At 48.7% G+C, this 144179-nt stretch overlaps 3 protein-coding genes across 5 annotated transcripts; 1 reads left to right on the top strand and 2 right to left on the bottom strand.

Annotated features, from left to right (window-relative positions):
- Nucleotides 1–47505: 47505 nt before the first annotated feature.
- Nucleotides 47506–50484, bottom strand: LOC144163943 (uncharacterized). Its single transcript, XM_077694592.1, has 5 exons — nt 50406–50484; nt 49338–49431; nt 47964–48048; nt 47594–47767; nt 47506–47517 (listed from the first exon to the last, which is right to left on the bottom strand). The coding sequence occupies exons 1-5, from the start codon at nt 50482–50484 to the stop codon at nt 47506–47508; spliced, it is 444 nt and encodes a 147-aa protein (XP_077550718.1).
- A 26824-nt stretch (nt 50485–77308) lies between these two features.
- LOC144164385 (uncharacterized) lies at nt 77309–79268 on the bottom strand. Its single transcript, XM_077694909.1, has 2 exons — nt 78809–79268; nt 77309–78705 (listed from the first exon to the last, which is right to left on the bottom strand). The coding sequence occupies exon 2, from the start codon at nt 78663–78665 to the stop codon at nt 78234–78236; it is 432 nt and encodes a 143-aa protein (XP_077551035.1). The 5' UTR covers nt 78666–78705; nt 78809–79268; the 3' UTR covers nt 77309–78233.
- A 61-nt stretch (nt 79269–79329) lies between these two features.
- On the top strand, nt 79330–135788 carry Snx6 (sorting nexin 6). Of its 3 annotated transcripts, none has more exons than XM_077694907.1 (13): nt 79330–79555; nt 80757–80858; nt 84555–84665; nt 88244–88365; nt 91896–92019; nt 95725–95929; nt 106727–106802; nt 110366–110405; nt 113644–113730; nt 117752–117847; nt 119487–119550; nt 121025–121110; nt 135568–135788. In XM_077694907.1, exons 1-13 carry the CDS (start codon nt 79496–79498, stop codon nt 135628–135630), a joined length of 1236 nt encoding a protein of 411 aa, XP_077551033.1. In that variant the 5' UTR covers nt 79330–79495; the 3' UTR covers nt 135631–135788. The 3 variants fall into 3 exon arrangements, with proteins under 3 accessions (XP_077551033.1, XP_077551032.1, XP_077551034.1); XM_077694906.1 differs by having other exon boundaries at nt 79551–79671; XM_077694908.1 differs by lacking the exon at nt 79330–79555 and adding an exon at nt 79730–79783.
- The last annotated feature ends 8391 nt before the right edge of the window (nt 135789–144179 follow it).

The following is a 144179-nucleotide window of genomic DNA, read 5'->3' as shown; positions in this document are numbered from 1 at the left end:
CTGGTAGGTATATTTTGACGGGAGCTGTGAAAATATATATTCTAGGAATTAAACTGCCAGCCTTTTAGCCTGTAGGCAATTACTGGCGGGCAGAAGTTTGCTCTCAGCAGCGCTGTTTTCGTAACATTTTCTCTGTACCTAACGCCTAAGTGACAGCAATACAAAAAGTGTATGACATCAGTACTGACCCCACAAGTAACACCACTGAGCAGGACATCCTAGACTTACAGTTACAAAGGTGCTTAGGTTTGAATCAGCGCTCTTGACCCCAACAAGTGCACGCAACCACTGGGCTGCGCCACGTACCTCCTCCTCTAACTGTACGAGCACAACTAGGCCATGGAGGAACTGACGGGGAGGCATAAATACTAGCCATAAATTAATAAACACTAGGTATAAGTACTGCAGTCATAATAGTGAAGCAAGTGACTAAGAATTTTACAGTGCTGGCAAAATATCCTGCCAGACAAAACGTTGCTAGGTATGGGACCTACCCAATCAGGGGTCTGTCTTCTGTTGCAAACAATATGCTGGCTATCTCATCCACTTCTTCTTTAGAAACATTAACGAAGTCATTGAACAATATCAAAGTTTAAAAACGCTGCGTAACACGTACAGCTGCAGGTTCTTTATTGAATGTTTTTTTCACCACCTTTTGCTGCTATCCTACAAGCGGTGCGACTACGAAAGCTTTTACACAGCCATTGCCCATTTAAAGTGTCCGCAGTGCAACTAACCGGCAGTTTTTCACAAGGCAGTACGCGAGAGTCGAGATGCAGACGTCAAGAGTGACCGCTGGGGTTGATGTCACGCCCGCATCACAACTCACAGTGGGAGGCAACAGTCTGCCTTGGCTTTTAACCAGCCCACCAAACCGCTTTTGCTGAATAACCAGCCAGAGTCACTGTCGCTGATTAATCATAGCGATGAAATTTGACACAGACAGACCGCTCCCATCATGACTTGTGAGTGAGCACAAAAGGGGTTTACCGGGGGGTCCTGCCAATAGAGTTTACTATATATGGTCCTGCCGACCGCAGAAATGTTCAAAACGTGCTCGCCACGATAAAATGATCACACACATAGTTGCTGTGGGATGTTTACTCACAGGACGATCGCGAGCCAACCGAGTCTGCAGGATGTTAACTGAGAGGACGATCGCGAACCAACCGAGTCTTTAGCGGTTTTATTATATTATTATTATTATTATTATTATTATTATTATTATTATTATTGTTGTTGTTGTTGTTTTTGTTGTTGTTGTTGTCGTTGTTATTATTATTATTATTATTATTATTATTATTATTATTATTATTATTATTATTATTATTATTATTATATTATTATTATTATTATTATTATATGGCATTTTCACATTACTTACATCGTTATCCGCTAGATGGCGGGGGCGTATAACTGGGGTTTGGGGAAGGGTGGTCGGTGAACATGTGCGCTGTGGCGCTGACGAAGCACCGTCTTGATAAATAGAAGGGAGCGACCCTACACCGGTAGCAGCGGAGGTACAGGCGTGCTGCAATGCGGAGGACGGGGAAGCGGGGTAGAAATTCTTCAGACACAGCTGTTTTACGCATCCTGAACTCTGCATATTGCCGCGAACCATGTACGGGTTTTTTATTTATTGTTTGTTTTTAATGCCCGGCCGCGCCCGGCTCTGTTATCTGTGTCCCATGCGAAGCGCGTGTTCAATTCTTTATTTTTATGCCGCACGGGCTATCTTATTCAGATAAGCAGAGTGTTTCGCCCTAACGCCACTAGCCAAGAATAATCTTCTGTGATCTACAATGTTCTGGATGCGAATCGACGGTTCCAGAAACTCTAGCGCCGAAAGATAAAAGCCTGAATAGCAGACGCCGCGGCATTCGATTCTGCGACGCTCGCCGACGCACGTACGTCACTTTGTTGACCACTGCTTCGCCGCCTCTGTATTCTTTTCAGTTGTTAGGGGAGCACAAGTTCGCTCCAATAAACTTGTTTCTTTTCCAAACAACTGCTTCGTCCTTGGCTACGTGACATCTGGTGGAGGTGCTGGGTACGCACCCTTCATGCCCACTACAACCTCTGGAAGCCGCCAAGCCAGTCCAACAAGAGCCAGCCTCCGCGTGCAAGATTTACCACCCGAGTTCGGTCTACTACCGGAGAAGACGAAGAAGAAAGACGTCGCAATCAGCACCATGCTCAACCAAGCCAATCCTCCTGTCGTTCTGCAGCAGCCACGGGAACCGCCATCATTCCGAGGAGCCCCCGCAGAAGACCCAGAAGAATGGTTGGAGAAACTGGAGCGCGTCCGGAAATTCAACAGGTGGGACGACGCAGAAACAAGAGCCAGCCTCCGCGTGCAAGATTTACCACCCGAGTTCGGTCTACTACCGGAGAAGACAAAGAAGAAAGACGTCGCAATCAGCACCATGCTCAACCAAGCCAATCCTCCTGTCGTTCTGCAGCAGCCACGGGAACCGCCATCATTCCGAGGAGCCCCCCCAGAAGACCCAGAAGAAAGGTTGGAGAAACTGGAGCGCGTCCGGAAATTCAACAGGTGGGACGACGCAGAAACGTTCCGGCACGTTTTCTTTTACTTGGAAGATTCGGCTCGCACTTGGTTCGAGAACCACCAGAGCTCCTTGACAAACTGGGCTCAGTTCAAAAGCGAGTTCACTAAGACCTTCACTACCGTCGTGCGGAAAGAAAGAGCCGCCCTTTTGTTGGAAACGCGCACGCAACACCCCAACGAAGGTGTCGTGATCTTCGTTGAGGAGATGAAGCAGCTATTTCGCCGCGCTGACCCCGAAATGACGGAAGAAAAGAAGTTGCGCTTCTTAATGCGCGGAGTGAAGGAGGAACTGTTTGCTGGACTTGTCCGAAATCCGCCCAAAACCGTCGCCGAATTCGTGACCGAAGCCAGCACCATTGAGAAAGCCTTCGAAATGCGTGCTAAGCAGTATGACCGCAACTTTGTTGGCGCGGCCAATGCGAACGACTTTGGCAGCACGCGGATCCCGGCCGACAGCCTACGCGAGACTATCCGCGCAATAGTGAGAGAGGAGCTGCGGAAACTTCTCCCAACGCCGCCGCAGCCCCAAGTCGCTCCCTCACCGACGTGATTAGAGAAGAAGTGCAACAAGCGTTGGGAACTTCTACGCCATCCGAGGTACCCCGAGAGCCACAAGCTATGACATACTCCGCGGCTGTTCGTCGACCCCGCCCTGCTCCAACACGCCGTCAAGAGGCCCCGCCGTACCGCCGCCCACTGTCACCCTCCCGACCGCCGGTAGCCCGAAACCAGACGCCGAGGAAGACGGACGTATGGCGAACTCCCGATAACCGTCCTCTGTGCTACCACTGCGGAGAGGCCGACCACATTTACCGTCGCTGCCCATACAAGAGACTCGGACTGCGTGGTTTCTCCGTCGACGCACCTCGCCCTCTCCCTGGCCAACGACCACGTGAGATCGACGAGTATCTATCTGAAACCAGCCGTGGCCCAGCGCGTTTCAACCGTTCGCCGTCGCCGTACCCATACCAATCGCCGAACCGCCGTAGCAACGCTGACTTCGCCCGTGGAAGGTCCCCCAGCCCACGCGGGGGAAACTAAAAGCAGCAACTTCTGGAGGTGAAGTTGCTCTACGGCGAAAAACCGGAAACCCTCCAACTACGCATGGACGCGCCGAAGACAGTGATTCACGACATGCCCTCATCCCGACGACCCGACCTAACCATGACGAGACTCCCGAACAGGACGACAGCTATACGCCGCGACGCTTACCCGACCTGACCGAGACGTCCGCTGAGAAGACGTGGACAACGACGACGCACAGTGCCCGATCCTCAACACGCACAAGCCGAGATGCGACGCCCCGACGCACCCGGAACTCGAGGAAGGCGGCATCCGACGTCAAGGTGTCCATCGACGGTTTTGATGTAGCCACCCTCGTAGACACGGGAGCCGACTACTCCGTAATGAGCGGACCATTTGCGTCTAAGCTGAAGAAAGTTATGACCAGATAGGACGGTCCACACATACGCACAGCAGGAGGCCACCTCGTGACGCCAAGTGGAACGTGCACATCGCGCGTCACCATAGACGGCACGACGTACCCTGCAGTGTTCGTCGTTTTGCCCAACTGCTCCCGCGATGTAATTCTCGGAATGGACTTTTTGACAGACAACGGCGCAATAATTGATCTCCAGACGAAGTCGATAACTTTTTCCTCCGACCACTCCATGACGCCGGAATCGAACCCCGAACACCGTGCAGCTGTAAGGATCGCCGATGATCACGTCACCCTGCCACCCCGCGCAAGCTTGATGATCACCGTCTACTGTGAAGGTGCTGCTCCCGATGTCGACGCTATCGTGGAGAGTGACCAAAGGTTGCCTATTGACCGCGGTGTGTCTGTCGCAAGAGGCATTGCGCGGTTTAAGGAGCGCAAATCCCACGTTTTGGTCACCAATTTCACAGAGGAGTACCAGCATTTAAACACGGGCGCTGCAATTGCGTTCGTCGAAGAAACGCAACAAGCAAGTGACGTGATAGCAGTCGCCGACTTTGAACGCACACCCGACGATACCTTCAAGCCTCCGCACCCCTTCGACGTGAAACCGGCGCTACCGCAAGAAGAAAGGAACAAGTTATTGGCTCTGCTGCGTCGCTACAGCGAGTGTTTTTCGTCAAGCTCAAAGTTACGTCAAACACCTCTGGCGAAGCACCGGATAATACCCGAGGATGGAGCCCGACCTACCCGACAGTCCCCGTACCGCGTCTCTTCAAACGAGCGCGAAGCCATCCGGACTCAAGTCGACGACATGCTCAACGACGGCATTATACAGCCATCGAAAAGTCCGTGGGCTGCGCCGGTCGTACTTGTGAAGAAAAAAGACTGCACACTGAGGTTCTGCGTTCACTACCGGCGATTGAACAAGATCACCAAAAAGGACGTGTACCCCCTGCCACGAATTGACGACGCCCTCGACCACCTCTGCCATGCGAGGTACTTCTCATCGATGGATCTGAAGACAGGTAACTGGTACATTGAAGTGGACGAGAGAGATCGAGAGAAGACTGCATTCATAACCCCGGACGGCCTATACGAGTTCAAGGTGATGCCGTTTGGGCTATGCACGGCACCAGCAACGTTCCAAAGAATCATGGACACTGTGCTAGCTGGCCTGAAGTGGCACACCTGCCTCGTATACCTCGACGACGTTGTGGTATTCTCCCGGACTTTCGACGAACACCTCGCAAGGTTGCAGTCGGTACTCGAGGCCATCCGTACGTCGGGGTTAACACTGAAGCCTGAAAAGTGCCGCTTCGCGTACGAGGAACTGAAGTTTTTGGGCCATGTCGTCAACGCCGCGGGAGTCCTGCCTGACCCGGCGAAAACTTCAGCCTTAGCGAACTTCCCAAGACCGAAAGATAAGAAGGGCGTGCGGAGATTTCTCGGGCTGTGCGCATACTACCGGCGCTTCGTCGCAAACTTCGCACGCATTGCAGAGCCACTCACGCGCTTGACGAAAGATAGCACCCCTTTCAGCTGGGAAAACGACCAAGAAAAAGCATTCGGCGAGCTGCAAAAACGCCTGCAAAGCCCGCCCGTGCTCGCTCATTTCGACGAAAACGCCGAAACGGAAATACACACGGACGCCAGTGATATAGGCTTGGGTGCCGTCCTTGTCCAAAAACAAAGCGGGTGCGAAAACGTAATCGCCTATGCCAGCCATGGTCTGTCGAAGGAAGAGAAAAACTACTCTGCCTCCGAAAAAGAGTGCCTGGCTATAATATGGGCCATTTCAAAATTTCGCCCATACGTGTATGGCAGACCGTTCAAGGTTGTAACAGACCACCATGCGCTGTGTTGGCTCGCCAATTTGAAGGACCCCTCTGGCCGTCTTGGGCGGTGGAGTTTGCGCCTGCAAGAGTTCGACGTTACAATCGTTTACAAATCCGGCAGGAAACACTCCGACGTCGACTGCCTGTCCCGCGCCCCTGTCGACCCACCACCACAAGACTCCGATGAAGACAGCGCGTTCTTCGGGGTTGTTACGGAGAGCGACCTAGCCGCCCAGCAGCGTGCCGACCCGGACTTGCGCGTAATGATCGACTACCTCGAAGGACGAAACGTCGCCGTGCCTAGAGCGTTCAAGCGGAACTTACCAGCATTCAGCCTCAAAAACTCCGTCCTCGTGAAGAAGAATTTCAGCCCCGGAACAAGAACGAATTATCTACTTGTCATCCCCGCAGACCTTCGTGACGAAATTTTGGAAGCTTTCCACGACGACCCGTCTTCCGGACATCTCGGCACAGCTCGTACTATTGCAAAAATTAAGGCGAAGTACTTCTGGCCCCGCCTTACATCCGACGTCACCCACTACGTTCGGAGTTGCCGTGACTGCCAGCGACGAAAAACGCCGCCGACAAGACCCGCCGGACTTCTGCAACCGATCACCGTCCCGTCGAGGCCCTTTCAACAGATTGGAATGGACCTTCTAGGCCCGTTCCCGACGTCACGATCGGAGAACAAGTGGATTATCGTAGCGACAGACTACATGACGCGCTACGCAGAGACCGCCGCTCTTCCGCGGGGGACTGCACAAGAAGTCGCCAAGTTCTTTATAAACCAAGTTGTGCTGCGACATGGAGCTCCTGAAGTCCTAATCACGGACCGAGGAACGGCCTTTACCGCGGAGCTGATGCAAGGAATCTTACGCTACAGCAACACGGATCACCGAAGAACGACGGCGTACCACCCCCAAACGAACGGACTAACGGAACGTCTGAACAAGACGATTGCGGATATGCTGTCCATGTACGTCGACCTTGAACATAAGACTTGGGACGAAGTCCTCCCGTATGTCACGTTTGCGTACAATACAGCGACGCAGGAAACTACGCAGATGACACCGTTCGAGCTTGTCTACGGAAGACGGCCGACTACGATGCTCGACGCCATGCTTCCGCATGTAGAAGACGACGACCTCAATGCCGACGTCCAAGGATACCTTCAACGTGCGGAGGAGGCCCGCCAGCTCGCTCGAGTTCGTATAACGGACCAGCAGCTGGTGGATGCCGGCCGCTACAACCTCCGACGCCGAGACGCTGAGTACCAACCAGGGGATCGTGTGTGGGTTTGGACTCCCATTCGACGACGCGGACTCAGTGAGAAGCTTCTGCGACGGTATTTCGGACCCTACCAGATTCTACGACGTGTTGGCCAATTAACCTACGAAGTGATCCCCAGTGGTGATTCCGGCACATCACGACTACGCACGCGACCCCAAGTCGTCCACGTGGTTCGCCTCAAACCGTACTTCGCAAGATGACGAACCTTTTTTGTTGTTGTTTTGTTGTTGCTGTTTGTTCGGACTGTCGTTTTATTTTAGCATCGGGTCGATGCACTCTTACAGGGGGGGTAATGCCGCGAACCATGTACGGGTTTGTTTATTTATTGTTTGTTTTTAATGCCCGGCCGCGCCCGGCTCTGTTATCTGTGTCCCATGCGAAGCGCGTGTTCCATTCTTTATTTTTATGCCGCACGGGCTATCTCATTCAGATAAGCAGAGTGTTTCGCCCTAACGCCACTAGCCCAGAATAATCTTCTGTGATCTACAATGTTCTGGAGGCGAATCGACGGTTCCAGAAACTCTAGCGCCGAGAGATAAAAGCCTGCACAGCAGACGCCGCGGCATTCGATTCTGCGACGCTCGCCGACGCACTCACGTCACTTTGTTGACCACTGCATCGCCGCCTCTGTATTATTTTCAGTTGTTAGGGGAGCACAATTTCGCTCCAATAAACTTATTTCTTTTCCAAACAACTGCTTCGTCCTTAGCTACGTGACAATATAGAGTGTGCGTGCTGTTTTTTAAAGGCCGAGCATTTCTTTAACTCATGATGTTATGCGTCCGTAACTCGGCGTCCGCAGCAGCCAGCCTCCCCCGACACTATAAAAAGAAATAACAGTTACCGGCGCCTGGTTTCGATCCCACGACCCTGCGGGAGGAACGCGAGGTACATGGTGCTCTTCCCACTGCGTCAAAAAACCGACACAGAATCAAAGGCTATGAACGCGCCTTATATCCTTGACTCATTCAAACTACGTCGTCAGCGGCGTGCGTTGGCGACTCAGCGGCGTGCTAGCGGCGTGATAGCTGCGTGGTGTACACGTGATAGCACCAACCCCCCAAACACTAAACGTTAATTCAATACACCCACCCCCTATGCGACGCATTTACTCGAGTCCCCCTCGCGGGGAGATGGGCCCATTTTTCTCTATTCCTCCCCCTTTTGGGTTTTTCGCTCTTTTTCAGTTTTTGGTTAGGGTAGAGATCTTTCACCCGCCCGTTGCAAAGGGTAAAACCACACAATCATCATCATCATCATCATCATCATGCGTATAGCCTTTTCTGGTCTGAGTACACGACGCCGTGCCAAATAAAGCGACAATTAAAGTGACGCTACAAACCTAACTGATCGGGTATTAAACCGGTTACGGTGTTGCTGTCGCCGTCACTCACTTCTGCCTCGTCAGACGCGCCAGATGCGAACGGAACCGACAGAGAAGCCCAGCGTCAGTGTAATTACGCGCCAGATGCGCACAGAAGCGACGGAGAAGCCCAGCGGCTGTGTAATTACTTTGTCGCTCGACAATATCTTTACGTTGCTTAATGAAATAATGAAACGAAAGCTTCATTTATAGCTAGAGTGTAATGAAGCCAGCTTAATACATCCGGAATTCTTATACTGCAGACGAGTCTTGCTTCAATGCATACCAAAGGCCGTGAGCCTGGAGGGGGAGCACGGTCGCTTGTTCGGAAAATGATAGCGAGAACTGGCGTCACACAAATGGAAACACATGTCTGTGACTACTTATTTCTTCGCAAGAACCAACAACACTAAGTAGCACTCACGAGCGCCAATTGTTATAAACGACAACTGAAGTTTTGGGGGGAACGAGCGCGAGCTCTCCCGTACCGCACAAGGAAAAATGAATTGGTGACTTACGTTTTCAGCAGCGGCCGCAGCAGGCAAACGATGTTATTCCACCAGTCAGGTACACTTCAAACACAGCCACCGACATAAAACGCACCTCACAGACACGTACAGGAGTACTACGGCGGTTTCAATCCACAGAAGAGACGGAGACGTGGGAGCGATGCGTCCGTCCACCAGCCCCGCCGAGGAGAAAAAGAACTGCAAAGGCACAACGCTCAAGTAGTCCGACGGACACCGTTGCGTTAGGACGCACTAATGACCCATTCCTACTGAACGTGTAACACTATCTCTCACGCTCTTTTAAATACGCTGCTTTAAATACGCTAGTTTAAGTACGCTTTGTTTTGTGGCACGGTGGTGTGGTTCTTTAGGTAACTACTTTTTTCTGCGTTGTGGCCCGTTCCTCGCTTCAATCGTCTTGTTGGGACATGCTACGTGCACGGCAAGCGCGTGGTCAAAATGCGCTTTTATCCAGCAGCTGATGCTCGGCCTCGGATAGGCTTTCCATGTGACGTTACTTCCGGTCGCTGTTTGCTTGGCGCTGTATCAATCATTCAGCCGAGTTACCAATGAGTGGCCGATAACTCAGAAGCCAATTGGGACCCACGGGGTTTCCAATCATTGATAATCGGCCTCTGCTGCTTGGGAAAGCCATATTAGGTCTCTACCTACAGAGGGAACTTGACTAAATTGAACACGCTGCAGTCCTAGACAAATATCGAAACTCAACCTGGGAGAGCGCAGCTACAACTACGTTAGAGACTTTCTAACGGAAAGAAGTGCCGAACTAGTCACGGGAGACTTAAGGGTAGGCGAACGTAGCATGGTGCACAAATGCACCCCACAAGGGTCGGCAATCTCCTCAATGCTCTTCAATCTAGTCATGATCGGAGTGGCCGAGAGACTCGAGAAGCTTGAGGACGTAGAACACACGATCAACGCCGATGATATTACCTTATGGGTATGCAAAGGCAGCGACGGACATATCGATACAGTACCCCAGATAGCGGCCGACGAGGTCGAAGATTACCTCCAAATCACTGGCCTCAAATGTTCTCCGAACAATTCGGAACTACTCTTGTACCAACCGGCAAGAAAACACAAGAGTAAACCACAGAGGGAATGGGATAAGATCACAATACGCACCAAAAATGATACACTTATGCCCACGGTACCTAAGATGAGAGTCCTCGGAAGGATAATCGAATCTCGTGGAAGGAATTGGGACACGGTGAACCATCTCATATGCAAGGCACCCAACTCCACCCGGCTACTCAAACGAGTAACCTCGAAACAGGGCGCCATAAAAGAGGACAATCTCGTCCACCTAATACAAGCGTTCGTGATCTGTCACGTAACCTGCGTGGCTGCATATCACCACAGTACCAAAGTGAAAAAAAAGATCAACATATTGATACGCAAGGCTCACAAGATCGCCCTAGGCCTACCGGACACCACGAACACCTATCAACTACTACAACTAGGAATCCACAACACGCTCGAAGAGATGGCAGAAGCACAGAGAGTGTCTCAACTCGAAAGGCAATCAGCAACCAAGAGAGTCAGCAACCAAGAGAGACCGCAAAATCCTTGAAAAACTTCAGATTAGATACCACTGACAGCAAGGCAACATCAGCACGCTCAGCAACGAAGTTTGCCAAACCCTACGCACAGACCCAATACCTAGGAACATTCACCCAAAGCACAACAAAGGCAGGCGCCAAGCCCGAGCCAAGGCCCTCACGGACAAACACAGCCAGGACCCCGGCGCTCGCTTCGTCGACGCTGCAGTATACGCGGGCGGCAGCCGCTACGCTATGGCGGTAGTTGACGCCGCACGCACTACAAGATCCGCTGCAATCACAAATTGTGTCAAGTCCGAGGAGGCCGAGGAGGTGGCCATAGCCCTGGCGCTTGCCCACCAAGGCTGCACCCAAGTCCTCAGCGACTCGCGCCAAGTAGTACGGAATTATACCAAAGGAGAGATGTCACCCACAGCGGCCCGCATCCTGGAGCGAGCCGACCTTCATAACTGGAAACGCATCACTTGTTTCCCTGCACATGAAGGCAAGGTCGCAGAGGCAAAAGAAAACAGAAACGAGTCGGCCCACATCGCAGCGCGCTCAATCTCTCTGTGGTGGCAACGAAGAAGCCACACAACTCTGGTTCAGCACTAAGGACAGACTCGTCAACTGTCACGAGAACACTCAAGCGTGCTGCCTGGCTCGCAGGACTCTCCCTCCACCCTGCGACTAGCTGGACAGAGCCCAGGCCATAATCTTCGGACAATTGCACACCGGAACCATCCTAACACCGCTACGTCTCCGCAGAATATACCCTGATGCCTACCCGGACAGCAAGTGCAGGGTCTGCCGAAGGGAGACGGCTACACTGGCGCACATGCTGTGGAATTCTTGCCAACACCCCGCAGACGCTAAGTCAGGAACCCTTCCGCAGCGACTAGCAGAGGCGCTGAAATCCTATAACCAAGGAGATCAACTCTGGGCCGTCCAGCAAGACCAAGAGGCGACACCGAGGCAGGCTTCCGACACCCCGCAAGTGGGGGAGAAGAAACCAAGCCAAGATGTCCCCCCTACGGTGACCTAGGCCTGGTCGACTAGCGTGCGCACACGCGTACTCGAGTTTTGCAGGCGCTATAAAGGTTATCCCACTCCACTGCCAATTGTAGCGTTGAATCAAAATTCCGAACGGTGAAACCTACAACAATTTACCGCACAAGAAACATTTTCAAGAGAAAAGCCAACTAATCATGCTGCTTATTAGATTAGCACACCTAAAGTAATGCTGCCAATGACAGCTAGCGCTCAAAAAAATGTCTTGGCCACACCGAAAGTGACAAAAAATTAACACTACAATGAAAGTAATGTTGCCAATGAGAGCTTGTACTCAAAAAAACGTCTTATGCCAAAAGAAAAGTGATAAAAGTGTAAACTGACATTCACCATACAGTTTTGTATAGGCCTCGTGCACTGCAGTTTCAAATAAACATGTGGCGCCACCTGGGAGTGGCGGCGGATTTTTTTCTGAAGAACAAAATAAACATATACAGCAGTTCGCTACGCGGCTTAATTTAAACAACAACCGTAAAATATGTATACAACAATTACCGCGTTTTTTTTTAATTCACAATTGCTATATTAATAGAAATGTTACGCTGACGAGTTGTGCGGGAATACAAGCTGAAATAATTTAGAAAGCGCCCCTTCTCCAGCAAAAGCAGACGACAGTACACGGATCAGCTGCCTGCGACGCCGACGTTCACGAAGCACATAGTACCCGAAAAGAATAAAAAGAACAGATCCACAGGTGCATTTGCGTATGTGCACGCTACTTCGCGTAAGACCGCTATGCCGTGTATCCAGTGCATATTTTTGTAGCGCCTCAAATAGCCTTTGGTATCAGTATAATCTGTGCACGCATCAGAAAACACATGGAACAACCCACGGATATGCATGCTTGAATTGTACGTAGTCATACCAGCAAAATATGAAGCTTTAAAATGAAAACAAACGTAAATATTCACGCTACACTACTGCGACACAACCGTGAACAGATGGACACACATTAGCCACAATTTGGAGACTCGCATCTACACGTTTATTGAAAGGACTCTCAAATATCTCAAACATATGTTCCTGTACAACTTGTAGTTTGCGTTTCTGCGACAGCCGGTGAAAAATGAGTTCAAGTGGGGCTTGTTGCGCAAAATATTTTTGCTGACAAGATAACTTGCACCAGCACAACTATTCACGCTGGCGTGTATACACGCCAGCTAGCATGACTATAGTCATGCTAGCGAAGTCACACAAACATCACGTACAACTCTGTCAGCTTTGAAACAATCTACATTATTCAAAATGGTCTTATTTTATCAAGGGCACTCCGAATGCGAGAGGAATCATTCGTGCACAATTAAAGCTCCTGTTGAGCGATCTACCATATCTGTGCCCGTGTCTATGTCGAGCAACAAACAAGGAAAATAAACGTTCAGATGCTTTCATGAAAGCCTCGTCTCGCGCATCTACGCCAAAATTATTAGCAAAAATAAGTACGCATTTATAAACCTACGCATTTATAAACCTATTTATAAACACTTCAAAAAGCATTGCGATATTTTTATGAGCCATTCCAACGAACTCATCGTAGTTTCAGCAGTTTGAGGTAGAGTTTACTCAATCAGTTGGCATTTTCAAATACCTGCCTCTACAAAACTGAATCTTCGGGCTCTTGAAGCCTCTTATCCTTGGTGTCGCAATATAAACACAAACCTTTCCCCGCTATTTCGCACACACCACAACACATCAAATCACTTCCTGACGTGTATACAAGGCACAGTGGAGTGTATACACGGGAAAAATTCGCTTCTGCAAGCACCATGAAGTCGCGTAGTCGGTCTTCTCCTCACAATAAGCTGTCCGCCAACTGCTTGGTTATGCCAGCAGTTCTAACCCAGCCGTTCTGATCTAAAGCTCAATAAATGAAATCCACCAAAGCGACGACCACAGCGGTGTTCGTTACTGGCGTCGTTGGGACGTTAGGCCGTTATTTCATGCTCTTCGGGGGCCGGCGGCCCCACAAGAAATTTTCCACTGGTGAAGCAATCACGCCATGGAGGAAAAAAAAAGCTTTTTTTTCCTCCATGGATCACGCCTTCCCTCTCACATACATTATCGCTTCCGGGAGGCGATGCACACACAGACGCATACTCCTGCACTCCTCTCGTTCTCTTGGTAACATCGCGGGCTTCCGTCTTTTTATTTTTATCTTTTATTTGGGCGGCGCTGCTGGTGTTCAGTGGAAGCCGTTGCGAAATGACAGCGTGACCGCGCGCTGCGCGGAGACAATCCCGCGCTTGTATAAAACTGTTTTTTGTGTGATGAATCGCTTTCCTGTCGCCTTTAGGCTTTGCGAACCATATTCTATTTAATAAAGTACCGTTTGGCTGTTCGTATCGCATGGCAACAGAATAGCGGTCATTTCTTCTTTCCTTTCTAATAATCGTACTGCGCGGAATACTATGCCTCCGGACGTCGTTCGCTCACGGACTTCAGAAATTATGCCTCCGTTGTCCGCAAGATGGCGCTGAACACAGCCCATCAGTGGCGCCACCATACAAGCGCACGAGGCCCATAACAAAGACATACTAGAGCTGAAACACCTGTTGTATATCCTGCTGTGGTCAGTGTCAGTTTTAAATTTGTCATGTGTTCTGACCATACAGGCTTCGGTCCAACTCTTGATTTAAAAACGAAAGTGCCTATGATTTAGTGCATGAAAACTCGCAGCTCCTAATGGTCAGCCGTGATCGGTTTGCAATAATGTTCAATATTTCACCTCACGGTAATACCCACAGCCAAGAATTTCCAACATTTCGCCTATGCTGCTTAAGAACACCATCCCTTGTCACAGTTATATGCCCTTGTGGCATTATAGGTATGCTCCACCAAGTTTGAATAGAAGGTTACCATGAAAGTTTCATGAATGGTTACTGCGATGACTGCTGTCTGGTCAATCAACCAACTGCTCCTGCAAACACGTGGCATGGCCAAAACTGGCCAAAAACGTGGCCAAAAACGTGGCATGGCCAGCGCTGTGTCCGTTCCTTCTTCCTTTTGTGTCCTGTTTTATTTGCGCTGTTACCAAGCAAGACGTGGCATGGGATGAAGAGACGCAGGACACTATGGTTGTGAGAGAACCTGCATTTATAGGGGTGAGTCACAGAAAAAAGAACATGAGCCAAAGGTCAAAAACCGCAAAAGTTACGGAAGCGGATGCTCGACGTGGCCTATACTTGGAGAGAAATGGCCTGACATTTGCCAGTCCTAGGCCCCTGGCATGATCCTGGGTGGTCGTCAGGACCGATAATGCACCCCATTCGCATAGTGGCTAAGGTTGGCCTTGCAGTCAACGATGATGGCCTTGTGCCAGGCGTTGGGTCAGGCCAGAGCTGGTTTGCAGGAACTGGAGGTGGGTGGTTCAAGTCCTGCTGTGCCGCAATATTGGACTACTTGAGACTTGTTAAGCTCGGGTGGTGGAGCAAAATCATATGCCCTTATGGTGCTCACAATTGCTTGGCTAGTTTGCGCTCGTGTTTGGATAACCCGTTGCTGCTAATTCTTTGGAATCAAACCCAGTGGCCAGCGGTGTCTGCTCCTTCGAGCAGTCTGTCAATTCTGGAGATCTTGGGCGATTTCTGGCGTGTTTGCTGTCTGGCACACACACTTTTTTTGTGTTACTGGATTAAAAGTGTCACACACTCCTACCCAATGACATAGAACAGCTGGTGCAGGGATGGCAGTGACCCGCATTCGGTGATTAATATCGGGCCCGCACTCATCACGGTATCTGTAGTGAGATAGCAGTTGGCATGTGTTCTAAGGGAAAACAATTCCGTGCCCCATAAGGCACAAAATCCAGCATTGCCTTCCAGCCCTATGCTATTAACAAATCCCTGTACCGCACGCCATTCTCTAACAAAAAAACAAGCCTGCCGTAGCGCATCATGTCGGAACATGACAGCACATGAGACGAAGAAGTAAGCCCTAGTCACGGAGAACGCTGACTCGGGGGACGTTGTGGCATCAGATGTCACCATTCTGCCTGTCACAGTAATTTGTAGCGCTTACCAGTAAACAGTTTCAAACCATCTGTGGGTGGATACTGAGAAGACAGAAGAAGAAAAGCCAAGAAAAAACACAACCACAATCTTGCCATAACGAAGCCAATGATGCGTGCCGACAGGGAAATGGTTTTTGCCTTCAAACCGGGTAAAAAGAGTTAAATATCCGAGGATTTTTAGAACTTTAGCATATATTCCAGAGATTAGGCATGCTAGTTGTTGCCATTCCTTACAAAACAGTATAATTAACTACCTCCAGTGCTAATAAAAACTAGTTTAAAGAATATCTGTCCTCGAAAAAGAATGCCATTTTACGGCGACATTTCAGTTCAGTGTCTAGTAGAGAACAAATCTAATGTGGAATGCGCTGCAAGAATAGCAGAAACTCAGTCACTGAAGTAAGAACTATTACCAATTTCGCCGCGAAACCAATGACTCGATATTTCTATAAACCAGCATGCTTTCCCTAAAGGACTGAGAACTGCCGTCCAGCATGTTTATTAGGTGTGCTGCGCTGCAGGACCTCGAACCTCGACCCCACTTTGTCGTCTTTTACGCAGCCAGATTCCTCCAACCTAGTTACATACGTACTTGCCGTACTCGACTTTGAGAACTTTCGTAACCCGAGAGCAGAATCAGTGTTAGGATTTTGACATGCTGTACATGCATCAATAGACATAACCATAGCACCTTCGGACTGATGAAGCAACGATAAACACAAGTGCTTGTTCATTTGCCAGGCAAGCAGTTTTGTCACATCATCATCATCACCATCATCGCCAGCCTATCTACGCCCACTGCAGGGCAAAGGCCTCTCTCATTAATCTCGAATTACCCTGGTCCTGCGCGAACTGCGACCAATTTATCTCCGCAAGCTTCTTGATCTCATCTGCCCATCTAACTTTCTGCCACCAGCTTCCACGCTTACCTTCTCTAAGGATACACTCTCTTACCCTAATGACCTTCTCGGCCGCGGCGGCCGCTTTTTTGATGGAGGCGAAAAGCGAAAACGCCCGTGTGTACGAGATTTCGTCGCACGTTAAAGATCCCCAGGTGGTCAAAATTAATCCGGGGCCCTCCACTACGGCGCGCCTCATCGCCTGAGTTGCGTCGGAGCGTTAAACACTACAATCAATCAATCAACGCTTAACGACAACGGTTATCTTGCCTTTGCAATACATTTCCTGTCCACGTCCATTTCTTCTTCATTTCTACTAATATGACCTTAACACGCGTTTGTTCTCTGACCCACTCACGCTCTCTTCTTGTCCCTTAATATCACACCTGTCATCTTCCGTTCCATGGCGCGCTGAGTCTTCCTCAGTGTGAGCAGTTTGTCACATCCTCCTGCAATTATTTGAAATCCTTCTTGCAACAAGCGGGACTCTGCACATCTCGTTAACATTACATTAGGACACACATAATATCCGCAAAAGTAGCCTGGGTTTGGGAAATAAATGAATTTAATGTCTTGCCGATTGGTCTCGTCTCTTACTTCTGAACAGGCTTCAATGCTCCGCTCTGGAGCTTCAGAGACATCAAGCCTTTTTTCCAATGGTAAGTGTGAGATACCTACTGGAGCACTTGTCTTTCCAGCCTGGTCATCGGGCACTCTTCTGAACACTTTCTGCTGGCTGCTTAACCCTCCAAATTGTCTTGCATAATCTTCGCTATTGCTTCCAGCTTTTCTCTCATTTCCTTACGTTCTCCAGCACTTGCGGTTTCCAGTCTGTCGATGGTGTGCCTGATATTGGGGCACAGTGCCAAAGTGCTACTGCTCTTTTCTTCAACGGTCAGGTTCAGTGATACATTGAGCATGACAAATTCATCTTTCATTTTCTGCAATGAACCTTTTCTTCAACGGTCAGGTTCAGTGATACATTGAGCATGACAAATTCATCTTTCATTTTCTGCAATGAACTCGGGCCAGCACCTATGTCATTTTTTCAGAGCAACTTGTGCATCAGACATTTGATCCAGAGCACCTCATCAGAGCTGAGCGCTTTCTGTAAGCGTGTTCTCCAGGCACTGAACCGATTCCAGAGTGGGCCATTCTGCAGCCTTTCTTTGTGCCGACACTTGGCCAATACCAGAGACCATACTTTTCAGGTTTTTGTATCTCTGGAGTAGAGATACGTTTGTGTCCGAGTTGATGAGCGCACTGGTTATGCGCATTGTTCCCACATCAATGTTCTCCCCTGCTACACCTTCAACCCCAGAGGTCTGGCCGCACAAACCAGATGCTAGATGGTTGACAATGTCCTTGTGAGTAACACTTTGCAGCCCAGACAGGTAACTGTGTCATGCTAACACTCGCTGTTGAAGTGCTGCAGGACCTGGGATACCTGGCCCGTGACCCCGCATTCCAAGGAAGCATTCCAAACCTGGATCTGCAGAAGATATTCTGAAAAGAAAAAAACAGCGTAAACTTACTTTGTCAGCGTTAGGGCTGTCCACAATCTAAGAGCCAACTTTAAACTGTCCTGCTCACTTTACGAATTTCTCCCAATGCTTAATCGGTCTGCTGGTGAGAAGGTGCGCGTTGGCAGCTTCAGCAAGCTTTAAAAACCCGGAAACCGGGCATGCAACAGCGAGACATGTTGCATACCACTGCAATCATTTATCCACGTGAAGTGAAATTCATCGCCGCTGAGACGTAGCGCACAAAGACCGCGGTGCTGTACGGAACCAAACACTGCTCCCCTCATCTGCTTTCCCTTTCGTGAGCTGCCCGTACTGCGAATCTGTTATCAAACCAGACACAGCAGAGGACAACTAGAAAGAGTGCCGTGCTCAGGGGCTGCATCTACATGGCGGGTGCGGCTTCAAATAGTGACGTCAGAATCTCTCCTACATTACCTTCCCCCCATGCATGCAACATACCTTCGAAAAATGTACTGAGACTTAGCCACATCACCCAAGCTGTTTTCACAGAATACAGTAATTTCTATCCTATCAATTCGTGAGCTGAAGGCAGCCCTGACAACATTTAAGTCTTCAGCTCCAGTTGCAGACAAAATCACATACACCATGATACAATACCTACACTCAGACACCCTTGAAACACTTCTACATCTAACAATCAAATATGGCTTTCGGGGCACATTCCACCCTCTTGGAGGGAGGCAATAGTAGTGGCTTTCCTAAAGAAAGAGAAGAATCCTTCCTCTCCTGTCAGTTACCAGCCCATTGCTTTGACAAGCTGCCTGTGCAAGTTGCTCGAGAAAATGATAAGCAGGAGGCTCGTGTACTTTCTTGAGTACAATGGTCTTCTCGAGAGCAGCCAGGCAGGCTTTAGGGCAGGGCGGTCCACTAACGATCAACTCGTCGCGCTCGAGGCTTATATAAAAAACCAACCAAGACAAACGAAGCGCCATTTGGGAGCTTCGTTTGTCTTGGTTGGTTTTTTCTCTTCTAGTGTTCGCGTTTTTTCTTGCGCCTTTAAACACTGTGATCATGTCGAACCAACTGGGCCACATTAAGATATTGCTAGACCAGATAAAGGATGCGTTTATTCATAAACAGTTTTGCACAACGGTGTTTTTTGGCCTTGAGAAGGCCTATCACATCGCCTGGCGCTACGGTATCCTCAGTAGCCTGAAGTCATTTGGTGTCTCAGGCAACATGATGAACACTCTTGTGAGTTATTTGTCTCAAAGAACATTTCGTGTGAGAGTTGGTACCGCACTCTCAAGGGTTCATGTGCAAGAAAACGGCGTTCCGCAAGGTGGAGTTCTAAGCTGCACTCTGTTCATAGTTAAGATGAACTCCCTTGGAAGGCATTGCCACCTACAATTTCTTATTCAATGTATGTAGATGACGTCCAGGTATCTTTTAAATCATGCAATATGTCCATCTGTGAGAGTCAAGTCCAGCTACGTGTCAAAAAACTTGCCAGCTGGGCAGACGAGAACGGTTTTAATCTTAACCCAGAAAAAATCACTTGTGTTGCCTACTCCAGGAAGCGTGGGATCCATCTGCACCCAGGCATTACCCTTAATGGCGTTTCGATTCCTCTGAGGAAAGAACACAGATTTTTAGGTGTGGTCCTGGATGAAAATCTTACGTTCATCCGTCACATAAAACAACTCAAACATAAATGTCTAAAGGCTATCAACATTCTTAAAATCTTGTCACACCAGTCCTATGGAACGGACAAGCAACTCCTCTTACGTATTTTCACACGCCTGGTGGGGTCTCGATTGGACTATAGAAGTGTCGTTTACGGATCTGCAATAAAAACAGCTGTAAAAATGCTCGACCCAGTGCTGCATCTGGGGCTACGCCTTGCATGTGGCGCTTTCGCACGAGCCCAGTCCTGAGCCTCTATGCCGAGTGTGATAAATGGTCCTTATATCACCAGAGGATTTACATAGACTTGTTGTATGCCTCGAAAATCACAGCCCTGACTAAACACCCTTTTAATTTCGCCATTAATAATACATTCTCACAACAACTGTTTTTAAATCATCCTTCCATCTCTCTGCGTGTTTCACTTAGGGTAAGAGAGGAAGCCTCTGATCTCAAGGTCCCCTTTTTAGACATTCACAAGACACCCATCATTGATTTTATACCATCATGGAATCTGCGCCCTGTGTTGTGACCTCTCTTTTACACAGCTTGATAAGAACAGGGCACCAAGAATTGCGATTCTGCAGCCTTTCCTGTTTTTACAGGACAAATACCCATGTGCAGAATTTTATAGTGATGCGCCGAAGACTGCTACCGCTGTTTTCTGCGCATGGACAAAACTTTTGTATCTGTCAAACGATGAATGGAACTATGAATAGTATTTTTACGGCTTAAACATACGGTATCTTAGTGGTTTTAGATCACACTATTAAACACAAAATTCCAAAGTTCATCTTGTACACGGACTCCCTCAGCGTTGTACGTGCGGTATCCTCTAACAAACGATCTAAAAACTATGTAGTTAATCTTATTTTTAAGGCTATTCTGTCCGCATGTACCCAAACCTTGATATAATTATATGCTGGGTTCCAGGCCATTGTGGATTTGTCGGGAAAGAGGTTGCTGATGAAATGGCTGCCGGTGCTACCCTACAATTCACAGTAGATATGGCAACAATACCGTACACTGACATGAAGCCACACATTAGACAACCACTTCGTAAAACATGGCAAGAAGACTGGAGCAGACAGATAGACAACAAAGACAACAACTTCGTAAAACATGGCAAGAAGACTGGAGCGGACAGAGAGACAACAAATTACACGTAATTAAACCATACTTAAAACCATAAACCACCGACACACGCCACAGATACACAGAAGTTGCTTTGGCTACGCTACGGATAGGGCACACACATGTAACCTACTCGTATCTTTCACGGGATCTTCAAGACCCATGTGCAGCAGGTGCGGAGAGGCCCTCTCCGTAGTCCACATACTAATCACATGCCAGACACTTCACACAACACGATAGAAACACTTCAGATAACTCTACAGACATGTTCCCCTACATCCAGCGTTGTTTTTGGGTGACGATGCCATGGTTTCCGTGAAACGTGTGTTTAAGTATTTGTCAGACGTTCAGTTTTTAAACCTCATTTCCTATCCCGCATAATCAAATCTGGCCCTAAACACAAGCCATCACCATTATCTTTAATTGATTTTGCTATGTTCGGTTTACACGTTTTTATACCTACCTTTTTGTGGTAATCACTTCTCTTCATTAATTAACTTCTTCTCTGGCGCTCTTTGCCCTCGTTGGCCTTGCGCCATTAAATACCAACCATCATCAATTTCAATCGGCTGGTGTCACTCAACATAACTAAAAACCGATAATCAATGACTCACATATATTACCAAAATAGTGTTACCATGGGTGCACGGGTACAAATTCTGTTCAAATTCCGGACATAATATTTCACGAACAATTTGAAGATTACAACATTCGAAAAACATTCGTAGTTCTCTAAACCTCTGCCACAAGCCTTAGTGCATAGTTGGCCAGATCTAACTCAATAGGGCTACCGTTTATTGGCTCTGTGAAAGTTAGAGTCCGGGGCGTTTTAACCCCGCACAGATGCACAGCCCAGCAACCATTGTACACATGGGGTCCTTCAATTGCTTCGTGGTGGCCCCACATTCTCGACAGACAATGATATTCAGATCCAACAATAAATAAAGAGACCCTGCAATGGATACCAGCTTTCCATTGTTTCACGGCTCACACATGTAGGCTTTTTTGGAGGCAGGGCTGCAGTTTTGCATTTTCCAGAAAACTACTTCATGGAGCTAACCGGATATTCAGGTACCGCAACTAATGTTTCCTATTATGCAAGATAGCTCCTAACCCCATTGAATCAAAACAACAAACATCCCGTACCCCAAATGACAACGAACGGAACTGTCTGCATGCTGCAACATTTTCTTGCTCATTGATCTTGTCTTGCTAATGGCAAATAGCGGGCAAAAAATCATACCAGAGGGCAAAAACATTTCACTTTTTGTTGTACTTTTTCCGTGCGGTGTGGGCGGCTTCTTAGAAACAGTGGTCTTTACCTATTTAAAGTGATGCCTTCTGGCCTATGTAATGCACTAGCTACATATAAAAAATTATGGCCAAAGACGCCATGGCTTCACGTGATACACACGTCCCCACTCCCTTGATAATGTGAATATTTTTCTCTTGCAACTTCCACCCATTTCAAGTGGCTTTAGCCAATCGCTGTGGTTTCTACATGCAGGCGTTCAACCTTTTTAAAAGGCAAACCTCTTCAACGAAAACTTATATGACCGCAAAATCAATTTTCTTAGACATTCTGTCAACGCCGTAGTTGTTCAGCAAGGCCCTAATAAGGTTTAACATGCGGGAAATTCCCTAAAACCACAATTGCCTAGGATGGCCATAGCTTTCTCAGTTTTGCTAATATTTTCACCTCTGCAACTTTTGCCAAACTTTCGTGTCCTGACCGACCTTAAATTCGATGTCATAGACCAAACCCAAGATGATATGTTCCCAACATTTACGGCTATTGTTAGGGCGTCACCCACTTTAGTTTGAACCATCTGACCACACTGAAGTATGCGCCAAGGCTGGTGGCCATGGCATAGGGGCTGTGTGACCAAGCAATTTCGCAACAACTTCATGATCGCTTATACCAGCCGTCTCTAGCTGCCAGACAAACAATTACTCAATTCCTAAAATGGATGTCCTGCTCTTTTTCAGGCCTTCCCTAATTTTCACCGCTACATTTCTGGTCAACACTTCACTGTGGTTACCAATGAACATCCTTTGTGCTGGCTTTAATGTCTGAAAGACACTACAGGCGAGCATAGTCTCTGGGATTTACAAATCCCAAATGTACTTTTCTCATGGATTACAAACCTAGTCACCAATAAAAGGATACCGACAGTGTGGCAAACCGTCATGTCAACGTTCTAGACATCTTCAAGGCTAGTTCAGTTGTCCGTGTTTTTCCTTATGTGTGACCTAAAGAGGTCATTGATAACAAAAGCTGCATGGTGCCTCTCTCATACATATCATAGATGCTCACTGCTTGCAACCACTAACCCTTCTGTATATTCCTGCACACTTCACAGTGGCGTCCTCTGTTGTGGCAGTGTCCACTAAAACATCCATTCTATCTTTCTCCGACATATTGTTCTGATAGCTGGCTTTGAATCACCAAACCAAACAACCAAACTTGGCATCTTCTCTGGGCCAGTTTATAGTGAAGTAACGTGATAATTTCCGAAAAGTTATTCACTCTTCCACTGTCCAGCTTCAGCCTATCAACATTCTTTTTGAGCGTTATTTAAATGTTGATTTAGATTTTTCGTTTTCTCTCAACTATGCAGGGAAACAAGTTCGAAGCGGGGGCAAGTAGCTACCTGTATGGTTACTTGCCCTCCCCCCCCTCAAAGAACAGGAAAAAAAAACTTCATGCATTCTTGCAGGAACTCTTTTACCCGACTTTGTGAGGAAATTCCCCAGTCAAAGGGGTCGTAACTTCACTGACAGTGATGGTTGAGCGGTAAAACTCTCGTCTCGTAGGCGGGAGGTACTAGGTCCGAATCCTGGGTAACCGGATACCCTCTGGTTCCTTTAAAGGGTACAAGCGTCCCCGTAGCGTAGATCGTCTCGACAGTGGAACAAACGCTTGAAGCTTGACCCCAAGCAGCCATGGAAGGCCACGTGGTAGGCCTCTCGAAACCCTTCCGGCGAGGTCTGGGACCCCTGGTCACCCGCAAGTTCAAAGGGTACAAATGCACCCTGTCACGGCTGGGCATAAAGGACTTGGACACGTAATACACTACCACTGCGGCAGACAAAGTAGGCCTCTGGAGCCTTTGATTACCCACTATAATAATGGGTACAGGCACTCCTATTATGGCGGATGCAGTCTACTGAAAAGAGCAACGCCAGGTCGGTTTGTACCACGGGTGCTTGAGAATGGCAGATACTTCGGTACCGCTCGGCACCAGCCAGCAAAATTGGTACAATCACCGCATAAGTGGACAAGGGGCTTGGATAGTTACCTGCCTTTGTGGGGGAATGCCCCAACGGAAGTGGTCGCAACTTTTAACCGCAGCGATGGCTCAAAGGTACCGCATTCGCCTCTCGTCGCGCACCCACCAGTTTATTTATGGGTACAGGCGTCCCTGATCGAGTGTGTACTCTTGAAAGGGGAACTCCTGCCTGCAACACTCCCTTTACTGTAGAGATGGGCCCCTGACCCGCGTCCACCAGGCAAGGTCCCCGGCCATCATGCCACGTTGCCGCGTGACCAGGGGTGAAAAAATCTGGAGGCATGTCCTGCCACAGGCGGTTGCGAGTAGAGCACTCCTATTGGCTGTGGAAGTCACCATGTAAAATAGTTACAAGCCACTCCCCGGCCAGGCGCTCAGCCCGTGTGTGGGACTACATCGCTTGGGAAGTTCATTCGGCTTGTAAGAGAGATCACCCCTATGGAAGGGGATGGCTGCAAAGATGCAGGAACTCAATTTTTGTTGTTCAACTGATAGTTGTGCAACAAGTAGGCAATCATCAATCTCTTGCCTACCTTTTGCGCGACTATGTGGTAAATGCAGCTATAAACAGAAGGTTTTATCCGACTAAAGAGTTACAACACAAAAAACAAATTTGCAATCATTTTGCGGTGCGATAGGGACGCCACAAAAGAATGGTCGATCAGCTGGCTAGAGGGTGTCAAAAGTGCACTCAGAATAAAACAAAATAAATTATTCTTTTATGCACAGCTAGTTAAAGTGTTCAGTGTATACACTGCAGCGGTTGTAGAAGCTTAGGGGGTAGACCAAGTCTGCACAAACTCCCCAATACCCTTGCCCCAAAGGCATTATAAAGGCTTGTAATTGACTTAAATGCCACCACTGATATGCTACTAAGCGTTTTTCAGGGTGTTTGGTTGAAATGCCAACCGATTCAAAAAGCGCCACCTGCCATATCTAAGGTTCCCATACGTTTTTGAAACTCAGCCATTCACACTCATGCATACAAATTCTGCTCGCTGAAATTACATAAATAGGAGAAAACTTGCTTTTGAAGAACAAGTTCCAATGAGACTTATGACGAAAAGGAAGAAAATAAAAGCGCAATGAAAACAATAAAAAGCACAGCAACAAAATACATCTGTGGCCAGGCATTTCCCACCATAGAGTTTTTAGTAAGCATACTAGAGAGAAAACTGCACCTGGGAATCCATGTCGTAGTGGGGGGTTATGTGAAGGCCCCTCACTTCTGGCTTCGGCTGGGCATGACAATTGCATTCTTCTGCAGTTTTTTTAATTCACTTTATTTACTATGCATTAACACATCTACGAGCCACAAGGTAGCCGAAATGCTCCCTGTTCTGTGGAAGCCGTGAGTTGTAGCAACTGCGTGCTTGGTAAAGAACAAGCAGCGCGCGATCGTACCTGACGTTGGCCATGCCATAGTCGAAGGAATGACTGAGCGGGTAATATGACGCCGCGAAAGTTGTAGGTGACGAAAAAAAAAGAAACCAAAGGTACCTCGACGAAGACGAGATACGACAAATACGGGCGCCTCCAGCCGTCCAAATGTTGTCATCGATCACAACTGTTTAACACCACGTTTCCTTTTTCAAGTATATACCAACTCGCTCACCAACCAATTTTACTAAACTGTAGCTGGCAGTAGGTGCACCGGCTCACCACAAAGGCGACGTTTTTAAAGGCACGCCCGAAAACATTTATGAGCTTTTCAAACAACTTATTATTCGAAAATATGGTAACATGAATAAAATGAGAGTCTAATAAGATTCTTCAAAAATATTAACAGTGCTGTTAACTACCAGCTTGGCCTGCAGAATAGTAGGCACAACTGTACCGTCAAAAAATACGCTTTACTTCCTTTTTTTCTTAGCTTTAAAACACCCTGTTTTATTTTCCATTTGTTTATAACACACCGTCATTGGCGTTTTTGTGGCACTGTGCTCGAATATACGGCAACTAAAACGTTTCAATCCAAACCAATGCTGAAACTAAGGTAAGCGCATGGTATAATAACGGCCCATGACGGCGAAGACCACATTGATGTGAGCCGCATAGACTCTAGAGCCAGATCCATCTCTAGTGCATATAGCAAGAAACGTCTTCGGGTCAGGCTGACACGTCGTGTTAAAGTTCATAGCGAGACGCCTGCTCCATTGTCCCCTTCAGTAACAACAAGGAAACCATACTGGTTCCAAAAGGATTAGTGAGTGTGATTTCACATTCTAAAAAATAAGTTATACATCCATGTACAAAACATATTGCTTTATAAAACAGGAATTTTTCCAATAAGCATAGCCCAGAAAAGTGATTTAGATGAGGCCGCCCTGTCTTTTACACTATAGACTCTCCCCCTTGTCAATATATTCACACGGGGCACCTTGAATAATCTTGTTGACGCAAACTGGCGACACCGTGGACGCCGAGCCCCCATACTCATGCTGTAATCTACAGTGGCTAGGAGTTGTGAGCTGAAGGGCAGAAACCACAAATGGTGGCCGTCGGAGCCCAGGTCAAGCTCCTGCGGATTGGCTCCTTGTCTGTTTACCAGGCAGGGAGCTTTGGGACCTCTTCAGCTATCAGGGTAAGGCTGACAAAGAAAGTACCCCCGTCCCCTGCTTTTATACATGCTCTATGGTTTTTTCTAAATTTCTCAAACCCAATGATTGGCCCCCTAACAGGGGCCGCACCGAACTATCCTATCCACCCCTTCCGACCATGACAATCCCAAAACCTGATAACTACCCACACTTCTTGGTAATTGAATGTCTTGAACAACCCAGGCCTACTGCGCCACAGTCGGTGTTCTTGATTTCGAAGTTCTTAGAAAGCATTATAGGGGAATCCTATAAACCTAAAAAGCAAAGAACCGGCGAGATCTTGGTCGAGGTACACAGTCAACAGAGGCCACAAAACTCCTGGAGCAGACCCAAAGGGCCGATCTTGACATCAAGGTCACGCCCCACCGCAGCCTAACCAGCTCGCAGGGCGTGATCTCGAAACCAGATCTAGCAAACGAGACAGAGGCTGATCTTTTAGAAGGTCTGAACAGTCAAGGTGTGACGGCTGTCAGGCGCAACCCCATAAGAAGAGACGATAAGGTAGTACCCACTATACATATCATCCTGACATTTGGCCGCTCCGTCCTTCCAGATCACATCAATGCTGGTTTCATCCGATGCTCCGTCCGAGCGTGCATCCCGATACCGCGGTGTGGTTTCAGGTGCCAGCGCTACGGGCATGGTACTAACTCGTGTAGGGGCCAAATCACCTGTGCCAAGTGCGCCCAACCTGACCATCCCACAGATAACTGTAGCTCACAACAACTCCTCTGCCTTAACTATCAGGGCCCACACGTGGCTTACTCCAGAAAATCCGAGAAGTTTCAACTTGAAAAGAAAATAATAAACATAAAGGTCACAGAAAAAGCTGCCTTCCCAGAGGCGAGAAAGAGGATCACCTCTTTCCCCCTGGGGAGGTACGCCGATGCGCCTAGCCGGGCGGCGGAGCTGCGTCTGGTTTCGGCGGAAATTTAGTACCAAGAGTTCGACCTGGTCCTCCCCCCCCCCCCCCCCCCCCCGGGTTGCCTCCGGCGCCCAACCCTTCACCACACCGCCTGCTCCGTCAGCAGTGCCTGTGGTGGCATCCACGTCCGTTGGGGAAGCTGCTGCACTCACTGTTGCCTCTCCACCGGCCCGAAGCACATGCGAGGGCACGGAGGAGATGGAAACGGAGAAAACCGCAGTAGTTCCCACCCCCGCCGCACCGCCTGTGCCACCCGGGGCGCTCGTGACTCCCTCGGCGGTCGCGGCTCGAACGAAGTGCACCGGCAAGGGTGCCAAGTCCGGGGGGTCCAGTCCGTCGGGTGCCCCTTCCAAATTTGATGATGACATGGATGTGGGACCTTTTATGTTTGCTTCGCAGCGGAAGGAGCGGTTCCTTCTATCTAAACCTCCAGAGGAGGTTAAAAAACCTCTCCCAAGAGTGCAAGCCCTGAAAGACCCCACGTAAATAGTCACACCCCAATGCTCTAACGCGTCCTAATGGGAAGTGAAAATATTGTTCAATGGAGCTGCAGAGGCCTTCTTAATAATCTTGAATAATCTTCTTAATAATCTTGAAGCAGGTAGTGTCCAGATTTTTGTATCTGAGGGACAAGTCGGACCCTTTTGTTCAAACATGCTTACAAATACTGTTGGCCTCGGCACTACCGGAGTATGTTGTGTCCACGACCAACTAGATTACATATCGTACATATCGTTTTTCGTTAGACTATCTTTCTACTGTGACCCGTACAAGACTATCTAGAGATTTAGTGGAAACCCTGTTTCCGGAACCATTGTACCGCTCCATGTATAAGAGTAGACACGGCACTGACGTGCTAAAGAGAGTGAAGAAAATGGCTGTTCCTGGCGGAATTAAGTCTTTCTTTTTCAACCTGCATACGAACACTCTCCCTGTCATGACATGGCAGGAAAAGCGAGGATTTTACCTACCCTGGGGAGCTGATTGCTACCTTTGCAAGAAACCAGAGACCATAGAACATGTTTTTCTAGACTGCTGGGATGCAGTTTTTTTCTGGGACGTCCTGCAGAGAACCATTAAGAAAGATGTACCTTTGACTGCTCAAGGCATCCGCTATCTCGAGTTACAACCAGATGCAATCCTATACGACCTCATTTTTCTTCTGGGGTTGCACGCAATATGGCAGAGCAGGCTAGCGGTACGGCATAATGATGTAAATGCCCGATCCGTTCATGGTTATTTTATTGAAAACGTGTGCAAGGTCCGCGAAGTGTTAATATATATATGACGATGATGTTCTGGATTTATGTAACAAATTGATTCAAATGAAAGTCCATTGGAATGTAAATATCATTTAATGTAGTTGTGAAGTGATTGTTTGTTACACTGAGAAAAATGCTGTTTTGAAGTGCTCTTGTTGAGTTTTGCAATAAAAAAAAGTGGTCTCGTAGCTAAATCAGTAAGACGACGGGCTCTCGCTTTGTCTGTCTATTAGTTCTAGGTTCGATTCCCGGCGGTGCCAGTAAATTTCTTTATTGTTCGCTGGAGTTTTCTGGTGACACCAACGGTCGCGAAAAAACCCTTGGGGGGTAGAGGTAAAAAGCTTTGCTTTCAAAAAAAATCACCTGGTGTTCGGAGGAAACGAAGGTTCTCAAATAGCGAGCGCCCCAACGCTGCCCCCAAGAGGCGCTTGCGTTCTTTGCGTCGCTCTCGCAGTCAGCGCGACTGCCAGTCAGCAGCGGCTCGTTTCCCGATCCACCCGATCAACTACGACAAAAGCCGTGCTAAATTTGTCAATTCCGTACGTCGTTCGCCAAAGCAGGTAATCATGGTGCGCTTTCAGCACTCGGAAACGATCGGCGCGCACGTCGACATGCCGGCACGCCTGCCCGCACGGCACTGAAACCGGCTCGAACCGGCACAGACCACGGCAGCAACAGCTTGTAGCCGCTCTTCGAAATCAATCTGATCGCGGAAAAAGACTTCCACATGCGAGAAAGTGGATGTTAATGTGGTGAAAAATTGTGATATCGATTGTAATTCGCAGTCGTAGAGATAGCGGTGGTCAAATATCCACCGCGATGCTAAGCCTAAAGTTCCCAACACCGAGCAAACGCGAGAAAACCAAGCCGGTTGCGAGTTGTTGTGGAAGCCCCTCTCGCCGCGCGCGAATGCGTTGCGTTTGGGTCTGAAGCGACTGTTTTAACACTATTTCCTTTTGTCTACACTGCTTCCATTTTGTTTTTAAGTTAAAAGTGTGTTCATTTATTTTTGTTACGCTCACAACTAATTAGTGACCGCGGTCACCACACTTTGAATTTCGCGTGTAACAGCCAAAACCGCAGTTTGCCATAACCGCGGTTAGAGTTTAGTAACCACGGTTAGTCTTAACTGCGGTTACTTCTGCCGAGTCTCCCCGTCAAACAGAACTCCCTCCAAGCCGCCACCTCGACCACGCCCGCTTCCAGCGACAATATTTACCCAGCCGAATGAACCGCTTCCGCTCATTGACTAGCAAGAATAACCGTTAATTAGTGATCACCACAGATGATCGCAACTCTGGCGATGGACACGTCGGCCTTGGCTCTAGGGAGCGGTAGCGGAGGGGCCGGTTGAGTGCAAAATCAAGACTGACTGCTCTGCGAAGCTAGCTGTTACTAAACGCTGGCACAACCACGCAAAAAAAAATAAATAAAGCATGCCCGGGGGGAACCGAACGTTGCACAATAGCGCCAGTATCCCAGGCGCAACCTCTACACTAAATCTGAAGAGTTAGCGTGGCGTCTAATCAGCCGGTTTTGCTTTCGTCTGGGCGGAACTGTACGAATTTCACGCCGGCTCCGTCTGGACGGAACGCTAAGCTCTCAGTTGTATTCCGTCTGGACGGAAGGACAACCCGGTGAGCTCCATTTCGTCTGGGCGGAACTTTAGCACTTGTATATCGTTCCGTCTGGACGGAACGCTAGACACAGCCTACATAAAAAGTAAAATCGAAGTCGGCCCAGGCGTCACTGCTCCACGTGACCCCACCGCACCGCCGCCGTATGGGCCGCCACGCACTCTTCAATTTCGTCTGCTCGAAACTGCTCTGCGGCCCGTTGTCGCGAAGCCTGCTATGTGTTGGTTTTTTTCCCACGGATTTTGTCTTTCGCACGTACGCGGCACTCCTGCATGTTGGCACGCGGGCACTAGATCGCCGAGCAGACAAATGCAGGAAGGACGGGGAAAAGCTACCGCCAACCAAACACGAGAGATGCGCCAGAGTCGGAGACCGCCGCCGGCCCACCAGAGGTCACTTTCTGGGCCGACTGCGGCGGCTTGAGAAAGGGAAACGGCGGAGGGAGCGGCTTCAACGGAGCTGGGCTTGCGAAATCCAGCTGCGTGACGTCATGCCGTCCCCTAACTTTTTCTTCCTCCATGCTTTTGCGTCCTCCAAGCACAATTTTTCACCACACTAACACCTACTTTCTCGCATGTGGAACTTCATTTTAACGATCAGATTGATTCAGAAGAGCAGCGACAAGCGGTTGCTACCGTGGTCTGCGCCGGTTCGAGCCGCTGAGTGTCCGAGCTGGCAGGCGCGGCCGGCGTGTGCGCGAACTGTTTCCGAAGGCAGGAAACGCTTCACGATTGCCTGCTTTATCCATTTTTTGCGATTAAACGCGCCGAATCTACAAATTCAGCTCAGCGATAGTCGTAGTTGACCATGGAGCAAAACGGTGGGCGGAGCGACGCCGACGACACATCGCATGCACGCATCGGGTCATGTGTCTCAAATTCACGCGTACGACTAGTCGTGGTGACAGTCGTAACGATCAGTCGCATGCGAATCGCGTGTACAAATCGTACATGTGTCCAGCGCTTAATACAACCGGAGTTGGGTAGCATAACAGTGACACTTAAAGGCCAACTGCACTCAAATTTTCGACAACGTAAAAATAATGTCACCTAACAGTTCATATACAAAGGGTGCGAAATGCAAAATACTGCGCTTAAAACACCAACGCGCGCGACGCAAACGGCTCGCGACATTCGCGTTTTCGGAACCGAAACTGAATAGAAAAGGCGGCCATAGCGGCGGCCGGACGTGACGTACGTGAGGGAACGGAAGCGACCGCGCCAGAGCCGACGGCCGCTCAGAGCCGCCTTCAAATGCGCGTGGTAGCGCCGCGTTTCGCTTTTTTATTTACACAGAAGAACTTCCACTAACGTTTGCCCATGATAATGGAGTTGGGCGCGATTCCGGCATCCCGTTGCTATCAGTCGAGATGAAGTAGACCGCCCGACAGTAATTTTTTCCATCATAATAACTGCCGGAATAGCAATTTTTGGAATTGCAAGTAGAAAACGGACCTTGATTTACAAAGCTATTTGCTCGTATACAATATTGAAAAGCAGCTTTTATTATAGCCGACCCCTCGGCTATCACGTCGCCCTCTCTGAAGGGAACAAATCGCACGCGGGCGGAGATAAATCACTATTTCCACTATACATTACATGCAAACAGCTTCGTGAATATCGGCCGACTATTTTTTCCCCTGTGTGCACATCGAGAATCGAATTATAAAAGGGATCTGAAACTATAAGCCCGCCTCCAGAGCTAAATGACGCACTAAAACACGAAAACACTTCCTATCTACCGCTGTTTTATACTTTAACCAGAGACAGGTACCGTTGAAAACGTTTTACTTTCAATAACGCTCAAAGTAAATACTTCACTTGGGAATCGAACAAAAATATAATCTATTGTTTAGGAGAGGAGCAGTTTAGTTTTCGCACTTCCCAAATACGACGGCCAATATTTCTGCGGGTGTATTTGTTACTACGAGAAAGGCTGATTTTGGTTCACTTAGCTAGGGAGACAAAAGTCGCACAAATGTTTATAGCCGCGTGTACAAGAACTCTATTTGGGTCGTAAAACTTTTGGAAATGTCTAAAGGATAGAGGTGGCGTTGGGCCAGCCCAAATGAGGCCAATATTGGACGCGGAAGTGCAAGTGGTCAATAATTTATAATATATCTTTTTTTTTCTGTGGTAAATGCAATAGGAATGACAAATGTAAGGCAAGTGCTCCTTTCGCGCTATTTTTTCTGTGAGTAAAAATATTATTTTCAAGTAAAAAGAGTTTTGCTAACTCCAACACGTTCGCAAGCGCCTGAATAGGTTTAGGTTTCTAATCATTTTTTTTTTTTTTTGCATTGAGAAAAATGGGGGATATTACTGCCTATGCGGTTAGTTTAAACACTTGATGGCGACGCCGGTACAGTGCGCTGGTGTAGCAGAGAAACCCCGGGCGAACGCATCCCTGCGCCCGGCGGATCGCCCTGCAAGTCGCCGAAGAAGCGCGAGCTTCACGGGACAGGTTCCCCAACCTCCGGGGGGCGCTGCGAGCGCGCAGAGCGATCGGACGTGCTTCACATCGGCTCCGCAGAGAATGCCCTTTTTCGGCGGATCATCGGCCCCGGGTGAATTAATTTTGGTGCGTACTTGTTCAGCTAAGTGAGCGGAGCAATCCGATACCAAATTTGGGCCCGAGGACCCATTTTTGGGGATTTTAGGACTGTTTTCGTGTGCGAAGCGGGAGCCGCCCCGCTAAGCCTAACGACTGCCGGCGAGCGCCGACCATGTGCTCGGTCGATGCGAAGCCTGCCGCGGCCCTAAGGGCCTCACCGGAGTTCTTCATCGACCACGGAGGTGAAGCGGAGGTGATCTACGACGGATTTCAAGTCATGGATACCTCGTCAACCGAAAATGAAGAGGATTCGGATCGCGAAAGACGAGCGGGCCAGCTAGGCCTAACCGCCGGGAAGAAGCGAGTGACTCAACCAACGAGGGAGAATGGCCACGTAAGCGACGGGGATGCCTCGGCGAGCGACGGAAGCGGTCCTGCGACCGCCAACGAAGCTGGACGGGACATTTTCGGCGCGGACAGTGACTGTGACCCAGTGAACTCGTGCGCGGGGTGGACTGTTGTGGGTCCGCGTCGGCGCGGGAAGAAACTTCTGGAAACGGATACCTCATCGCAGCGAGGAACACCGGTTGCAGGTAAGCCAGGCAAAACAGCCTCGGCTACGATTGCTAAGAGCATAGAAGAGCGTCGTAGAGAGTTGAAAGCTCAGTACGTGGCTCGGGTAAACGCCAACATGGCAAGAGCGGCGAGAATGCCAACCTTCGCCAGGAAAGACGAGCACCGGGTGGTAATTAGACCTCGCGGGGGACTCGCAGTGAACAACGTCAGGGTTTCTGTGCTGCGTGACGCAATCACCGCGGCAGCCAAGATAACCAGAGAGGAGGCGTTGGACGATTCGTTCGCTCCGAATGCGGCTCAAAACATTGTAGTGCTCAGCACGCCGAGTGAAGAGAGATCATTCCGCTACGGATCGATCAAAAACATTACCATTGGAGAGCAAACGTTCGAGGCGTTCGCTTACAAAACCACCCCGGGGAATACTTCGCGAGGAGTAATAAGCGGGGTCGGGCCTGAGGAGACCGAGGAGGATATCACCCGGTGCTTAGTCAACAGGCAAAATCCAACGATCATGGCGGCCCACCGGCTCGGCAGAACAGAGTCGGTAGTAATTCTTTTTGACGGCGAGAAAGTCCCGTACTATGTGAAGTATGGCGGCGTAGTGACAAAGTGCACGCTATACAGGCAACACCGAGAAGTGTGCAGCACGTGCGGGCAGATCGGGCATAGGAGAGATGTATGCCCGACACCCAACGTGAAGGTGTGCTTCGCTTGCGGGCGGAAAAATCCCGACGAGGAGCACGTAAACCATTGCAAACCAAGATGCAAACTATGCGGCGGCTCCCACGTCACAGGAGCGGGAAGCTGTAAAAACAAATTTAAGATGCCACCGCAAATAAAGAAGCGGATGGCGGCAAAACTGAAAAACGGAACTATAGAAGGCAAGATGGCGCCGGGCAAGATGGCGCTGGCTTCCCGCCCGGCGGCCAGGCCTTCTAGAAAAGACGACTTTCTCGCACAGAAAGTTCGAGAAGCTCATACGTCGCAGGCAAAGGCGAGGAGCAAGAGCAAAAGCAGGCTGGATGGGCTGACGTGGGCAGACGTCACATCCGGCAAGGAGCACAGAAAACGCTCGAAATCGAGCCGAAGGTCCGCATCGGGGCGCCGATCGGTTTCCAAGAATAGACGGGAACCGGTAAGCAAGTCTGACGTCACAGCCAGGCCGGCGAAACCCGAGCCACAGAGCGTTGACAAGGCAACGGGCAGGGAGCCAGGCAGGAACGAAGAGAGAGGCGGCGGCGAGAGCAACCGCACGGAACAATGCAAAGCAGAAACTCGCGAAATGAAAGCGATGATAAAGAGTGCGCAGAAAGAAATCCAAAACCTGCAGACGGTGGTGACAGCCCTACAACTCACCATCAAGCAACAACGCGAGCACATCGCCAAACAGGACGCCATCATCAGAAACTTCCAAAATGGCGGCGTGCGAAAGGATCGGCGGATACAAGAAACCGAAGAGAAGATGGCGACGGAAAGCACCGTCGAGGAAACGGGAGCGGAGCCGCAAGCAACGAGCAGCTCCTGCCAAAGAACAACGCAAACAGCTAGAAACAGACCTCAATCCAGAGAGGCAGCCTTTGTGGCAGCCAGAGGGATCGAACTGCAATCCCAAGACGAAGACGGCAGCGAGAGCGAAGTCGAGGAGGGGGAGTACGATGACGACGCGCTGTCAACGGCAACCGGCCCCGAGGGGAAGGAGAAAACGCAGAAACCCGTGGGCTATGCGGGCCTCAGTAACAGGCTTACAAGACTCGAGAATACGTACAAGAAATGGGACAGGAACCTACAGGCAATGGAGCAGAGAATCGTCCAAAGATGCTCGCAACTCATGCAACAGCAAATAGCTCAACAAATGGAGCAGCTCCAAAAGCAGATGATGCAGCAGTTCGCGAACATGCTGCAACAACACCAATGTAATCACAAGCCCCAAGATGGACAGCAATAATACGATCAGAGTATGGCACTGGAACGCAAACGGTTTCAGATGCCGCAAAGCTGTCCTACAGCAGCACATAAGAGCGTTGGAGCCGGAGAAAAGGCCCGATGTGATCGCCATCCAAGAGACGCACTTGGAAGAGGCCCCAAGACTCATGGGATATAGAACGCATGATAGCCCACCATCAGCCCGAACATGCGGGAAAGGTGCGGCACAGGGGGTGTGCACGCTAATCAGGAAAGGGTTAGCGTTCACCAAACACCAACAGTTCCTTGGTAGCAGGGACACCGCAATCGAAATGTGCGTAACGGAACTCGCTTTCATGGGACGCAGAAGATCGCGGGGAAGCAGAAAGGGGAAAGCGGCCACGTCGCTTCTCCTAGCTAACATTTACAGCAATCCGAGACACAGCGGGCAAAAGTTCAAAGCCCTCTTCAGTAAAATCAGAACCGCCAGACAAATGGCCGGGAAAGAAATGGCTAAAATGGGGGATGCCATAGCACTAATTTGCGGGGACTTCAATGCTCAGCACGAAGAGCTAGGATATACAGTCACGACGGCGAAGGGCAGAGACCTACTCAAAGACGCCGCAGAAACCGGATTCACGCTGCTAACGAACCCGGCACAACCGTCCAGAATCGGTACCTCCACGGCCAGGGACACGAACCCCGACCTGGCTTTCGCGCTCCTACCCGAGGGCGGCACCGCGAGGTGGAGAAACACCGGGATCAACCTCGGTAGCGACCACCATATTCTAGAGATAGAAATCCCGTTAGCCCACACCAACGGCGACCCGGGCAAGATAAAGAAACATAAGATCGTAGACTGGGACGAGTTTAGAAAGCTCGACCCGGGCGTAATCACCAACGTCGAAGAATGGTCAGAGAAACTCAGGGAAGCCACGGACAAAGCAACGAGAGAAGTTGAGGCCCCCTAGGACATCAGCACGATGGATTCGCGACTGGCCCATCTATTGGACGCCAGAAGATCGCTGCAGCGAAGATGGCGAAGACAACGACATAACAGAAAGTTGCGCAAGAAGATCGCCGAGCTAGGCAAAGAAATCGAGCGACACAGCAGGCGGCTCTGCAACCAGCAGTGGTTTGCCCTGTGCAATCAGATCGACGGTCAACTCCACCGCAGCGGTCCATGGAAGATTCTCAAACAGCTCATGGACGAAACCAAGAGCAGGGAGTTCCAGCATACCCGCATGGCACAGATTCTCCACACTACGGCTCGCCGCATGGGGGAAGAGGAAATGTACAAGCAGCTCAACGACCGGTACCTCCCGGAGACGAGCAAAGAGCGGCATCGAGACTACGGCGGGCAACCTAACGCCCACCTAGATAAAGACATCGAAGAATGGGAAGTCCGGCTAGCGACGCAGAACCTCAACGTTCGCTCGGCCGCTGGTCCGGACAAGATCTCCAACAAGGCGCTCCGCAACCTGAGCGACTCATCGATTGCGACACTAACGAAATACTTCAACGAGTGCTGGCGGACCGGCACTCTACCGAAGGCTTGGAAGACGTCGAAGACGATCCTCCTACCCAAGCCCAACAAGCCACCGGGGATAGAGGGCCTGCGTCCCATCTCGCTCACGTCCTGCGTGGGTAAGGTGCTGGAGCAAGTCCTCAATACCCGGTGGAACGACTACATGGAACGGCACGGCGTCTATCCGGACACGATGCTCGGTTTCCGGGCTCGTCTGGGCACCCAGGACGCCATGCTGCTACTGCAACGAGAAGTCCTGGATCCCCCAGGAGGGCTACCCAGCAGGGACAACCGGGCCATCCTGGGCCTGGACCTCCAGGGGGCCTTTGACAACGTGAAGCATTCTGCAATCCTGGAGCAGATCTCCCGCCTAGGCCTGGGCGAGCGGTCGTACAACTACGTTCGAGCGTTCCTGACGGACCGTACGGCCCGGCTGGAGCTGGGAGGCAAGAAGTTGGAGGAGCGACGACTGGGCAGTGTCGGAACCCCGCAGGGCTCGGTCATCTCACCGTTTCTCTTCAACATCGTAATGATCGAGGTCGCCAAACGCCTCGAGGCACTGAGCCCGGGGGTCCGGCACTGCCTGTACGCCGACGACGTCACGATTTGGGTCACCGGCGGCAGCGACGGGGAGATCGAGGCCTACCTCCAAGAAGCGGTGGGTGCCGTAGAGACCGCGCTATCGAGCACGGGTCTGCGGTGCTCGCCGCAAAAATCACAACTCCTGATCCTGCCACCGCCGGGTCGCTTCAGGAAGGCGGCCAACCAAGCAGCAGCAGAGAACATCGTGGTCCGAACGAGAGATGGGGCGCCGATCCCGCACGTGCCCGGACTGAGAATTCTGGGGATGTACGTGGATGGAGTCCAAACGAACACCACGGCGATGAAGAACATCGTGACGAAAATCGGAATCGCCACTCGCCTGATAAAGCGGGTGTCGACGAGGTATCAAGGCATGAACGAGAGAGGGCTCCTGCGTCTGTTGCAAGCCTTCGTAGTCAGCCAAGCAGCATACGCGGGAGCCTTCCACCGTTGGACCAAGACGGAGGAGGGAAAGATCGACGCCGCCATCAGGAAAGCATACAGAAGTGCGCTGGGCCTGTTACCAGGCACGAGAACGTCGGCTTTGCTGGCTCTGGGAGTGCACAACACACTCTCGGAGATAGGCGAAGCCCAACGAACAGCGCAACTAGCCCGCCTAAACGGCACAAGGACGGGCAAAAGCATCCTGACTCGGACCGGGCTCAGCTTACCCGGAAACGGGGAGGCTGAGAACGGTGAGCTGGAGGACCAAATACCCATAAGGGACGAGGCGGCGAGAGGCATCATCGTGTTCCCGCTGCCAAAGAATGTCGACCCAGAACGGGATCCGGAGCGGCGCAAGGCAAGGGCGGCGGCCCTAGCAAGACAGTTCCAGAGCGACGAGAATGCTGCGTTCGTAGACGTGGCCAAACACCCAACGAGGAAAGAAGTGTTCGCGGCGGCAGTCATCCGGGCGTCAACGGGTGAGCTGATCAACGCGGGCACAGTACGAGCCAAGACCCCGGGCCAAGCAGAGGAAGCGGCGATAGGTCTGGCGATGGGAGTTCCCGGCATCAAGACGATCCTGAGTGACTCCAAAACAGCGATCAAGAACTACGCCAGAAGCACGATATGGAGGGAGGCTGAACGGATCGTGGGGCTCGCCAGAGCCTCGCGAACCTCGGACGGCTCCCCTACCGGACCGACCATCACCGTGAAATGGTTCCCCGCCCACGTGGGGGCCCTGCCAAATGCGGTCAACCGCAACGAAGAAGCAGACGCAGCCGCCCGTGAACTCATAAGATGCCGGGATGGCAGCGTGGCTCCTCGTACAGAAGACAACGACGAACACGCGCCCGAACCCCTGACCGACTATGGCGACGTTCTCAGAAGATTCAGGGAGGGCAGAAGAGTCTACCCAGCGCCGCATAGAGATCTCTCTCGTGCGGAATCGGTGTTACTCAGACACTTACAGGTGAAGTGCGTGTTAACCCCGGCGTTGGCGCGCCACATCTGCCCGGAGATGTTCGCAAGCCCTATGTGCAGTGTTTGTGAACAAGAACTCGCGACACTCGGACATATTGTGCGGTGTGATGGTGCAGTGCAACCGAGCAGTGACGCGTCCAGCGGAACTGCCGGTGAAGAACACGTCAGTGGTAGAGGCGCAACGAGCGAATACGAAGATACCGACCTCGTCCCCGAGCAGACCCTACCCGGACAGATGGAGCGATGGATTCGCTCTATGAACTGCCAATCCCAAAAATGGGCGATCCAGCGGCTTGAGGAGGCGCTGGCCAGGCAGAAGAGAACGGGAACCAACGGCCCGTCAAACCGGGCTGAAGGGACCCAAGTATCTGATGCTAGGCCAGACGTAACCCTCGAGATCTAGGCCCAGTGTTCTTAGGACTCTATTAGACTAGAGCACTAGAAGGGTAGTCCGAGCCCTGCGCGGCCGGAAACTACCCGCACGCAGGATCCTATGAATAAAGTCTTTTCTCTCTCTCTCTCTCCCCAACCTCCGTCACAGGCCGCTCGGAACTTCTTACGGCGACTCTCCGCCAGGTGCAAACGTCGTCTGCTCGGAGGTACTTTGAACGGCGGTACCTAGCGCTCTCTGTGATTACGAAGCTAAGGATTTCGCCATGGTGATTTTAAGAGCATAGACTACTTATTTGGACAAAAAAAATTTTGAGTGCAGTTGGCCTTTAAAGGGACCCTGCAACACTCTTTGAGCAGTGCAAGTAAACCTGCGCGACGTTTAGATTACACTGCCAGGAATACCTGAGCCAAATATTACACGTGCTCGTGAAGCGGTGAGCGCGCAAATCGATGTGAAAGACGCGGAAAAACCAACCGCTCTCTATTATGCAACCCCTGGCATGGCCTAAGGGACGTCACATAGGCCATGGCTGCCCGATCGGCTCTCACTGGTCAACTTCGCGGCTAGATTCTCCCATTTCGGTCGTCGTCATCGGTGTGTACGAACCTCTTTTCTATGCCTGAACCTGTAGGGCCGTTTCTTTTGTGTTTTGATTGCGCGCGGAGCTTGAATGATGAGCTCAATACTTCCCTTTCAACGGGACCACTCGACTACAAACGTTTATTGCTTCAAAAACGCTCTACCAGCCCGAGCGCGAACTTGCGAGCAGGCACCCATGCCTGCTTTTAAGTGCGAATCGAGCCTACTTCGTCCGCCGCCGTCCGTCCGCCCGCAGCCTAGCAACGGAGCTAGCTAGCGTGCATAGCAACGGCGCCGGATTTCCGACGCGTGAGGGCGCTCGCGTAGCGCCTCCTCTCCCCCCTCGCCTACTCTCCAGCTCGCAACAACCTCTCTCGGCGCGCCAGCCAGGCCACTACACTATACTAAAGAAATAACAGCATCCGGCGCCCGGTTTCGATCCGAGGACGTTGCGGCCGCAGCGCGACGCTCTACCGACTAAGCCACGGAAGCCACGCTGTTCCAGAGTTAGGAACGCTCCTTATATCTTTAACGCATTCAAACTACGTCGTCAGCGGCGTTGCGTTGGCGACTGCGTGGTGTACTCGTCATACTACAAACCCGATGGAAGAGATGGAAGAGAAGGCGGCGAGGCGGTGGACTGCGGGTGCCGAGCGCAAGCGCCGCAAGCGGGTCGACAACCGTGCATTCGCACTTTCACATTCTCCCCCTCGGGGAAATGCGGGGGACTTTTTTTGTGGCACCAGACCGGAAATAGGCCCCTCCGCGTTGCGGAGAAAAGGAGAAAGGCAAAGGCTGCTGCACCCCGGGGATCCTTTCCCCATAGAGATAATATACTCTAGAGGGAAAGCGCGCCGCTGAGCCAATGCATTGGAACCGTACGACACACGGTGGCAGACATGATACAACGATTTGAAGGTTGCCAGCTGAGATTTTGCTTACTAAAAACGGCGAAAGCGATGGGTTGTAATCTGGCAACGTGCTACTGTGGCATTTCCGCGTCCGGCTAGCAAAGCATGCCGGGATTAATTGTAACATGGCTGACCGCTGGCCAGGCGAATTTTGTGTAGGCGGCGTCGACAGCATCAACAGCATTGCGTAGTTTATCTCCTGTGGGTAGGTAACCGACGTGTTTTCGGTTTAGCGTACGTGTGACTCATATGTACTGAGGCTATTTGAGCAAGATGTGGCAACGCTCAAACAACACTTGTGCGCAAGCTCGAATGCGACTGATCGCATGCGCGAGGACGCCAAGGAGTCTGCTGATCCGTACTGGGCGCACAGAAAAATGAATCTCCGTATGATCTCCGTGTATGTTTGCGCTGTGCCGCTTTTTTTGCCATTCTGTGACATTTTGCGAGTCGCTCAATGCTTTTCAAACAACGTGAAGTGAACTGTCGCTTTAGCTCAATGTAAAACCCTTATTTACACACAAAAAAAAAACATCGCATGGGCCAACGCTGGTATTGCCGGTGAGTCGCGGCGAAGCACAGGATCGAAAGAGCGCAGTCGATCGCAGGCCAACAGACTGGAAGAATGCATGCCAAGGGAGTATGCGGAATACAGTCCGCCGCGTGTCCCGTTTTCCTTTCTGTCTGTATTCGTCAAGTTCTAGCTGCTTTCCACCACTTCAAAGGGAAAGCTTGCGGGACTGAATGCGAGTATTGAATGGGCAGTAATTTACCGCACAGAGCGCGTGAGAAGACAACACTGACTTATTTATTTATTGTGACTGATTAAAAAAGAAACCGCATTTTGTTACCTATTTTTTCGTTCTACCTTCACGAACGATTGCGCGAAAGTTCGAAGCACGAAGAGCTGTAAGAAGTTCCATTAATAAAACAACTGGAACCGAGCGATTATAAAAGCTCTTTTTATTTCTCTTCGAACGGGAACGACCGCTGGCTGCCACTCCGTAGCCTGTAGTGAACTTGCGGTAGTCAAGGTCAAATCGGAATCGCTGTTCTGGCGTCAGTTCAGGGCCAATAGATAAGGTGCTTAACGTGAAGAAACGAATGACGGCTTCGCAAGCGCCCGGGGAGGCAGTTGCTCAGCGCGTGCATCCGAGTTGTATAACTTGTATACGTTTTGCACGCACGCAGATCTGAGCCGGAGACTGCACACACACACTGCGCAAGTCAGGCGCCAGGGCATGGAGGAAAAAAAAGCTTAGGAGAGGCCCCCAACTATCCCCGCGCATTGGCAAAAGTGTGGAGGAAGTCACGTGTTTTCGGCGGCCATTGGAAGTCGCGTTAGCAACGGCGTCCTAGCAACAGCCCGCCCGCCGTTCGCCAGTCATGGAGGAAAGGCAGCGCCTGCCTTGTCGTCCGATTGCGAAGATTGCTGCTTCGCTTTGCTGCGCTGTGGTCTTGCGGAACTCGAAAAGGATGCTGCGAGTTGCGACAGCTGCGCCGATGTGAATATGTCATTTAATTTCTACTTGCAAGTGCACCTTGTACCGCGTCAAGAATTGCTCCGGTCGCGATCACGACGCGCCTATTGAGGTGCAGATATCGTGAACGCGCCGTCCCGTCGTACGCGCGGACACCCGTCTGGTAGATTTTCGGGAAGTGATACACGGTGTGCAGTACGTAGGCGACTTGCAACCGAACGATTCGCAACTCAATTTTTTGGTTATCGCCGCTGCAATATATAGTTTGCTAGGCCGGCAATGCGCGGCAGTGCTTTTGCAACTGTTACAAGGTAGATTCCCAGTTGATATAGTTCCATCGTCCTATTACCTTAGTATGTGTCCGTCTGTTGACTGGAAGAGTGCTGGATCTGGAATCTGGATCTTTTTGTGGTCTCGCTCTGGATTTCGCTTTTCAACGCTTCATACTGCGAGGTTAGTGTATGAACGTTTTCAACTGATATCACCTTGAATTTATTGACACTGAGACAAGTTGAAACTTGGCGAAAAAAAGTTTATTGACGCCACCCACCCTCTCATTTTTTTTTACTCAATAAAACGTTTTGCCTCCTCTTCCTGCTCCTCCTCCTCCTCCTTCGCAAAAAATTCTATCGAAGGCACGCGAACAACGGTAAAAACATTCCACAATTTTTTAGCGTGAAATCTGCATGAAGTACTGCATGCTTACCTATATATATAGAACGGCCATTTAATTGACTAGTCATCTCTGGGATTGCCAGTGAAACTGCAACGCAAACTTGGGCACTTTCCAGTCCGGTAGCCGCACGGCGTTCGCCCACTGTTTGCGGCGTTCTCCATCGCTTGGGAACCTATAAACGGCGGCGATTGCAAACAAAGGATGAATGCACACCAATGTACAGCAATACTTGTCAGCGGAATGATGCATCGGTGGAAAGTGACGCCCAATTCTTTGGGTACCGATCGCGACTTGCAGCCTGGCACCGAGCATTACGGCATTGTTAGAGCGAGCCGCTTCGCAAACCTGCTGCGGCCACACTGAAGACGTGTAACAGTGTAACCGCGCGTTTAGGTTCACGGTCACGCGCTGCAAAACGGCCTTCTACCTGCCTATCAGCTGATTTCCGCCGGCTCGGCGCTGGCAGATGCAGACGACAAGAGAGGCGATACAGGACGGAGGAGGCGGAGAAGGTGCACCGAGAGAGAGAGGCAAAAAGAGTCCGCCAATGGCATGGAGGGCCAATGGTCCGCCATTCGACTTACAGAAATGGCGTTTCCGGCTGCGCTGGGTGTGACGTCAGGGCCTCTCCTAGGCTGCGTTCCAATTCGCGGACAGCTTCGTAGACAGCCTACGAAGCAGTCTAACTAGACGCCTAGAGGAAGCAGAATTGGAACGGCGCTGCGGTCACCAACGCAGACGACAACTTTGTAGCGTACATGTTGAGTAATGCGAGCCGCAGTTTCCGTAAACAATAATTATGTTATTTAAAAATTAAGAGCATTTTATGCACCACCACACGTGGATAATCGAAAAGAATTCACGTAAAAGTATTGTTACGCTACTCGCACGTTGACCCCAAATATGTTTATATAAGGTAAAATGCAAGGTATTTCAGGCGCGTTGTCATGGAAACGAGTGGAAGCAGACGACATCTGCAAGAGCGCAAATTCAACACGAACGAGTGAGCTTCTTTGCGCGATGGATGAACTTTCAGAAGAAGAAATGCTTCTTTTCTTTTTAACTCTGTTCAATTGGCTGAGCTCCTCGAATGGGCTACTGATGCTGCTGTCTCGACGCAACGTGAGTATTTTTTGTTACATGAATAAGAATCTAACTGCGCGCTGGGGTGTTGCCTTCACTAAAGCAGTTTCGGTGGAAGGAGCAGTGAATATATTTTTATAGTTTTTGGGGGAAAATATAATATACCCGAAAATATAACCGTACCACAGGGAAGGTTAAAAATGTGCGTTCGTTTACCAACGTGGGCTTAGCGTGAAAAACAATGCTTCAGTGACGGCGTTAAGTAAGTTTAGAAATTGGGAATGCTTTATTGGCACTCATGGGGAATTTGTACGTTTCAGGCATATAGGGGCGCAGAAGGCAGTCATTCCTATGCCACATCAGATTGCTGCACGAAATGTTGACCTGTAGGTATAAGTTTCACGTGCTTAAACGTCATGCGCGGTTCATTGTAGATTTAAAATTGAGCGCATATCCTGCACTCGCAGAATTAACGTAGTGGTACAACATGCTTAGCCCTACCAGCTGATGGTAGAACAAATTTTTCCTCGTTGCTTTCTAATATATAAATGGCAGCAATTTGCATTTGGCAGCTTGGTTTCAATTTTTAACGTTGTTAACAAGGTATGCGCAGGAACGGGGGTTGGGGTGGAGGGGGAGGTCGTTTTCTTGAGGTCAGGAGTGGCAAGGTGTCATTGGAGGCCACCAAGTGCGCATCATTACATAACGGTTACCGATCATTGTTTCTGCCGCAAGCTACGCACCAACCTTACGCAGACTCTCACCGCCACCAGCCATATCTTACAATTAATGTTGCAGAACAAAAACACTGAGCAAAACAACAGAAAGGTGTTGTGCGCCACACATTCCACAATTTTGAACTGATTCGTTTTTATATTTTCCGCCCTCTCCGCTTTTTATAGCGGCTAAAGGCTTTAGCCCCTCCCCCTAACCCCCCCTTCCTGAAAGGACACAGATAAGGGAATTCGTCTTGTCGGGAATCTTCTGGGAGGAAGAGGTGTCTTGTGGGCGTCGTTATAGGAAGAGGGGAGCAGACCCATCATCGTCTACTGCTCGAACAAGACCGCTTGGTAGTCCGAACAGTGGAATTGTTGGCGGGGGGGGGGGGTAAATTTATAATTTGGGGCAAAACCAAACAAGACGTTGCATTGGGGGGGGCGGGAGGCGCGTACTATTTTCGTAGGATTTCCAATGCATGGCTGGCATCGGCTATAGGTACTTGTTTAGGATATTTTGCGCACACCAGCTAGTTGGTAACGTCTCTTCTCCTTTTCTTACAGCAGGAGAGGGGTCCTTACTGCTGCCTCAGCCAAAAGTGTGTTCTTTTGGAGTACCTCTACAACGAAGACTTGAACTTCAAGCACCACTTCAGAATTACACGGCAGACTTTTTGGACCCTGATGCAGCTTCTTTACAGCAATTTCCCTATGAGGAAACATGGATGGTGTCGGGAGCTGCGTCTCTTAATATTTCTTTTCTGGTTGGGTTGTGGTGCTGCTTTTCGGGTGGTGGCTGCCTGTTTTAATGTTCCCAAAACAACCACGTTTCGGATTGTCACCTCAGTACTGAAGCTGTTTGTGCAAAAACTTGACAAGATTGTGTATTGGCCAAAGCCTGAAGACCTGCCACAGATTGAGCAAGGATTTCGCGCACTGGCCGCCAACAACCGGTTCAGTGGTTTCGTTGGTGCGATTGACGGCTGTCACATTAGAATAGTGGCTCCTCTAAGTATGCATCAGGACTACTTTTGCAGGAAACAATTCTATTCTATACAGCTACAAGCGGTGTGTGATCACCGTGGTGTCTTCTTAGATATTTTTGCCGGTTACCCAGGATCAGTGCACGACACAAGAGTGCTGCGCAACAGCCCCATATACAAGAATGCCCTTTACCCCCCGCGGGGCTATGCGCTACTTGGAGACTCCGGGTATCCCAACATGGACAACCCAATCACGTTAATTACACCTTACAGGGAGCCCCAACAACCCACAGAACTGCGGTTCAATGCAGCGCATGCGAGAGCACGGTGTGTAATCGAACGTGCCTTTGGCCTAATGAAGGGACGATGGAGGTCAGTGTTCACTAAAGCTCTTGAGGTGTCTATTCACAAGGCACCTGATGTTGTTGCTGCTTGTGCAGCCATGCACAATGTGTGTACGCGGATGAATGATGACGCGCCAGATGAACTGGAGGATGACGACAATGTAGACCCGTACAACGAAGATGATGACCAAGACCATGGAGGACCGGATGAGACGGCATCGGAGAGAAGAAACACCACAGCTGCCAGACTCTCCTGTCCAATCGCAACAGGCGATCATGACTATCACAAAGTATTGTAGATAGCTGATGGAACTCCCCTTCAAATGACGACCACCAATATGGTGGGAACTTTTTTACTGCAGCGTTGCATTTCTTCATTTCAACAAGTGCACAAATACATGTTTTACGGCTGATAGAGGTCTTTTGCAAATGACAACGCACCTTTCTGGGAACTTTTTTCAACTTTTTATTGCAGCCTTGCAGCTGTTTATTCAACGAAAATTGGAAATACACAAGTTGCGAACACACGGGAATTAAAAAGAATTAGTTACTTAGTACTTCGCGAAACAATAAAATCAAAAAGTTTTTCCATTAGGTTGGTTTGCCTCTCCATGTTGCTGAGGACACGTTCGGTGACGTCATCTGACCGCTTTCTTTTTTTCACCTGTCTCCCTTGTGGCGATCTGTCTTCCTGCGGCTGCACAAAATAAAAATGCCCAAAACACATGTGAGAAGTTGGCATAGATGTACCGAGTATACAGTATACAGTATACAATAGCTGGTAGCTTTCAGACGTGAACCCTCATCAGAATTGCTGAAGCTAAGGCGTTGTGCTTCTAAACAAGAGTCGAAGTTTGGATCCCAGATCGTTTTCCAGATGAAGGAAAAAAACATGTACCAAGGGCATATAAAAATCCCCAGCCACTCTAAATTCATCTGCATGCCTATAGTGCAACCACCCAGAGCTGCAGCGTATCTTTCAAACATGTAACATGAAAAAAAAAAAAGTCAGTTTGAAAGCACATTCAAGCAGGGTGTACAGCTGCGTTCCGGTGCAGTAGGGGGCTTTGCGTGGTCTTAAGCATTTTTTTGCCCTAACTGATAATACAGTTCGTAAGTGCAAGTGTACACCATTGACTGTATAAAACCTTCTGCACATTTTGCAGGAACATTGTTGCATGTTCACAATAGCTGGAAAAGATGCTAGGCTACCATCTACATTAAGTGGGTGCCCAACGTTGCCAAGATAAAAGCACCAAATTTTTGAAACATTTTGCCCTGATTTACTCACCGCAGCTTCATCAGATGGTGGCTCCTCGGCATTGCCTGCGGTCGAAGCGGAAGCCACAAGTCGTGGTGGGTTTATGATGGCTCGGCCGCTCATGATAGAGTCAAGAAGGTCAAAAAACGGCCACTGTAGCTCGCCTTCCTCGTTTCCAGACCCTGTTGGCGGGTTCTTCAGATCCTGGCAGAGCAACAAGGTTCAGTTATATTAATTTTTTATAGATTTGGAAGTATTAGCCAAACATGTACGTGCAGAACAGGTTAAAAAATTGCCTCTCATTTGTGAACCTGAATGGTACGTAGTAGCCAATGTAATATGGCATGTAATACAACGTATTAACCACATGGTGAAAAAGATTGTTTGAGGATCTGCATACCTTGTACTTTCTGAGTAAGTTCAGCCATTTTTTCCGACACTGTTCCACACTTATGCCCTTGAGGCCCAGTTCACCAATGATGCGCCTGCAAAAAAAGTTACGAGAGGTATAAAACACAAGACGTCGGCGTGGCTTCAAACCTGCTGAACACTTGCCCGGCCCGGCGGCGTGGTTTAAGCGGGTGTTTGTGGCCAACCAATCCGGCGTGGAAAACCACAAACAGAACTGCTGGTCATCCACCCTCAGAGTGGAATGGCACTGAATTTTTATTTCCCTTAATTTCTACCAATGTCAATGTCGCATGCGTTCATGGGTAGCTTCCAGCACACATGCAGGCTAGACCTTGGGTGTTGCGTGCAGGAAAGCTCGAGTCGTTTCCTAGTTGGGTCCGGTTTGTACCGCTAGAGTAATGGTCCTAAAAGAGGGCTTGGAAATGGCGATATGCCCCACCTCAAGCGCCTTCTAAGACTACAGCGTATGTTCCCCTGACGCTCTCGCTTACCCAAGAAGTTACTCTAGAGCTGTCTGAGCGGCACTGGTATGCATTTTGTCACATTGAGTATTCATTTTACGCTGAAGGTTCCGTCCTGGGCTTGGAATAAAGTTTATTGCATCTTCTGTTTGAGGCTGACATGGCTGTAAAGTTGCGAGTAGGGAAAAAAATGCGTTTTTCGGAAGGGCCCTGGCAATTAGAGGGTCAAAGCAACATGTGCAAGTTCGGTGTGGTTCACATGTCCTAGATTTATCACTGATTGGCACATTTGCAAAATTTTTTTGAGTGAGGTGGGGAAAACACTTCGTGCCCAGTAGCGGACAAAACAATGTTTCATCTCTGCCTACAGCTATCTGCACTCGCGTATTTACAGAGTAAACATTCTGTGTTTTGCATTCGTGCACACCTCGAGTGTGCACGAGCAAGCGCAGCATGCAGTTTTAAAACCCTAATAAAAAATGAGGTGTCATGTGTGTCCTATGTGGCGAAACCAGAACGGGCGGCACACATGCCATGCGCCAAAGCCAACTTTTTGTAGGGGGGGGGGGGAGAGGAAGGGGGTGTTTAGCCAATTTCCTTAATCTTGTGAACCCCTTGTAAGCTGCAGATTCCTATTAGGGAATGAAACCCGCAAAGATGTGCGCCTAATGATCTCAAATAAACATGAATCAGGCATGCAAAACTTTAAAATATAAAGAATGGGAGGCTTAGCGCAAAAAAGACGAGGACGGTGGCAAACGCGACAAGCGCCTGTCACGTTTGCCACCGTCCCCGTCTTTTTTGCGTTAAACCTCCCATTCAGTATGTACCAACTAGCCCAACAGCACGTTCTTTTAAAATATAAGAACTCTGGAATAAATAAATAGGTCTCCTTAACTTACAGCCAGCCTTGCTTCGCAGCATTTCTTTTTCCTGTGAACAGGTAGTCGAGTTCGTGCCTTTTAATGATGAATGCCTTCGTCTGTTCCTCTGAAACTGAAAAGGAGGGTGGTCAGGTGTGTTTGTCTAACATTATGAGAGGTATCGGCAAAATGCGCACATGCACGGCACAAGGGCAAAATAAATGTAGACAAGTTTATATCAATCACACAAATTATAAGCAATTTACGTACCTTACATGTCGCGCCACGAGACTTCGCACAAAAGTTTCGACCGTATGCCGAACAACAAGAATTCCAAGAAATTTTTACACCATCACCAGGGAATAACATGGATGTGCCTTGCCAACATCACTTGTTCGCTCATGACTGCTCTCCTCGAGCCCGTAAGGCCCAATCACACGGGCACGTAATAGCGATGATTGGCGCAACTACGGCGTACAGCAAAACCATTGGTACGCGCCTGTTACGCGCCGAAACCACTGCAAAACAGATATCCGCGCACTGCACTTTGAAGTAACCGCTCGTTCGTATAGACGGCTGGGTATACGCAGAGTTTAGAGACAAGGAGAGCGGCGCCCCGTGCATTCTGTGCGCTTCTTCCAAGGTTGAAAATAAGTTTTCGAGTACAAAAACAATGTTCCGGTATTATCGATCTCCCTTGGGATGTAATATGCGAGGGTTAGAAATGGTAAAAGCACGATTCGGTTGAAGCGGCCCGAGCGTTAGGCCAAAGTCTTACGGGGATTGCTCGCCCTCGCCGGCGCAGTGCACGATACCCCGCACCTTACGCAAGCTTAGGCCTGTGCGCGAATACGTCGTTGCCCTTGTGGTTGGGCCTGCCTGTTGTAAGCTTTTCCTTGCCCACATTTCTCCTAAAAGCCTTAAAAGTCCGATTTTCGGGTGAACAGACCGTGCGAACCTTCTGTCAGACCATATAGAGCATCGCACGACACGGGTACTTTCATTATGAAAAATACTTACATTTAAACGTCAAATCGCAACTTCTTGCTTCGGCCAGCCTGAACATTTCAATATCCATAACTTGCCCGGAGGCTGCTGAAATACCACCTTCATCCACAACACGGTCCATGGCCTCAGACTCGTTCGCACGGAAGACTCCCGTTGAGCGCTTCTGGGGTTCCAGCATCTAACAGACGGCGAGAAATATATCACGCAAGCCAACGCAAAGCTGGTGCTCTAAGCGGTCTAAGCTATCGACATTTGTGTGAAAGTTTGTTTCCCGTGATAAAAAATGAGTTTCAAGTGGACCTCATTTCATTTAGCAATTTGAAATCTCACAACAGCGACAAAGAAACCCCTTGAGTGTCGTCCCACGCGTATAGGAGTTGTGACAACGCGCGGTCGGCAAGGTGTCGTCTGCTTGAAGAAAAAAAAAACGCGTGCTAAAAACCAGGTCACAAAAACGAGGGACGACGACACAGCATCGCCTCTTCCTCGTCGTTCTTTGTTTTTTATGCCCTGGTTTTTAACGCTCTTCAGCCGATATGAACCAAATAGCCCAACAGCATATTTTACTGTCGTCTGCTCGCGAAAAACCAGCCGGCGGCCGCGCGCCGGCATGTTTACAAGGAGCGACCGCCAGAGGCGCTCGCCTTCGTACCGGAGGGGTAGAGAAAAAAATCTGAGCGGCATGGAGGAAAGAATACTCAGGAGAGGCCCCTAGCATCCCAATGCATTGCGAAAAGTGTGGAGGAAGTTACGTCATTTTTCTTGAGCCCATGGACAATGTTGCTTACTCATTTACAACTGCGGCGGCCAAATTTGGGCAAATAGAACGGACAAATTTTTAAGGCGCTTGGTATGTCGCTGCCTCGCTACGCTTGCAAACCAACGCAGTCGCTACGACAAACGTTTTTAAAAGAGGCCAGTTTGAAAACTCTGCCGTCGGAGGCGTCTGCGTTCGCCATCCCGCGAGCCTGTTGCTATGACAACGACAAACGCTACTTTGCCAGGCTTAAGAGCTGAAAAATCGTCCTTCTATCTCAAAAACGAAGGCCGTTTTTCGATTGAAACTTTGGGTGAGGGTTAGAATGGGCAAATTGAAGGCGAAATCAACAGCTTAGAACATGATATCGCAGCGAGGAATTAGCGACGAAGCTGTTTTCGCTTCGAAGCGGGAGGGCAGGGCGACGCCATGTTAGTCAAATCAAACCGGAGACAGCAAAGTATGATGGGATAGAGTGCTGGGCTCCGTGGGCTCAAGTCATGGCGGGACTCGGCTTCACAAATGTGACGTCAGGGCCTCTCCTAACCTTTTCTTTCCTCCATGCTGAGCGGCGTCCGCCATATTGTTTAGACAGCAAAGTAGCCTGCATCGTTGTTGACTTCGATGCTGTCTCCTCGAAGCAGTCTTCGTTGACTGCTTCGTTCGAATTGGAACGGGACTTAATATGGCGGACTGTCCGCGAAGACGGCAACGAAGCAGTCTAAACGGTAAATTGGAACGCACCCCTAAGCTTTTCTTTCCTCCATGCGCCAGGGCCTCGCCACCTCCTAGCACACTTAAAAAAATCGAAACCAAAACTGAAGTACGAACTTACTCTTTCTCCACTAATTAGAGCTTAATTACACTAAACAGTTTTTATGAAGCTAGTTTTAATTACTGAGGCAATTATTTGTAACTATTTTGCTTCAGTTCTTTGTTTTAGTTAAATAATTACGGCAGAAGTTTTTAGAAGGCTGAATACAATTGATCTGGCAACCATGGGAATTGTATCATGTCGGCGCCCACGATTCCTACGGTATGGTCCCTAGAAATTGTGCTAGTCTGCCGTCCGCGCGCTTTCTCTATGGGAAGGCGTGTCCGCGCCGCTGATGCACGCACAGCGCTGCGCAGAGGGCGCTGCCAGCAATCGGAGCGCCCGAGCGGCCGGAGTGAGAGCGGCCGGCCGGCCTGTGCCGCGCGCTACTGCCGCGGAGCGCGAGCGCGCATCGGGGTTGGTCGGCCACTTAGAGCGGTGAAATCAAATGGTACGAGGTACATCAGCTCACAATTGAAGGTACGATAGCACTATAAGACATTTTAGTTTCACGCCCCGAGTTTTTCGCGAATTGGAGCCTCTTTGCGGCCGCTGAATTTCGCGAGTGAGAGCGAAGGATGAAACCGCATCAACTAGTGTAGCCGTTTCACTACCACCACTTGAACCATTATTAAAGTGAAGCTTTCTATGTCTCACTGATGGCCTATGCCGCCTCGAAAAAGACTGCAGGAAAGCCAATTGTCTCTGACGACGGTGCTGTTCGTGAGTAAAGTGAGAAGGGAAAAAAAAAAAAAAAACGCTTCCCGTGGTTAGAATCGAAGCTGGCTCCATCGCGTTTTGAAGCCGACGTCTATCTCGATGCGCATTTCCAACATGGTCAAAGCAGTTTGGATTTGGAGAGGAGCGCAGTCAGAAAAATTATCCACTCCTCCACTCCGCAACGATGTGGTTGAACACGAAGCTTTCTTCGCGTGAAATGAAACGGCAAAGGGTCGATGTCAAATCCGGCCCGATCATAAGTCCAAAATGCGTGCGAGCCAAAGTGAAAGCTCAATGAGTCAAATTAAAAACTCAGACGACAAGGAATCGCTCACAAGAAAGCTTCGCGTTCAACCATCAATGTTCAGACAGTGAGATCCCGTTCAAAAAGAGCTCCCTGCGGCACCAGAAGCTGCGTTTGTTCCACATCGAAACTACCGGGTCATTCCCGAACGTCATTGACGGTGACAAGCACGCAGACGGCTGGTAGGCTGACAAAAAGAAAAGCGAAAGCTTGAGTAAAATGTTGTGCCAGCAAAAACGTGTTCCTATATACTTTGGGCAGAGTGCGGGGGGAGGGGGGATAAAGCAAGGTATATATGGTCATGACAGTATAAATAAACCTCAATATTTTTACTTCTTGGTTTCAAACAGCCGCGGTTATAATGATTGGCCATAACACAAATATTCACCCGTTTTGCTTTCCCCGCGTGCGTCTCGCAATTCCCTCCGAGTGTGTGGGTTATCAAAAAGAACCTGTGCAATGAGGAATGCAAGCAAAGTTACTGATTTGCAGCCGGGTGTTATTAAAAATCAGTTTCACGTACCCAATGCCAGCGAATGTTTCAAATCGTGGTATTCACACAAATTACAGGCACGCAAAAGAGGTTTGATAGTACCCAAATTTTTAAAAATTTCGAGGTAAGCGGAGTGTTGGGTAGCGAAATGATAAAAATGTATGGCCAGATCACTGGAATAAGAGCTAGTGCTGGTAACAAACGCTCCAATGCACAAGGACGCTTCCGGAATACAGGCAAAATAATTTGCAGAAAAAAAATTTTTTTTAGGTATTGCGGAAAAAGAACTGCGTGATGCACGCCTGTTTCGCCTTCACATCTGGTCCCAAAAAAAGTGTTTTCGAGCTTCTCAATGCCGCATTAACTGTTGGCCGCCAACGCTATATTCTATCTTGCTGTGCAGCAGGCAAAGCTAATGTTTTTTTTTTTTTTGTTCCTGCCGTTTTTGGCACTTCTTGAGACCCGTCGTCGTCCACATGATCAAAAGCGTCTTCCCCAGCTATATCAACAATGTAGGCGTCGGACAGCACTCCGCTAACGGGACGTCGGCCGCGCACAGTGCGTACCCCGCGCAAATTTGCCGTTCGCGACAGTGTTCGGCGGGTAATGGGAGCTAAGCTTTAACCGAGAGCTTATCAGCTGCCTGCAGCGGATGTTGCATTGCGTCCTCTTTGTCAACATTTCGAGATATCCGTGATCCCCGAATAGACGTTTCGAGACAAAGGGTGGAAAATGCGCCTATGGCAGGTAAATGCACGGCAAAAAAAGGTTTCGACTTAACCGGTATTTCGAGATATCCGAGTTCGAGTTATAGAGAAATCAGTGTATCTGATGACTGAAGGTGATTAAACTTCGTATGCATGTGCACATGTCTTGTTTTTTTATTCGGCATTTATATTTAACAGATTCCCAGTTGTCTGGACGTAACTGAGGGGGCCGCGAAGACGCGCGCTTAAGGGCCTCCAGATCAACGATGCGAAAGGTCAGAAGGCACCGGTTCGAGATGCTTTATTTACATACACGTACAGGGGACAACATCTTGGGAAACTTGCAAAGAAAGACGGTTCCAAAGAGCCATACAAAAAAGCGGAGCGCCGACACACCACACACACATTTTCAGGCGCTGGCTAATCAATCAGTTAACAACGGCGGGAATATTCACAAAGAACGGTTGTTTGCTTGGTAATGTAGCTGAAGTCCCGCATGATGTTTCCAAGCTGGAAAACGATGCCGTGCCGGCAGTTTTCCCGAAGCCCCCGAGTATGCGTCGAAATCGAAATAGCGTAGCGACACGATTCCGCGGTTTTTAGAAAACTCGATCCTTCATAATACGCGAAAACGTACTCCTGTCACTTCACGCTTCGGTTAAAACTCTTCGTACTGGTAAGAACCAACTTATTTGGCTAATCTGGTTTGTCGACAGAAAGGGATAGGGTTCGAAAAGGGGCAGTTAAAATGGGCTGAACCCGCCCAGAAATAGGGCAGAAATACGAAGGCAGCAGCGGCACGGCAGAGCGCCGTCCGCCGCTGCCCATCGCGCCGGCCGGCCACCGCGCTCCGATTGACTGCAGCGCCGCCGCTGCATGCATCACGGAGGAGCCCCCTTCGCGGCCGGCGGACGGCAGACTAGCACAAATTTCTAGGGACCATACGTACGGTCTCGGAGCTCGCTTTACCCCCCTGCCTTTCCCCCGGGGTGCTCCAGCCTCGCCCGATCGGGGCTGGCTGGAGCGCCCCACGGAAGTGACGTCACCTGTTTTTGTTATTATTTCTTGGATTTGGTCGTCGTTGTTGATCGCCGAAACTAGTACGAAGTACCATGCCGGCCGTGCAAAGCGGCCGTGCCGGCACTCATGTTTAGGTCGGCTGTGCTTTTCATTGTTTACGATGAAAAGCACGCGCTTTTTGTACGCGCCGTAAGTGCAGGCTGATAACTCTTCTCCTTGGTACATCGGCTGTCGTTCGGTACGTGTTGTAGTATCTACGGCGCACCGGCGGGCAAGGCAAAACCACTCCAAGTGGAGGATTCGGAGGATTGTGTTGCACGTTTAAATTCGCCGGCTTTTGTAACCGCACTTCTTTCTTTCTTTTTATTTTGGAAGGTGTGTGCGCGCCCCATATCACGCCATCAGGTTTGATCTGCTGTGGGTCTGTGTCCTCAAACGTGGGCACTGGCTGAAGACTCTGCCGGCAAATGTCTAAATAGTGTTGCACGAAGGCTGCTTGCGCTCCCATTTAGATCATAGAATCTGTGGCTTTTGTGGGGAGAAGAATAGGCCGAAGGAATACCTTCGAAGGCCCTCATTTGACAAGAGTTATCTTGGGTCTAGATTACTGGTGCCCAGTGCACTTGATCTTCGACTCTGGTGCACTGTAGTACGCGCCGCTGAACACCAGCGTTTTTGTCCGTATAGTTTTGGCGCAGCAGCCTAAAATGTTTTGAAACCTCACCATACTTTTTGTGCATAAAAAGACCAGCAGGTGCCTTATTTTGGGGAGTGAAATCAGCACAGCAGGGACAAAAGAGGCCTGAATTATATTAGATGTGACAAAAAGATGTTTGGAGTAAACGCGTGTTAATAATCTTTTCGTCGTGCCTACAACTCTATATTTGGTCATGTTGTGCCGACTTTTCCGAGCTTCCAAAGTTACAAGGTACACTGCAGTGCTACTAGTACTGATCACAATTAAAGTGTCAAAAAATTGGCTTCTGGCACAGGCACAACTTTGCCACCCTTGTTGTGATGGCCTGGAAAGAATCACGCCGAAGCAGGAAGCACCGACCAATCCAGGAGATACACTGTACTTCATTTCACCAACTTCACACACCGTTGTAAAAATTGCGCTGGTAACTCATAAACAGCGTGAGCACAGCGCTGTACCACACGCTGGTAAGGGCAGCGCCAATATAGTCTCCCACATATACTGTGCCCACAGCTCCTGTCAACATCAAATTGATAAAAGCGTTGTTGCACATAATTTGTATACAAACGTCATGTAAGTAGTGCGCATGTTGCTTCTGGTCATAGCAGCAGCTGTCCAACAGCCTACCACTGCAAGTGATGAAGAACCGGCCAACCATGTGACGTTTGTTGTCCAAAAAGAAAGAAGAATATATACAGGCCTTCGTTTTCTGACAAGCAGACTGGATGCTCATCACGCTGAAGTTCCCCAGCAGTCAGAGCTGTGTGTGCGCATCCGTTTACGCGTATACGTGCTGCCACGTGCACCTGCAGCTGGCAGCAAGGTTCCATTCTGCCAAGGTGCCGGTTTAGCGCCGCAGTGAGAGGATTTGGCTGCTGCTCTGGCGAAATGAGTTCAAGTACACCAGTCCATACAGCGGTGGCCCCGCCGACGCATGTACGATCAGTTTTCGCGTTTGATGTTACACCTTCGTCTTTAAAACTGGCGAAACTTGCACTAAGTGACGCAAGGCGAGCTGGAGGATTTCTTTTTAGATCCTCCTGAAGCACTGAATGACACACCACCACGTATTGCGCGAAATTTGTTTATTTACGTGTTCCGTCGTCGCTTCTCACTGTGGCAGTAGTAGTCATGAGGTCCATAAAATTATCGTCATATCCATCTTCCGCATGCATGACTGGCTGACCCGGATTGCTTTGTCCGCAGGCTTTCCCATTCCTCCTAAAGTGAAATGCGTCGGCACGCGGTAGAACCGGCTTCGCGAGCTGGGCGTCTGCGAGGTGTCTTGTGCTCATCCTTGTGGCGCAGACGTACGTGACTATTTTCCTGGTATTTTTCCGAGCACCACGGGCAAGCCAGGTTGATGCCGCACGCTCATCGCAAAACGCGTGCACACGTGCGGGGTAAACGGCGGGAGTAACTATGACATGATGTTTTCTGATGACGCCGCACACATTACGGCCAGCAACGTATGGCGGCTGGTCGTAATTACTATGAATTTTATAATGGGCACAATATCAGTATTGTCGTAAAAAAGAACTGCAGCTAAATTATAAATCCTAATTGTTGTGTGCTAGTGACATGTTGCAAGAAAATCGGAAATGTAATAGTTATATCCCTTCGCTCACCAGCTGTACAAGTTGTACCTGCCCCATGAACCTTCAAATGCTGATTAGTCTCATGGCCAACACATGAGCCATACATGCTCAACTGTTCCCAAAAGGACTAAGCAAACACACAACCTACAAGAAAACACATCCGGCATTGGGAAGAAACATTTAAAATTGGATCACTTTATTTGACCAACAACCAGTACATATTGCTTTTATAGCCCACAAAAGACCATCGCCAGCACTGCATTATGGCTGAAGAACTTTTCTGCAGTTGGCTTCTGGAAACACATATGAAAAGCCACAGCTTTTACCAGCCCATTGGTTGCACTGGGTGTCAAGAGATAAAAAGGAAGAACCAGCAAAAATGCTTTAATGTATGCACAATGATCAAACATTAATTCAGAGTGTAGAAAAACATCCCTTCCAGCATGTTCGGCTGATCAACCCATTTGTGACAGCCTTATCGAAGTGAAGGCAAGAACAAGTCCGTGGCAGGATTTCGATGTGGGCTTTAAGAACTGTAGGCTGTCTGCAGTCATAATTACTATTGTGCGCCAAACACCCTAGTACACTGAGTGCAGTGAACTTCAGCAATGAAAGTAGTCATAAGAAATTTTTATCGTATGGTGACCGTTGCGAATCCTAGTAAACCGTTACAAGCACCTGGCATGCTGGCAAGAGAGGTAGACATAGTAAAAGATTTTTGAAAGGAGAAGAGGCCAGCCTGAGAAACAACTTGGGCCTGCTACTTAAATCCCACTGGGGCAAGGAAGCTACTGAATACTGAGGGTATGAGAAATGACAGTGAAATCAACCAATGAACTTTGTACACTTAAAGCATGTATGGGGCGCAGAAACAGACTAATCACTGCATAATTCGCATAACTTATTTACCGACCATAAAAAAAAGTTCCGCAGTTTGTGAAATTTCACCACATAGACCCAAGAGTCCTGACAGGACAAGCAGCGATTTGACAGCTCGATCTCGCTTCTTCGTGTCAGCCCACGTGCCAAAAATCTTTCGTTCAGACAGAGGGTAAGCATTCAAGCATAGTAAGGCTGCTTCAAGGTCTTTTCACCCACTAGTATACCTTGGTCAAAAACTATGCAAATGATCAATTGTCTCTGTACAGTCTTACACAGAAGGCAGTCTGGGCTGTCCTCGCGTCCGATTGTGTGCAGATACTTTCAGGTCAATGCTACTTTAAGCCGCAGCCTGTGTAACAAGGTTTCATTGACTTCTGTGAAGTTGAGGGGCATGAGCGAGCCAGAACCTTTGCTCGGGATCAGTCCTGGGGAGCTGTTCCTGTCAATTCTGTGGGTCAGACCAATGCAAGGCAGCAGCTTGTGCACGGGCTCTGTAGAGTATTGCATTGCTATCTTGTCTTATGATGTGTGTAGCCAAAACAGTGTATATCCTTTAGCCGGCACAAGGCAGCATTTCCTTCACAGAAAATTAGTTCTATAATTGTAATTACACTACCTAGTTTCTAATAATTTTTTCAAACAAAGAGCACGACTACAAAGTGTAACAAAGGGAAGGGACAGCAACGACTTCCAGCTAGTGCCTTGTATAAAACGTATGACCCATATAAATACCATGCGCTTTATAACATCAACATAGCGAAAACAGCACGACGCCATGCTGCAACTTTTCTGCTACGACCCCCATGAGCACTGCCAGCTTTCATGTCCGCAACCTCGTTAAACTCGGTTTCCCCTTGAGAACATGATTTTAGTGCTAAAGATGACAGACACACTTTACTGGTGCTTGCATCTATCAGTCAAACACCAGCAAACGTCAGTTAATTTGAAATGATACGGGGTAAACTTGGAAGCTGGCACAACTAGGTGGGATGGGAATGGCAACAAAAATCTGTGCACAATACAGCCCTGTTGTGGCATTTTTCAGCACGGCGACAGTTGTCACACCGCCCTTGTTAACCTATATTCGAATCTCCTGATACTATGGAGAGACTTGTTGCATTGGTGGCACACTGGAATTACCACTGTGTTGAACCATGGAGCCTGCCAGTTGCCATTCGAGTATGCGAGTCTGCCAATGGAAATTTTTTCTGGTGACTGTTGCACTGCCCTGCAGTGCTTCATGAATTATTTCCTCCTGGCACAGCCATTCCATTCCACGCAGACAAACAAAATGCGCACAGGCCGCATGCAACAGGCATGTGTTTGTGTTGTTGTGTGGGAAGCAGGTTTGCCAACGGGTACCAGTCAGCTCAACGGGTACCAGTCAGCTGCGCAGTAGCACCCAATGTATGCTTAGATGCAGATATACCTAGCGGGTCCACCTTGGTTCATTCCACGGAGGCAAAAGCAACGCTTTCTCATGTTTCTCTGATGGTGCTTTTACATGGCCTCAACTTTGCATTGCATTAAACAACGAGACAGAGAAATATTTTATGGATTTGCGAGCAGAAGGATGTTTAGGCTTCCACCCCGTGAGAGCCGTTCTTGGTCCAAATGCACTGAAACCCACAAGCGTCGTCAAAGTCGCCCACCCCGGACTTTCACTACCGCCTTCACCATCGCTACAGTTACATCTGGATTTTTTACATTATTAGTAACAATTAATTATTAACAGTGACTCTAAATGGCTAGTCAGTGAGTGGAAGTGGTTTGGTTTGTTGGGTAAAAATCAGAACAGACTGCTTTCACTATATGTTGTGAAGTGGGCGTGACAGTGACCCTGGCTCGTCAATGAGCAGAAGTGGTTTTGCCGGTTGGGTAAAAATCAAGCATGACTGCGTTGAGGGGCAGACGAAGAGTGTGGAGCACGTCAGACATACTTTTAGCCTGTGCGATCAGTGTACGTGCTTTGTGCCATTGAGAAATTTAGCAGGTGTATCCCGTGTATTGTTTTTTACAAGTTTGTCCAGCATAAGCGTTAAATCATTCATTCCTTTTAAAAGCAACACGAAGCCAGCAGGTGAGAAAGAAAAAGGTATGCTAGTAATACTAAAGGAAATTCAGGCTATTAGCAATGGTTCAGAATGACATGCAAACAATCTTTGCTAGCATGCACAGTAGCTGACGAAATACTGCAGGGTAACAGTATCACATGCACACGTGATTACAAACAGGGTTATGGCATGTACAGGTAAGTGTGTAAGGTTGATTTAGTGCTAATATGCTGCGTGCACACGTAAATAAAAATACCCTGCAAAAAAGATGAACAAGGCAACTGAGGTTAGAGCAAATAGAAACAACAACTACGCAGAGTCACCTAGATGGTATGCTTAGAATGTAGATATAACAGTTCAACACAGCACGTAGCATCTGTTATTGCTGAAGCCACTGACGCATCACCTAGCCTGTCATAACTGGGCACGATCACGTACGTTTGGCGACATCGTAAATTTTGGAGCACACGGACACAACACACACGGAAAATGCCACAGTAAATCACGACAGATATACGGCGCATTTTTTTGGCCACGCTTGTAACGACAGGGATCACGGCAAGTTGAAGCGAACGAACTCGCTGTCACTGCGACGCACCATTGCTAGCTGATGCTCTAGATTATTCACGTATACACCCCTGCAGCGACACGAATCTGGACACTTGCAAGTCGAGTACGGAGCAGTATCAAAGTATTTGCCTCGCGTTGTGATACCGACACAACACCGTGTATACCAATGACTGTGATGATAGCATCGATGACTGCGGCGCCAGCAGCTTCACACAAACAAACCTCTGGAAAACTATGACGCACCACACACATCGGTCACGTTTTGAAGGCAACACGGTGCTTCGTACTTTACTGCACATTTCGGGGCAACATTTGGTTCTGATACGTACGTATTTGATATGAAAACATTGCGCACTGCGCAAGCGCTGACCAGCACTTCGCGTTGCTGCCACGAATAGTCATCGGACTTTGAAGACTGTGAATTACTGCAGGCTTGGAGCTGAACACCTCATATGAAACCAAAACACAGCGCAGCACCGCACCACTCGTGAGCGACTCCAAACAACGGCGACGCTCGTAACATTCTTGCTTGCCTCGGCACCGCGCGAAGCCGGAATGAACAAACTCGGAACAGACAAGCCCGTACTAGAGTGAACTCTACCCGTACGTATGCCAATACGGGGACAAAATTCGCTCTTCGATAGAATTCGGCCTCTTCTCCATGCCGCTCGTCCGTAGGTCATCCGTAAAACCCGTGGTAAATCTATAAAACGTGCTTTGTTTACACAACTTCTTCTACGCGAGTGTCAAAAACAATAACAAACTCGAGTTTCGCAGAGAAAAATATAATGCAAACATCTACAAAGCATGTTCATGACGTCACGGTGACTAGGTGACGTCATATTAAAAGACAATAAACTCAGGCTAAAAATAAATCTTGATACTGTAATTTTAGTGTGTCACTGCCAAAAATATATGCAATACTATTGAAGTAATCGCAATGTAATGCAATTACGCAATTTTTTTTGTTGACGTACGTCACTTCCGTGGGGCGCAGCAGCCAGTTCGGGGGACCTGACGTTCAGGAACGGTGGACGAGCACTACTGCGCATGCGCCAACTTTTTTTTTTTTTTTTTGCCGGATGTGACGTCATGGTTAAAAAAAAAATGGCAGCTGTTGCGCGGTCATTTCGCTGCGCTCTTCTCGTCGTGATTTTTGCCTGCCGTTGCAGCGGTGCATAGGTGTTCGGCTTACGATTGTGACGAAGGTGCTCTCGAAGAACTTCTGGAGAGCACTTACGGTGGTGTGCAGCGTGTGATCGGGACGCTGAGTGTGTGCGACTGCCTAATTTTCGCGTAGTACGTTGCGACGGTGACGACGGGCGCTCTGCATCAGTTCTGTCGCCTCGATTTACGACAGTGATGAGTGCGTTCCCGTCGAACTTCTGCACTGTGTTTTATTAGAGCGCCGTGTTGAGGCCGCTGGGCGTTTCGCCGCCTACGTACCGTGGCGAGAGGCAGCAACGCCGGTCAGACGAGGGCACTGGGATGGCGCATGACCACTCCCATCGTAACCAAGCTAGCCACTGCAAACGTAGACCACTTCTACGTAGACCACAGGGCTGTGTTTTTGTCCCAGTACAACGGAGTTAACCTGTGCGAAGGTATAATTGTGTGTTCGGAGTCGTGAGGCAGGCAGGTAATGTTCACCATTGCGAAGGTGTAGTAACTCCCATAATCTGTCTGCTAATCACTTTGTTGGTCTGAAACCTTAAGCCAGCTGATAATAGGACATGCAGCCCGGTGGGAGGTAGGGCTGCGCACAGGACAAAAGTTTTTATTTTTTGTTGTTGTTACCGGCTGTAGGAACCAAGCCTTAATCCACATCCAGGCCTCAAGTAGTGAATGAGAAAATATTAACTAGTTGCACTTTGCCCTGGTGCTAAGCATTTTTTTTTTCGTGGGCCCTCTCAAGTTACCGCTTTTAAAATTATCCCTTCTAAGGCACGTTCAAGCTGGTATAATGCAATGCATTCAACAGATGCTGGACAGTTCACCCAATATGCCCTTGATGTGTGCTGTCACATGCCGAAGAACAATATTGTACTTCAGTTGGTACTTTTAGGAACAGATCTTATGATGTGCAATGCTTTCAAGTTCATTTCTTCTGTGTTTAGCGTGACTGAGGACTTGCCTGCAGCAATCTTACCGCAAATAAGTGATTGCTTGTCGAACAGCACAAAAGTACCACTACAACTTAAAACTGAAATTAGTCAGGGATGAGGTTTTGCTTGTCAGTTTTCTCTCTCCAGCAGTGATGGCAACGGAAGCTGAGCAGTGGCGTTGCTGGGTAAACTTGCACCCGAGGCCCAGAAAATTTGTCTCCCCCTCACATATACAAAACAATGATTAATAATAAAACTAGTGTTATTGTTATTATTGATAATATTAATGTCTTCTCTTGTTAGCATATGAACGCTGGTTCACACTTGCGACTAAAGCTACCAAAAGCGATTTCTGTCACTATTGTCACTTGGCATTGCTCTCATCGCGCGACAAGAGCGATTGGTCTCGACAAATTTTGTCTTTCATTTGGATACCAATGTAAAAAAAAAAATTTTACAGCTACTGAATGCATGGGCTTCGAAACGTCAATGCAAGCATGCATAATATGCGACATGCGATGCGAAATGAAGCCACAGGATACTTGATGTGTAGTTATTTATAAGAACTGGCAATATATTAGAAAAGTAAGCAGCAAGATAAGAAGCCGTGTGTTATTTAGGCAATAATAGCTACACGAGCTTGGTTTAGAGAACCCCAGACGACGACTCTGGTGCAGATCTTGATACACAACACTGACCTTTTCAGTGAATTAGGCATCGATAAAAATCCTACCAGTAAGGAGCATTATGGTGTGTCACTCGTGAGCACGAAAACACCATTAGCAGCCGAGAAAGGAGTGGCCAAGAGCTACTTGCGGCAGCACAGGGTGTAATGTGCCAAACCAAAGTAGGTTAGGGGAAAAGTGAAGGCTGATATGCGGCAGTGTGAGAGTACCACATCTTACAGCCGATACCAAGCGAATGGATGCCTGCAAGAGCAATGGAGGTGTGAGAGAGTCTCGGGCCTCGTCAGACAACGACACTTATTATAAGGTGGTCGCCAGAGGCGTTTGGAAAGCTTTGCAGCCCGCTGTGTTGACTAAATCATGCAGACGTCCCGCGGGCCTGGAGGAGGGTGGCCAGCAATGATAGGGCTGTTTAAAGGCAACACATGCAAGACAAATAGTCGCTTCATTCGCATCAATTTTCCTGTGTCTAGGAACACACCTTGAACAAATTATGCTTGAAGGACCACAGGCGGAGCCTGGTGAAAGAAGGCTGGGGGAGAAATAGAAGTTGTCCCAGCAAATAAACAACAGCCGGACTTAAAAAAAAGCTATTTCCAAGTATTGTGCAGGACAAGTGGTATAAAATGTGAAGGAAACGGCCGCCCCATAAATTAGGAAAAACCGCCTGCGCCTGCCCGTTTGTCACTAAAGGCAGCCTCTGTGGCAGCATGCGACTGCTGGAAATTTCTCTAAGTGAGAATTTCAGTACGTTTGAAATAGATACATTGTCGGGTCTCTATTTCTATGGTTATGTGATTACTGAGAATGGAAGCAGATAGAAAGGGAGCATTTAGCGGGGAAAGAGATGCCTGGCCGTACATGAGTCGTCTAAGCGGCCAGTGCACGGCTAGTCGTGTGGATGTTTGTCTGCGACAATGTTGTCGTTTCCTTTCGTACGTTGTAAAAAGATTCCACCACACATTTGCAAATAAGTTAATTGACATTGGCGTCTTGGGAAAACGAACACAGTATAAAGTATAAAATGTGAGGTTCGGGCTTACCAGTGAAGCAGCCACTAGTCAATGAAGGAAATCTGAATCGAAGGAGGTTACGAAGCGATAAAGAAAGAACTCTTGAGTAAAATATCAGATTCGTACGGGCCCGAGTGTATCACCGCCACACGCTGGGTCACAACCGTTCGGTCGCGCCCATCCCGATTTGTTGGTGACAATTTCATTGACGTCGTCGTACAGTCGACTAGCTCAAGACAGATCCTAGATGAAACAACCTTTTCCAGTAGCTGAGGAAATAATATCGCCCTCTCCAACCAAAAGTAATAACCAAGAACAAGACGTTTGGGACCCATCTCGATTCCCTCTTCCTTCAGGGGTGACTGGGGTCGCGTTGTAGCGCCAGTCACTCACAAAGTGCTTCGCTGTGGAGCGCGGTGCCTGCATGTACACAAGTGGAGGGTTCGTAGGGAAGGATTTATGTTCTTTGCAACTTTTCCTCCAGTTGGTCACGCTTCTGGAGTGTTTCACCGAAGTCTCTTTTGCGGTCTGATGTTTTGGAGCCAGACGTCGTCGTTGTGCTGCCTGAGTTGTTCCAGTAGATTTTTCCTCCCCACTGCATGCGGAGGGGCACTCAGCTCAAAAATCTTGTATACGACACCGGGCGTCCTGTCCTTTGTCGCACAGTCTTCAAAATTTTTTTTCTAGTAATGTTCACAAAGCACTCAGCAGAACGCTTTCACTAACACAGAAACTGCCCCTCACTCCCACCTCAATTATCGTGTGGTCTCCCGACCATGTTCCGGGATGGGAGCACTCAGCGGATCGAATGCCTAATGATAGAAAGTGGGTGACGTACCTGGTGTTTAACTTTTTGTTATGCACTTAATTTCGTTGTCCTGTCCTTTTTTTTCTCACCCTCCACCTAGATGATGAACCTACCAGAGCAAAATATTTAGGTCATCAGCTTCAACTATTTCTTCACTTAGAACTCCTTGGGACGGTCACTCGGAAACCATGGTAAAATGGAAAGAACATGAACACACGGCTATCCGCTTTATTTATGTGCGCAACGCAGATACTCATTTATATTGCTCTTAACTTACAGGGGAATGAAATAAAAAAACGTAGATTTACCTGATTAAAAGTTTGGTAAATAAAATTAATGCCTACATAACTGTTCTATTTCTTGCATAATTTGTTCAACAAGCTACTCGTCCGTTCTTTTAGTTTACATACACGGGGCCGCATGGGATACGCCCCTTCCATATAATGCCATCTTCGTACAATTGCCATGTGCTGGCTGCGTCACTGGGCACGATGAAGGAAAGTCAACGACATAAAAAATGAGCTATCAACACCCGATATCAGATCCTTTGCAATTGCTTAAATTGCGAATTGGTTGGTTAGTGCAAGCACTGAAGGAATCGGGTGCAACCAAGGGGAAATCGCGACAACCCATTTGTCTCACCTAATGTTGGACACCTGAGCTCCCACCCCTCCTCCCAACACAGGCTTAATTTGTACAGTTAGCTCCCCCGCACCAACCTTCATTGCATGTTTCACACTTACTTTCATTTCGTTTTAATTATCAGTCCCCGCTTCCTCAAGATTCAATCTTCCCCATATTTTTTTTTTTCAGGTCATTTTCACCTTTGTTTCCTTCTGAAAATATGACAACCGGACCGGGGTACATGGTCTCCAACGCGTCACTGCGAAGACTCCAGAAAATGCTAAACATTCACCATGACCCGTACACAACATCTGATGTGCGTAAAAAAAGTCACATAAATAACCGCCGAGGACACATGACCAAAGTCTTGTAGGCTTGGATGCCTCCCCCTTCACTCCTCCCCCCTACTGATCTCGTCCGCCGCCCCAACAGTGGTCCTGGACGTGATGAAGGGGCTTTGTTAGGCCCCTGTTGTCCCATTGGAAAGCAAGCTCGCTCGCTACACCCCTCCGAGCGTCGCAGTCGTATACCGACGCACCCCCTCTCCAGGAATCGTTCCTTGTTTGCCTCCGCTCACCCTGCAGCCAATTAACTCCTAAGCCGCACCCATCCTCGACTACCGCGACATTCCTGGATGCCAAAATTCTCCTCGCTTTCTTCCATTGTACCAGGAAACAAATTTGAATAGACTGGTGGGGACGTAAATTGAACAGGCCAAAGCTTTGGTCTCGTTACAGTTGTATTCCAGTTTTCGACGTCAGCATTGCACATTGTAGGGGCACAAGTGGCACCTCCCCCCCTTCACCGAGGGGCTGGTACCCGGGGCCCAGGGACCCCCGGCCCCCCCTTAGCGACGCCACTGCAGCTGAGTGTTTCTTGTCACTACAAACGACAACTTACCTTTTGTATATATATTTAGAGGTGTGTGATTATCAACTTTGCGTCTGTGAATTGAACACAAGTTAAACTTGGCTGTGAATTCAATAAAATATTTTTGAATACGAATAGTAAAAGCTGGCTGCGAATTGAATATTTTCAAACCACACTATCTTTGTTTTGGTGTTTCTAGAGTGTATAAAACATAACTACACCAAAAAAGACAGCTTAGGCAGTCAGAACTAGACACATCTCTGTTCAGGTACTTGCGCTTGACATACAAAAAATTTAATGTAACAGAGAAAATAAAACATAGACATGCAAACCAGTGCAACAAGAATTTTGCATATATTGAGATAAAGAAATATGGGCTCCTCAAAATGCTGTGAACACAGTAAGCATATTAGGCATATTTAATATGATAGGCAGCAGTCCCCCCACTCTCCTCAATGATTGAAAGGAAGCTGCGCATGCTAGTTGCCGGTGGGACCTCACCAACAAGCCAGCAATAACGTTTTATTTCTCACTTCTGCTATTATATTTATAGGAAAGCTATTTTAGATTATAAATTTTGCTTTTGTAGTGTGGCACTTGACCTAACATACAGCACAGTTAGTGAACACTTGCTTGGTGCAAGGCTTCTGCATTAGGCTTTTGGCACGGCTTCGGTGTCATGCAGAAAAACCAACCCGCAAGGTCTTACCATGTAGTGAAGCTTGAAAGTTTGCACATCTTCAGATAGAGCAAACATTCGTTCCTCTACTATTTGTAAATTTCAAATATTTGAAACAGAGCTGCAAATCGAATATCAAAAAGTACTCGCACAGTATTCTAAGTTGCGAATGTTCACACACCTTCAAATATACTGCCTGGTCACTTGAGTATAAGTGTATAATTTACACAAATAATTTCATGAACGATAGTTAAAAATGCAGTAAGGTGTTTCATGCAAGTTTGACGCATTTCTTTGAAATCACTGATAAGCATTGGGTGCAGTTGATTGGATGCTTAACCGCTCTGTCTTCCCTTTACTATCTCCTACATACCCTCAAACTCAATGGGCATGGCTTCATTTCTCCTACTCCCTTCTTTAAACACTGCTATGCTTTCCTTTCTTCCTCCACCGGATTCGACCTCCCTCAAAGAATACGCCATTGCCCTTGCAATAGAGCATGCTACTCTTAATGTTCCTACCACCACGCCAGTATATATCTTCTCCGACTGTCAGTCAGCACTTCGTAATTTCGCTAACCATGAGACCCACCCACACACCACTGATTTCGTCACTTCGATACTTGCATCGAATCCTTGGCCACGCTTCACACTGGTTTGGGTTCCTGGCCACGCTGGCATGTGCGGAAACGCCTTAGCAGACGCGCTCACCCGAGTACCTTTCCCAGGTCCGCCCATGTCCTGGCCAACCTTGTACCACCCGCCGACGGTTCGTACTCAACACCGCGCTTCCCACCATTACCAATTAAACGCCCAATGCCTATCACGCACCCTGTACCCACCCCCCAGTTCCTGTCTAACTCGTGAGGCTGCGTGCCTCATTCGACAGGCTTAAACCTCTTCACTCCCCTCCCATCACATTCTTCACCGCATCTATCGGCGCCCTGGCCATCCTTCCTGCCCCAGGTGTTCTTTCTACCCATCCGTCCCTCATTCTAATTGGGACTTCACCCCACCATCTCTTACCCAATCCCTCACTTTCATCACTTCCTGGGAGCTCTGGCTGTCTCCCCCGCCGACAGTGAACATTTAGGCTGCCCAGGAAGCTCTCTACAAACACGTGCACCGGATCCGCACGGACATTCTGGAGTACTACGTGGATCCGGTGAATTGAACTTTCAAATTAGGACCAGGCATTCAGGAGTACTACGCGGATCCGGTAAATTGAACTTTCAAATTAGGACCTGGACCTAGAAATAAGTGTTTGTTCTCTCTCTCTCTCCTTCCTTCCTTTGCAGGGTGGGCATTCATAGGGGCACGTGTTGGGTAATATGTTGTGTTGTAGTATGTGTGGGTTTGTAGGCATCTGTAAAACGGCTTTGGACTTAGAGGTTCGCGAGGGAATCTGGCAGGTCTTTTCTGCTTTCTACGAATCCGTGGCTAGTAAATTTGAGGGCAGCAGTGTGTGCCGCCTCATTCCCTTGTAGAAAGGCGTGATGTCCAGATGAGGTAGATGATCACTAGCTTTTGTATGCGTCGTAGTGTACTTGAGGTGTGATGCATCCTTCTTGATAAAGGGACATGCTTACTGGGAAGCACGGTGGAATCTGTCATGGCTGTGCTTGCATCTGTTTTTTGCAAAGTTGTGGAAGTGGTAGTGGTGAGTGTGGCGGGCATCAAGGGTTTTTTATGAGTGATTAATGGCAGACGTCCCAGGGTTTTGTGCTTAAATATGCATCAAAACAGTGAACTGAATGAAGGTGGCTATGCAGGTTAGTTGAGACTTCATCTTGGAAATTTTGGTCAAATGTCAGGCATGACTCAAGGAAAGGATAGAGGAAAGCTTCATCAACGAAGCTTCATTTCCCTCTGAGAGTGATTACAAAGTAAACAAAACCCTCATGTGACACTGCTTTAACACCACATGTATACAAAGCAATTACAGCTGCTGCACACTTCACACTAATTATTCAGTATTCTATAGTGCATCTGTCTCCCACCTTTACCACATAGGCCTCAAAGATTTCTCGTTCCTGTTTTGTGCCATACAACTTCAGCACTCTCGTCGTATCAAATTCTGGCATGCAGCCACCTGGCGTGCATTGAGTCTTGGAGTGGAGCACCAAATCGGTTTCTGTTCAAGTCGTCACCAATGCGGCATGCTCCCACCACCGCCTGTTAGGGCCTTGTCTGCCCTATGTACCATCAAGATACATTGAAATAGGAACAACAAACTACGTGACTTTCAGTATATGCTGTGCATCATGGTGACGGGCTGTGTAGCCACAGGAGGAACAAAGTTACAAGAATTCGTGTCCAACAGTGTTATGGAAATAGCATTTGAGAATGTTAATTTGGCCCACTGCCGCATGTCGTGCGGGGTCCCGCTACGGTTATCAAACTTTGTCACTGTGTACGCTCAAGCAGAACACGACGAAGGCTGATCGCAGAAGCACAAACGGGCACCAAATATGGTGGTGGGCGAAATAAATATTTTCACGGACCGAACAGTGCCCTCTCGACACCCACGTGCAAGTTGGTCGAACTGGAAGTACATAATACCTTAGATAAACTGCACGAAGCTTACCATCACTCCCAAACCTCCCGCCTCAACCACCTACCAGACGAGACACCCTTGAACTCCTCGTATATCCAGCGCCCCAAGAACAGCTACAAAGTGTGCCCGTCCACATCCGTCAACACATTTGTACAGCTCCCATACCGCGATATATACGCATCAATACGCTCGTCAGGAAAGCAACCCTCTGGAGACCAACGAAACTAACGTGGATAATTACAAACTTTTCATTTCTGCGCGCCAAGAGTCCTTTGCAATGATTTAAGAATATGCAGCAGGACCATGACCTCCTGAATATAATGTCAAGAGCTTATGACAGCACGCAGCGATTACAAGACACGGGGTTCGACGAACCAAAGCGACGCGCAGGAATCACCTTTGTAGCCTGTAGGTCGGAATAGTCTTGTTATTTCTTAGTCAACGACCGTGTGGTGAGCGACAATAGTTTCGTGCGAACGATCGCTCGTGGCTGGCCGGTCGCAATAGTCTTGTCTTGATATTTCTTAGTCAATGACCGTGTGGTGAGCGACAAGAGTTTCGTGCGAACGATCGTTCGCGGCTGGCCATGATAGCACCGCCGTTTGATGTTGAAGGCATACGCGCACTCGCACATCGGAGACGAAACGCCCAGCGGCCTCAACACGGTGCTCTAATAAAATGCAGCGCAGAAGCTTGTCGCGAGCGCACTCATCACTCTCGCAAATCGAGGCGGCACAACTTATGCAGAACGCCCGTGTTCACCGTCGTAACGCACTACGCGCAAATAAGGCGGCCGCACACACTCAGCGTCTCAATCACACGCTGCACACCACCGTGAGCGCTCTCCAGAAGTTCTTTGAGAGCGCCCTTATCACAATCGCAAGCCGAACACCCATGCACCGCTGCAACGGCAGACAAAAATCACGCCGAGAAGATCGCAGCAAAATAAACGTACAACAGCTGCCATTTTTTTTAATTATGACGTCACATCCGGCAAAAAAAAAAAGTCGCTTTCTTTGTTTTTTGATGTCTAGTTGGCGCATGCGCAGTAGGGCTCGTCCACCGTTCCTGAACGTCAGGTGTTCGGGGGGAATCGGCTCGGAAGCCCCGGGTTGCAGCAGACGCAGCCAAGGAGAAAACTACCCGGCATGTACGTGATATATCGAAGGCCGCCGAAGATAAGGTGGCTAGAATGGGGAGGTGTGAGTACCGGCGGCGGAAACGTGACTCCAAAGCGCGCAGATGCCACGGGCGGCGCTGTTGACCAAGGCGCGGTAGGGCCGTAGGGCGCGGCAGTAAGGCGCGCAGCTGGAATGAGCGCGCCGCCGGCATCGCGTCGGCTGCATTTCTACCATCAAGGGGGAAACGAACCCGTTGCGGTATGGCGAGCTTTCTGGAAGAGTAAAAGAGAATATTTATCACTAAAAAAATTTGAGCCCATTTCATTAGACCCATGAAATTTAGTTTTACGGGAACAGTTCGCATTGCATGCAGTTTCAAAAGCACGTTTGCACATTACGTGAAGTGGCTCTGGCTTCTATTAAAAAAAAAAAACGTGGAGTTGTGTAATGTGCACTGACACGGCCTTGTACAGAGGCGCCTTGCATTTCGCGTCCCTCGAAATACGGCCGCCGTCCTCGAGATCGGCACTACCGCATGGGCCTGCAAACTGTCAATAACTGAAGGCGTCTAGGAGTACACCGCGCTTTCTGCTACCCTTAACAAACCGCTAGACGGCATGCAGTTATCCCGCTCACATCAGAAATGATAGCAGACATTGAAGCAACACATCTGGTCTCGTCATGAAATCGTTTATTTACAATAAAAAAAAAAAACCGTTTATTTACATGTGAAGATACAAATTTGACTATATTTACAGGTGCCCATTAGCACCTGTATATAAGAAACACACGAAAAGCATTTACCGCTGAAAAGAAAATAAGAACTATTCACCGGGGAAGAACTATTTGCAGGTGAAGAAAAAGAAAAGCATTAACAGGTGAAAAAAACACAAAAAAAATGTTCATAGTGAGGATACTAAAAGAAGATATGAAGTAGGAAAAACTATTTTCAGGTGAAGAAAAACAAACTACTGACAGGTGATGAAGAAACAAAAAGTATTTACAGGTGAAGAGAGAACAAAAGTATATATATTGGGGGAAAAGAAAAAGTATTAACAGCGGAGCTGTTGTACAAGCCGTAAGTTCGCCGTAGCAGAAAATAGATACCAAGAAAATGCCGAGCCCTCGTGAGCGCGTGCGTCGCGGCGACCACCGAGCGCCTTCGGCACGGGAAGTGGCTTTAGTTAAAAAAAAAAAAAGAAACAGCGCTGTCGTCAAGCCCTACCGCCCATGTAAAAAGAAACAAACAAACAAAAAAAAACTTCAGCGCTAATGCGGAAGTTCCCGCCACCGCTGCCTCGAGAATTGATGAGAAGAGCACGGTACGTGGAAGTCTACAATGCTGAGGATGACTTTGCATCTACCACTCGCCGCGAAGACGGCGGCATCTTCGACGCATATGACGACGACGATTACTAGCTCCCAAACAATGCAACTAAACAATGATACTAAAAACTTAACTATGCGTCCGGGAATGCCCAACTACAAGAGCTTCGTCATTCAAGTATTGCGCGTGAATGCAAGCTTCCCTGAATTTTTTTACAAGTGAAGAATTAAAAAAAAATTGTAAAATTCAGCCTGCATCATGCAAGGTTTCACTGCATTCAGTTTCTTCTCATTACCTTGCTAGTTCACACCTTAAGTAGAAACTGTATCCTCCTAAGGCAATAAAACCGTATAGCGTGAAGCTCAGGGCAGCAGAATGGCCTCGGCAGCCAATCTGCGGCACATCACCCATTGACTAGCGAATTTCTCCCATGGCTTTAGCATGCAAAGGTACGTGTTACGCTGAATGCGCAAGTTAGTTTGTTTTCTCCGTTTGCTCCATCGTCTTCTTTGCTGTCGACAGCATCGCACCCCGAACAAATGCCCGAACGGGAGAACGACGCGAGACAGTCCACAACGCACGACGAACCTGGCCACGGCTAAAAACCCTCGATCGGCGTTTGATGATGAAGGGACTTTAGCCACGGCGAGGGCAGGGAGAGCGCGGGCAGGACGGCGCGACCGGCTGCGGCTACCGCGCCTCGACGGGCAGCGCCACATTTTCCCTGGTGTCATCTGCGCGCAAGGGAGTCACGCGCGGCCGAAGGAAGGCGCCGCGGTACTCACACCTCCCCATTCTAGCCACCTTACCGAAGAGAACGCCGCGAGCCGCCCCCCTCTCCGGGAGAGAGAGCGCAGATTTCGTCGCGTTGTCCGCGGTCGAGTTGAGAGGGAACGATTATGAGCGATTTCTCATCGCGCGTAGTTTCGTTAATTGTGAACGGATTTTCATAATTTTTGCGCGAGGAGATTTCTGGGACAATAGACTTTATCCCAAAATACATTACTAGTAGTCGATGGCAAGTGTTTCAGGGTCCCTTTAATGCCCTTGTGAAAGGTTTAACAAAGCTGAATTTATGAACGTCACTTACAAACGAAGGTCGCGGTACACATTTAAATAGAAAATGCTGAAGCCGTTTCTGTAAAACAATATCTGCCACTGTTGCAAGCTGCGTCTCTATACGCCCCAAAAAAGCATGTGTAAACTTCTGAACGTTTACAAATTCGAACAGAGACAGCACAATAAAATTAGAAACATAGTTTCTAAGCGGAACCACTGGCATCGACATAGAAAAATTCGCGATTCGTGCAAGCTAGCTTAATGAAAATTACTTAATGTAACGGCGCCGACGAATTGTACAACGTACACGGTGATCAGAACCTTTAACAAGGGAATTCTCTTATCTAGAGTTACAATGACAAGATTGCTTCTTGCTTTATCAGATATAAGGCAACAAGCAATCTTTCAATGGCAAAGGCGATAATTAAGTGAAAGCGGAATGAACAGACTGCCGTGGGCACGGCTTGCGCAGTCCTGCAGACGATCATCACCGAGTACAGATGAGCTAACCTTTGTTATTCATTTAGCGAATTATCGTGCAATGAGCTCTCTGTATTAAATAATTTGGCCACGCAAACACAAATTGTGCATTTTCGTTTTCTTTGTTATTGCCAAAAACATATGAGTTGCATGTCTTAAGCGAGGACGAGTTCATGGCTGAATTAAGCACAATACATGCAAACGTTACAGCGTAACAAGACCTGTTCCGGATAATTTAATCACATCATTTCATTGAAAAATATTTCACACTGAGTCTTTTAAAGCAATAATCAACAATTAATAGAATTATTTTTTTATTTATTAGTTGCAGCTTTCTTCGCGTCAGATATGTAGCAGCAGAAGTGTGCGATATTGCTTGAATCTTTAGCCTTTTATTCGTGGTGATAAACCTTTCTTGGCACGTTCTCGTCTATGACCGGGCCTTTCGTTTATGCTGCATGTCTTCCTTACAGCTTTTTTCTCCCATTTTACTTTATATCAATTAGTGTGAAGCAACGCGTAGCCTATACGGCTGCGCCGATGGTTCCTGGAACTATAAAAGTCTGGTTATGTACGCGTTTGCAGTAGGCAGGGAAGCTACAGAAGTAATGCCAGCCAGCTATAGTTTATGGCCAATGTGTTAGTACGTGTTCTTGTTTCTGTTTGCGCTGTAGCTATTTTTAAAGTTTTAGTATCTGTTGGTTGCTTCAAATGGCCCGCCCCTCAACTAACACTCACCCAATATAAACGAAGCCAATGAGTTAGTGCACAGCAACAATATACGGTACAGTTTAGGCGCTTTTGTACCACTAATGAGGTAATATGTAAAAAAAAAAGGAGAGGCTCAGCCGGGATATGAACCCGGGTGTTTTGCGTAGATGCAGTACTGTACCCGCTGCGCTACGATGGAGGGGTAACGTTCGCAGCGCCCCTAAACGGTTTCACCCCTTTGTTTGCCTCACATTTTGGGGCCCGTTTGAACCACTCTATACATAGTTCGCTCTAACCTGACCTTCCAATCACATCCCCCATTGTGCGCGCTCGCGGATATTGCTATCGTTAAAGCGTGCCTGTACCATGTTCTAACGTAATCGCCTATGAAATGAACTTACGGCGAGTGGTTAGCCGATGTAGCCGCCCTTGTACTTTTCCATTCACCTCGAGCTGCTGTTGATAAACCGTAAAGTGCGCGTCGCTCTGCCCTGGTATGTTTGAGCGAAGCGGAGCGCGGGCAATGACAACAGGCTCGACATGGCTGCGGTGAGATTGTTTACTTCCCGTTAGGCTTGTGCCGCAAGCAAGAAGACAACAGGCTCGACATGGCTGCCGTGAAGATTGTTTATTTCCCGTTAGGCTTGTGCCGCAAGCAAGAAGATAATAGAGTTTTAGCAGTCCGCATGTTCCGTCTTTTACGTTGTTACCGTGTTGTCCGGGACCCACTGCGCCTGCGGGAAGGGCGAGGAGGCACACCTCACCTTGACGAATGCACGGGCATGGCAAGGGCCAGCCTGCGAAACTATTCCACCCTACCGCAACGGGCCCTGGTCAACACGGTAACCACGCACAACACGGACCATACGGAGTGCTAAGAGTCTGTAATATGAGATGACTGTGATCGTCAGAAGAGGTGAACTGAAGGCGCCCTCCTGAACAGTGCCAGTGCCAACGGGGAGCCCGGGACGCCGCACTGGATGTTCGAAATGCCGCTTGTTGCTTCTAAAGAGGCTTCACTGGCAGCTGGCTAGATGGGGTCTGGGAATCTGGAGTCGGCAGGCACACCGGCCACTCGAGCATCGTTTTCTCATTCACTTGGTGAAAAATCATAAATGTCCGAGTCAGCCATGACAACCAGAGAACCAGTAGTCGGCCATGCCTCAGTGACGAAAACGCTACTGCTGCCAGCATTTACGCTCTAAAGTGCATTGGTGCTGCCGCTGCTTGTTGGCTCCTAGTTTATGATGGAACGGCTACATCATGAAAAAATGAAAGCGAAGCGGGTGAAAGAAATGCTAGCTTTGTTGCTTACTTCACAGGAAATAATGCATCATTGCTTGTCAAACGAAAACTGGGACAGCTAATGTATGATCTTTCAGTTAAAAACATTTCATTCAGCCGTTAGTGTCCCTTTAAGGTAGCTTGTAAGTCCGGATCTCCTCCAACATGCTGATGTTTCCCTGCCCCTTGATCGGCGCGATATTCTGGATTGAACCAAAGTTGTCGCATCCACTCTTGAGTAGGGGAGCGGCGGCTCTCACACCGCCCTGCCTTTATTTAGGAGTCACACCCTTCTTCTGTTGCCCCATCTCTCCCTTTGTCGGAGACCTGGCTGTTGCACCTCACACGGGTTTCCGAAATGGCCACTGAAAGCTCTCCATGACTGGCAGGCCCGGATCGTTTCGTCCGCAGCTTTTCACATCTCCCTTAAAATGAATGCCGTTAGCACGCACTAGATCCTGCGGCAACCGTCTTCGTGCACTCGGCGTTTGTAGTACGGGCTTTTCTGTGCTTCTCATTCGAGACATGAATGCACGTGAACTGGTGAGAAGCACAGAGCATGCGTCATGCCAACGAACGCTGGGCAGTGAGTTCTAGATAGTCGAGCGGTGCCGGTGCACACAACGATGTCGTCGCTCAGTGAGGTTTTCCTGCACACGTTGGCCGCTATAGCACAGCCATCGTATTGTTACTGTCCGTTGAGTTCCTGCATAATGCATCGAGTTGGGCCTTTACTACATCATTGTTACTATAAGTGCGAGCTTAATGTTATAATCATTGGACATCACCTTTGGAGGGGCGTACGCTATGACGTATCTTTCTCGTTGCGAGCAAGTGTTGCCACAATTACGACGAACGCTGGAGTATTTTTTTTTTGCCAGTTTTGGCCAATAATCCTAAGTGCGTATGCTTTCTCGGTATTTTCAACTGTAGACACGAAAAATTATGATTTGCTAAACAGCTTCACTATTAAAATGTTTTTCGTAGCTGGACCAAAGCTGAACGACTTCACAAAGGTTCGTTCTTCAAGGCAACACAAACTTGTATTTTTGTCTTCGTGACCCCTTAGGAAATGGAATCGAACCAGTGCCCTTCGCAGCAAACAGCCACAGCCACTCAGAAGTACACGTCATGCTGAAGCCAGCGTGTTCAGCCAATGAGGACCCAGTGCCAGCAAAATATCGTGCCACGTTTCATGTCACCAAACAAAATACGATCAAGTGGGGCGCATATTGTTAGAGGACTCCGATGGAACGCCATTCATATTGTCTACGACTGAAGAGCTTTGCCATGAAAAGTGATATTGTGCAGGGAAACACAACACATGGCAGAGTACGAACCACTCAAGTGTTTGACAAAACTTTGCGCGGTCATGGGCGATATTCTGAGGCGTAGAACCGAAGTCACTGGCAAAGTCAGGAATAAAATGTTCGAAGTTTGGGAATTGCGAATTTGCGAAAAGGGACCCGTACCACTCTCGAAATGTCAAAAAGATTATTTTTTTACTCGGTCAGTGACTGCGATTTCACGCTTCAAGGGGAGTACAACAAACGATTCTTTCACATCACACACTGGGCAATACACTGCGCTCGACGAATCACTCAAACTGTCTTACTTATTCCGAAACATCCATTTATTTTCTGCAGCACTCAAGAGCTTTGCCGGAAATGTTAAATGGTATAGGCACGCGCACTGTAATGGGAGAGTAAGAACAGTTATTTCACATCACCCGCGGGGTAATTAAGCGCACTCAGAGTTTTTCCACTGTCCCACTGGTTCGAATCTTCAATAAGTACACAACTCAACCACTCAACAGGTGGAATTGGCACGCACACAGTACGGGCACTCAACAGGTGGAATTGGCACGCACAGAGTACGGGAGATTTGCAGGGAACAGTGAAACGATGTAAGCACGCGTACCGGCAGAGAGACACGAACCATTGTTTCCCAACATCTCCATATTAGAGTAATCAGCCACACTCGATGCACTAGGTGACGGGCAGCGCGGCCCTTCTGAGCACGAGGTACCCGTTGACCTGATCGGCGGTGAGAAGGCGCAGGCGAGCGTACTCGTGCCGGTCGGCGTAGCGCAGCTTGGTCTTGGGGTCCGTGTACGGGGCCTCCAAACCACTCAGGTCCGAGTACTTGCGCCACGGACGCACCGACGGCGCCGCTTCCAGCGCCGCGTACGCGCCAGGCTGCAGGCGCTCCGCCGTCACCACCTGCTTCAAACTCTTCCACACGCGCGGCTTGCTCCTTGCAGTCGTCGCGCCCTGCGACGTCGACGTCGAAGGCGTCGACGCCAGCGGCTGCTGCTGCTGTTTGGAGCTCGGCGTGGGCTCCTTGGACGTAGACGGACGCTCGGTGTCGTCCTCTTTAGGCTTCTCGGGCTGCTCGCTGCGAGGCCTCTTCTTGCCCATGGCTCTCGGGATCGCTCACCTTCGGGAACTGCGTTCGAACCTGCGACGTTGCCAGTCAAAGTGATAGTCCGGTTATAGTTGATGGACCATGACTTTAGACGTCACAGTGAGAACCGCAAGTTCTCAAAACACGAAAAGCTCACCGATTATCTGCGACACCAACGTTCCAAACGATTGCCAGTCACGTAAACGATGGCTCTGTAGTTCTCTCTGCGTGTGCGAACCTCTGTCTCTCCGCGCATCCGGTAATGGCACGCACTTGTCTTGGATTCCAAAGCGACTGCGCCGAATCCGAAGCTCATCCAAAGCCAAAAAGAAGCCAACATCAAAAGCTCGCGAAACCAGCCGGCAAAAACGCAGCTTGTTTTTGCTAACACGCGAGGTCTACCAGACGACTTCTGCGCTTTCATTTTTGTTTCCTTTTAATAGGTCGCATTTTTACATCACCCTCCGTCCAATGTACAACCGTCTGAGCATGAGCAGCACTAAATAAAACGGTGAAGAAAACCCCGTCTGTAGCGCGTAGTCCGTGGCAAGAGCAGCCGAATTCTCACAACAGTCGACCCATTTGTGGGTGCGTCGGTGTAAATCGTATTAAAACGAACGAATAAGTTCCGCTCATGCGCCGTTGACCCGTGCACCGGCTTCTGCGCGCCTATCAGCTATCGGGCGGCAGCGTGAGCGCGATTGGGCCATGTGACACCGACGGGGGGTGTGAGTGGGCGTTTTCGAACGGAGGAAGCAGCGAGGCCGGCTCGGAGCGGTCGCTGCTTTGGGTCGTGCGCGATTTCGGTGGACTGCGTCGTCACTGTGCCGGCCAGCGCCCAGTGATGATGACTCTTCAGGACGGCGCCGATGACACGGCAAACGCGACCGACAGCTCGCTGAAGGTAAGGAGACGGCCGCACTCGTTCGCTCGGCCCCGCACGAAGCAGCCGCGACGAGCATGTTAGGCCTACCCGCCTGGGAGTTGAGCGAGCGCTGGCGATCGGATATGGCCCGCCGTGTGAGTGCTATCGCTTCCTCGCGGCTTGTCACTTCGTACGAACGTTTGCATCCCTCCGAGGAAATCCGATTCGATGGCCTCGTTCATTCTGCGCGCCTCGTACAGCAAACTGGTAAACAATCGCTCCGGGCTACCTGCGCAACTTTCCAAGTATACTCGCTTTATTTATTGTTCTTAATTGACGCGCGCAATTTGCGTATTACAGCCGATAGTTTTCAAGTTATAAGAAGCTAAGTTTGCTGTGTTTTGAAGGTCGCGTGGTGTTGCGGAAGCCAGGCTAGTGCGCTTCGTCGATACGTGACCGCTGGGAGGCATGGCTTGACGTCGGCTTCCGTACACAGGGTCGTCCGTCAAGCGTCGTCTGCCTGTCGCCTGACGCACGTTTAAAATGCCAGATGTCACGAAGGCATCCCCGCAGCTAGAGTCTTCGCGTGCCTTCGCCGATTGGGCGATGGCAACAGCTGGCTTCGCCGCCGGCTGTCACTTGCTCGCTGCCTCTTTTTTTCCGGTCACGCGGTAACTACGCCTTCGATAGGGAACGAAGTCTTCGACATGTCATCTTCGCCGCCACCGGCGTTGGCGAACTCTTCGAAGAATCTCTACGGGCCCGTGTTGACGCCCCTTTTTGCTCGCTCTTGGACGGGCGCCGTGCGGTTCGGTTGCGTCGGTCCCGCGGTTCGGAATATTTGCTCCCCCCCGTTAGTGGGGCGTGCCTAAGCAACGCCTCCTTTGGTCGGGCGTATCTTGCGCGTTTTGAGTGTTTCCGCGTTATGACGAAGCAGTGTAGTAGTTGTCACAGATGTTACGTTGTTGCAGATGGTTAGTGTGAATGGGGTTGGGGAGGCCAACCTTGGTGGAGGAGTCGAAAATCGTGGCGTTTTTCAGCAGCCACTGAATTAATGTGAAATCTTTATGACATCGTAAGCCATGTATTGCTCGTAGGAGGAAACCGTTTGGAGCTGACTGATCTCGTGGAAACCACGCACTTTGAAGCCCGTTGTTTTTGAGGGTTTGCTATCAGCAGTGCAGTGAGTTCTCGGTTGCGCCTTGCTCTACAAGTGTGTGATCTCCTGCGACTGCTCCAGATGCGGTCGGATACGATCGACCTGGCGGACCAGTCTCTGGTGGTGGACATCTCGGACGCCCTCAGTGAGAGGGACAAGGTCAAGTTCACCGTCCACACCAAGGTGAGGGAAGTGGCCTGCTCTGGTCATGGAGTGCCGACGAAATGACTGTCAATATTCATTATTGGAAAAGGGGGGGGGGGGGGGGGGAGGCTGCTTGGGTGAGTTGGTGTGGGACTGTACTCTTACTTCATTGTGTACCGGACATAAAACGCTGAGGACTCGACACGAGTGGGGCTCGAGGACTCGACGCGAGTGAGATCGGAAAGACGTGTGCAGTAGTTAGCTTTTGTTTGCCTGCCGGATGTATCATTTGCTGGAGCTAGGTACTGGATAATCCTGTTTAAACTTGATTTTTGGGACATTCTGTATGGTTTCCTTTGGTTCAGAAACATTTATGTATTTATTTAAAAAAACCCGTAAAGGCCCTCTGAGAGGGTATTACATAGGGTAAGGGGGGTTACACTGGCATCAGAAAAGCTACAAAAAAGATGAAATAAACACAAGTAAAAATGGCAAAAATAGCTTACATTGGTGGAGTGGGAACAAAATAGGAAACATTCCGTAGAACAAAAAACAGATATTGGTACAGTAACTAGAACGAACCACACAGTATTGCCACACTGAATATTACCATACCATTATTACAGCCAGAACTGAGTGAAAGGAGGCAGCGAAATGATACATATATTTTCGCTCACAGCGTTAGTTTCATGGCATTTGGTACAGCCGCCGAATTCTCAACTGTTTGTGCGTGAGCCCCTTCTACATTGTTGCTGCCTCAAATAACCACCCTAGCAATTGTCTCTGAGGTGATTTCTGGCCTGTTTTTTGTCGAAATGATTTGTGCGGAAGACAGAATGTGGCTGATTTTGAAGTATCTCTCAGCGAGGCTTTGCAATGCCTTGGTTATTATAAAGGGTCATCGTCTTGCAAGCACTTTGTCTCTAAAAATTATTTCTCAAATGTACAAAGCAGCAGCCCTTGCGGAATGACGTTTCACACAAGGCTGTCATCATTCTTTCCTTGGTGGTTACACCCGGTCTCCCGGCGCATTGCAGGCTTTGGCCAATAGCAGCTTTTCTGCCCTTCATGGTATCGAAGAACACCCCGCAGTGTGGGGTGGTTCCACGTACAGTGCAAAAAAAAAGCATGATGACTGGTTGAGAAACTAGGTGAGGTGATGTATGTGTAATAGTTTGCCTGTATGTTCAGGACCAGATTGTACAGCCTCGTTTGTCAATCTCGAATCTCGTATAATGCGGCTTCTCAAAAGGAGCGAGCGATTACGGGACTGGTTTCCTTTGAGTATAGGTCAGAAAGCACGGCAGCTTTTGTTGTCCAAATGAAACCACAAGCTAACGCGTTCATTTGTGGTTGTCAATTAACTCTCGGTGCTGTCCACTTATTGGCTGAAGTTGTGCAATAATCGTGTTCCCCCCTCCCCCCATTTCCCACAAAGCAAAAACCCTGTGGGGGCCTTTGTTCAGTAGAAGTGAATCTGGCACTCCCCCAAAATATGCTTGTCTTTTCGTTCCCTAGCTGCAAACAAGGTAGAACAGAGCTTTCTGCAAATGGAGTCCGTTGACTGGTGCCATTACTTGCTTGCAACACTTCCTCAAGAACTGGGCATCGATGCGCGCTTCTAAAACAACTGAGGGCTTAATAACTAGATGCGTGCTGAGCACGAGACCGCGGGTTCGATTCCCGGCCGCAGTGGCCGCTTTTGTGATGGAGGCGAAAAGCGAAAACGCCTGTGTGTTCGAGATTTCGGCGCACGTTAAAGATCCCAAGGTGGTCAAAATTAATCCACAGCCCTCCACTGCGGTGCGCCTTATAGCCTGTGTAGCGTCGGCACGTTGAAACCCTACAATCCTTTACTAAATGTGTTGGTATTGACCGACCTGGCGCACTTGACTGCTCTCTTCAAGTGCTGCTTTTTATTTGCAACTCCGGTAGGGGCATCATTTGTAGCACATACCATTGGCAGAAATCGGGGCCATATGAAAATATGGCCTCGTAGCATGCAATAGTTCCTAGAGTTGGAAATTGCCTTTAGCGTATCCCATTACCGTGGCTGTGCGGAGCAGTAACTCGCCTCGTGTGTTTCGTATTTGTCTTTCACTGTGTTGCAGTGTTCGCACAGGTCCTTGAAAACCCTTGAATTTAGAAGTGTCACTTTCAAGGCCTGCAAAGTCCTGGAATTTTTAAATGGTCCTTGAAAACCCTTGATTTTTCTGGAGAGAATCAATGGCCCTGCCTTTTCACAAGAATTTCAAGTGTTTGTCATGGATTTTAGGTGTTAACAAATGTAAAGAAACATTGTAACAATCAAGTTTCAGTGTATTGCGTGAAGTTACCAGTTTGGTGGATTTTCATTATTACAAGGCAACATTGGGAGCAGGCACTTGTCAATCCAATCCATATCACGATACAATCCAGTGAAAGCCAGCTTCTGTTCTCTATAGCGCTAACCACATGGAGCGATTTTTCCAGCGACGCGACGAGCGACGCGACTAGGATCCGCTGTCGCCAAACCGAAGTCGCTCGCCGAGGCAACCACATGACAGCGACGGCTCGAGCGACTGAGCATGCGACTGAGGATGGCGATTTCAATGTTTCCGCATTGCGCATAGTAACGCGCTTGGTACGCTGGATGTTTGCAAACATTTTTTTTATCATTTGTCATAAAAAGCATGACTAAAAAGTATTACGCCTTTCTACCTTGCTTTTTGCACTGGTTTGGGTTAGCGCACGCTTTTCCTTCTGCGCCTCGTTTCTCGGCTCCAACATGAACGCCGTGAAGAATTCGCTTTCTTAACATCGTTTTTCCCACACGGGTCTCACCCAGTGTGAGAGGGAGCCTTCTTGCTTCTGCTTCAGCGTGTACTCAAGCTTTGCCACGCAAAGCTTTCTTTGCCGCTGCACCGCAAACGTCGTCTGCGTGGATCTTCCCCCCGTTCTCTTTAAACCGGAGGTTGCGTGCTTACGTAGGGGCTCTCCTATTGGCTAGTCGCTGGGGCCACTTCCGGGAGGCGAGCGACTGTTTCTGGCGACCCAGAACCGAGCGATTCGATGAGCGACTTGGTGCGCGGCGAAAAGTAGTTCGTCGCTAGTCGCGTCGCGCCCCAAGTCGCTCGCAAAATCGCTCCATGTGGTTGGGGCTTATCTTGCATCTTCCATCTAGTCTGTGGACGCTTGCTCATTGCATGTTTGTTGTGCCTCATGCGCTCCATCTATGTTTGCTTTTATGTGCAAATGGTGGACGTGTACATAGTTCATCCTGCCTTGAGGCAACACTTGTGCGATTTAATTTCAGCTGATACTCTTGCTGACAAAGCAGGAGATGCAGGCAACATTAACCAAGTTTTGAAATCAAACAGCCTCAGCAAAACACAAAGAAAAAAAAAACCTGTAAATACCAGCCATGAAATAAATAAATAAAAAAAGCTGGGGGAGCACTTACTAACCCGTTAGCACCTATCTAAATGTGCACTAATGTGCTTAGATGTTGGGCAATAAAAAACTTTTGCATTGTGTTGGAAAGGTTATAAGTAATTCCAGATAAAACATTAGACGGGGATCTTGAAAATGTGCTTTTTGGTCCTTGAAAACCCTTGAATTTTTGATTTTGAAGCCTGTACGAACCCTGTGTTGGGTATGTTGATGATGCTCCCGAAGCATCTGCAATGCAAGCTGTGCTGTGGATCGCCTGGTATCGCTAACGGCAGCCCGCACGGCCCTCTCTCTCTCTGGCAGACGACGCTGTCGGACTTCCAGAAGCCGGAGTTCTCGGTGCTTCGGCAGCACGAGGAGTTCATCTGGCTCCATGATGCCCTGGAGGAGAGCGAGGACTATGCCGGGATGATCGTCAGTACTGCCTCTTCGCTTGCCCTTTAAAAACCCGAGTGCATCCTAAACCCACCCACATAATGGCATTGGGCTGCTGGGCGGAAAGTTAGAGCAGCAGAACTAACGCGAGTGGTCATGTGTACTTCTCCTGATGGAGGCAAGAGTCAAAAAACGTTTGTGTGGGGATTTAGGGGCACATTTAAAGGGGACATGAAGACAAGATGCAAGTTTGGTTCATTCAAAAGATTGCCTCGTTAGAATCATGTTGACGCATCTTTTAACGTAAACTTCGCTCAAATAAGCTCTATAATTGGGGAAAAAAGGGAATGGCCATGCGACCCACTCGCTCATTTCCCTACGATGTCGGAACGTACAGAATCTATGCTGTGCTACCAGCCAGCTCTGCGATTGGCGGAGGGCGGCAAAAGCAAACTCGGATTAGGCAGAGCTTATAAGCTTGCTGAATAAGCTGTCTGCGTTCAAATTTAGGGCGCATTCTTTTTGTATCAGTAAGAATGGTGGGACAAACACTGGAAGTTACGAAAGCACACGTAAACATAGAAGTACCGATGCGTACTGGTGTTCGTACTGCGCGCACTATGCTTCGTTTAGATGCACAGCACTGCGGGGCTTTGGGGTTGTCTTAGACGACACTGGCCGAGTAACGCAAGCAGCGGTGTCTTAAGTCACCACATTTGTCGAGCGAGCACCATGTTTCACGAAAGAATGAACAAAAAACAACCAGGTTCAATACGGTCACAAACATACCAAAGGCAGAAAACTGCTTGCTGCGGTCTGGTGGCGCCGTCTAGGTTGACTAACAGTAAGCAATGCTCCGCTCCGCACAAAGCTTAGCCGAAAGGCCTGTTCTGGTGATGTCATTGCAAATGTTTTTCAAACACGTGTTTTAATGTGAGAATCAAAATTTTAGCTTTAGTTGATTAATTTCGCAGTGAATAAAGCATTGTTTGCTCCCAGACAAGCGCTGGGGGCACTACAGAACACGAAATATTTCCAATTACACAAACTAGTATTTTGGCTTCATGGCGCCTTTAAGATCCCCAGACGACCAAAACAAATGTGGAGCCCTACACTACGTGTCTCATAGCCCAGGGGCAGCTTCAGCGCGTTAAACCCCCAATATTTGAAGATTTGTAAACTTGTAGGAGTTGGCAGCACTGGTTGGAACGTTGAGGGGTTAACTCTTTCGTGACCACAAAAAAATGGACCACGATGGCGAAAAGTGTAAATGCCTGTGTGTACGAGACTTCGGCGCTCGTTAAAGATCCCCCTCGGGTGTTCAAAATTAATCCAGAGTCGTCCACTACGGCGCACCTCATCGCCTGCGTTGCGCCGGTGCGTTAACTCTTTCGTTACAGCGGAAAAAAGGCCGATTTTGAGTGCTTCCACAAAACTATTTTTTTCTCTTGAGCTAGTGGACACATTTAGCATTGCTATGCATGTAATTGTAGCTTATAGATTGCTCTTGCAAACACATACCAGCAGTTTTGTGAAAGGTACAATTACTTACAGTTGATTAGTAATCAGAAAAAAATGCACAAAAAAGTATACACGCAACGTATATAGGCGATTGTAGTGAGCCTAAAAATTATTCTAGGAATTCTACGATATACAAATTGTTCCTACATTTCTTGGCTATGATTCAATATATATATCAATGCTGTACACCAAGTTTTGCATTTTTCTGGGCCCGTCAAACTAGCGGAACTGACGGCTGTGCCACTCCTCGAAGCCACTTGAGTGTAAGTCGGTCATACATCCAAGCACACTTTTTTGTGTTCTGACACAAAATCCTTTTCACTTTAGTGGCAAAAAACTAGAAAAAAAATCCAGCGCTCTTGAGAAGTGTCGCGCATCGCTCCGTAGCGGTAATCTGACACGAGTGCCAGGCTATCATGAAGGTAATAACGCGATATGATGCGGCGCATTTGGCAAAATATCCCTACCATACGTTGTCCAGACCATACACATCAATGTAAAGCCGCAGTCATCAGATAGGAAGCCTGTTTTGTTTATAAATACAGCGAGACGCCGTTTTCACACAACTCGCCACTACCGCGGGTTCAAATTTCACTCTTGGCGCGGTCTCTGCACGCGAAGTATCAACAAAACATAATAAAATCGAAAAATGAGTTGTCAATAAATACGCCAGATGGCGTTAGTTGTCCACCAGGCGCCGTTTTTAGCTTTCGCGGGACGTTTGAAATCATCGGACACCGGTGTCTGATGGCCTATGGCTCCGTAGTGAAAGAGTTAAACACTAGAAACAAACCTTTGTACCATGCATTGCTTGTCCATCCTTGCTGCTTCTGTGCAGTGTGCTTGTACCGTATTTGACTTTTTAGCGTGCTGTAATTAAAGCAGAACATGTACAAACTGAAGGTCATTTTTAGAGTGCACGGCAAAACTATGCATTGACGATGGCTAAGTGGACAGTAGGCTGTGGTTAAAAGTAAGCATGGGGCTGAAATTTCCCATGTCAGGAGAGAGTCCTTTCTTTGTCTAGCAGTGGACGTAAATAGGGTGGTGACAGTTATTCATAACCACCCTCTTCTTAGCCATGCAGTCAGTGCCAGACTGTACTGCTGACGTCTGAAGGTACATTGATGGGTTTACGCTCCAGTGGTCTTCACGCTTCCGGGGCTGTTATGCTAGTAATTTACATAGTGGAAAGCAAAGGTTAAACCAAGTTGCAGCGTGTAGTGCCAGCTCTTTATCTTAAAGGGGCGCACTGATTTTCGAAAACTTTTTTTTTACCCGATTTCAAATATGCAATTAGTTTAGGTTTGAGGTAATTAGTTTCCTAGTCAATTAAACGTCTTCCTGGATTGTTCTTGAGAACAATAGGCAAAACGTATTCAACAAAAAAATACCAGCAACGCATGAAGATACCAGAAAGAAAAAATACCAGACATTGTGGAGAATGAAATGTGGGAAGCAGTCTTTTTTTGTTTTGCAATCGCAGACAAGTTTACATAAATTCTAATTTGTCTGTTTGCAGTACTGCTGCTAATCAGTTAAAAATAAGGCTAATTAAACAACTACTGAAACACAAAATGCAAAAAATCTGCTTCCCATATCGCATGGTTTAAACATTCAGCTTCACAGTGCAAGAGAAATGGTCTTTTTAGCTGCACTACATGCTGGGATGTACCTCTCGGGAATTTCCTACCTGTGCGATACCACTCGTGTGGCGAACTGGGGAATTGTGAAAAAATTATTTTTTTTTGTTGAAATCTGTCTCTATGGCATTTATAAGTACCTGGTGCTGTTCCCAGTACAGAATTTCTGCAGGATAAACTGTGCCTTGCAAATCGAGAAAAAAGTTACACCTGCAAAAGTGCTCTCTTGGGCAAATTTTTTTTGCCCCAAGATCCATGTGCCCCCTTACCACCTGTGTGGTCCTCTTGACTGCTGCCTTTTAATTAAAAGGCCAACCGCAGTAAGGTCTACGTTGCCCTTGACTAATTGGTGTCAGGTGTTCAGGTTCGGGCAGGCACTCGTCTGCCTAGTAGCCATGGTTGGCCGAGCGAGGGGGTGGTACGCCAGGTGCAGTGTTGCCGTTGTGTGTGCAGATTCCCCCGGCGCCTCCGCGGCCAGACTTCGACGCCTCGCGGGAGAAGCTTCAGAAGCTCGGCGAGGGCGAGGGCTCCATGACCAAGGAGGAGTTCGCCAAGATGAAGCAGGAGCTCGAGGCGTGAGTCTGTGGTCTTACCTGCGCCATCTTCCTTCTTGTCCTTGTGGGGTCCGAGAAACTTCCCGATGCATTTACTCAGTGTAGGCTGGCCCCCATTCTAAGCGTATCCCCCCCTCAGAATAGGAAGACTCGAAAAAAAAAAAATGCTTTGCGTGTAAGCCAACAAAAAAAATGAAGGAAGCTCACACTATAACACGCGAGACTTGAAGGTAGCGAAGCTTTATGGAGCCAATTTGGTGCTTCGCTGCTGCAACGACCTTTACTCCAGCATTGTTGCTGTAAGTGTGAGCTTCCTTCATTTGTTTGGAAGTGATAATCCTTGGACATCACCTTGGAGGGGCGCACGCTACGACGTGTCTTTCTCGTTCCGAGAGTGTTGCCTCGATTACGGCGAACGTTGGAGTTTTTTTTAAATTTTTTCCCAATCTTGGCCAATCGGGGGAATTGAGGACATTTTTCTTATTTTTTAACCTATGTGCTTGAGATTTACACATTGGGTGTATTTCACCATCCTGAGCACAAATATGCAGTCAGTTTTCGTCTATGGGGTGTACGTTTAGAGTTGTGCAACATGTTACGTCACTCCGTTTCGGGCAATTTTTTCATCATGTACCTACGAAATACTCAAATAGCTTTTTTATCCCTTTGTGCTCCAGAAGGACCAGGGAGTGCAACTATGCCACTGCAGTAATTTTAGCACTGTTTCTGTAAACGCTGTAAAATTCTTAAATGTCGGGTCATCAATTTGCAATGTTTTTGCAAAGCTAAGTGCATAAAATCTTGTGCCAGCAAAAAAGAAATTCCGTACTTTTGTGGTTTTATTGCACTGTTCAGATCATAAGCTTTCAAATGCAGCAAAAATGATGTAAATCGAACCAGTACATCCCAAGATATTGTACCCGACAGCTAACCATGTGGGGAAAAAATTAGTTCTGAGAAAACAGGGCACGAAGCTTGCAAACATAGGCAAAAATGGTCATTTAGGAGTCTTCAAAGGGGCACAGCTTTGTGAATACTTATGATACAGCTATGATATTTTGCAGGTACGTTCTTTGGGACCTGTAGACTGCAAATAAAATTAATACAGAAAATTGATTTTTTAGCCAAATTTTTGGTCCTCAAGACAAACGTGCGCAGGGGATGCTGGGCGGTCGTCGCGTGGCACGCACGCACGAACGAACGCTCGGCGTTTCCTTGGTCTGCCGGGCAGTCGCCGCAAGGCCCACGCTCGCGTGCGCGTGCTCGGCAATATCTTGGTACTTTTAACTGCACGCACGAAAAATTACGATTTGGTGAAACAGCTTAGGTGTTAAAAAAAACTGGCCACGTACCTGCTCGCCTCACTGCAAATGTCGTCAAGACTGTCTTTTGCCACCCGTGCGGCGTCCACTTCTTGCACGCCATCTTTTTGGCATGTTTTTTTTATTGTTGCAATGGATGCAATGCTGACATGAGGCATAGGCTGAGGCGTTAGCTGTGTGTATTCTCCGGTCGAAATATTGCTTTCAACACTTATTTTTGGTTTCAACACTTATTTCAACACTTATAACTGGTCTGCCCGCATGCGGGCCAGACCACTTGCTGAACAGACGCAAGCCAGCAGGCGGGTACTTGTGAACGGGAGTTAACCTTTAACGGAACCACGCGGCAGCAGTACACCAACGCACCAACCACGACAAGTCGAATTTCAGGTGGCAGGTGGACCGTGAATTTGAAGCTCGCATCGAGCCGCCGACAAATGCGAAAGCACATCTGACGCAACTCCACGGCAATGGCCAACCGAACATTCGCTTTTCCCGCCCGCTCGATCCAAGTTTCTTCCTTTCACAACGCTCCCTCTCCCTACATCTCTGCTCTTGGCTGATTGGTGTCTTTCAAAGCCGCGTTGGCACTCCACTCCTTTCGTTGCTAGGGCGCCTCGATTCGCGTGCGTCTGCCGCAAGGGTGGTGACACATATACGTTGGCACTGCCATTTTGGGTCACTCGCTGGTGGCCGCAGTAAGTCACTGCGGCTCTTTGATCTACAGTCTCTGACTCCCTGCGGATAGTCCGCGGGTAGTCGGAGGATTCCCCGAAGCCGTAGGGATTCATGGGAAAATCGAATGCAGGACTGCTTCTCAGGGAGTGTCCGCGGTGAGTCCACGACTGTAGATCGAAGGGCCCCACTGTAGCAAGACCGCGCTGAAATTTTCGCCGCAATACGGTTTACTCGCGAAGTTTGAATCGTCTTGCCTATTTCGCATTGCTTGGTCTTGTGGGAAACGGTAACAGCAGTGTTGAGCACTTCGACCCAATAGTGACGGCACGGGACCGCTGAGAGGGTCTACACCATGTACGGGAATGCCGTTTATTTTACATCTCTGCCTTGTACTATCGTTCGTTTAGCTTGGCCTTGGTGGTTTCACACTCGCTTTTGTCACTTCAATATGCTCGACCATGTTGGGCTTATCTTCATCATGCGAGGCGCGGAGCTGGCGGGCTAGCTCAGATGCCGTAGAGTGGAGGAAGGCACAACATAGGCGTTTCTTTTTTTAAACTTAGGATTTCAGGTAAGGTTTGCAAATCATGCGACAATGCGTTAAATATAGTAGTTTAAATAAGTTCTTAGCTAATCTGCGGCGTGAGACCGTCTACTAGGCCTTCATTTGCCCGCACCCCGGTCGTACGACGCTTTGTCGCGGTCCCTTGAAAGTCCTACGATCGGGGTTCCACTGTAGTTGTCTTGCTCAGGAGTTCTTTTAACTTTTTGTCGAATGGCGGAGCACAGACACACAGACCAAAATTTTCGGGATGATGTAGCCAAAGAAAGACAATCTTAAAAAAAAAAAAAGAGGAGGGCAACAGCTACGAAACGGAACGGGAGCTTAATACTTTTCAAACGGGCTATGATTCACTAAACTCCGGCTTTTTTTGACAATTCCCTCTTGACCTGGAGGCTTGATTTCTCAGCTGGCTGCAGAACTTGTCGTTAAAGTGGCACTCTAATGACACTGCCTGCTTGGCACCATTGTACCTGTGTTGCCCAGTCAACACGCAACATTGACTGGAGTCAAAACGGTGGCCTGTCGCTGCACTGGCAATGCTACGGTTGCTAGGTCCCGCAATGCTGTCTTTACTAGTGGAGTCATGAGACGGCCCCAACTGCCTGTGATTTTCCGGTGATTCAATGCCTACTCGACGTTTTGTGCAATGCGTTTTGTACAATTTTTCCACTGCCTTCGGATTCCTGGGTTTCCGTTTACAATGCACTGGGTGACCTGTCCTTGGAGTAGTGTGCTTCTGCTTTCATTCTGTGCGATGGTAGGTGTGGGACTGGGGGCCAGTGCTTGCGTGTTGCGTAATTGAGTGTTCCTGCACACCGCAGCCAATACCTTGTACAAGAAGGGAAGGCGGTTTCCCCCCTTTTTCTGTATCCTCAGCAGTCACTTGTAGAGCCCGGTTGTGTAGTGGAAACTGTGTCTTAAAGGAGAATGTCGCCCTGTCCTCCCCTGTAATGATTATGACGGGCGTGACGACGATAACGGTGCAGGGAGTACCTGGCGACGTTCAAGAAGACGGTGGCGATGCACGAGCTGTTCCTGCAGCGGCTGGCCCTGCACCCCGTCTTCCGCGTCGACCACAACTTCCACGTCTTCCTCGAGTACGAGAAGGAGGTGAGCGCTTCCGGGATTCACGGGGGGTTCAACTGAGGGCTATGGAAGGGGGATTAGCCAAAGGGTGGCAGTGGTGGAAGGGGTGAGGGGGAAGGCTTGGATTGAAGGGACCCTGCTGCACTTACCGTCGACAGCTCGGAATGTATGTTGGGTTAAAGTCTATTGTCCCATCAATCTCCTCCCGCAAGAATCATGAAACACCGAAACTACACGTGATGAGAAATTGCGCCTATTGGTTCCTCTCAACTCGACCACGGCCAACGCCATCTAATCTGCACACGCTCTCCCGGAGAGGGATTCGGCTCGCGGCGTTCTCTTCAGCGGCGTTTGATATATCACAGGCCGGGGAGTTTTCTCCTTTCCTCCGCAACGTGGAGGGGTCTCTTTCCGGTTTGGCGCCACAAAAAAAAGCAGGCATGGCTGCCTGCTCGCCAGCACGTGCTCAGGCTGGTTGGGCATTTTTGTAGCATTAAACGTTCGTTGTCGAGTGGTCTCGTTAAAAGGGGAGTAGAGTGTAGACCATTTATAACGTAACCGCTTATAGTGCGGGACCGGATATAATGCGGGTTTTTGTGACCACTGGTTTGCCTCACATAGAACTCGATGCATAAGCATACCGCTTAAAATGTGGTTGGCCGAAGCAAAATACCATTCCGGCGGGTCTGCTGATCTACTGGTACAGCTGGGGCATCATTTTAGGGTAGCAAAAAAAAAAAGAGGGGATGAAATCGGCCATCTCACGCAGCACGCACCCCTTGCTCTCCTCAAACTTTGACACAGAAGAAAAAAATAGGCACCCTATAGTTCGCGCGTACATCATGACCACAACTGTCCTTGCTTGATGCTCCTCTGAAGATCACAACCGTCATCCCCGTCCACACACGGTACGTCAGCATTGTGCATGCGTTTATTTTCACGCTTCTGTCGACGATTCCACGCTCGCGGTGGCTTCTTCGCGTGGCAGTGGGAGGAGTCTGATGACTTGCACCAATGGGGACACGTGCACCTAATGGCGGAAGATTTGAAGTGCTCCAAGCAGCCGGCTCGCTGTGCCAGAGATGTTTAGGCCTACCACCGCAGTATTTTTTGATGGGGGCTTTCACAGGCAATGTGGATGGCAGTTTATATTCCACTTTTCAATCAGATTATCAGCTTTTTTTTTTTAAGCATTTTTGTTTGCGCCTGGTGCGGCCTTTCAGCGAGCGGTTAGAAGCGGTTGCTCGAGCTGCCTCCACCACTTCACGGCCAGTGCCGACGCTAGCGCCGCACGCACCACGCCAGTTGTATCCGCGCCAGTGTCGCCGCGCCTGCGGCGTGCAGTGCACGTCTTCACGAGAAGAAATCGACCATGCGGTTTACGCTTTAGAATGTTGTGCAGATAAGCCACCGCTCTTTCCCTTTCCGAACAAGCGAGCCGTGCGAAGCCGAGTACCGTACTTACCCGATTCTAACAAGCACTTTTTTTCCGGAAAAATAGGCCGAAAAATCGCATGCGCGTTAGAATTGGATACGAAACCGAAACTGCCGGAACAGCGCAAGTTTCGTCCCACCCATCGCCATTGCCATCTCAAGATGGCGCCAAAGCTTTTAGCAACGATTTCGAACGTCGGAAGCCTAGGAAAATCGGAGGCGTGTTAGAATCGGGTAAGTACGATACGTTGCGCTGACAAGCAGCCACCTTCGGCATCGTGAACACCAGGTGAGGTAAAAAAAAATATTTCGTCCCGCAGCATCTGTTCATAGACGCTTGATTGATTGATCGATTGATTGCAGGGATTAACGCGCCAACTGTAAGCAGGTGATGCTCCGGATTAATTTTGACCACCTGAGGGGGATCTTTAACATGCGCCGAAGTCTCAAACACCCGGGCGTTTTTGCTTTTCACCTCCATCAGAAAAGCGGCCGCCGCGGCCGGGAATTGAACCCGTGTCCTCAAGCTCACTGTTCGTAGATGCAAAAAGCGCAGCTGTGGTTCTTCAAAACACACACAACGGAAGTTAAAGCCGCGCTTGCCGTTTGTAAGACCACGCTTGCTATAGACCCTGCAGCAGCGGCTGACGTGGAAAAAAAAATGAAATAAAGACCGTTCCTTTGTTTTTAAGCGCTGTGCATTTGAGTGATGGTAAACGTAGGATGACTTAAGATGTAGGTTGCAATTTGGGTGGATTTCCACCTTTTTTGGCTATAGTGCGGTACCACTTATACTGCCGATTTTTGCGGCTCCTGCGACATATGTTATTAGCGGTCTACACTGTGTTGAGTTTGTCATTTTCAACTCCGCGCACACTCATAACACAAAGAAATGACAACTCTATGCACAGGTTCAGGCATAGATGACGTTGGCACACAGTGCCGACGACGGCGGATCGTCGCAGGAAATGCGAGAAATACGCCGCGAAGTGGACCAGCGAGAGCCAATAGGTCAGCCATGGCCACAATGATGTAGTTGAGGCCATGCCAGGGGTGCATAATGAGAAAAATTGAAGAGCGCGCGGTTGATTTTTCGGCGTCCATCACAGCGATTTGCGCGCTCACCGCTACATGTGCATGTGTATTATTTAGCTCGGGTATTCTGGCACTGTAAGCTAAACGTTGCACAGCCTTACTTGCACTGCTCAGAGAGTGTTGCAGGGTCCCTTTAAGGGATGGCAAGGTAATATTATGAGTGCGCTTCGAGAACGAGTCAAATGAGGTGTCCAACTTTGGGTGTTGTACAGGGTTTGCAGAGGTCGAAATTTCAGAGGTGCCATTTTCAAGGCCTTGAAAGTGGGGGAGTTTTTCATGGGTCGTTGAAAACGCTTGATTTTCAGTGCTAATAAGCAGCTCTGTGTTTTTTTGCGAGAGTTTAAAGTGTCTCAGATTTAAGGGGTTAACCTGTAGGCAACTGACGAGTTAACTGTAGACAACCACGTTTATTTGGGTTGCGCTGGCTGGGCCACGGCAAGGACGAGGTGCATAGAACAAGATGATGTTCCAGATGGGTGTCAAGTGTGTTCTGGCCAATACTGCTGATGATGATGGTGCTGGTGAAGACATGACGGTGCTGCTACAAACCAATGTAAAAAAAAAGATTGTAACAATCAAGTTTCAGCATATTGCGTAAAAGTACGATAAAATTTGGTGGATTTTCATTGGCACGAGCCGACATTGGAAGCGGAAAGTTTTCAGTAAAATCCCCGTCGTCGTACAATCCAGCGGAATCCAACTTCTGTTTGCCGTTTTCCACCTTTCCTCTGCGATAGGCTGTGGATGCTCTCTCGTTGCTTCCACGCTGCGCCACATTTCCTCGGCAAATGCTGGACGTGGGCGTCTGTGGTGTTTGAAATGGGCATTGCAAATGCTTCCTTGCCACGGGTGCCACCGAAGTTTAATGAGCTGTAACATTAGTTCCAAGTGTGCCTCAAACAACCAATTCTCTTATTGCACTCATCACCAGGGTTCACAGTATTCGTAAGTATAAAAATTAGTTTTGCAACCTACACTGTCTTGCCTATAGTTCCTCCAAAAATGACCAATTATCTCCAGTTATCATGGTAACCAATTGACTTTCTCAAACAATAATGGCACATTGAAATCGGTGGGGGAAAAGCGGCAAGAACTACAAGTTTCGCCGAGTTTGCTTTAACAATTAGAGGAAGCTGTGCGAACCTCCCTCGGTGGTGGTCGTTTTGCAAATGCTTTTCTTATGACGTCGTCCAACGGCAGCTGAGCGTGCGGGGCAAGAACAAGAAGGAGCGGCTGGCGGGCCTGCTGAGCCACCTGGGCAAGTCGGCGGACGACCTGCGCCTGTCCTCCACCCAGCGGGACGTGGACGACTTCTTCGAGCACGAGCGCACCTTCCTCACCGAGTACCACGGACACCTGCGCGACGCCACCCAGCGGGCCGACCGCATGACCCGCGCCCACAAGAGTGAGTGCTTGTGCTCTCTCCTCTCTCCCCTTCCTCTCTTCCCTTCCTTCCCTCCTTCCCGGCTGGCGTCCGACGCCCCTGAACGATGTTAGCTGCTAACGACATTCCGTTTGGCCATGCGGGTGTACACAGCAAAACAAAAGTGATTTGAGGGTGATAGCGGTGACAATTGGCAAGCTCACCTGCCGCAGTGGCTCAGTGGCTAAGGCGTTGCGCTGCTGAGGACGAGGTCGCGGGTTCGATTCTAGGTCGCGGCGGCCGTTTTTCTGATGGAGGCAGAAAGCAAGAACGCCCCCCGTGTGTGCGAGATTTCGGCACACGTTAAAGGTCCCCAGGTGGTCCCCGCAACTTCATTTAGCTGCTTAAGGGGGGACGAGGGTCTTAAAACTAACTTTTTATTTATGGGTAGAAACTTATGAAAATTTGCACACCGATGTGCTTTTCTCTGTAGATTTCAAATATGCAATTATATTTGAGCTGGTGCTGTTAGTTCAAAAGTTATCATACAAAGTCTAAACCGCAATTAGGTAATTTCTTACGCAGCTTTAATGAACTTTCGCATTGCATTTTGTCGCTTTTAATTACATGAATGGATAGCCAGAGAGTTCTCATACCCGATGACATTCTTCGTTTTTCTCTAAAGTCACGGCATCATAAAAACATATGTCAAGTACAAAAAATGGCAGTATTGGATATTTTGGCTCATCAAAATAACTGCAAGTCATTATTTATGCATAGCCTAAACAGAAAAACTAAGAATGTCATCGGCTGCCTCAGGCTGTACTGAAAAAAATGGTACCAAGATTGACCTTATGAAGCAAAAAGAAGTTTCCAAAAAGCTGCGTAAGGCTGAGGGAAGTGACCAAAAATATGAAACTGAGAAAACTGCATTTGAAGTTTGGCCATGTGCTACGAGATGAACCGTCAGTAGTGTAGCTTCAAAATTTCCCAGTAACAAAGGCATGTTCTTCCCATTTTCAAATCTGTCTTTGGATTCCAAAAATGTCAACTAGAACTGGAGATACAAAAGGCCAAGTAACGGACCCCATCAGGAATTTAGCAAAATTTATCGACTTCGAATCGGTTGGCATTTTGTTAGCGTTGTGAAATCTGGTGGTGTCTTGCTGGCGTCGTGAAAACTGCAACAGTCCTTCGTGAAGTGCCATCATCTATTACAGTGCACTGTGGTACCCAGAATATTGTATACGGCAAAAGTGTGAGGGTGAAACTTGCTTTAGGTGCCCCCCTTTTTTTGTTCTTTAATGAGGCTATTTCATTCGCGGTTTTTATGCTGGAAGTTTGAGAGGATACAGGCAATGCAGGGGTGGGACACTGCGCAGTGCGTTTTCCGCAAATGCATCATGCTGTTGGCCCTCAAAAGAGTCTTTTGGGGAAAATAAATGTAGCCGAAAGGCAAACTTTCTTGGCCTATGGGGATAAACCCATAGACGCCTTTTTCCTTCAAGCCGTGCATGGTGCGGCTATCTCCATCGGACATCACGGTTGTATACTGCAGCCCATTCTTGGAGAGCGAGCGCTTGAACATTATCAGGGCTGCCTCTACCTCCATGCGTCCTGCACCACAGTCAATGTTTCGCTGACACTCATGGTCTGCCAGCCAATCTTCGTAGCCCTCATCTGAAGCTTTGGGTCTGATGGTGCAACCTAAGCAAACGTTAGAGAGGACTACATGATCAATCACCAAGCCGGTGTACACTTCAATGATGCAGCCCACTCCAATGTGTGACAACCGTCCCCTTGTCATCCACGTGCCATCAAACATCACATCTATGTTGTTTGGCGGCTGACCAAGGTCCGAGTACAAGTCCTTGATGGCACGCACACTATCAGCTTTAGAGGCTGCTGCAGTGTCCTCGCAAACCTGAACCACTTTCCTCAAGTGCGCTTGGAATGTCTTGTGGTGCAGGCCTCTGTGGAACAAGTTCATACCAGCACAAAAATCTGACAGAGCAGTCACCCCCTTCCCGATGCTTTGAATACTTTTCAAAGCCCTCATATTCACTTCAAAAAGAGTGATATTGCCAGATCCTTCGGTCCTTGGCGAGGAAAAACGTTCCACACGGTGTTCATAAACCGAGCACGTCACCTCGAGCTTCACGGCGAGGCCGTACTGCCGGTCAGGCTTCCTCAAATCCGGCGCCGCCAGCCCGCACTTGCCGCACCTGACGTGCGCAAGAAGGTCCTTCAGCATTGCAAAATCCACTAAGACAAAATCTGTGCCGGATTCTTCCTCTGAGTGCGCCAAATCCACTTCAAGGAGGTCGAATTTCCGCTGCGTTGCTGACTTGGTCTCCATTCTGCGCTTGACCTCGTCCGCGTGTTCCGTACGCGCGGCGATCTCCTTCGCCGTGTAATACCTCGTGTCAAGCCGGCAGGACGTGCTTGGACCAGGTATGGATTCCGGAGGTCAGGCGAAGGGGCAGGCGAGGCAATACGAGGCGGCGAACGATTCTTATCCGGCGGAGTCGAGCGGAAGTCGCACCGCGACCTTGGGATAGACGGATGACGCTTTCGCTTCCCGTGCGCATGACGGGTCGTCTTCTTCAAACGTACGTCTCCTGGCATCATTCACGAAAGTACGCGATGGAAGAATTAGAAGAAACTAAAAAAAAAACTGCTCTAAGCGAGCGCCGCGCCAGAAGAGCGGACTCCGTCAGACGCGCGTAGCAGACGCCATGATGGCGACCGCCATGACAGCAGTCGCGCCGACCAATGGGAGGGGTCGTATGGCGAACTCAAACCGCGCGCGCCCGCTCTAGCCAATCGGCGGCCGAGAAGGTGCCTTCGGAAAACTGGCAAGGGCGGTCGTTCTACTCAAGCGACGCCATTTTGAGATATCGCAAAATGCGCACAAAGAAACAAGCTTCAAAACAAGACCAAGATGGCGGCGATCGGTCGGCTGCTTCGCCCGCGGGGCGCGCGGGAATTTGAAGCAACTTTTGCCCAATTCGGGGCATTTTGTGGCCCTCGAGGCGTTTCAAAACATGATTTTAGAGTATTTCCCGATGGAATTTCGCATTGATATTTTGATGGCAGGTGCTTGAAGGTACAATAATTCCAAAAATTGAATTTTCTCAAAATCGATATTTTGGCCATTTTTGACCATTCTAAGACCCGCGTCCCCCCTTAAAGGCCAACTGCACTCAAATTTCACGTGGACCAAATTTATTTTTAATGCGTAGTAAGTAGCCTCAAATCAGCTGGGACACAAGTGGTAGCCCCGTAACACGCCTCGTTAATCAGTCAGAAGCGTTTAAAAAAGCTCCGCCGCAGACCATGCTGCACCTACCGACGGATCGCGTAAACAGCCATGACGCGCCTGTGACGTTCCAGCCGACGGGGGCTTCTTCCTCTGGCCAGCCACGCAGCTGGAGAACCGGTCGAGCTCTGCTGCGCGCGCTTCACCCATGTGCTGCCCGTGCGGGCATAGAGCTTGCGCGCAGACATTCCGCCGAGCTGGTGACCGTCCGGCCGCTCGCTGGACGGCTGCAACGTCACTACAATGGCCGCTCTCTCCTCGGTTTCGGTTTCAAAATCGCTGTTTTTTGCTGGCCGCTTGCGGCGTCCACGAGCGTATTTCAGCTGTTGTATTTTACGTGTTGCCTTCTTTTCAAGCAGACTATACGCCTCGAGCGCGGCCTGTAGGGGCGCCACTGAAATCCCCCTAGCGGCCCGTTTCGAAAGCAGGCGCGGGAGTCCCCGGCCCGCTCCCCCACGTCGCCGTTGCTTTTGGGGCTCGTTCAAGACAGCGATTTACCGTTTGTCCGCGTTCGAAATACCGAATAACGTGGAGCAGGCACTCCGTTTGCAAGTGTAGTATGTTCACGAGAGTATAAACGTTTATGACGCGATCTTAGTGAGATCTATGGGCCTCCTCGATTTACCAGTCCTGGACGGTCCGCGGGCAGTCCGAGGACTGCGTTCGGACTGGGAGCCCCATAGGAATGCATGGGAAAATCGAGCGCCGGATCGCGTCTCGGGCAGTCCGCGGACGATCCGGGACTGATAATCGAGGAGGCCCTATATGAGCGCCGCGCGTGTGTCACAGGCCGGCGTCCCGAAGCCAGCATTTGCATGCAGCTGATTGCAATTCCGCTGCCCTGAAATTTAGTGACTGTGTCTCTCCGTAAGCAGTGTTTCTTCCGATGGTCATGTTGCGGCCATACACACTATGATGTAAATCGACTTTGTGCACTTACAAAATCGAGCGGAGCACTCATACCTGACAGCACGCAAGTTACGCCTGCCAATATCACATATCAGATATTGATCAGTACCATGAACAAGTCAATGGGGCATAAATTTCACAAACATTGTACCAAAGAAGTACGATGGATAATGCAAAATTACACTCCATAGTCAGAACACGACAAATTTAATGCTGGGTCGTCTTGTCCCGATGTGAGCGCTCGCAAAGATTCATCTGTTACATTTATCCTCCACGAGAAGCGCGAAGATGGGCTTATAGAGTAATCCGCGTCCGTGACCAAACTCTTCTTCGAAACACCGTCATATGAGTCATGACACAGGGAGACTGCAGATCTAGCATAAACCGAAATCAGAGACCCTTATCAGATACGACACTCTTCCAACGAGCCCGTGTGTACGAGATTTCGGCGCGCGTTAAGGCTCTAGGTGGTCAAAATTAATCCGGAGCCCTCCACTACGGCGTGCCTCATCGTCTCCGTTGCGTCGGTGCCTTAAACCCTGCAATCAATCAATCAACTCTTCCAACGACACCTCGTATCGCTTGTGAACTGCATGCCTACCCTGTATTCTTCAAAAAATGAGTCCGCCGAGTGATAAGCCGTTTTTCAAGGCGAAAAACAAACGAAAAGTGAACACGCAGCTTGTGTGTGTGATTACTAGAACGTTCATTCGTTGATTTCGCTCCGCATTTGTAAACAACGATAGTTGAGCGTCCTCCTACTCATCGCCCCCCCCCCCCCCCCCCCCCCATGTCTAGCGAAATATCAGTGCATTTCGCATCTAGTTGGTCTGGTGAATACTACCTTGCTCAAACAAACGTCTTTAGCATTTCAGAAGCTGCACTCGTTTTTTTTTTTTTTTTTCATTCCCGTTCGACTATTCTATTTATTCCTTACTTGCAGACCATTCATTTTCCCGTGATTTCATTAACATATACCTTGGTTCTTACTATAAGGCATGAGTGGGCACATATCTGACTTAACATTTTCTTTTCTGTACTTAACATTTTCGCGTGGCTTATATTCCCATAAAAGGCACAAGTTTTTGTCAGCTATTGGGTTATCACGTCCCCGAAACATATTTTTCTACGGCGTACATATTCGAAGCAAAGCCGCATTTGTTGTCTGCGCTGCAAAACGAACCAACCTCTTACAGTGCCAATATCAGGTCTTAACGAGGCGACAATAAATAGAATTCACTTGTGCTGACGTGTTCGAAGGTGACAGCGGTGATATGCTGCTGCCATCGCCGACGCGCGCAAGAGCGGCCAAGATGCGCGCAGAACCGCCTCCCCGGGTAGCTCTTGTTGGCGTTAGAGCGCTCTACCAAGACGCAGCTGTTTTTTTTTTTAAGTGCCCTAAACGTGCAATTAGCTTACAGACGTCACCATAACAAGTTGTTTAGAGCGCGGAAAGGCAAAGAGAAGCGAAAGAAAACCAAAACACTGCATGACCACCTATCAGCCACGCAGCGCTAATCCCGCAAACGCCGCGGAGAAGCGGCGGCAGGCGGCGCAGCGATCGCGAATCTCGAGGCGTATAGGAAAATACGGTTTTCAAGAGGTCGAAATTTTGAGTGCAGTTGGCCTTTAATGACATTTAGAGCTAATGGCATCTACTTTAAATGTCATTAGATGTACTGTATGACAGGGGTATTAGTGAGGTCGGGTGCAGAGGAAAACCAAGGGTATTGGGTTGCAGTGTAGTCAGCTTGTGGCTGCAATACCCAATACTCAACAGCGCAAACCCTGGTAGTTGTGAAGTGCACTAAAGCGGTGTGAAAGTGCGTTTTCTGTTTGGTCCGAGAAAACTGGTGGGGGTTTTTAGATGTGACTGCATCTCATTCACTCGCCTTGTCCCTCCATACGGCGTTGTTGTCCGTCCACACCCCTCCCCCTACACCATAAACAAAAATGATAGGTAGCGGCACCCAGTTTCGATCCCACGACCCTGTGGACGGAACGCGAGGTACACGGTGCTCTTCCCACTGCACCACAAAACCAAGACAGAATCAAATGCTACGAACGCGCTTTTTATCCTTCACTCATTCAAACTACGTCAAGAAGCTACTGATACAACGCATGATGGGGCAATGATTAACACTTGCAATAGAAGAAAAGAAGCTCCCACGTACAGCAACAATGATGGAGTATAGGTCGTTGTGACAGCGAAGCCCCAAGCATACCACTTAGAGAGATTGACCAAGATTGGCCAATAAAACATAATAATAATCATAAAACATAATAATCATACGCGTTCCCGACACGTTTCACGCGATTTCAGAATCAATCCAACGGAAACACCAAGTGAACCCCACGATGCGTCGCATCTACACAGGGTTCCCCTCGCGGGGAGGTGGGCGCAATTTTCTACCTGAATTAAATTTGTGTGCGGGCTCATGAAAAGGCGCACAATTAGGGGTCCGTGAATATTGAAATTTCCGAATGCGCATGGAATACGAATAATGCAACAAACTGTTCTTGAAAATTGCGACCATGGGTCAGCAAAGAAATTGGGCGTCCTTGGGGCCCTAATGTAGAGGCATAGAAAGAACCATCACCTTGCGAAGGCTGCAGAAGCCCTGTAAATACAGTCTAGTCCTTTGATAACAGTATAAAAGTGCCAAGGAAATTTCATCGTTAATAATCGATAATTGTTATAAGCGGGTTGCAAAGAAAAAAGACAAAACAGGGCTCAGAACCTTTTATTTGCAGAAAAGAAGCCATGGTCGGCCAGCTTTATTCGGTGCACGCGAAGTTGGTGCACACCTCTTTCAAAAGCATCTGTAGGGGCTCACCTAGCTGATCACAGGGTGGTCCTTGGTGGAAACAGTCTCTGAGGGAGTGCATCGTGCATTGGGCCTTCGTGCGAAGACCCTACCTGAGTAAGCTGTGCAACCGCGTCAGCACCGTCACCGCTGTCCGCAGCACGTTTCCAAAACGTCGGCCCCGACGTCGCGCTTCCATTGAAAGACAGTAGCAGGTGAAGAGGCGCACAGTCAAATTCAGAGCCGTGTGCACGTGGCACAAGCAAACGCACGAGTGGCGCGAGCGGGGACGGGGGGGGGGACGCTAAAGTGATGGCGCTGGGAGGGGGGTCCGAAAGGAAAACTGCTCCCCTCCCCCCTCTGCCTTCCTCACATAGTCCACTCGTTGTCTGAGCGGTGGGAGGGATGCAAGGCGTATCACATACGCCGTTGGCGCGGAAAGCCGGTGGCTGGTCTCATTTTTGGCGCCCGCTGTAACCAGATTCAATACAGTGAAATCTCGGTATAATTGGGCTTCAGGGGGCTGTGGCAAATTGGTCGTTATTCTGAAGGTTTTTGTTGCGGTGAAAATTGCAAAATTTAAGGCAACAAATCACAGTGTAGACCATTTGTAACGTAACCGCTTGTAGTGGGAGGGGGTGAATATAACGCGGGTTCTCCTGGCCAAGAGTAGGCCTCCCACATAACTCGATGCGTAATTGTACCGCTTATTATGCGGTTGCCTGAAGCGCAATACCGTTTATAGTGCGGTTTTAGGGCAGATCCGCCGATCGACCGGCGCACCTGCAGCGTCATTTTAGGGCTGCAAAAAAAAGGAGGATTCAGCCATCCAACGCAGCAATCGCTCCCTTCTCTCCTGTTAGGCACACACAGAAAATAAATAGGCAATCTTCAGTTCGTGCATTCCACATGATAACCACAACTGCCTTTGCTCTCACCACACCTCTGAAAATAGCAAGCCCCCCCCTTAATTATAACGCTAATTTTCAGGGCTCCCACTCCTGCGCCAAATGCCCCAGTTTGTGCAAAATGAGATATCCTCTGCCATCCTGATAAAAAACCGCGATTTCGCGAGCAAGTGTGCCAAAATTTGTCACACAAATCGCGGGTGGCCTGTTGCAAGTACTACTTCAGTGATCTCAAGACATGTATAACTAATTCAGCTTGTTGACTCAAACTCCCCAGCCCCCATTACAGTGTTTGTCGTGGTCTACTGGGTCAGTTTGTGTGCCAGAGAACCGAGTTCGGTTGGCGCTGTTGCTGTACCGCCGAGTGTTTTTGCGTGGCAAGTCATTGCAGGGCTGGCGTACCGCGGTTAAAAGCTTCCTGCTTGCCGTAGCTTCCAATGGTTCCTGCTATAAACAATAGGTAGTTTTAGGTGGCGTTTATTGCCGGCCCTCTCCGCTCCGAGAGCCAGCGGCCGTTTCGCGGCACGCGTGACGCGCTCGGCTGCAAGCTGCGGCTTCACTTGCCAGGCTCGCTGAGTGGACCGTAGAAAATTAAGCGGGCCGTGAAAAAAGGCGAGTCTCTCCATCGCCAATAAAAAAAATCTAGGGTGAAAATGCGCACTAGGACTGGTAGCAAGCGCCTGCATCTAATAAGAAGTAAAACGAGACGGCTTGCCACAACAATTCATAAACTGGAAAAGAGGCGTGAGAGACACTTTTTTTTTTCCCGCTACACAGGTTTTCAATAATCATCATGTCACATGTTGCATTTGATCTCCAACAGAAAGGAACTAAATACCTTGCAAATTGTGTTTTTGCTACATTTTTGCTATTAGGTGGAGATACTCGGGGGATTTAATTGAATCATACTTGTGGCGACATCTACCAGGTGTTTCGGAATACGGGGGAAAAAAAATCCCATTGCAGGACTCCAGGGATGCCAGTTTTTGGCTATAAATAGCCAAATTGGGCTACTTGTTCTTGTGGTTGGTGGGAAATATTTCTGATTGGCTATTTGGCTAATTTTGGGCTATTGGGAGAGCCGATTGGGAAAGATATTTTTAATGCATGTTCAAGCATGCCAACTGGGAAGCGTTTTCAGCGACTCCTTGCAAAAGTCTTTCCCTAGCAAGGACAAGATCATTATCCTTCAGCAGTGCTGTTCATTTGTGATCACATGTGCGAAACACACCTTGAAACGCCTTCCATCCGATCTGGCGCTGTTACGTGACCTCGACGTCAATTACTGGTCAATTTTTTAGTGTTTAGAGATGCTTTGGACACATCTAGCAGTTGGTATTTAGTTGCTCCAAGGTGCTGCAAATTGCTCCAAAATTATTTATTTGGTGCTACAAAAATTGCTCCAAATCACCGTCGCTCATCAGTGGCACCACTGCTAATTAAAAAAATTACGAAAGCACGAAAGGCGAAATCTGCTCCCCTAATTGGATGGTTTAAACATTCAGCTTAATAGCGCAAAAGAAATGGCCTTCCTAGCTACACTACATGCTGGGATGTATCTCTTGAAGATTTCCTATCCCTTGGGCGAAGAAGTGGGGGTTATGAGAATTTTTTTGTTGTTGTTGTTGTTGAAATCGGGCCTCGATGGCTTTTGTAAGTACCTGGTGTTCCAAGTAAGGAATTTTTGGAGCGACAACTGTGCAAATCGAGAGGAAGGTGATGGGCAATTTTTCAGCCCCAAACACCCATGTACTGCCGCCTTAATTAGGCGATATTGATGAGTAAAGAGCCAAAATAGTTTTTCAGCACTCGTTACAAAAAGCACATGTGTTCCTTTTAGCAATGTTCCCCAAGTATGCTTCTGCTGTGTCATGCTCTGCCCGTGGCCCCCATTGTACGAGCACTCACACTGAACAGAAACGATTTTTTTTTTACTGATGACGCACAGCGACAGAGAATTTGAAGTGTGTAACGCAGGGAAAGAGGCATGAAAACTGCCGAAGATGGGGCAGTTTGTTGCTGTGCTTGGTCGCAGGGTACAAAAAACAATTGCCCCCATTTCATAGAACATGACAGGATGATTGTGCACCATTTGCAAGACTGGCCAGTTGCCTTGCGTTCAGTGGCAGTCCACTGTAGAAATTATCAAGAAAAAAAAATTGTTAGCCTTTGCTGTAGCCTACACGGCACAAAGTTGAGAAAATTGTTTCGTGTGTTTACCCGCCGCGGTGGCTCAGTGGCTAAGGCGTTGCGCTGCTGAGCACGAGGTCGTGGGCTCAATTCCCGGCCGCGGCGGCCACTTCTCTGACGGAGGCGAAAAGCAAAAACGCCACCCGTGTGCTCGAGATTTCGGCGCACGGTAAAGATCTCCCTCAGGTGGTCGAAATTAATCCAAAGCCCTCCACTACGGCGCGCCTCGTCGCCTGCGTTGCGTCGGCACGTTAAACCCTACAATCAATCAATCAATCAATCAATCAATCTTTCTCCAAGTTTGCCGCCCCTTTGGGTGAATGGGTTCTAATGGAACGCGCAGCTCGTGTTTTGTGCCTTTTGTTGGGAGAGAGAGAGAGAGAGAGATCAAACTTTATTTAAAGCGGCCCATGTCCGGGCTGCCGAAAATGTGGTTCTGGTGGGCCTGGAAGACGTTCAGGTGGGAATTCCGCAGGTGTCAGGGCCCCGCACGTGGGCAATGTGTCGGGCGAGGCGAGGCCAAAGGATGGGGCGAAGATCAGGCGGAGGAGCGGCCCAGTTTTCCCATGAGTATGGAATGTGGGATGGTAAAAGGTGTGGATGAAGAAAGTGTGGTGATTGCCTGGCGCGAGGACAAGTCGCTGTTGGCGGTTGAGCAAAGTCTCTCTTCCCCCCCCCCACACCCTCTCCTGCTGTGATGCAGATGTTGCGGACAGCTACATCAAGATTTCATCCTGCCTCACCCAGCTGGCCACGGTCGAGTCCTCCGAGCTCGAGAAGTGAGTGGCTGCCAGCCCCCGTTTACGTGCGTGGCTCGAGGGGCAGCCTTTTATTTGTTTACTTATTTATTTACAAATACTGTTGTATCGATACACGAGACATAGCAGGAGTGGGTACCTCAGGAAAAGAAAAGAACATACATTAAAGGAGCCATGAAGACAAAACACAAGTTGGGTTTATTAGAAAGACTGCTTAGTCCCGATAACGATGATACCAATATCATCGCAATCTTCGAACAAATAACGGAGATATGAAAGAAAACGTGTGAAGCAGTCGCAACCCCTAGCCATTTTCCCGCAACTTTTCTAAGACGTCACGGAACCTTGTTTGTTCGATTGGCGGCTGCCTGACTGACCTGTCGTGACGACACATGACTGGACGTCTGTAATGGGGCCTATAGTTCCATTTGACTGCATCACTTGAATGCTAGCGTGCAGTTAACGCAATGAAAATTATGTTTTATTGTTGGCCCGTATGACATCATTCTTGCTCATAACACGTTACCGTGGCGCAAAGTTTGAAAGTTTTTAAATACTTCTTGCTTTTTTTTTTTCGTTAAAAAAACATCTTTTGTGGCTGTAATGGAGCTGAGTGAGACACTGAATCCTAGTACTTTCAAATTAAACGAAGTTGTATTTTCTCTTCGTGGCTCCTTTAAGCTACACCACTGAAACATACGAAGCATTTAAAACATATTACAAAATACGGTTAGGCAGTTCTTTCAAAAACAGTTCAATTGGTTTTTCGCACAGGGAACCATCTAGGTTGTTCCAAATCTCAACAACGGCTGGAAAAAAGGGAATGCTTAAACCAATTTACAAATGCTGGAAGGGAACAACGTTGAGTGGGCGAGATCGGCGCATGGCTCGTCGTGCTGAACGACAAAAAGTAATTGGTGCTTCAATGCAACTGCGGCTGTGTGCAATATTACATGGCAGAGTGATACCATCAAGTGTGCGTCGAAAAGCGAGGGGTTCCAACGACAATGAACATGCGCGAGATAAGGGAGAAAAATTGCGGTCGTGCCGGCCGAAAATGAACCGCATGGCTTTTTTTCTGTGTTCCCTCGAGCATATTTATGTCAAGTGCAGTGTAGGGTGACCGTACCGCTCAGGCGTACTCTAGCAATGGTCGGACGAGCGATTTGTACGCGGTTAATTTGCAATCCTTGATAGAGTGCTTGAGCGTTCGTTTTATGATTTTCTCTTCCCCTGAATGAGGGAACGAACGGCCAATATGGAAAGTCTAAGTTTTACAATCAGATGCGAACTAGTGTGTCCCTGTTTAGGAGCACCAGTGCTTCATAGTTGCTCGGGGGAATGCATTTTTTAATTTTTAATAATAGATAGCAATTCACCAACGTGGCATTACTGTAGGGAGGATGGAAAACCTTAATTAACTGTCTATCACAACAAATGGCAATACCGTAAAACGGTCGGTAGAACAAGAAAAAAAATTTTTAGAATCTCGTAAGCTTTAGTTTTTTTTTTTTTTTTTTTTTTTTTTTGCAAATCCTTTTTTGTGTACTTTTCCTTTGCTGCGTGGGCAGTTTTCAGCTGCAAAGTGTGGGAAGGCTTTTCTGTTTTCTCTTCTGTGCTTGAGTTTTAAATTTCACTTTTAAAAGGCCACGTCAAAGTAGTGTTCAAAAAGGAGGGGGAAAAATCGAGGTGTTCTGTGCGTGAAGGTCACAGCAGCAGGAGGAGGAGGAGTAGGAAAAAAAAATGAACATGCGCTCGCACGGTTGAACAGAGTGTTAGGATGGCCAGCTAATCTTTCGGGGTAATCTTAAAGGAGTACTGACACCAATTTTCAGCGTTAATACTATTGCACAGTTCGCTTCCTTCACTCAACAGAATACCCTGGCTGAAATGTGAGCGGCCTGCGACGCGAAGAACAGACTTTAAAGTGGATCTCATTTATCGCGCTGATGGAACAGCACGCGGAGTAGCACTCAGCAAATGGACATCAGCGTGAAGAAGTGACGCGGACAGCGCTCGTCGAAAACTAGTGCTGTCACTACACATTCACAAGCGGGTGCACATAGCCAGAGCTACAGGCATAACCGCGGCCCAGAAAGGCACTACATTAGCAAAAACAAAGTTCCGCACACGGGCGAGGAAGCGATAATATAGCCTGGAATCGCAGTAGAAGTCACCATCAGGACTTTTGTTGAAAGCAGCGATCGAATTTCCGCCGCAATGGTAGGCCTAGCACCTTCACGCAGCTCAGCCGTTCAGCTCCGGCGGCGGCGGCGCGGTCGAAACAAAACCGGCCTCCGCAGTGCTTTGACGTCCGCACAGAGCGGCGAGGTCGTGCCGGGATTCTGTCATGTGCGCCTTTCAGGATGAAAGCGCGGGAATTTGAAGCGAACGATTTTCAGGCCGTTCGATGTTTATAATTATTGCGCGCTCAAGTATTTCAGAGTGCCGTTTCGGGTTCACCATACCATTAAGCATCGATAGAAGCAGTAAAAGTGGAACATAAAATTTTCGTGTCGGTACTCCTCTAACAAGACAGGTATTTAAACTCAAACGGCTGTGCGGCACAGATGATTGTAAGAGGTAGGGTGAGCCAGTTATTGCGGACAGACGGGGAGCGTGGATTCCTGCTTCAGGAAGAAATGCATCGGGAATTAACCTGCGGGCGCTTCCCAAAATTCCCCCCTACACACGTGGCTGAGTGTGGCAAACATGTGTCTTCGAAGCAGTGCGAGTGTGCGGTCCTGTTTGCGAAGCATAAACTTGGTTTCCTGGAAGCACTAAAAGTAACCACCACTAGAGAGACGGTAGGCGTCGTTCTTCTGGGTAGCTGTAGGGAAGAGGAAAGACGCCTGCTGGAATAGCACCCCTCGTTATGAGGGGAAAGAAGTGGGATTGGCGTGGCTGCATGTGTTTTGTGAACAGCGACAGCATGGAGACTGTGATACTAGGTGGAACAGATTGAAAAGATGGCATGCATCTGCAGAATGGGCAGGCCATCTAGACGTGGGATGGAGCGGGAAGTGGTTTCGTTGGGGGGAGTGCCAAGTGGTTTGCAGTCATGAGAAGCGATTTCTTTGTGCGATGTACCACCAGCGGGTGGTTTTGGTGATGCGGGTATTGTGAACAGGGGGACAACATTTCTAACGTGGAACATTTGTTGGGTAGTTGTCCGAGACTTACACAAGCTTGAACAAAGGGAAGCCGATGCTTTTAAAAACATTAACTGGCCCACTGAGCAAAAAAAAACCATCTGTAGCAACAGATGCGTCTGCATTACAACATCGTGAGAGGTGCATAGGTTTGATTTTTTTTTTTTTCACTTAATTATAATCACTTCTGAAGTGGGACTATTTTTTTTCTTTTTTAGTAAGAACATATGATGGCCTGTGATAATTTGTTTGGCTTGAACTCTGGGTTTAGTCTTTAGGTAATGCATTTTGAACTAGTAAATCGTACTGACCACAAGCCATGCGACTTGTGCGACAGTGTTTGAAAACTAGTGATGTGGGATCAGTCAACACTGGCATACTGTCTGAATGCAGACTGTTTGTTTGTGTGTTTTTTTTTTTTTTATGTTCCAGGTTCTTCCCCAAGGTTGCGGAGAGCTTCGAGAAAGCACGGGTGAGGCTCTTTAAGGTTTAAACTCTGGGTCATCTCGTACACAAATGGGTTTGTAGCCACAGTTAAAGGGACACTGAAGTGAATTTGTCAAGCTCCCGTTTTTGCTTGCACTGTGTAGACTGGCTCAAATTAACACACTATTCATCGTTTATCCGGTTGACAAATCGGTAATTATTTTACAAAGCGCGAAAGAAGAAAAACTACTATGCGCGGTTTGCGGCGGCCGCACCAACTAAAGGCTGTGACGTCAGGAGGGGGGGGGACCGTGATTGGACGATGCCCAAGGTTAGCAATCAAAAGTTTCGGTTTCGGTTTCGGTTCTGTAAAACAACATGCTTGACATCTGATGGCGTTGTTGGATGGGCATTCTCGATTTCTCAATTATCGCCGTACCGCGCTTCTGCCATGTTGTCGGCTGTCAAATGTCTAAGATAAACCTCCCAGGGCGGCTTGGAATCGTAGAAATCACTAGACGAGGCCTACGCAGTGGATGAACGTCCTCCGCGTCACCGCAGACTCTCAAATGCCATGCGCTTTTCCCGCATATTCGGAGCTTGCCTCACTCATGTCTGTTCGTAAAAAGCTAGTTTGCACCAGGCCAAGGGTGTGCTGGTTCAGGCCTGGGCCCACTGCCCGCAAGCAGTCGGTGCTTGTGGCAACAGCACGCCAACGAGAACTCGCTAGCGCGTCATTGTCAGAATGCGCGCGTTCTGCGATCTCACTCGTGGAGCAGTGAACGTTACGGCCCAAAAATGGTGAACTCAGTTCAGAAAACATTGGCCGCATACGAAAAAATCAACTTACAAAAAAAAAATACATGTACCCTCGGGGATTCGAACTTGCGACTTTCAAAACTAATTCCAGCGCCTCAGACCGCTAGGCCACCAGCCGGCGCTGGCCGGTTTGGATATATAAGGTTTATAATGTATGACCAGTCTACACTTTTATTTATTTTAAGCATTTTAAGTACTTTATGTGACTATTTGTTGTATGTCACTCCTGCAGTAAGTGTCCCCCAAACTTCCACAATATCTCACGTCTAGCAATTGCATTTCTTTGACGGAAAAGCGTTCGCAGATGTGCGGTCGTGCTGCTGACCGCTGTGCTTGTTTACCCAGCGCAAAAAGTGCTTCCTGCTCCCTAGTTTTGCACTGTACGGTAAACGTTTCAGGTGATTTTATTTTCTTAGTACCTATGTTGACTTCGCTGACTCTTCTCCCGCCTTCAATTGGCCTTAGATTTTCCTACTAGCGTAAAGTCAGCGAAGCGTCGCATGTGCACTTCTGCAGCGCTTGTGTGGAGCGACCCGGACTCTGATTTTGACACAGTGTACAAACTAACAAAGTAAGGAAAGGCGCATTCTTTCATTCACAAAGGTGTTGTGGCTTAGTTTCAATTGAGCGAGCGAATAGCGACGACCCGTCGGCGGCCGGCGGACGAAACGCTGGGCCGGCTGACTCGATCGGTAGGTCGGCTGGTCGGCGAACCGTGCAGCAGCGCAGCCATTTTCCAGCTCATCTCCTGCTGACGTCACACGAAAACGCCACAGAAAATGGGCGAGCGTAAAGAGAAGAGGACAGCATTTTCGAATTGATTTTTCTACTAAATAAATTCGCGTAAACGCGGCCAGAGTGGTCGAAACAATGCCTACGGACTCCGAACTACAATTTGCGCTAGTAATCCCGCAATGTTTACAAATCACTTCAGTGTCCCTTTAATGCCTAGCTTTCGCATCAGGTCTATGAAACAACAATTCTGGATTGACTAGCGGGTGCTGCTGAGCTCAGTAACAGCTTTATACCTCAAGGGCAGGTGGAGTGTATTTTGCAGTATATTCCCCCGGAGTAACGGTTAGAATGGAAGGGCCGCTGCTGAGCACGAGGTCGCGGGTTCGACTCCCGGCTGCGGCGGCCGCTTTTCTGATGGAGGCGAAAAGCAAAAACTTTTGTGTGTACGAGATTTACGCGCACGTTAAAGATCCCCAGGTGGTCAAAATTAATCCGGAGCCCTCCACTACGGCGCACCTCATCACCCAAGATTCGCACAGGTCCTTGAAAACCCTTGAATATAGAAGTGTCAATTTCAAGGCCTGGAAAGTCCTGGAATTTTTAAATGGTCTTTGAATACCCTTTGAATACCCTCGATTTTTCTGGAGAGAATCAATGGCCCTGCCTTTTCACAAGAGTTTAAAGTGTTTGTCGTGAATTTTAGGTGTTAAAATGTACAGAAACATCGTAAGAATCAAGTTTCAGTGTATTGCATGAAATTACGAGTTGTGGATTCTCATTATTACGAGGCAACATTGGGAGCAGGCTTTTCTCAATCCAGTCCATGTCACAATACAATCCCGTGAAAGCCGGCTTCTGTTCTCTATCTTGCATGTTCCATCTAGTCTGTGGACGGCCTTTCATTGCATGTTTGCTGTGCCTCATACGCTCTATCTGCGTTTGCTTTTACGTGCAAATAATGGTGGACGTGCACATAGTTCATCCTGCCTTGCAGCAACACTTGTTGAGTTAATTTCAACTGATACTCTTGCTGACAAAGCTGGAGATGCAGGCAACATTAACTAAGTTTTGAAATGAAACAGCCTTGGCAAAACACCAAGAAAAAAGAAAAATCTCTGAATATAAACTATGAAATAAAAAATAAAGCTGGGGGAGCATTCATGATCCCATAGCGCCTGTCTAAATGTGCATTAATGTTCTTAGGTATTAGGCAATATCAAAATTTTGCATTGTGTTGAAGTTATAAACATTCCCAGATAAAACATAAGATGGGGACCTTGAGGATGTGTTTTCTGGTCCTTGAAAGTCCTTGAAAACCCTTGAATTTTTGCTTTTGAAGGCCGTGCGAACCCTGATGCATAAACAGTTGCAGCGTAAACAAATGTCGCGTGATGCGAACTGAGCAGTGACTTCGGCGGCGGCATGGAACGATAGGAGGAAAGAGTACTGATAGTCTGTATCCTTATCTAGTGACTCGGGTGCATAAGCGGGCAGGTTTGTCCTCGATGCTCTGAGTACTCGTAGTGAAGTAGGGGTACGTAGGCGTTAAAACTAGCATGCACTATCCATACCCTGTGTGGATGGGGAACTGAGCACGTTTTACAAGCTTGCCTTGGTGAAAGAAGGTGTGTCTTTGTGGTGTGTTACACATTTTTGTGCATTCAGCTGGTGGAGTGGTTCATGTGCACCCTTCCTCATCGCGGTGTTGCCCCCCTCTCTCTGTGGTGCAGAAAATTGAAGGCCGGGTGGCTACGGATGAAGACTTGAAGCTGTCCGACACCCTGCGCTACTACATGCGCGACACCTCCGCTGCCAAGGTACGCGGGCGTGGTGGGTCAGGCTGTGGTTGTCGTGCCTCGCGCGTTTTTTTTTTTTTTTTTTTGTAGTGTGTTTGGAAAAAATGAGGGAAGCTCACACTAATTTTCGGTCGTACATTATCTTTCAATAGTTCTGCGCTTCCACGTGCCATCTGTCTGTGGAACGATTTGCCCGATAATATCGTTTCCATATCAAACCATGCCTCCTTCCGCCACCGTGTAACCAGTCATTTCCTAGGTTTGCTTCCTTAAATTGTTCACCCTCTTTTTGTTGCTGGCGTATTTTTGTGAATGTATTTTGTTAAGTTGTACTGTGTATGCACTGCGCCTTATAATCTATAGTTTCGCCTTGGCAGTATATTGTGTCGTGGTGTTTTTGTGCCTTGTTCGCAATGCAAGGTTAGCCTCACGTTGTACATATTATTCTTACTTGCTCTCGTGTTGCTTTTACTGTTTTTTGCCTCCCCTTACGCTATGCCCCTACGGGGGCCTGTAAGGTTCTTTTAAATAAATAATGCGCAAGGCTAGAAGGTACCGAACCTGTACGCCACCTTCACAGCCATCACGGTGGTTTACGTCCACCGTTACAGCCGATTTGCTTCTTCTTCGCTGCTGCAACGACCCGTACACCATCATTGTTGCTCTAGTGTGAGCGTCTTTCATTCTTTTGGACATGACAATCCTTGGACATCACCTTGGAGGGGGCGTACGCTATGACGTGTCTTCCTCGTTCCGAGCGAACGTTGCCGCAATTACGGAAAATGTTGAAATTTTTTTTTGTCAATTTTGGCTAGTTTCTCTAAGAGGGTATGCTTGGCTGGACAAACGTGCGCAGGGGACGCTGGGCGGTTGTCGCGAAGCACCACGCACGAGCGCTCGGCATTTTCGGGGTATTTTTAACTGCAGACGCGAAAAATCGCGATTTGCCGCAGAGCTCCGCTGTTGAAAAACGGCCATTTCCTTTGATGTGTGGTGTGTGGAGGCTGACAGTGTGAAACATGTGCCGACGAACCAGTTTGGTTGACCTGCTGGGCATTTTACTTGTACGTTGGCACTTCTACTGTTTGTGTGGTCCTGAAGACAGTGTGTGCCTGGGTTAAGCCTGATTGATGCGTGTGCTTTTGCAACCCACCCTGTCAGACACCAGGGTTGAAAGTTGAACAAAAAAAGAATATAATTAAACACCCTTTGGTGTATCTTCAAAAATGCACGAGCGTTTCGTTCTTCTCTCTCTCTCTCTCTCTCTCTCTCTCTCTGTCTCGCGAAATGAAAGCTTAACGCTTGGCTTTCCTTGCACAGAGTGGCTGGAGGTGGCAAGCCACGCTTCAAAATCTGCACCCCCCCCCCCCCCCCCCCCCCCCCCCCCCCGCGATGTTGTGAGCATTGCGAAGGCAGCTATCGCCACTGTCATTCTGTGCTTTTCTATCACTCGCTCCATCGACGGATTAATGCAGCTCTTACGTGCCCCACCTGTTCCTCACAAAACAATAAAAAGAGAACGAAAGTTACTGACTGCACAATAGGGTAGTGCATCTGATTAGAGTTTACCACCCATTTGGTTTTTGTGGTTGGGGCACCAACACTGGGTTGTATGCTGATACCCAATCTTTCAACTGCAGAGCACTAGGGGCTCGCCTTGTCGTTGTACCTCGCTCGCTCGACCCAAGTAGAGCCCCACGGCGTGCCGGCGTAGCGGCGGCTCGGCGTAGCGGTGTCCCATAGATGCTTCGAAAACCAAGCGGTTTACATGGTCGTAACCGTTCGACACTTGTGAACTGCTGGCGCTTGTTCTACATCTCCCCGTTGTTTAGCGCATAGAAAACTGCAGATACATTTGAGCAAAGTATGGGTAATTAACCGGCAGCGCCAGCGTTCATTTAGTTAGGAACGCTCGTTGGGTTGGTTTTTATGATGGTAAGCGAAAAAAAGTGGCAGTGCAACGCCAGCTCGTGCAAGAGCAAAAGGAAGCACAAAAAGAACAGAACTCCTCCCGCTGGCGCAGTTTCAGGCAGGGGGCGCACGAACACTGCGAAGGCGGGAAATTTGAAATGCGTTGGGTGGCAGCAGTAAGTGGATAATGGTGCTACAGCACATTATGTCGAGCACTACTCTGCACTTCCGACGGCTTTCACATGGAGTGGAACGGCTTTAATCGTTTGCATTCACTCTGACCGGGGATCAGGTTAGGTGAAAAGATTGACGGGTGTCTGTTTTTGAAGCTTGATTTGTGCGTGAAGCCATTGTACAGCCATTCTGGCCTTTGCTGGGTGTTCTCTTTTTGCACTATACACGGTATTAGGACCACTTTGAAGAAGTTGGGAACTGCTTGGGGTTCTTTCTTTTCAAGCTACAAGTTCGTATTTGATGCTGCGACACAGTGTATGAACTGTGAGCGAATTCACGGGGGTATTCTCTAGTGCGCCTAAAAAAATTGCGCCACTTACAAATGCAGGACATTCACATTCAAATTTAAGACATTCAAATGTAAGTAGTAAGGTAACACCCAATTTTTAGGTACCAGTTTGAGAGCAAAACAGCGTCGTCAAATGGGTCCCGTACACCACCGGCTGTTTATCACCGGTAGAAATGCAGCGGTCTGAACTTATTTTCTTCGAAGTTTCGTTGTCATTTCGTTGTGGAGAAGCTATGTAGCGTTGCAATGTAAGAGGGTCTAACCGCTGAACCATTTTCATTGAGCGCTAGCTCGTCGGATATTAGAGCATGCAGGCCTCAATTCTAGGTCCTCAGATCTGTATTTGAGGGTCCAAAAGGTGATAAAAAACAAAACGCAAAAAGGTGCTGAAGTGACCCTAGGTGTTGGCAATGGTTGGTTGCTGAGTGTCAACTGGAAATGGGTTGCTTGCCTCCCCTTTCTTGCCAAGCAGCGCTGTGGGGGTCACACATGCAAAATTAGTTGTTAGAGGGACAGACAACCGAATTTTGTCGAGTATATATTCTCGATCCCCAATGAAAGGGCATCACTTAAAGCCCCTTGACGAGAAACGGTTTTGCTGATAACGCCCTAGAACTTTTTAAATCGAAATTTTTAGATCTACGAGCCGTATGTGTCCCTCCCAAAAATAATGCTGGCAACCATGACATGGAGTAGCTCGGCAACATGCTTTTGTCTGTATGCGAAATAAAAAACGATATTTGAAAAAGTTTGAATCGCAGGCTTTCCTGTTCCTTTAGTGTTCTTTTTAATGCAACGTGTATTTTGCACGAATGCGCCAGCTGTTGGGATAGACAATAGGCAGAATCTGGCTTCACGTTGTGGAGGCGGGAAGTTTGATTCTCCCCGGGCGTGACGTTTTTTTTTAAGCTGCCGTTGGCGTATTTGGAAACTGAAATCAAATATTTTGGCAGAACAAACGCCCCTGACTCAGGCAGAATCGTCAAAGCTCCTTCACTGGGTCTGTTTACTGAACGCTGCTGTTGATTCTGGGCATGGTGGCTCAGTTAGCCACTCTGAGAGAAACTCGGCGGCGGCGGGCGGCGTGTCTTAAAAATTTTCGAAATAATGTTTAAGAATGCATATACAATTTAAACTTTTACAAATACTTGTGTTAAAAGGTTTTCAGTAAGTGAATAAACGTTTCAGCAGTCACAGTAGCTGCTAGGTTTGCAGGTCACATGACAGGGACACATATTTTAGTGTCAAGTTTCGACACTACAAACCACCACCTTCTGATTTCGGAAAGCTTGCTGCAAAATTAGACTATATTTCTGCCAATTTGTTTAAACATTGCTTATGGCTACCGGGCTATATAAAACGCTGGCGTTCATATAAGCTAGAGAACATATACGCGACAATAATCTGTTGTCTGTCCCTTTAACGAGGTGTTGCACATTGCTGCTTACTCGTGAAAAGCATGTTTCCTTGGTGACAGACTCAAAAGCGGGCCGCACCTGAGGCTGTGGTCTTGGCTCGTGGCTTGGGTGGTGGGTCAGTTGGGGATGGAGCCCGGTTGCGGTCACGTAGACTTTTTCCCCGTGACTGGTCCGGTCCCTGCCTGTGCAGGACCTTCTGTACCGGCGCCTGCGGTGCCTGGCCAACTACGAGAACGCCAACCGTGCCTTGGAGCGCGCCCGCAACAAGAACAAGGAGGTCCAGGCCGTGAGTGCTGCTCTGCTGGCTTCATCCCTTCTCTCTCTCACCGATTTTAAATAGCCATCCTTCGATGCCGGGGCAAAGCACTGTGGGAATGCCGCGGTGTGTTCGTCGAGGCTGGCTTCATTCAGGAAGTCCTCGGGCAGTTCCAGTTATATTTATTCGATTATAAGGCGGTCACTATTATAAGGCGAGGGTGCAGTTTGGAGCGTAAGAAACTCCCATAAAATATACTGAGCTTCAGATATAAGGCGGGGTATGATACTTTGAGAATACGGATTTTAAAAAAAAAACCTCGTTTTATATTCGAATAAATACGGTATCTTCCGTACGGCCTAAAACAGTTTCATGCGTGTATTAGAAAAAACGGCACCCACCGTCCGGCTGCTGGGCTTCTTCCGTGGCGAGGGCGTGCTTGTTGCAGTGCTTCAAGATCTTGCAGCGTAGTTGTGCTGGCTGAGAACTGCTGCTGGGGGGGGATAAGAAAAAGGTTCGTGACTTCTTCCCTACTGGGTTTTTTGAACCAGGGGTGGAATTCCGAGTTATGCCTGTGCCGCACGGTAACTTTCAGTGAGCAGTTGAATGGTCATTTAGGAGCGCACCATTTGTATCTGCAGCGGCGTACTCGATGGACAGTTGGTTATAAAGGGAGTTATAAAATTAAAGGAAGCTCGAACCAACATATAGCATTTCACTTCTCCTCCGTCTCTGTTGCCAATCTCGTCGCCTCCGTTGGTGTCGGCAGAGATGGTAGAAGTGAGATCATCTAACACCGGGTTTGAGCCTCCTATAATTTTATAAAAAAAAAGGCTTCCACTCGAGTGCTTCTGCAGTACAACTTTCAACCAACCACCATCCGTGCATCATACATTAATTTAACATTAGCAAAGAACCACTCTGAAGTACTGAAGAGTGCGGTTAAGTGCATTTCACTCGTCTCTGGGTTCGCTCTTCGTAGAGCCACGCATGTGAATTCAAGTGATGTCGCATGGGTAATCATTGTGGGTGTCGTTCACAGCTTCGCTTTCCAACCACCTTCACAGGTTGGATTGGCACACATTTTTTTTTTTTTTTAGCGCAGTACAGCTTAGTGTTTGGATTTTTGCGGCTACAACAACATGCGTTACAAGTGGTCTATACAATATATCCCTTTCTTTTTCTTGTTTTGCACGTCTACAGTACAGCTGCTATGCTTGCTCACAAAAAAAAAAAAAAAAAATTTTGTGGTCAATTCAGTGGCGTATACGAGAGATGGGAATGCCAGCCAGCCAGTCGCTGCATGCAATGCCACGTTACACCCAGATACCTCGGGTGTGGTGTGGCCCGCCCCTCGTGTGCTCGTATTTCTAGACTTGAAAGCTGAGTAGCGCATTTCTGGGCTGAACTTCGTCAATTGTTTTTGCGGCAGTCTCCGCGCGACTCGAAGGACAGACGGAGTTGACGAAACATAGCTAACAGAGAAGTGTCGCATGGTCCTTTAAGCAGCTGCCCCCCGCCTTTATGTGCAGGGCATTTGGCAGAGTTGAAGGTAAAGTCAGCTGAGCCTCCTCTGGTTGATAAACGTGGTTGGGGAGGCCGCTAAAGGTTTTGTCAGCGGATATTTCTCTGAATTCTCCCTTACGTCCCCACCTCTTTGTGCCTGCAGGCCGAAGCCGCTCAGCAAGAGGCGTGCGAGAAGTTTGAGAGCATCTCCAAGCAGGCCAAGCAGGGTGAGCTTGCTCATTGCTTCGCAAGTGAACTGGAGGAGCTTGCGGCAACTCTGTCGGCCTGGGAGGTGTCCTACTTTGTGCCCCAATCTGTGGTTGAGGTCGTTTAGCAGGCAGGGTAGCCAGGTTCGGGCATGCTTATTATTTTTTTTTTTTAAGGGTTCAAGGGCTGGTACTAGCTAGAATGGTTACTGGTGCGAGTAAATCGTCTCGTCATTGAGGCTTTCTTGTGGGCTGCTTAACCTCCTCGAGAATTGTGACTGTTCGGTAAAGAGTGTTGCATTTCTCTGTTCACATGCTGGGCGTTTTAGAAGCTTTGCACTAAACTCATAAATTTTATTGAGCAGTGGTTCTCATCCATGTCTGCCTCGAGGACCTCCTTTCGGGCTTGCGAAAGTGATGGATGGGGGACCCCACAGTTCCGTCACAATTCCAAACAATTCGTACTTGCAGCATACGTTGCCCACACACTTATCCAATGCCCGCCTTTTCTGTTTGACGTCGTTTAGAAAAAGGATTGATGCGCAACTGCGCCGTGCTTATTTGGATAAGAAGCGTACAAATGGTTATCTGTTTTGGTCATCTGGTTATCTGTACGAATGGTTATCTGCGGTTGCAAAACAAATTATACCGCACAACAAGGCATATCTACTGAGCTTATTACTAGCACTGCTCGGCCGTCGGAAGGCCCCGCCCCTCTCGCTTGTGGTATGGTAGGCAGGAGAGGTGCCGTTATTTTATCCTCCACAGAGTTATCCTCTCACTAGGCATGGCGGCAGCTGACCTTGGCAGGCCAGCCACGTGCGCTTGCATTTTATCGCCAGCGCGCGCTCGTGTCTAAGATAGGCTGACGCGGGTTCAAGACTAAACAAGAAAACATTATTTTTGCTTTTGACTTTGAGGAAATGTAAGAGGAAAACGGCAAGGACAGCTGCTCACAACGCATACTTGACGGGGCCGCACCAGCAGCAGGACACATTCGCGCGATTTCAACTGGATACGGATTGGCTGTAGCTCCAACTTGGCGAACCGGCCTGCTGGGCCTGCACCTCATGTAAATACGGCCAGCCACATCGTTTTCACCAGCAAACAATGGTGTCCACCTAAGAGTTTGTTTTTCTTTTGGGGAGTGGTGTGGGCGCGCGGCGCACGTTTACGGAGAAACTGAACGTCCTAAATGTATAAAAAGCTGCAGATAACTGACGTTATGCTTATTTTATTCTGAAACATATGTCCAAACCCTGCCATTTTTCGTTGAAGCGGAAGCAAGCCAAACAAATGGTTCGTTGTGGCGAGGACTTTGTTGCATGGACTTCTATGGCTAGCTGACGGGGAACTGACAATATTTCGTTGCAGCGGAAATTTCGTTGAAGCGGACTTCGTTGTAGCGGGGTTCGACTGTATTTTGGATGGCTTTCCTAGTGTCCGTGCTAGACTTAATTTCCCCCTTCTCCTCCTCCTGTGTGCTGTGGCGCAGAGCTGACGGACTTCAAGACGCGACGGGTGAACAACTTCCGCAAGAACCTCCTAGACCTGGTGGAGTTGGAGCTCAAGCATGCCAAGGTATGTGCGCACGTAGTGGTCTCACTCGCTCTGCCCCCCTTTTCTCCCCTGGACTTTGGGCTGTACACATTTATCTCGCGGCGAGTGTTGGATACGGTACAATTTGCATGACTGCAAAACACAGGTGCCATCACTACAGCGTGGCTGCCAAATGTAAATGGCTGCTTTTAACACTTTCATGCTAATGAAATATAGTATACACTAATGAAATATAGTATACTATCAACGGTTTCAAGTTCAAATTTTGATGTTTTCCCATTTGAATTTGCCACTTTCCCAGCGCGCTCTGCAAGCTGGCGCCATCTACTGAGTAGTGGGCACTTACATCCTCGTATGTTTGTTTTTTCTGAGCTCCGGGATTTTTTAAAGCATTGCCGGTTTCGGACGGGATGACGGAATGGCGTCGACATCGCGCGCTACAGTGCCATGGAAACACCGAATTCTTAGCGATGTGGCTGCAAATGCAGTGCAGAAAACCAGCGTTTTGTGTGATGCCTGTGCGGCATATCTATGCTTTGCAAGTTCGAGGAACTGATTTGCACGGTGGCACGGGACCAACTATACTCGGGTACAATTCAAGGGGGGACGGGAGGTCTTAGAATGGCCGAAAATCGCGAAAGGGGTACGTCTTGGGAAAAATGCATTTTTGGAGTCTTAGTTCCCTCAGAAACCTACTCTAAAAGTTTCACCGCTGAATTGCATCGGAAAGTGTCCCAAAATCAACTTTGTAAACTTGACGGCGACTGCAAATTGTCAAAAATTGGGCTAGAAATGCTTCAACTTCATGCGCGAAGGAGTTGCCTGGCGGCAGCCATATTGGAGGCATTTTGAAGGTTGTGTCTTTGTGCGTATTTTGCGATATCTCAAAACAATGTAGCAGGGTGAGGGCCCTTGTTCTCGCTGTTTTTCAAAAGGTCGCTTACGAGCCATTGATTGGCAAGAGCGCGAGGCGAGTGCCTCATATCGCGTCTCTCATTGGCCGGCGCGGCGAATGCGCTTTCTGTGTTTGTCTTCTTGTTTTTCTTTCCTCGTGTTTGCCGTCACATCGTTTTTCTCATCACGTCTTTTCTTTCTGCTGCTGCGATTTTGTGCAACGTGTTCTTGTGCTACAATGCCGGGAGATGTTCGCATCAGAACTACCGCATTTATTCGAATTTAGGCCGGCCCCGATTCTAAGCCGACCCCCGAAAATCCGAAGCCACGAAAAAAAAAAAAAAAAAAAAACTTGCCTCGAATGTAGGCCGAACAAAAAGGTGAGGTCAGCGTTCACAAAAAAAAAAAGTTTATTGAACATGAAGATGCGGTGCTGGAACTCAATCAGTTTCTCTTGAAAATCACCGGGCAACTTCTGGACGATTGAGGTTCGATGACGGAGGCTAAAGCCGAAGTGCTTCATGAATTTCTGTAGCCAGCCCCGACTGGCTTTGAAGTGTGCCCGCGATAAGCCTCGTTCCCTTGAAAGCTCCCTTGATTTTGCCTGGAGCACTTCCGTCGTTACTGGAAGGGCAGCTGCTCGCTGCGTCCGAACGAAGTCAGCCAATGCTATCTCCATTTCGTGGTGACTGCCTTCTCGTGGTCCGGTGAATGCCATCCTTGTTGTGGCGCACGCAAATATCCTCTCCCGTTGCGTCCTCTAACGATGGACATTTTTTTTTTTTCATCCACGCCGAAGTCCTGCCCGGCTTGAACGTTTGACGACAACTCCGCGGCTAAAACAACTTTCCTTTTTAAAAGCAGCACCGCTTGTTTGGTGCCATTGCGCTGTCAAAACCAAACACCACACCACACGCAGACCACTATCCGCCCAAAAATGGCGGCATCGCCCCCAGCTATGGCCCCTTAAGGGGGGACGTGGCTTTCAAAATCAACTTTTTTATTTCTGAGTGGATTTTGATGAAAATTGGCACAGCAACTGGAAATGCTTCTGTGATAACACTATAAAAATTTCAAGATAATATTTTGATAACTTTTTTATTTATTAAATTTTCTTTCTGTTCCGCTTGTACCGAGCTTGAGCGACTTATAAAACACGATAGAAAACTTGTTCGAAGTGCTTTGCATTCCCAAATGAATGGGCGAGGTCGTGACAGTTTTAGAATTTTTTTTTTACAAAGCAATATTTTTTAGTTTTCATTTTTTTAGAGGTTAATGTGCAACAGGCATGTCGACTGTGAACGACTATTTGAATAAAAAAGTCACAAAAAACAAATCTGGAAAACCAAAAGTGTCACGACCTGAACTGTTCATCAAGGAATGTAATGCAAGAAACGGAATCAAAATAGACCCAGTGGTCACGAAGAAATCCCTGGTACAAGCGACATCGGTGGCAAAAAAAACTGTTTTGAGAAAACGGCTTCCGAAGTTGCAACATAGGTTTCACTTATCAAAAGTCGCCACGGTTGCAGCCTTTCATGTCCTTTTGAACATGGGGCTTCTGGAAGGCCTTGCCTTGAAATTGGAGTGCCTTTTACAGCCTTTCTCTTTCCAGAAAACATCATTTTCAGCTCCTCCGTGAAGAGTACATACCCCCTTTGCAAACCAAATGGAGGGGAAGATGGGTTTCAATGGGCTTTCAATGCAAAGTAGGTTAGCTGGTTGGCTGTATCGCACTGGACAACCTCCTTTTGCAGTGTTGTCACCATGGCACCAAGTTTAGCATTTTTTTTTACTTAAACTTGAACATTTTTGGCTTTTTTTATGTTTTATCTTGCCTGGCACGGCAACTTAGTACTCATACGTGCAGGTGTTCATTGCCAAAAGTTTGCATACCACAAGGATGAAAATGAGCTACTTTGAAGCTTGGTAGAGTATTCTGCACAACTCCCAACTTCAATGCAAAAGCATATTTTTTTACTACTTTTGACATTCAAGGCATCCAATATTTCTCGCAGCACAGCCAGTATGCCCTAAGCAATGGTATCAATAATTTCCCTAAAAAAATTACTGTTAAATGCTGCCACAGTAACGTACATTTTTAACGCAGAGAGCATATTTTTATTCCTATATTACTAACTCAAACCTGTTTTCATGAAAATTACAAGTGCACGGGAAACGTAGCGCAAGAAAGGCGATATGGCTCGCGCGCATCGCAGCGCACGCTTACCGCGACATATCGAACTTTGATTATACCTGATATGGCTGGTCAGGTCGCTTTTAAGATTAAATCTAACGTCGCAGGCATTAATTACAACTACTGGCGTTCAATCGTAACCGGTTGCCCAGTCATGTGATGCTCCAATGCGCGTCGGCTATGCCGTGCGCGCCGCAGCGTTTGACGCGTCGACCGTTTCTTTCTCAAGGCTAGCGAGCCCACAGTCAAAACACAGCAATAACTAAGCGTGTAAACATCGTAAATCCGACTAAAAGTTCACTTCACGAACCGCTATCGCAAGCGCGCACACCGCGTCACCCTCCAAGGTCTGGCGACGGTAGAGTCACGCGCACCACGAAGCGTTCGATGACCTCCGCCTTTCGAGCCACACAACTTCCCGTAATCTGGCTCGTTATCTCTGGCATTCCCATCGCGATAACGTGCGTGTTGAATACCACAGAATGAACAGAAACTCGGCCGAGCGAAGCGGCGAAAATGAACTCAATCCGCTCGCTACGCAGCTCAGGCGGCCGCCATCTTGCGTTGCGCCCGCGACATCCAATCAGGAAGGGTCGTTGTTCTGCGCCCCGACCGGAGGACCAATAGCGCTTCATCTATTTCTACCTTCGTTTGTGCGTCGTTTCTTTTCTGCCGTTTGTGCGTTTGTGAATGAACGAAGATACAAGAGACGAGCGGAACCGGAAAGACGATCGCTCGGCCGATCTAACCATATCAAAATGGCCGCGCCCGGTGGCACCGTTGCGGAGATAGAGCGCTCCGAAAATTGCCGTTTTTTCGCCCTTTTGCGCTGATAGTTTGTCACCGCACCTGACAAAAGTATTTTTTTATGCCACTTTGCGACGCTTTTCAGCGTAAAAACTTTGCAGACGCACAGAATAGGAAACATGGAAGCCGAATATGTGGGTTTCAAAAAAACGATGTTTTGGTCATTTTTCCGAAGTTGAAAGCCGCGTCCCCCCTTAAGTGGCTACTGGCTCGTATAGTAATGGCTACAATACTTTCTGTTCTGGGTGGCCTTAGCTGTGCACCACTTCCCGCAATTTCACTTGGAAATTGGCGCGCGTTTCAAAATCCTCGAATCGAAGCCGACCCTGGAGTTCGATATATCAGTATTTCAAAAAAACTATCGGCTTAGATTCGAATAAATGCGGTATGTGTCAAGCGTACAGGAAGCGGCCGAAACGAGTGTGGAACACGGGGAAGAAGACGGCATCGACGAGATCGCCTGTTGCGTCTGAGCCAGACGGTTTTTCAGAATCTGGCCGTGGCAAGTTGCAGTGCTGCCGGCGTCAGCTAACCGTTATCTAGATCCTCGAGTGCCAATTAGGACCCCATCGACGCTGTGTGTTACACCGCTGGTGAACTTGCCGGGCGTGCTAAACATGCGGCGGATGGGAAGAAGGATTTGCGGGGGTGGAACAGCTGCACCATTTGGGCCATTGAGCGCCAAGAGTGTTTGGCTGCGCCATTGTGCGCCAAACCGCCCCTGTTGCACCAAACTGGTTTATCAGTGCCGGCCTGCGCCGCAGCACGTGAACTGAACCACGAGGTACGACCGCCATGATGCCCTGTGCTGGAAACATGGCTGAAACATTGCTTTTGGTCTCATGGGAACGCCTATGGTTTCGGTTTCATCAAGGCTATGAGCGGTTGTGAAAGTTAGCTTTGGCTTAGCCGTAGGGCCGCAGGCTCTAAGTGCCTTCTCCGCCTTCTCTTTGCATTGCTTTGTTTTGCATTTGAAATGCTCAATGAAATGCTCAATGAAAAATGCCCAAAAGTAAAATATTTTTGTGGCTTATTGCAAACAGATAGAATAATATAACGGTTGCAGTTTATTAGGGGTAAATTTAGTCCCCCCACATTTGGCGACCCTGGCTTTGCTACCTGCCCCTTTTCGTGGGGGGCATGTATTGAACGAGCAGGTTCTTGGACGCTTTGCCCTCGCCTGTTAATTCTGTTCGCTTTTGTTGTGAGGTAGTTGCTCATTTTTGCCTGTGAGCAACTTTGGGGTCAGCTTTGCTTATTTGTGGATGGTCCAACATTAATCATGCCTTGTGACACGCTCTAGTTACGTTGCCTACGAGGTAAGGTAATTGACTTTCGCAACCTTGTGGTGGGCGAAGACAAAATTAAGGGGTGACGCGGGTCTTGAAATGGTAAAAAAAAACGCGAAATTTGGCATTTTTTGAAAACGACATACTCGGGTTATATATAATCTAAAGTACCTGCCTGAAAAGTTTCATCGTCAAATTCGAAGTCCAAGTATTACAAAAACGATAAATATGATGCTTGCACAGCGCTAAAAACGAGAGTTCAGAGCGAAAGTTAGTCGAAATTCGCGCCCCGCTCCGCCTGCAACTGCGCCGTCAATAGCGGCCATTTTGGTCTTGTTTGAAAGCTGCTTCTCTTCTCTACCTTCCCACGTCTTTCTCTTTCGCAACAACTACATGGAACGTCTGTTTTCTTCGTTTTTTCAAAGGGAGGATAACAATCACTGATTGGTTGCTCCTCCGCCCGGTGGCTACGTCTGAGCGCGCGCCAGCGCACGCTCTTCTGCCATTGGCCTAGACGCACCTCTCTGCCTTTTTGCTCCTTTCCTCCTCTCGGCTCGCCCACTCTCTGCGTTGTCTGCTCGGCGGCGTCGGCGCCTCGTGGGATTCACGGCGGCGCCCATTGCGGTCATCTACGCGCATTGTTCTTTGTTGTTTTTTCCCCGCGGTCGACCGTTCGTCTTGTCTTCGACGAGTTCGTGTTTTCTTCGCGTTTGCGGTTGTGTTGAACGTCGTTTCTCTGTGCGCAAAGGTGCGAGTCTACGTTCTCGACATGCCGGGCGACGTTCGGTTGAAAGCAAGCACGCGGAAAGCTTTCGGAAAAACGTCGAGACGAGCCTGGAACAAAAAAACGGCGTCATGTGCAAGCGAAGCGTCGCAATCAGTGGATTCAGTGGATCAACGTACATCTCCGGATCTGCGGGGAACGTCAGCCGAGTTGCCTGTCGATGGCATCGCGGGCCCGAGTTGTAGCAACGGTCGTTCCTCAAGTGCTGGCAGAGCGGATCGCGTCGACACTGCATTCTATTCCGCGACAGAGCAGCAGCAGCGCGTTGAACAATCGCAACAGTGCAAGCAAGCGTTGTCAGGAAAGTCGGCAACCCAGCGGAAGTTCGACCTTCTCGGCGTCAACGAGGGGAGCCAGGCAAGCGGTGCTGGAACTGATTTTGTTATTGTGGACATGAAGGTCCTGAATGACTTTTTCGCGCAGGCGAAGTGCAGTAGCTGCAGTTCGGGACCCCTGACGCTCACAAAGGCTGAGGATAAAGAGTATGGCTTGGCAGTCAAGCTTGTGCTCGTTAGCGCCACGTGCGAATTCGAGAAGAAACAATTCTCCTCCCCAAGGGTTGCTGGGACTGCAAACATCACTCCCTTTGAAGTGAACATGAGGGTCATGAAGGGTATACAGTCGATTGGCAAAGGTGTTACAGCCCTTGCAGACTTCTGCGTGTGCATGAACTTGTCCCGCCGTGGCCTGCACCATAAGACTTTTCAGGGGCATTTGAAAACCAAGCTTGTTCAAGCCTCTGAAGCCTGTGCAACTGCAAGCGAAGCTGCCAGTGCAGCAGTTGTCAAAACTCTCTACGCAGACCTCCTTAACCCAGTGGGCAATATTGATGTCGTCTTTGACGGGTCTTGGATGACCCGAGGGCGAAGCTCCCACATTGGCGTGGGGTGCATTATAGAGCTCTACTCGGGATTGGTCTTGGACCACGTAGTGTTGTCCAATTTTTGCCACAGTTGTGCCCTCGGACCAAACCCAGGTGGTGACGGGTGCAGTGACTGGTATGCAGCCCACGAGTGTCAGAGGAACATTGACTGCAATGCAGGCCGGATGGAGGTAGAGGCTGCGCTGATCATGTTTCAGAGATCCCTGGCCAAGTATGGACTCCGATACACCACTGTTGTTTGCGATGGAGACTGCCGCACTTTCTATGCGCTGACTACAGCAGGAGTGTACGGCTTCATCAGCATCAGTAAAAAGGACCGCATCAACCACGTGGCCAAAAGGATGGGGACAACACTGCGTGGTGTTCTCGACAAGACTAAGGCTCGGGGGGAGTCATTCGGAGGTAGAGGACGGCTCACGCAGGACCGAATCAATGAGATTCAGAGCTACTACGGCTATGCCCTCAGGAGCAACCACAACGGCGTGCTAGGGATGAAGAGGGCAGTGGAAGCCACGCTCTTGCACATGACGTCCACAGACAGTGCACCAAATCACAGCAAGTGCCCTGATGGGGCTGAGTCATGGTGCAAGTACAACCGAGCCCTTGCTAACGGCGAGGATCCACCTGTACACAAGAACACCCTTCCCGACTGCGTTCGGATTGCCCTGGAGCCAGTGTTCGCCAGGCTGAGTAACGAAGACCTGCTGGCACGGTGCAGTGATGGAATGAGCCAGAATGCCAGCGAGAGCCTCCACTCTGTCATCTGGACCCAGGCATCAAGGAACTCCAACGCCTCTCTCAACACTGTGAAGAGGGCTGTTGCAGAGACCGTTGCAGTGTATAACCAGGGTAGCGAGAAACAATGGAGTCTGTCACTGCAAGCCTGGGCTATGCTGCCGGCAACTGCCTTGTACGCCGCAGCATAGAAAAAGACAGCCTGCACTTGCACAAGGCAAACGCAGCCCACAAGAGCCATAGCGGCGTGAAGGAGAGGTTCTCCAGGAGGCACAGGAACGACACGTCTGGCGACTACAGCCCTGGACAGATGTGAGGGACCCATCCGGCGCCACACAAACAAAAGGCCCTTCTTAGGGCCATTAAAATTCTGCTTAGGGAGCTGGCTCATGCTGCTGATGCCTCCCATAACCTTTTCAAAGGTCTTCTCATTACATTGTGAAATTTTTTTTATTTGTTCCTCTAAACAGATTATGAAACTTAATATCTCAATTTGTTCAGGAAGAACTGCATTTCGTGTTTGCAAACAATATTGCATGAATCTATCATAGAACTTTGTGCAATCGGTGTCAAAACTTCAACTGCAATTTACTCAGCTTCACGTTTTTTGCCGATGTGCCTAGCCTTACGGGGGTTTTCAGGGGTTTCTTTCTTGACGATTTCAACCAAACTTACACCGTTGGATTCAGAATGAAATGACCTGCATGCTGAAGCTATTTTTAATGGTGCAACGTGCACCACATAATTGTAATGAGCAATAATGTGACCTCGTTAGGCTGTGTGAATGGCATACTAAGCATGATTAGCCTAATTTTATCTAATAAACCTTTTTTTACAAAAATATAAATAACTTAAGCATGCATGGCAGGTCTTAGGCTAAATTTTCATACCACTTATTTTTAAAAATTGCAATTAAAAAGTCCCTTAATGGCCCGTAAGAAATAACGTAATCAGGCTCCACTATTTCCTCTGTTACTCAAAAACTAAATGCGCTACCTTAAAACTAGTTGCATATTTGAAATCAGGGAAACAAGACACATATACACAATAATTTTCATGGCCCTAGCTTAAATAATACAAAAGTTAATTTCAAGACCCACGTGTCCCCTTAAGCTCAGCTTCACGCGGACTAAATCTGCCGTTCAATGCCAAGAATGCAAGCAAACACCTTGCTTTACAGAATGCCACGGTGACTTCGCTTATTAAACACTGCTCTATACTGGACACGAGGCAAGGCCTGTTATCTCATCCCCTTTGGCTCTGCTTTGAACAGTGATAATTAGGCGCGATCGCTGGGCCCGAAGTTATGTTACTGTGCATGTTACTGTTACTGTGTATGTTACTGTCCAACCCGGGAACCGCGTTCCCGGGTTGGAGTAGGTTCTAGTGCACGTTAGAACGCCCTCATGGTGGCTAGATAAAACGTAACTTGGATGTGGCTAGCGCAGCAGCCAGCAGAGAGGGAGGCGCCATAATGCCGGGAAATGGTGTTACATCTGCTCCAAATGGCATTTTTTGCTGCTCCAACCCTGGTCCAAACGGCCTTTCTGGCTGCTCCGAGCCTGCTACCAAAGGCACTTTTGCCTGCTCCCAGGACTGCTCCCAAACTCATCCACCCTGTTCCACCCTTGCATTCGGTGTCGCAGTCGACAGAGCGCAAGTTCAAACATTCGGACAGAGAACTGCCTAGCGAAAGCTCGGAAAGTGGCACAGAGTTTGTCCTCGTGAACTTGGACATGATAAACTCATTCTTCATGCTTGTGTCCTACCTTTGAGTGCGACGTGGGAGCCTTGACTGTTTCCAAGACCAAGAGAAAGAGATACTAAGCTCATGCTCGCGTGTTGAGAATGTGGGCTGTGCAAGGAAGGGTTTTCGTCTGAATGTTCGCGCCTTGGAAGGGGGTGCAAAGCATCGAAAAGGAAGCAACGGCTCTCACTGACTTTTTCACTTTTTCACAGCAATGAGCATTTCACATTGCGGCCTGCATCATAAGACGTACCAGGGACATGTGGCAAAAAAGGTGCAAGCCTGCAATTCGGTGGCTACCGACTGCGACGCAGCCAGTGTTTCTCTCATCAAAGAACTGTGTGCCGATTTCGGAACTCGCCCGGAAACATTGACTGCACGTTTCGTGGCACCTGGCCGACTTGCGGACGCAGCCTTCACATCTCTGTTGGATGTATCGCAGAGATGTACAGTGGTCTCGTGATAGACCACGTCGGGCTGTCCAGTATCTGTCTGGTCTGTTCGACTGGCCCGAAACCACATGACGAAGGGTGTGCGGACTGGCTCACAACGCGCACTCCAGTGGGCCAAAAAAACATTGACTGCAAAGCTCGACAGGGGGAGGTGGAGGCAGCTTTGATCACGTTCCGACGTCCTCTGGAGAAGCACAAACTGTGATACAGCGCCACGCTGTCCAATGGAGACAGCAGGACCTATCACGCCCTGGTACGAGACAGTGGGCCTGTTCAATTTACGGGCGTTCTGGCAGCCCGCGGGCTGCCTGAAGCTTGCTCTCGGGCAGGAAGTTACGTTGTGTTTACGTTGTTCGAGTGCTTCGGGATACACCAGAAGCCGGGACCGAGAAATCCCAGCTGCTACGCTGCGGAGCAAATTTTCTTCGGTCGTCTGCTACAGTTTCAGCGGCAAAATGTCGGACGACGCAAGTGCGCTCGCTGCTCTCCCCGACGCGTTGTTTGCAGACCGCCCTCACCTTGACGATGAAGAGTACGATTGCAAAGCCGACGTTTTCAATGTGTGTGTCCTCGTGATGGCTCAGCGGGGAGAATGTTGTGGACCTACCTGGAGTTCAAATTCAAGAGACTGTTTCGCCTGTCGCGGCGCACAGTGGTCGCCCTGGTCACCGAATTTCAACACTACGAATTCCACCCCAAAGGCATGCGAGGGCACCGCGAAATACTTGCCCAGAAGACAGATCCGATTGCCCTGTCGTAAATCGGTACACAGTATATCGCGAATTCGGCGTGAGCGAGTCATCTGTTCACGCCGCAGCCTACCGAGTCATCGGATTTGTATATTTCTATCAGCGGACGGGAAATATTCTGGCCCGACTGAGCAGTATTGGATCTAAACAAGCGGGCAAGGAAGCGGAAGACTGTCGGACATGATCTGCGCAATTTATGGGTGCCGCATTTCTAGACCCTCAGAGTCCGAAGGAAGTTAACTACAATGGCAAGAAATTTCACTCCATCATACTTCAGGGGATCTACAATGCGGACATGGTGTTCATCGACGTGTTCGCCGGCTTTCCTGGCAGCGCCCATGATGCCAGAGTGCTGCGGGAGAGCTTTTTTTTTCTTTCTGGAGGAATAAACGAAAACTTTCATTATAACATGCAGACAACCAATGTACTCGCTGAAGTAATAAACTCGGGCATGGCTTCATCTAGAACTGCGATGCCGTCCTCGCCCATTAGCTGAAATAGGCCATCCTTGTCTGTAAGCAGACGAATCGCAAATGACCGTTTAGGCGCGAATCATGTGTCATCTCACTTCTCGTTCAAAAAAAACGGGTGTTGCAATGAGAAGAATAAACTGAAATGTGCGCAAAAGTGATTTTTCATATCAAGTCGCGGGTTCGATTCCCGGCCACGGCGGCCGCTTTTCTGACGGCGCGTTAAACCCCACAATCAATCGATTTTTCATATCACATGAATAAATTCAAAAATTTTATTTTGAAACTCGCCGAGCCGCTTTCCTTTTGTCATCTGCTAGCAGCGCCGTCTGCTATCTGCCAGATCTGTGCCCGCTCGCCGCCAGACCACGAACGCCCGGGCGGCTCTGGCAGCTTGCGGAGGGAGCCAGAAGTGGCCGACCCGGAAAAATCGAAGACGTTCTGGCGCCGCCGGAAGTGACGTTTCGGGCTGCCCGAGGAAAACGAATGACCGGCTCTCGCCTCTGGCAACCCGCGGGCAGCCAGAAGTGGAAAATCGAACGGGCCCAGTGTGTGCGGCTTGATGGAATTCCTGTAGAAAGATGGTATCAGCAGCGTGCACAAGTGGACGGGAGCTACCTTGCGTGCTCTTCTGGGCAAATTTAGAGCCCAGGGCGAACAACCACTTGGAGGCAAGGGAAGGCCCGCCCAAGGCTGGATCAGAAAGATCACAAACTACTGCGGCTACGCACTGAGGGGCCCATCACGTGCCGGGCATGCAGCGAGCAGTTGGGGCCGTCCTGCAGCGCATGTGGTCGTCCGACGAGACACCCGAGCACGACCCGCCTCCCAAGGGAAGCGGACTCGTGTGAGTGCAACCGGGCCCTGGCCAAGAGTGTGGAGCCTCACCCAAGCAGCCGGCCTGGCTTCATGTGCAAGGCGCTGGACCCTGACAGCTTTGTTGAGGTCCAGATAGGCCACAGCAGTCGGTGTTCTGTTTTGCGCACGTGTGTGATCAAAGGGCGGTGTCCTCGCTTTTCAAAATGTGACATCAAGGTGCAGGCAGTTCCAAATTCGTCTCGGGTGTCTTCCCTTCTTCCATTTGGGCCACTGACTCGGGCAGTTATGTGCGATAAAAAATCGTGCTTTTGATTGAGAGCAGACGTGCCCATTGCCGCACATGCAGGGGTGAGACAGCTGCGCATATTGCGCCTTTTTGATACAATTCCATTTTCCTGCGCCAAGCTGCTCCAAAAGCGTTAAAATTGCGCCAAACTGCTCCAAAGAGCCTGAAAGGCACGGATTTTGATGCTCATGTCAGTTCCGGCGGGGACGAAAGCCTCCCGCATCCCGGTGGTTACTTTTATTGTCGGTTAACAGAAATGGCAAAAATAGAAAGACTGAAATTAAGCAAACGATAGCTTCTAAAACACTATTGGCTTGCTTTCTGTCCGGGTTCGCTAAAACGGCCTTCCCGATTAGGCATCGCTGTGGCTACAAACATGGCCGCCGCCTGATCTGCCTGCTACTGCCTACTTCACGCGCTCACTGCGTATCGCCGATATTTTCCCTGTTTTTTTTTACGCTATCAGCTGGGTTCCAGTCTATTTATTCTATCAATTGTGGCTCTGAACAGTGACGTTAATGCGGGGATATGGTTTGAGATTGGTGCGAGATTACGAGAAGTTGCACGGCTCATAAAAAAAGTTTTGAAATGTGGGGCCTACGACTTAGGCGTGGTTTGTCCTTGAGTGCCAAATGCGGTGCGTGCGTCTATAATCGGGTTCGTGAATTTAACTTTTTGGCTCGTTGTGGTGTTATAAAATGCTGAGGTGTTGCTGTGCTTCGAAGCGTGATCGCGAGCCTCGGCCCAGGAGGGAACGGTCGGCACGAAAGTTGCGGGCTGCGCTGCGGCGCCGCAACCTGTCCAAGCAGCGCCCAATATCTGCAGGACTGCATAGTGCCATAGCATGCGACTAATAACACTTGATGTATGCGAAGTGAAATTTAATGCCCAAATCTACGTGGCTAAACAGTAACGCTACTCAAATGATTACCGGGTGGACGTGCGCCCCACGGACTGCAACGAATAGGCTGGTTGGGCTATGCGACCGTTATCTCAAAGTTGCTCAACTGTTGCTGTGACTACACTCGTTCGTACAACGCAGCCTGGGATTACAAAAATAATAATTTTAGCATTAAGATGGCAAGAAAACACGCCACGATTGCAGAGCCCTTAAATTTGATAATGTTAACGGCAGTTTTGTTGTCAGTGTTGCGTACATCTGCAACACAGTCACTAGTTAGGAAAAAGGTAGTGCAGTTAGAACTTTGTGGTACTCTTAAAAAATTCCTTCACGTAAGGCTGTTCCAGTGTTCTGGGTATTCAAAACTGATTGGAATGTGTACTTGACCCTTCAAATTGCTGAAATTATGATTTTTTCAGCTCACAGAAGATGTATAAATCTCCCTACCTGCTCCAAATCAAGGTTCTTCTGCTCCAAAATCAAAATTTTGCTGCTCCAAAAACTGCTCCCAAATCTCTTTGGGCTGTCTCACCCCTGCACATGCAATGAACGCACACGCGGTGTGAAGCGGTAGCCGACTGGCATAGCCCAAGCCAAAGACTTGTTGTGAGTCACCATGTGTCGTGCAGTGGTGGTGTCACTGTAAGGCTGCCTCCACGGCCACCTGTTGCACAGTCGTTCATGTAAACGAATATGGCGACGGCCATGCCAGGGGGCTGTGGCAGAAGTTTATGCACTTGTGAGTCAAAAAAAAAAATGCATTTCAGTAGTTTTGGGCACTGTTAGCCTCAAGTGGGCAGATATAATGCCGATCAGACTTGCAGCGAATTTCTTTAATGCGGGAACACTTTTAATAGAACTTCATTGACGGGAGATATGAAATACATGGACTTTTTTGGACGGTAACTAGGGATCCGACAATATTTTGTTGCCACGAGCAACGAAATCTTGCGATTTTTTTTTATTGCGGAGTTTGACTGTATGCCCCTGCTTTGTGTTTACATCAGCCATGCGCTCGTGTCTCTGGGCAGCTTAGCGTGTGATGCCGCAGGTGTAATTACCTCGCGCTTGAATGACACTTCACGGTTATATCTCATTGAACCCACAAAGGTCGAAACAAGGTGCTAATGTAGCAGCAGCAATATTCGCAACAGTACATCAAAATTCACTTGCGTGATGTTGACGGATTGATTTTAATTGTATTGAGTTTGATTTTGGGAGGGGTTAGTGTCCGTGGCAACCCTTTAGGGTGGTGTGAAGCCGCTTTTGCTTTTGAGCTCAATAACAACGCGCACACCAGTTTGCAGACGTTTAGTGAAAAAGAGGTCGGCATTAGAGTTAAGCAAGCTTGCTCACTGTGACAGCCAGAGACCGGTTTCTGGCACTGCCTCGTAACCTCTAGTGCTGTGGGAACTACCATTGTGTAGTGGCTCTGGACCAACCCTGTCTTGTCTTGGCTTTGCAGGCCCAGGTGCAGCTGCTCAAGAGCAGCATAGCCTTGCTCAAGAACGAGCCGGTCAAAGTGTGAAGTCCACGGGCGGTGAAGACGACGACGGGGCCAGAGTATTTTCTTGTACCATATTTATTTTTGGTTTCCCCTCCTTCCCTTCTTCATTTTTTTTTTCTCTTTTGAACTCTCTTCTCTTTGGATACGTGCTGCGGAATAAAAGAGCATTTATTCAGGTTTCCCTGTGTGTCTTGCTTTGACACACACGCCCGTTGCGGTTGAAAGAGAAACGATACCCAAGCAGCAGGGATGCGAGCCAAATCTCCACGCTCACCCCATTGCGTTTAGCAAAGTAGCAGAATTACACGACCTAGTCCCAGTCTCCCTCTCCCTACCATGCTGGTCGCATGTGTTATTCGAACATTCTTCAGACCACTGCTAAAGTGTGTTCGCACTCTGTGCAGCTCACATAAGCAGACGCGATAAAACAAAAGTAACCTAGTTCAGTTGACAGGACAAACACTTCTCTCATTTACCTCACTGTACCTGTAATGGTATGGTGGTTCGTATAGTAAAGCAAATTCCGAAATCTTGTTGGAAAACTTTGAAATATTTGTGGTATCACTGCGAAGACTGCTGCTGATGGCAGGTTCGGGTTCTGTGGATATTCACAAATTTTGAATATCTGAGCTAATGATGCAAAATTTGATACGGCTTTGAATAGGTTTTGGAGGTACATTGTAAACCGCTTAAGGGGGGACACTGGTCTTGAGGACATTTTTGCTATTTTTTAACCCATGTGCTTGAGATTTACACATTGAGTGTATTTCAACATCCTGAGCACAAATATGCAGTCAGTTTTCGTCTATGTGGTGTAAGTTTAGAGTTGTGCAACATGTTATGCCACTCCGTTTCGGGCAATTTTTTCATTATGTACCTATGAAATACTCCAATAGCTTTTATCCCTTTGTGCTCTAGAAGGACCAGGGAGTGCAACTATACCACTGCAGTAATTTTAGCATGGTTTCTGCAAACGCTGCAAAATTCGTAAATCTCGGGTCGTCAATTTACAATGTTCTTGTAAACCTAATTGCATAAAATCTTGTGCCAGCAAAAAGACATTCTATATTATTGTGGTTTTATTGCAAGTGTTCACTTCATAAGCTTTGGAATGCAGCAAAACTGATGTAAATCGAACCAGTACATCCAAAGATATTGTACCTGACAGCTGACCATGTGGGAAAAAAATTGGTTCTGAGAAAACAGGGCACAAAGTTTGCAAACATAGGCAAAAATGGTCATTTAGGCGACTTCAAAGGGCGGCAGCTTTGTGAATACTTATGATACAGCTATGATATTTTGCAGGTACATTCTTTGTAACCTATAGACTGCAAATAAAATTTATACAAAATATTGATTTTTTGGCAAATTTCCGGTCCTCAAGACCAGTGTCCCACCTTAACGTATGTCACAGGAGCCACAAAAATCTGAACTTGCTGCGCTATAAAAAACATGCTCGAATCCAACAATATTGCAAGCTACGTTCAATTTTGTCATCACTCAAACGATACCCGCCGCGGTGGCTCAGTGGCTAAGGCGTTGCGCTGCTGAGCACGAGGTCGCGGGTTCGATTCCCGGCCGCGGCGGCCGCTTTTCTGATGGAGGCGAAAAGCAAAAACGCCCGTGTGTACGAGATTTCGGCGCACGTTAAAGATCCCCAGGTGGTCAAAATTAATCCGGAGCCCTCCACTACGGCGCGCCTCATCGCCTGCGTTGCGTCGGCGCGTTAAACCCCCACAATCAATCAATCACTCAAACGAATCGCACTGAACAGGGGGGTTACGGTCCTTACTTTTTTTCCCTTCATCAGACCCTGCTGCACGGTCTTGCAAACCACGATCATGGCTTTAAAGGGACACTGAAGTGATTTGTAAACATTGCGGGATTACTAGTGTAAATTGTAGTCCGGAGTCCATAGGCCATGTTTCGTCCACTCTTAGTGCGTTTACGCGAATTTATTTAGTAGAAAAATCAATTCGAAAATGCAGTCCTCCTCTCTGCGTCCTCACCCATTTTCTGTGGCATTTTCATGTGACGTCAGGAGGAAGTGACTTGGCTTGACTGCACAGCTCGCCGACCTTCCGACAGAGTCAGTCGGCCCAGCGTTTAGTCCGCCGGCTGCCGACGGGTAGTCAATTCTTTCGCTCAGTTGAAACTAAGCCACAACACGTTTGTGAATGGAAGAATTTGCCTTTCTTTAGTTTGTTAGTTCGTACACTGTATCAAGCTCCGAGTCCGGGTCGCTTCACACGAGTGCTGCACATGCGACGCTTCGCTGACTGGTACGCCAGTAGGACAACCTAGTGTCACTAAATAAGGCTAGTGTCACTAGGTAAATAACCTTATTTAGTGACACTAGCCCAACCAACTAAAATTGAATAATATCATTTTTTGGTTACTGCAGTACGTTGGTATGTTTGTATTGAAAGCGTGTAGGCAGTCGTGTGGCTACACAGTATCCCTTGGAAGAATTCTTCTAGTGCGTCTCAGCTCCGAGATATCAGACTCCAAATTTTAATTCTATTACGCAGGGACACTCATGCAAGAGAGGATCGGCGGAAAGCTCCTCTCTGATCTGACGCGGCTGTTGCGTGCGTCGTTTAGTCTGGCAACAGAGGGGAGGCGTTGGCAATGGTGATAACTCTCCGCCTTCCCATCTCGGATAGCGAAATCAAGATATGACAGCGCAACAGCTGCAACAGCAGCGTTAAAATGTGCAGCTTGATATCTCCGAGCACAGACAAGCTGCAAGAATGCTTCCAACTGTAACTGCGTAGAAAAATTAATACGACTGCATCTAACGTTTCAATACAAACATACCGACTTACTGCAGTCACCAAAATGTTAATTATATAATCCTGCTTTCTTTCGTAGCTGAGAGCGATAATTATCATCTCACTTCGTTTCCCCTGGCCACATAACTTATTTGCACAGGTGGTCTTCGCGTGCCTTTCAGTGTCTAATGTGAAGAGAACAATAAAGCTCAATTATATATATACATATTGTAACGTAGTATTTTGGTTACATACTGCCGCTACTGTAGCATGAAGATCGGAAGGAAGAGGTCGAGACGTTGAAGAGGTTGTAAAGGTTAACTTGTTTAATTTACGGATGACATTGGTGACATATATACGAACTTGAACCAATTACACTTATTACATAGATGAAAAAGGCAGTCAAAAGATTAAGAGTACTCAACGAAACATGGTTGGCGGGCGAAGGGCTCCCGGCGTCTGGCCCCGACGATCGGCAGCAAGCGGCTCTCCTGGTGTTGCTCGCCCTCAATCGCCAGAGGGGCCGCGTTATATTTGCTTTGGGGGGACGCATTGGGGGAAAAAGCGCATCCTAGCGTGTGCAGACCGGGTGGAAAAAGGCTAAGGCACACCCGCAGCCAATCAGGAGGATGCTTCTTAGCTCCAATCAGACATGTCCCCGCCAAAGTGAAAAGACCAAAAACACAGACACAAGGTTTCGACTCGAAAACGCGCGCCTGGAGAATTACGGGCGTAGAGCAAGTAGTTAGACAAAACGCACTAAAGTAAACAGGGTGAAATGGAAAGTCGTCGGAAGAACACTGGAGACACGGAGCCCGAACGGGACCAGCGCACACGCCACGGGGGGGCATGGAACGCCGCGGCCGAGGTAACAGAAGCCGAGGCGCCTGCTCGCTCCCCGTCGTCTCCTCGTCGGCCGACGGGCCAACACACACTCGGCAACACGTTTCTTAGAAAAGAGGGGGCTCGGTGGCCGAAGAGGGATGCTAAAAAATTGAAAAAAGCAAATGGAACCGGGGCTTCGCGACAATATTGAAAATGTGTTTATTGGCAGGGAATGGTAGTGTTCCAGGTGACGGTATTCAGGTAGGCACCGAGAAGACTAGCCGGAGCAATGATCACGATGCAGCGAGCTATCCGAGATCGTGGCGCGTTCTCAGCGAGATCGTTGTTGTTGTTGTTGCAAACTTTATTAGATAGGATGGCCAAAGGCCAGGTGGGGGTGGGAGGGGGGGGGAAGGGAAGGGAGGACGGAGCACTGTTCTTATAATGCCGGCTTCAAGGGTTCTCTTCAGGAGTCGTGCAGACCACTGCTATATTGCCCGTACTAGGCCGCTCTTTGTGGCATAAATGGCGATTTCGAAGAGTGTGTCGTGTGAGAGGGATGTTGGGTCGATGTAGGTAATTCACTCCCCCACACCACGAGATCGTTGTGCTGTCTACTCGTCGTCTTCACAGACGCCCAACTTCATCCCCCTCCTCCTCTTCCACACATACCCATTTCATCGCCACAGGACGACCTCGACCTTCCCTTCACCTTCAATGAACTTTACACGGCCATTCACCAAGGTAAACCCAAATCTGCCCCTGGACATGACGGTGTGACCTGGAAACACCTCCGCAACTTGCCAAAACCTGCCCTTGTTGCCTTACTTGGCCATGTTAACCGCTGCTGGGAAAATGGTGAAGTTACTGAGCATCTTAAGCTCACTCTCATCTTCCCTATTCCCAAACCCAAGAAGCCTGGTACCGGCCCAACTGACCTCACCAACCTCCGACCCATCTCTCTTACTCCTGTTTTCTGCAAACTCATAGAAAGGCTAATCAATAACCGTATCACCCATTACCTCGAATATGTCAAACCATACTTTCACCCTGCACAGACTGGCTTCCGCCCTAACCTGAGCACTCACGATAGTCTTTGGCTATTACGTCGAGTGATCAATCGCTCCCATCACAACCACTCTCCTCCCGACTTGATCCTAGCAGTTGACCTACGCAAGGCTTTTGATCGCGTTAATCAATCTGCCATACTAGAGGAACTGGCGCACGCCTACCCAAGCACCCGGGCACAAATCTGGATCCGCAATTTTTTGAACGCTCGGCCAATACGACTTCAAGGATCTCACCCAGGCTGGACTCCTCGCACGTACTACCTTGACCGCGGGGTACCTCAGGGATCCATACTTTCCCCGATACTATTTAATCTCGCCATGGTGAGGGTCGCTCGAAATCTCGAACGTGACTCTGCTGCACGATTCACAATATATGCAGACGATGTAACCATATGGACTGAATCAGCCGACTTTTCATGCTACAAAGACATGCAAACCGAACTCCAAGCCGCCGCAAATAGCCTTGAATGCTCTTTGGCCTCTCTTGGTTTGGAATTAGCCCCCGAAAAAACCGAATTCTTACCTGTATTTGGCCACAAACCCCCTCCACACTATAACCTTCCAACTCTTCTTCTCGCCGGTACTCCTATAACAGCTAGTTTTCAACCCATACGACTACTCGGAATCCCAATCGGACACAAAAACAGCCCGTCAATATGGTTACAGCAGCTGAAAGCTAAATGGAAAACAATTCAACATGCCATACATCGCCTCTCGAACAAATTTGGTGGAGCAAGCCAGAAGGCAACCCAAACTTTAGCCCACGCCGTCGCAATTGGTACCATAACTTACGCAGCCCAAACCTACGACCTCAACAAAACGGCCATGAGAACGCTTCAACAGCTGCACCGAGCCACCCTTCGCACCATCAGCGGACTACCAAAACATACTCGTCTGGAGAACTTGCAAGCTGCAGTTGCTCTTCCCCCACTGGAAAATATAATTAAAGAGCAAGTGAATCAATCCCTTCATAAGCGCACATTAACTCATCAAGGTGTCTCTATCATCGCCTGGGATAATCTCAAGCCGCCTGAACCCCCCGACATCCCATCGCCTCTCGCTCCGTGGAGCCGCCCTTCTGTAACGGACTCTACGGCCACCCATCCCGTCCCGCGCAACGCCCGCCCCGTCCGCGCTGCCCGCATCAACGCTCTCCGAAACCGTAAACTCCCCAACGAAATCGACATTTACACCGACGCGAGCATTTCTCCTCCACTAGTTGGCACCGCATGGGCTTCTCCTGACCTCCCTTCCATCCAAGGCAAACGATCCCTTAATATTCCATGTGCTACCATCCTCGAAGCGGAACTCCATGCTATTGTTCAAGCCATAGACTACCTCATGTTTGACTTTGACTCCTCCGTGCCTTCCCAGATACGCATCCTGACAGACTCTTTCGAAGCCCTACAGACTCTAAAATGTCCTACGTCGACAAATACCATCGCCAACAAAATCATTCATCAGATCTCCATCCTGAAATCTAGCGGCATTCATGTTCGCATCGACTGGTCACCTGGACATGAGGGGTCATCACCGGGGAACCAGGCAGCCCACTCGGCTGCGCGGGAGTGTATAACCTCTAGTCCTCCGCTGCTACCCGACTTGGCTCCTCCACCTACTGAGACATTACCACCAGCGATACAGCTTCTACGTTACAAAAAGGAAAAAAAAGACCGCCTCAAGGCCCTGACTCCAACCGGCTTTTTATCCGCCCTGCCCCCGCTCCCAAGATCAGCCGAAATTTTCATAAACAAATATTTTGCTAATGCTAGCCTTACCCCTGAGACCTTCCGGAAATGGTACACCCCGTCTCTACCGCCTCGATGTCCCTTCTGCGCCTCCCCCACTCCCGCCAATCTCCAGCACCTAATTTGGCACTGCCCGAAGTTCGTGCGCTACAGAACCTTCAAGCCTCCTCCAAATACAGCCTCTCTTTACATCGACCCTCGTACATTGGAACCCTCCATGCTGGCTTTAATTGCACACTTTTCCCTAAAAAGCGGTCTAGCGCGAGCAGTCTAGAGTCGTGAGCCTGCTCTCCTCACCCCACGCGGCCTCTTTAGCATTCTTAAGGAGCCCACCTGTTTTGGGTCGAACTGTACTCATTTAAGATGTCCCAAGTTACAACCCCCCCCCCCCGTCTATTTCCCCTTCCCCCACTTGACGTAGAGTCTTCCTGCCACAATAAAGGCTACCTCCTCCTCCTCCTCCTATTCACTGCATACCCATCATTGGCCATGGCCACATATAAGGGCATACCCACACGGGGCATACTGCGTCCTTCGCAGTGTCTGATAGCATACATTAAAGGGGTCCTGAAATACCTTCCGCCGATGCGTGGATGTACATGTAACCAAATAAAGCAATGTATTAGCAATCTCCTGCCGCAAGAATTTTGTTAAAGCGATGAGTATTAGCTGAGAAATCGTAAATCAAAAACCGCACATTATCGTCGCGCCGCGTTTCCTCCTCCTTTCAACTTACTCTCCGCTGTTGACGGCGAGCGAGCCTTCCCTCCCATGATGCTGCGCTCCTCGGCGGTGACGTACTTCCGCTATTGTGCTGCCCACACTGCCGTCTGCTACGGGCAAGCTTTGTTGACACCATGAATCTCGCACTCCGCTCAAGGCTGGAAAAGCGAACGAAAAATCTGGCCCCATGTGTGCGGCGGCCTGGCCTTGCCCTTTCGCGGTGTACGTTGCTGCAGAACTTTGCTATCGGCGGCACGCGACTTATTATCGGCGGCGAACTCGCAGCCGCACGGGGAGGAACCTGCGCTCGCTCCCTTGGATGCACAGCGCACTGTTTATCCAAAAAGCGCCGTATCAGATGTGGCCCCGCTGGTGCCGGCTCTTATTTTGTGGCGGTGGTAATTCCTGCCGGCGGCATGTGAAAAAGACATTTTAAACCGATACAGAACCCGTGCACAAAACGCCAGTTCAGCTTGGGGCGACGCGTGGTGGAGAGCGGCAACGTTGGCAAAACATGCTCCACCGCGGCTCTGAGCTTTCTAGCGCTGGAGCGAGCACAATTTCTTTGACAATATCAAACATCGGTTGCCCTGGCAACAAGGCACAAACCGCTCTAGAAGTCAGTTACGGTTGCGTGATCCCGGTTCAGCTTGGGGCCCCACCTCGCGGCATATGCGCACTGCAGGCATACTACTCACTCCTATTTGGAAGTGCGAGATGCGTTTGGCATTACAGGAGGCGATGGTGTGTGTGTTGTGGACGCCTTTGTTTCGCGATGAAATGCGACGTTGTGCTTCTGCGGGTGGATAGTGCTTCCCAAGGTCTGGATTATCTTTCTCAAGCGGCGTACGACTCAACCTCGCATGGGGTATGTGCAGTGTGCGTGGCTAAAAGCCATCTCGGCTTGTGCGCCGGGGTTAAAGGAGCCATGAAGAGAAAATGCAAGTTGGTTTTATTCGAAAGATTTCGTGTTTTATAGTGCCCCCATCGCTTGTCCGGATACAAACGGTGCTTTATTCACTGAGAAATTGAACAATTTAGGTTAAAATTTTGATTTTCCCGCTCAATCGTGCGTTTTCGTGGCCCCAAGTGACATCACGGGAACCGACCGCTCTGCAGCCTAGAATACCTTCATTCACGCATCCGCCGTACAGGGTAGAGACACGTAACGCTGGCGCCGCCATGTTCGGTTGCTCGCTCGCCGCCGAAGCAAGTCATTGTGTCAAAACCGCGCTAAAATTATCGCCGCAACGCGGTTTACTGAAGAAGTTTGAATCATATTGTCTGTTTCGCGTTGCTAGGTCTCGTGGGAAACGAAAAGAATAACGCGTTGAGCCCGTTGGCCCAATTGCGGCGGCACGGGACCGTTCAAAGGTTGTCTCCACCCTGTACAGCGGTGATGGTTTGTTCGTTTGTTCCCGCGTTTCTTT

This window comes from Haemaphysalis longicornis, unplaced genomic scaffold (genome assembly GCF_048455015.1).
Source record: "Haemaphysalis longicornis isolate Haplotype H1 unplaced genomic scaffold, Haemaphysalis longicornis Haplotype H1 scaffold_13, whole genome shotgun sequence".
NCBI lineage: Eukaryota > Metazoa > Arthropoda > Arachnida > Ixodida > Ixodidae > Haemaphysalis > Haemaphysalis longicornis.
The sequence above is the reverse complement of the archived record's forward strand: the minus strand, read 5'-3'. Positions and strand labels throughout refer to the sequence as shown.

What these genes read in the sequence shown, in the direction of transcription:
- LOC144163943 (XM_077694592.1), bottom strand. Translation starts at nt 50,484, where the DNA reads ATGCTGGAACCCCAGAAGCGCTCAACGGGAGTCTTCCGTGCGAACGAG. An exon ending in GGACCGTGTTGTGGATGAAG is followed by an intron (nt 49,432 to 50,405) that starts GTGGTATTTCAG and finishes CCTCCTTTTCAG; the next exon opens with TTTCAGAGGAACAGACGAAG. An exon ending in ACTTACTCAGAAAGTACAAG is followed by an intron (nt 47,768 to 47,963) that starts GTATGCAGATCC and finishes TTGCTCTGCCAG; the next exon opens with GATCTGAAGAACCCGCCAAC.
- LOC144164385 (XM_077694909.1), bottom strand. Translation starts at nt 78,665, where the DNA reads ATGGGCAAGAAGAGGCCTCGCAGCGAGCAGCCCGAGAAGCCTAAAGAG.
- Snx6 (XM_077694907.1), top strand. Translation starts at nt 79,496, where the DNA reads ATGATGACTCTTCAGGACGGCGCCGATGACACGGCAAACGCGACCGAC. An exon ending in GAGTCCTCCGAGCTCGAGAA is followed by an intron (nt 106,803 to 110,365) that starts GTGAGTGGCTGC and finishes TTTATGTTCCAG; the next exon opens with GTTCTTCCCCAAGGTTGCGG. An exon ending in AGAACAAGGAGGTCCAGGCC is followed by an intron (nt 117,848 to 119,486) that starts GTGAGTGCTGCT and finishes TTGTGCCTGCAG; the next exon opens with GCCGAAGCCGCTCAGCAAGA.